This window comes from Xenopus tropicalis, chromosome 6 (genome assembly GCF_000004195.4).
Source record: "Xenopus tropicalis strain Nigerian chromosome 6, UCB_Xtro_10.0, whole genome shotgun sequence".
Taxonomy (NCBI): domain Eukaryota; kingdom Metazoa; phylum Chordata; class Amphibia; order Anura; family Pipidae; genus Xenopus; species Xenopus tropicalis.
In genome coordinates this window covers 64,044,868-64,189,046 of record NC_030682.2, presented here as the reverse complement: position 1 = coordinate 64,189,046, position 144,179 = coordinate 64,044,868, and the positions used below count along the sequence as shown (strand labels likewise).

General features: G+C 39.5%; 2 protein-coding genes across 11 annotated transcripts; one reads left to right on the top strand and one right to left on the bottom strand.

The window, feature by feature from the left end:
- Positions 1-5,887: 5,887 nt before the first annotated feature.
- On the bottom strand, positions 5,888-36,197 carry herpud2 (HERPUD family member 2). 5 transcript variants are annotated; one of them, XM_012964733.2, is made up of 9 exons: positions 36,072-36,197; positions 24,110-24,494; positions 19,774-19,851; positions 15,529-15,639; positions 12,364-12,524; positions 11,554-11,673; positions 9,881-10,195; positions 8,844-8,955; positions 5,888-7,311 (listed from the first exon to the last, which is right to left on the bottom strand). In XM_012964733.2, the coding sequence occupies exons 2-9, from the start codon at positions 24,254-24,256 to the stop codon at positions 7,156-7,158; spliced, it is 1,200 nt and encodes a 399-aa protein (XP_012820187.2). In that variant the 5' UTR covers positions 24,257-24,494; positions 36,072-36,197; the 3' UTR covers positions 5,888-7,155.
- Positions 36,198-49,002: 12,805 nt separating this feature from the next.
- On the top strand, positions 49,003-118,958 carry septin7 (septin 7). 6 transcript variants are annotated; one of them, XM_002939413.5, is made up of 15 exons: positions 49,003-49,135; positions 68,950-68,954; positions 69,944-70,046; positions 85,312-85,418; positions 88,432-88,532; positions 89,386-89,520; positions 94,392-94,509; positions 95,944-96,036; positions 97,400-97,496; positions 99,554-99,605; positions 100,973-101,098; positions 103,966-103,986; positions 108,439-108,574; positions 116,338-116,477; positions 117,890-118,958. In XM_002939413.5, the coding sequence occupies exons 1-15, from the start codon at positions 49,132-49,134 to the stop codon at positions 117,927-117,929; spliced, it is 1,278 nt and encodes a 425-aa protein (XP_002939459.1). In that variant the 5' UTR covers positions 49,003-49,131; the 3' UTR covers positions 117,930-118,958. The 6 variants fall into 6 exon arrangements, with proteins under 6 accessions (XP_002939459.1, XP_004915400.1, XP_031759378.1 ...); XM_031903518.1 differs by lacking the exon at positions 68,950-68,954 and adding an exon at positions 55,165-55,169 and having other exon boundaries at positions 49,004-49,135; XM_004915342.4 differs by lacking the exon at positions 68,950-68,954 and adding an exon at positions 49,518-49,519 and having other exon boundaries at positions 49,004-49,135.
- Positions 118,959-144,179: the final 25,221 nt, after the last annotated feature.

Below are 144,179 nucleotides of genomic sequence, written 5' to 3'. Positions count from 1 at the left end.
GGAGGACGCTAAAGGACAGCTGTGTGTGGTGTCAAGCGGCGTGCAGAGAAGGACAGCTGCATGGGCAGTCAGAACAAGTCTTCCGGCGTGCAGTAACCCTCCGAGATCCATGCTTCATTCATTTTAATAAAGGTCAGGTAATCAACACTTTTGTGACCTAGGCGAGTTCTCTTCTCAGTTACAATCCCTCCTGCTGCACTAAAGGTCCTTTCTGAGAGGACACTTGAGGCAGGGCAAGACAACAGATTTATGGCAAATTGTGACAGCTCTGGCCACAGATCAAGCCTGCGCACCCAGTAGTCCAGGGGTTCATCGCTCCTCAGAGTGTCAATATCTGCAGTTAATGCCAGGTAGTCCGCTACCTGCCGGTCAAGGCGTTCTCTGAGGGTGGATCCAGAAGGGTCCTGGCGCTGCCTTGGACTGAAAAAACTTTGCATGTCTGACGTTACAGAGTGGCCAAAGTGCATTGTCCTTGCAGGTGTGCTCGTGGGAGGATTACCGGCACCTCTGCCCCTGGAATGTGGAGTGACATCACCCTTAAAAGAATTGTACAACATGTTTTGCAGGCTGGTTTGGAAATGCAGCATCCTTTCGGACTTGTGGTACGTTTGTAACGAGGGTCTAGTAGCGTTGCCACCCAGTACAGGTCCTTCTCCTTAAGCCTCTTGATACGGGGGTCCTTCAACAGGCATGACAGCATGAAAGACCCCATTCTCACAAGGTTGGATGCAGAGGTATCCATCTCCCCTTCCTCGTTATCAAGGACTACGTCCTCATCCACCACCGTCTCCTCCCCCCAGCCACGTACAAGACCAGGGCTCCACAAAAGGTGACCACAAGCCCCCTGGGAAGCCTGCTCCTGTTGGTCTTCTGCCTCCACAAAGCCACCTTCCTCCTCTGACTCCGCTTCTGACACCTCTCCCTGCGTTGCAGCAGGTGCCTGGGAACGTTCTGGTGATTCCGCCCAGAAATCAGGCTCTTGGTCACGCTGGTCTACAGCGTCATCTGTCACTCGTCGCACGGCACGCTCAAGAAAAAAAGCAAAGGGTATTAGGTCGCTGATGGTGCCTTCAGTGCGACTAACCATATTTGTGACCTCGTCAAAAGGGCGCATCAGCCTGCAGGCGTCGCGCATAAGCACCCAGTAACGGGGGAAAAAAATCCCCAGCTCTGCAGATCCAGTCCTACCACCCAGTTCAAATAGGTATTCATTGATGGCTCTTTGTTGTTGCAGCAGACGTTCAAACATCATTAGCGTGGAATTCCAGCGAGTCTGGCTGTCGCAAATTAAACGCCTGACTGGCAAGTTGTGCCGCCGCTTTCTAGCAGTAACAGTAGAAGTTGGCGGGTGCGTTGGCTGGCTGAGCACAGGTGCCGATTCATGTTGTTGCCCTACTGTTCCCTGGGAGCTGTCCCTGCTTCTTCTAAGTCTTATTCTCCTCCTGCCTCTCTGACTCTCCGTCTCTCCATCTGAACTATCCTCCTCTTGCTCTCTTCTTGTGGGCACCCACAAAATATCACTCTCCTCATCATCATTCTCCTCAGATGTATCAATTTCTTCTGACAGCTCACAGAAGACAGCAGCAGCGGGGACCTCATCACACCTTATGTCCATCTCTGTTGTGTTGCCTGCCTGAATTATGATATCTGGTGTAACGTCCGCATCTCCTTCATCTTCTTCTGGCAATAATGGTTGCGCATCACTCAGTTCAACAAACTCATGAGTAAATAACTCCTCTGACTCCAGTGAAGAAGGGGCGGCGGTGGTGGAGGAAGTGGTACGTGGGGTGCCCATAGCAGAGGAGGATGAGGATGTTGTGGCAAAGTTAGAAACAGTAGAGGATGGGGTGTGCTGTGTAAGCCAGTCAACTACCTCTTCAGCATTTTGGGAGTTCAGGGTAAGTGCCTTCGGAAAACTAGGGCCACAGGATATCATAGCAGCACGGCCCCTAGTGCCTCTGCGTGGCGGCCTGCCTTTGCCTGGCATTTGTTTTATTCTTACAAAACAACAACAACTTGGGTGATGTTTCTGGACACGGAATTATTATTGTTATTTAGACAGATTGTGAAAAAGCTCACACAGCTAGGTGGCACTTGGTTGCAGACACCGGGCAACAAGGCCTGCAAGGGCAAAGTATACAGTAGTGGATACGGAATATATTATTGCTGGTGGAAAACCGTCACTCAGGTTGTGTTTCTGGACACGGAATTATTATTGTTATTTAGACAGATTGTGAAAAAGCTCACACAGCTAGGTGGCACTTGGTTGCAGACACCGGGCAACAAGGCCTGCAAGGGCAACGTATACAGTAGTGGATACGGAATATATTATTGCTGGTGGAAAACCGTCACTCAGGTTGTGTTTCTGGACACGGAATTATTATTGTTATTTAGACAGATTGTGAAAAAGCTCACACAGCTAGGTGGCACTTGGTTGCAGACACCGGGCAACAAGGCCTGCAAGGGCAACGTATACAGTAGTGGATACGGAATATATCATTGCTGGTGGAAAACCGTCACTCAGGTTGTGTTTCTGGACACGGAATTATTAACAAATAACAAACAAACAACAATTAACAAATTGTTATTTAGACAAAATATACAGAGCAGTAGAAAGTAGATTACTAGCCAGAAAACCTACTTAAACTCTCCATCAAATCAATACACAGCTCTCTCCACAGACAAATACAGAGCAGTAGAAAGTAGATTACTAACCAGAAAACCTACTCTCCATCAAATCAATACACAGCTCCTCAGTCCTCTCCCCACACAAATACAGAGCAGTAGAAAGTAGATTACTAGCCAGAAAACCTACTTAAACTCTCCATCAAATCAATACACAGCTCTCTCCACAGACAAATACAGAGCAGTAGAAAGTAGATTACTAGCCAGAAAACCTACTCTCCATCAAATCAATACACAGCTCCTCAGTCCTCTCCCCACACAAATACAGAGCAGTAGAAAGTAGATTACTAGCCAGAAAAACTACTTAAACTCTCCCTCAAATGAATACACAGCTCCTCTACCCACACAAATACAGAGCAGTAGTAGATTACTAGCCAGAAAACCTACTTAAACTATCCCTCAAATCAATCACAGCTCTCTCCCTACACTATCTCTTCAAGCACACACAGGCAGAATGTAAAATGGCTGCTGGGCTTCGGTTTATATATGGAAGGGAGTGGTCCAAGGGGGGGGGGTGGCCCAGGAGGGAGAGCTGCCTGATTGGCTGCCATGTATCTGCTGGTTTGGGGTGAGAGGTCAAAATTTTGCGCCAGCTAAGGCGAACCCAAATGGCGAACATACGCCGAAAGTTCGCGAACTTCCGCGTTCGCGCGAATTAGTTCGCCAGCGAACAGTTCGCTACATCCCTAGTTATTGTGCAGACTGTAGGAGCATTGCCAGCATTGTTTCACTGTAGGCTGCCTGTGTGTGCCATACACACAGGCATCATAGGGCAAGCAGAGTATGGCACACACAGGCAGAGTATGGAACACACAGGCCAAGTATGGCACAAACCAGCCAAGAATGGCAAACACAGTGAAAGTATGGCACACACAGGCAGGGTAGGGAAGGCAGAGTATGGCACACACAGGCCAAGTATGGCACAAACCAGCCAAGAATGGCACACAGTGAAAGTATGGCAGGGTAGGGAAGGCAGAGTATGGCACACACAAGCAGGGTTGGGAAGGCAGAGTATGGCACACACAGGCAGGGTAGGGCAGGCAGAGTATGGCAGGTTTTTGCTGTACTATAACCATTAATATGGGTATGGTCATGTGATAACATGGGTGTGGTTTCAAGTGGGTGCGGTTTCAAAAGGGGGAGTGGTCAAAACTGGCTTCCATTATCGGCCCTCCACCACGTAGGTCGGAAAAATTCCGGCCCTCGGTACAACAGAAGTTGGACAGCACTGCTGTAGAGCATTTGGTTGGATGTTGTTAGAGTTACAAGTCTTTTGCCTCTGCATAAGGATGAATCAATAAGGTAGTGGTTTAAATGAGAGGCTTTAATAAAAATGTAATAAAAAAAAAAGAAAAGTAATAAAAGTAGCAATAACAATACATTTGTAGCCTCACAGAGCAATAGTTTTTTTGGCTGCAGGGGTTGGTGAACCCCATTTGAAAGTTGGAAAGATGAAGGCAAACATTTCAAAAATGACAAAAAAATACAAAATGAAGACTAATTGGAAAGTTTCCAAGGAACACACCATTCTATAACATACTAAAAGTTAGCTTAAAGGAACAGTAACACCAAAAAATGAAAGTGTATAAAAGTAATTACAATATAATGTACTGTTGCCCTGCATTGCTACAACAGGTGTGTTTGCCTCAGAAAGACTATTATAATTTATATAAGTAAGCTGCTGTGTAGCCATGGGGGCAGCCATTCAAAGGAGAAAAGGCACAGGTTAGCACTTAGCAGATAAAAGATAAACCCCCTTTATATGGGGCTTATCTACTAGTTATCTGCTATGTAACCTGTGCCTTTTCTCCTTTTTTCCAGCTTGAATGGCTGCCCCCATGGCTACACAGCAGCTTATTTATATTGTAGCTTTTCTGTAGCAAAAACACATTTTTTTTGGAAAGCAACAGCACATTATATTTTAATTAATTTAAAACACTTTATTTTTTTGATGTTACTGTTCCTTTAACGGTGAACTACCCCTTGAACTGGTGGTAAATATCCCACCTGGAGTTAATTGTGGGATTGACACTGTGTAAGTCAGCCTGTAATTTCCCCATTAAAACTGGGACATTACTATTAAATGCCGGTTGAATTTTTTTCTACTTAATGTGCATTGTTATTAATTTTTTTTGTGTAATGGAATTTCCTGATGCCAGGTCTCCCAATCTCTGCCACCAATAACGGCGAGGGTTACCACGTTTGCTTGTCAGCAGCCCTTAGGTGTCCTGAAGGTATAATTACTGGGGGTGGGGGGGGTCAAATAATTTGTTAGTCACCACCAGTGATTATAATCACTTACCAGAGAACCTGGGCCACTGCTACTGTATGAGCGCCATGTTTCCATCTTCTGTCTCTCAGGGATCTCTTGTGGTGTATATGTACAGGGCACATGCTCAGTTAAAAGCCAAACTTTGAAGTAAGAAGCTAGCTTTTCCCCTCTGTTGCATATATGCACTTGGTCCATGCCATAATGGGATCTGCAAGGAGGAAGAGAATGGCGATCTGGCTCTCCTACAGTTCTCAGCAAGCAGGAGTACCAACCTGGGGTCTTAGGTAAGGGATAAAATACCTGGGGGAGGAGGGGTCCACCAATCAGGCACAACCTTAGTAATTATACCTTTCTTTCTCCTTTAAAGTGATACTGACAAAACAAAACTACTCTTAAAAATATTAATGTACATTAAAAGTTACCTAAAGGTAATGTTGATCGTTTCGCTGATAGGGCGGCTTTTGTAAGTAATTGTTACTTGATGTTCCTAAACTTGACTGTTTTGCGAACCTGACTGTCCCTTCTCAGCCTGTCAGTTACAGCTTCTAATGCCAACGGACTAGAAAGGACTGGCTTTCTGCGATTTTTGTGGAGTTAGGGGGGTCTTTCAACAGACAAGGTGTTTTGTTTGCAGAAAATTTAAATGCACTATACCGCATCTTTGGTAAATCCGTGCATATTGGGGTTGGGTTTCAAATGGATCAGTTTCCCCATTAAATGTTTTTACTTGGTGCATGGGGTTTAGCTCAGCACCACACTATTCCAACAGTGAACAGCGATTGAAAATAAGGTTTGGGGAAACCAGATTTAGTGTTAATGCCTGATCTGTGGGTATAGGGCCAGCCTGTTGATCACCAATGTAGTTCTTCCAATATAATAAACATCAGTTGCATCTAACCATTATTTTCTAATATAAATAATTACACATACTTTAAAGTGTTATCAAAATTCTTTATTAGCGCAGTTCAAAATAATTAACACTGAAAATGGTAAATCAGAAGAAAACCATTTAATCACTCATAACTACTTGCATGACCACCATCCAGGTGCAATAAGTAAGACCACAGAATGGCATCCCAAAAACATGAAGTGTTTCCATCACTTTTCTGACAAGTCTTTTCAGAAAATTGTTTGCATGCATTTAAGAAATCTACAGGTTAGCCCTAATGATATTGCAGATTCCCACTTTTTTGGCACTAGAGATCAGAGACAACAGCTGGAGATGGTTATCTTTCAGTGCCAAAATGTACAAGCTGTATTACTCCAGCTCTTGTTAAGCTACATTCACAATGATTTAACATCAGTGGAACATGCCAATAGCAATAGAATCCTTGCAATAACGACTGCTGTTTAAAGTAATCTTTGCCATCATATTTGTAACTTATCCTTCTTACTGTTACTTTCTGCACATTCAAAACACCACAAAACAATTCTGGAAAAATGACTTTTTTCTCTAAATTGTTCATAAACCTGTTCATGAGGCTAAACTATAAAAAAAAGTTACTTGTCAAGAGTGAAATGTACTAACACTGATTGCAGACTGGAAAGCTGTAGCTGATCAGCTAATGATGACAGCCAACAGTATCTTATAGTATCTTATAGGTAGCACTCAGACTCAAAGCCATCCTGTTATCACAAACCAAGCCATCAAATTGCTCTTTCCCTGCTGTAGCCTCTTATTATTTCATTCAGTATGACATACTTTAATACATTAAGACAGTACTACTAGAAAAGCAGGAGTCAGTGTTAACTAAGACACTAGTGGTTCATAGGTTACTCGGGAACTACTTAATGCTGTCAAAGGGAAGATAACCATAATTCTTTGCTTGCCATAACCATTATTTGTCAGTGATGTTTATTTTTAAATGATACAGCAAATTTAATTATACAGTTAGAGATAGCATAGGATGGTATAATTAAAATATATTTGCCAGAACACATGAAACATCTCTCAATCTCTCAGCCAAATAAGACAAAGTGATGGAAGACAAATACTATTACTATGATCCTCTTTCAAAAAGAAAACTATTTCATAAAAGAGAAAGAAATTAAAGTATGCATTGTGCTTAATATACTCATAATTGTGAGAGGGGCATAAGAGGAAGCGGACAAATGTAACAAAAATGAAATAAATCTTTTCTAATATTACTTTCCTCCCAAATAGCCCTATGTTGTCCACTCAGAAGCTATTTCATATCTTAATTGGCACCTTGGGGTGGTCCCTCTGGTATAAGTGAAGTAAAAAATGTGGTAATGAAAGACCAGGCCGAGGCCAGAACTCCACGCCTTGCGACCACATTGCCTCCTGCATTGTTATTGTGTTCTTCTTGTAGACCTTCATCCATACGGTGCTCCTTTAATAGAAAAACATTATCACTGTATTAACACAGAGCTTTATTATTTTAGTACTCATTACAGTGAATGCCATCATTGACATCAGTCCCTGCCCTACTGGAGCTTGCAATCTAATTTCATTGCTGCACATATACTGGCACTGGAGGATCCAGCACTTACATAGTTACATAGATAACTTATAAATACAAAATATTCTAAACTAGGTCAGTGCCGTCAAACATCTGTGGTACAGAGGGCCGGTATTTTCCGGCCTACATGGTAGAGGGACGATAATGGAAGCCATGTTTGACCACTCCCCTTTGTTAAACCACACCCACTTGAAACCACGCTTGTGTGATCACATGACCATACCCATTTTAATGGTGGTAGTACAGCAAAAACCTGCTATACTCTGCCTTCCCTACCCTGCCTGTGTGTGCCATACTCTGCATGCCCTACCCTGCCTGTGTGCCATACTCTGCCTGCCCTACCCTGCCTGTGTGTGCCATACTCTGCCTTCCCTACCCTGCCTGTGTGTGCCACATACTCTGCCTGCCCTATGCTGCCTGTGTGTGCCATACTCTGTCTGCCCTATGCTGCCTGTGTGCCATACTCTGCCTTCCCTACCTCAGTATATGTTCTTTTTATAGTGTGCAGGGTTTATTTGTGGGTTTCTATTGCTATTATCGTCTGTCTGAGATGTGAACATGTAAACAAAGTGGGTGCTTACAATCTAAGCCTGAGGTGTGAACAATGCAGACGGTGAACAATGTAGGGATTAAAAGGTTTGAACAACACAGGGGATTACATTTTTACAGGGAGTTTACAGACTGAATGTGAGGTGTCAACCATGCAGGGGGCCAGTTCATCATAGTAGTGATATCATTTAAATCTTACAAAAAGGTAAGCCTTAAAAGCAGCCAGGCAGGTGAGGGGCCACACAGACGGGTGACAGCACCAGTTGGACAGCACTGAACTAGGTAATTAGGTATAGCCTGAGATTCCAATAACCTTGGATATTATACTTGTTCAAGAAGTCCAAACCACTTTTAAAGGCATCAGTAGAATCTGCCATCGCAACATCATCTGGCAGGGCATTCCATTAGCTGAGTTTGTACTGGGGAGGGGGTTGTCCAGACCAGACATACAGTACATGAGCATGCATGTTGGGTTGGAGGCAATACAGGAACGGTAAATACAGTGGCGACTACTAGCTTCAAACCCTCCAATCAACAGATACCAGCATACTGTACTATCTATGTACAGGAACAGTGTATGTTAAGTTCATCGTGGGTGGGAGGGTAGATTGGAAAGGTGTTATCTACCTTTTGAGTACCATAACATTTGTCAGCTACTGATTTGTTTAAGATGAGATATCTGTGCCTCTACCAACTGTCTCATATATCCAAAATATTTATAACAAAAAAAATCACATATTAGCAGACAGAAGAATAGTAAATTAGGAAACTATCATTCAGAAACTTTTTCATCAGTCAAGTCAGCACCTCTATACAGACATGAATTGTTTTGTTTTATTAGTACAGATACATACCAGATCCTGAGGATCATTGTTATTAACATGGTCTGGGTTCACTTCTGCAGCGTTGTCTCTTGCGTGCTGCTGACCTTCATCTTGTAGCAGAGGAAACCACCCAGCCTGGTGCCTGTCCAATGCACAAACAAACATCTGATATAAAACTAAAGGTTACATTCTGGTAATTACTTGCTTATTTTAGTGCCATAACTTAAATCATTTGTGACACACAAACTACCAATGAAAATGATAAGTGCAAAGGGGAAACCATCCAGTGCACAGCTTAAGCTGTTCAACTTGGGCCAGAAGTTTCAAGTCCCCCTATATGGAAATCTGGTTTGTTATTAAAGGGCTGCTTCACCTTTAAATAACTTTTAGAATGTTATAGAATTGGGTAGAACAGGCAGAGTATGGCACACATTTGAATTATTTGCCCCAGTAGCAAAAAACTATTGCTCTGTGAGGCTACAGCTTTATTGTTATGGATACTTTTTGTAACTTTCTTTGGTTGCAAAGGTTACTTGAACCCTAGAAATCAAATAGCTGTTGAAGCTCCAAACTGGAGAGCTCCTGTACTGAAAATGAAATAACTAAAAAACTACAAATAAAAAATTAAGACCAGTTGCAAATTGTCTCAGAATATCACTCTTGGTGTCCGGTGCGTTTGGAGTCTCTTCGTTTATGTCAGAATATCACTCTCTACATCATGCTAAAAGTTAACTCAAAGCTGAATAACTCCTTTAAGTTTTCTAAATAAAAAATACTTAGCAGGTAATCTGGTAAATCTGTAGTTGTGCATTGAGCCCTTTTAAATGAGGAGGAAAGCTACCAGTATAAAATAGACAACCTCTAGGTGTGTTAATACATACAGCCTTACTTTAGATATTCCCAGTGAAAATGCTGCTGATTATAACAATATTGCATTCTCCATATTTCTTCCCTCTGTCATTTGCCCCATGCACTAATAGCTTTATGATTCAAAGCAGCGTGCGGTTGATTCTAGCCTGCATTAGTTAGGTAGGTATATGTATGCACCATTTGTTAAGTAAACTTACATGTACACAAGTATCATAGCACCCATCACCATTACAAAACGGCTGAAGGACGAGTAGAAGTATACTATGCTAAGGAGAATGGCAGCTCGAGAAACTGTATACATCCAGTCTAGCCAGTCTCGATTAATGTCTTCTTCATTCATGACTGGCCCACCCTGAGCATTCATTTGGATATTAGGGTTCATCTCCGGTGCTACATTAGGAGGTGCTCTTGGAGGGTTGGGAGGCGGGCTTTCGGAGTTGATGACAGGCCTGGGAACTGGCTGAGCATTCTCACCATTAGATGGTGACTGGTTTGAGGCAGTGGCTTGACTGCTAAACCAAAAAACAAAAGATGATACTCACACAATTATCAACAGGACAGTTTGGTTTGCATGATGTTCTTGAATGGTATTATGTACATTTATAAAATACAGCTAAAGATACTCATTATTAAAATGGGGGTGATTCAATGCAAAATAAGGAAAATGTATTTCATGGAAACAAAGCCATTTTTTAATTTTTGTAGTTTTACAACAAAGGGTCTAATTTTGCAAACACACAATACATAATACACTAGCAGTTAAAGGAGAAGAAAACTTAAAATCACTGTGTGGTGCAGAATGTTAGGCACCCCCCAGTGATTAAGACTGCTTACCTGATTACCCCAGGCTGGTGTTCCTACTGGCAGAAAATCGCACCAGCCTGGGGCATATGCAGAAATGAGTCAAAAAGCCAACTTTTCTTGTTAAATTGCAACTTTTCATTCTGCTATGCATACAGTATATAATTACAATTACACTACAATTTTGTTATATTTGATGGAATTGTATCCCCATAATGCCACATGGTAGCGTCAGAATCTGATTTGTGCTGCAGATGACACTTGATTTTTCAATCAAAAATGTTACAACTTATTGAAAGGGTCATCACATATAACTTTACAAGAGATATCATCTTTTTTTTTTTCCAAAGGTTTTTATTTATGCATTTGTAACATAAAACAACAATAAACATTATGGCATTGGTTCTACAAGTGTGTTTCATTTTTGTGTCTAGGATATATCCTATACATTGGTTTAAGTAATCAGTAACAAGCTACTCGAGGAAATGTTCAAACTTCTGCTAGAGAGGGGGAGGACTTTAGGATTCCCTGTAGGTGTTCACATTCCCAAGGACAAGATCATTTGGTGCTATTCTATATCCTCAACCCCTCTTCCCCATACCGTGTCATATTTTTGAGGGCATCCCCTTGCTGTGTAGGTAAGTTTTATCAGTGGCAGAAGGGCTTTAAGTAAATTGAGCCAACAGGCAATTGTCGGTGAAGGATGTTTTATGCCAGGAAATGTATCCTTCAATGGATGGCTATACCATTCCTAGCAGCCTAACAGACACAACGTCACTTCATTTTGGGCAAGGGTACATTGGGCATAACAGAGTGGCTGAAAATACCTTTACATTGCAGAAAACAGGAATCAATATGTCTAAACTGCTCTAACTGTGAAATGGCAAAGAAAGCACCCTGTGCACAACTACCCCTAGGGCATAGTCAACTAAATAGGGCCATAAATGACCATTTATATTTCGGAGACAACTATGTTCATAACCTCTACAGAGATATGATGTGGGGTGTGCCACCTCTGTTGCTTATTGAATGCTTTACAGATCTAATCCAATAAAAAAAAAAAACTCACTAAATATAGTACTGCCGTGCATACAGCTGCTGCCACCACATCATCTGTAAAGGAGTGAAGGCTGAATAGGCTGGAAATGTAGATGGGGAAGCTTGCCCTGGAGGTGGATTTAATGCATATCTAGAAATAAAGGTAAAATTATACATAACCACAGTACAAATTTAACACATTTAAATATAAAGTTTAAACAATATAATACTACATACAAATTAAAAACTGTTCTGGTACAGCAGTGGTCTCAAACACAAGCCAAAGAAGGTTATCTGTTGGCACAGTTTTACTTGTTGGATAATGAGCTGTTAATTATTTGAAACTGGATACTAATCTGAGTTTTGTGCTTAGACAGGAAACAAAGGAAGGAATATTGGATAGCCTCGCTTTTATGTTTTAAATCTTTTACTTTGCATGGCATCAGCCTGGTTAGTACACAGATGCAACAGATTTCAGGATAAAAACGCTAAAGTATGCATTTTTGGGCCAAAATCCGGCCCATCTGTGCCCTAACAGGATGATGCTGAGCTTGTCAGCACACACTGATGTCAGGGCAGAAGGATGCAGATAGCCAATATGTGTCATGGCCCTACCACATATTTATTGCTCATACTGTTGTTGCATTCCACCCTCCCAAGGCTATTATTTTACCAAAGGTTATTCATATTTTGAAATTTGTGGTGTTGTAATTCATGGAGAGCATACAAACCGTCAAAGGAAAGGCTTTACAAATGTCAACAGTATAGACTTTTTTAATGTTTTCTAATTATCTTTTACCTAGTGACAAACACAGACTTAAAATACAGCATTCCTACTTACTCTTGTCTTAGGTAAGAGAATGGGTGGCTGTGAACTAGATTATTATACATTAGTGATGTATGTCGATGCCTTATGCTGTCTCCTGGTCTGGGGTCAGGGTAGGTGGATGATGTGTCTTGTCTTATAGAAGCAGGGCTGGCTGATCCTGAATGCTCAGAACTCTAAAGTAAGTAAAAAAATTTTAAATTATCAGTTAGAGAACATTTACTCATGCTTTACTTTTTTTGAGAGACAAAGGATAACACTTATGAGAAATCTTATCCACGCTGTCTCAGTTTATTACATGAATCAAATGATAACAATTAAACTGGTATAGATAAACATTTAGTAATATCAACTCTTTAAATGTTGCCAATATATTGTGTTGTTGGTTTTATGTTGTGGCTTCCAGAAAGCACGTTCTTACTATAACCCTTTAAAGGGAACATATAACGCCAAAATAGTTTCCCCTACCGGAGGGATGTAGGACTGGTCAATACATTCACTGATCATAACACAGCACGTAACAATCAAACTGGGGGAATAAAAGAAGCACATAACATAAAAGAAGTACATAACAACACACACTAGTTTACTTTTGTTGTTTTTTTTACGATAAAATGTAATTACACAGCATGCCTTTTAGTTCATGTATTTTATTACAGATTGCACTGCAGTCATTTTGTTAAATGATTTTAACAATTTAATTGTATATTTGGTTGTACATTTATGTGTTTCTTCTCTTAAAACTGTTGCCAGGTAGTAAACCACTGGATCAGGTTTTTGACAAAAGATCATGCATATTTATTTTCTTATTATTGATTTGAGTGTTTTACTCTGAAGTTAATATTTTAGGTTGCTTTGGTTGTTGCAAGAATGTGCTAAATCTCAAAGAATTTGAAACTACCAAAGCCACTGCAATGGCCACACTACCCTTTTACATCTTTGGTGTACTAGGAGTGTGCTATATCAATTGGGGCTATTCTAGTTAATTGAGTCTAATGATTTGATGAAGTTTTGTATAACAAAAGATTTTGAGGCATAAAAAATTGTGGTACAGGTGTTTGGAGCTGTATTAAAAAAATTTTTTTTAAGGGATTATTTTACATTCAAAGCCTCTAAGGTACTTCCACCATTGACTACAAGTTCCCTGCCCATCTACAGATATCCAAATACAAAAACAATTTTCCAACTTGACAAGTTAAAGAGTATATACATCATTTAGTATATAAGGTGCACAAACAAAAGACACTCAGCTCACAGGAAAACTTTAAATCAAAATATCTCCAAAATGAGAACGAGGTTGGCACTAAAGAAAAATGGACCAAATGATAAAGTAGTGGTGCAGTTAAACCATGTTTGTTTTATTTAAATAAAAAAATCTCAAACATAGACAGCCTGACGCGTTTCATAACAAAAGGGGCACTTAATCATAGGCTCATCTACAGATAGGCAAGCTGCCATTTCTTCTACAAAAATGTAGCTAAACTGAAATTTTAGTTTAAAACGTGGGGAACATTACTGTGTTTGCAGATGCCAAACATTAGCCATAAATAAGTATTTACATTTTGGGGTACATTATATATACTAGGGAATCATATACATATGGTGTATCAAATAGTCATAAGATATTTATATACAGTGGCTTGCAAAAGTATTCGGCCCCCTTGAACTTTTCCACATTTTGTCACATTACAGCCACAAACATGAATCAATTTTATTGGAATTCCACGTGAAAGACCAATACAAAGTGGTGTACACGTGAGAAGTGGAACGAAAATCATACATGATTCCAAACATTTTTTACAAATAAATAACTGCAAAGTGGGGTGTGCGTAATTATTCAGCCCCCTGAGTCAATACTTTGTAGAACCACCTTTTGCTGCAATTCCAGCTGCCAGTCTTTTAGGGTATGTCTCTACCAGCTTTGCACATCTAGAGACTGAAATCCTTGCCCATTCTTCTTTGCAAAACAGCTCCAGCTCAGTCAGATTAGATGGACAGCGTTTGTGAACAGCAGTTTTCAGATCTTGCCACAGATTCTCGATTGGATTTAGATCTGGACTTTGACTGTGCCATTCTAACACATGGATATGTTTTGTTTTAAACCATTCCATTGTTGCCCTGGCTTTATGTTTAGGGTCGTTGTCCTGCTGGAAGGTGAACCTCCGCCCCAGTCTCAAGTCTTTTGCAGACTCCAAGAGGTTTTCCTCCAAGATTGCCCTGTATTTGGCTCTATCCATCTTCCCATCAACTCTGACCAGCTTCCCTGTCCCTGCTGAAGAGAAGCACCCCCAGAGCATGATGCGGCCACCACCATATGTGACAGTGGGGATGGTGTGTTCAGAGTGATGTGCAGTGTTAGTTTTCCGCCACACATAGCGTTTTGCATTTTGGCCAAAAAGTTCCATTTTGGTCTCATCTGACCAGAGCACCTTCTTCCACATGTTTGCTGTGTCCCCCACATGGCTTGTGGCAAACTGCAAACGGGACTTCTTATGGTTTTCTGTTAACAATGCCTTTCTTCTTGCCACTCTTCCATAAAGGCCAACTTTGTGCAGTGCACGACTAATAGTTGTCCTATGGACAGATTCCCCCACCTGAGCTGTAGATCTCTGCAGCTCGTCCAGAATCACCATGGGCCTCTTAGACAACCTCTGAGGCTGTCACAGAGCAGCTGTATTTGTACTGACATTAGATTACACACAAGTGCACTCTATTTAGTCATTAGCACTCATCAGGCAATGTCTATGGGCAACTGACTGCACTCAGACCAAAGGGGGCTGAATAATTACGCACACCCCGCTTTGCAGTCATTTATTTGTAAAAAATGTTTGGAATCATGTATGATTTTCATTCCACTTCTCACGTGCACACCACTTTGTATTGGTCTTTCACGTGGAATTCCAATAAAATTGATTCATGTTTGTGGCTGTAATGTGACAAAATGTGGAAAAGTTCAAGGGGGCCGAATACTTTTGCAAGCCACTGTATAAAACATGAGGGAGATAAGATGCTATTTATTTCAAGCTACTTATTTTGATAATGTGGCTTAACTACAACTTATATCATGATCACAATACAGTAAAAGAGCTAAGAGAATAAAGGAATATATAGCAGGTTCCCAATTGCTGTAGTTGCCTATAGCTGCTATCACTTCATATACCTGCTTGTAAAATAGCTTACAGATCTGCTGATGCTTGCAGTTCCCATAGATTTGTTGCTCGTGCTTGCTTTGGGGGAGCTGGGAGGAGTCCTGGAGGCACACACTAAATGAACCATGTGATATTCATCTTGCTTCAGTGAAAGACAAGAAAGCAGAGAAATAATATTTAGAATGTGCTGCTTTCTTAATACAAATAAAGACAAAATATAAATATATGATAACAGTGATCAGATTACAGGTTAGATAAAGATTTTGACATACAGCAGCATTACTTGATATACCTCTTGTCAACAACAGCTAATTTGTTTGCATGGGGAAGCAGATGCTGGTTATGTCAACTAAGGACTAAGTAAGCATTACAACACAATCTGTGATTAAAATTACCAGTGTTTGGAAAAGAAAAAAGGAATACAGTCAACAGGCGAATTAAAGAAACAGTATAATTAAACAATTTTTTTATAGCTTTTATTTTAACTTTACAAAAACATTGAAATAAGGGGAAGGGAAGAGAAAGGAAGCAAATAATACTAAAATAAATTAGTCATTGGCAGTTACAGTAGAATGTCGATAGCAATATCAGTGTCCATGGTACAGTAGGTGGGCTAGAGAGAGAGAAATTGGGCTTGGAATGCATGGTGCAGTTGAAAATAATGGAACAATTGTAAATCCTGATGGTGCAGTTAGTCGCCCTCGATAGATCTCAACTATCCCAGCAACTAACCACTCCGAAATTCCTTTCCACCGGCAACAACAGGAGTCCCCAGTGGAAAGGCCTACGCATCTCTTTGGCTTTCCGAAGTCACTTAAAGTTTCCTCCTACAGGCAACTTCACGCAACTTTAGAGAGCTGAAACAAAGCATAGGCCTCTCCTATTGTGGCCGCTGGAAAGGCAATTTGGAGATGTTAGTCCCCACAGTAAAGATCTATCGCTGACAACTAACTTGCTCTGTAGGCCATCAGCCTTAAGTAACGTGAAGGTGGGAAACTTCCAATCAATTAGAATGTCTCCTAAGTATTTAAGTTCTTTAAGGGCCCAATAGTTAAAGTCCGTCCTGAAAGTTGTATAAGTGTGGGAGTCTGGAGCTGTTCCACAACAGGAGCGCAGGAGAGACAAAGGGGATTTGTGTGCCCAAGCACGTTGCAGGCTGCTCTCCATGTCGTAAATGGGTTAGTGATTGTTACAGCACAATTGCCATAATCTTTTAGTCAGTATGAAATGCACTTCTTCCAAGGAGCCCAAACTAAGAGCCAAGAGTAGGAGGCCAGGGTCTTCTACAGTATATGGAACCAAGAGTGTATATAGAAAAGTTGGATGTCTGGTGCTGTGTAAAGTTGACTGTCTGGGGGACAGGCTGCCATTTACAACAGACGTACCCACTTTATGGAATTAAGGCCAAAACCGAACCGCTGTAGCACTTTCCACAGGAAGGACCACTTTGAGTCAACGGTCTTCGACATATCAAGGGAGACCAGCACTCTTGAGCAAGGATCGTCATATTGGGTCTGGTGGTGAGTATATACTCATCTAAGATTGACTGCTGTGGATTTCCCTGACATAAATTTGGTTTGGTCCAGGTGTATTAAGGATGGAGCAACCTTTACCAGCCTGCAAGCCAGTATTTTCACATCAGTATTTATGAGAGATATTGGCCTGTAGGGCACACAGTTCTCTGGGTCCTTACCCTCTTTTGGTAATACTACAATTATTGCTTTGTAAAAGGAAGAGGGTAGGGAGTCCACTTCAAGTGCGTGCAGGTATGTTTCATGTAATTATAATAAAAAATATTCTATACCCTTCCAATAATTCTTCTCATCTGTACCAAGTTAATTTTTTTATATGCTTTATGCATGAATACCATAATAATGGTGATAATAAATCACTCTTTTAGCTATATATTGCCTTTTCAAATAGGGTGATATGAAGAGAAGCACTCAAAAAACCTACTTGCGTTTGTTAAAACCAGATGTCAGTTGCTCCTGCTCTACAGAAAAGTTTTCAGCCTGCCTTGTAAGTTCTCCCTCTTCAATACATTCCTGTCATATTTAGGTTCCAGGAGATGGCGTGTGTGGGCTGTATTAATTCCTTAGCATGATTTATTTCTGTAAAAGCTGTGAGTAGTGATGGAATACGCACAATGACTTATTGGGGTTTTCTGAGGATCTTGGAAGATTTATGGCTGAGTCAGGTGCTGCCTTTACTGCTTGCAGCTCTTACAAAAATAAATCATTCTGAGAAACAATATTAATACAGGTATGGGACTTGGGGGTTTTCCAGATAAGGGATCTTTCTGTAAATTTGATTTCCATACTTTAAATCTACTAAAAAATAATTTTAAACCGATATGATTTTAATTATTAGATAAGATTAATTATATCTTAGTTGGGCTCAAATAGAAGATGCTGTTTTATTATAACAGAGAATGGGGAAATCATTTTTTAAAAAAATGCAATTATTTGATTAAAATGGAGCCTTTGGGAGATAGCCTTCCCGTAATTAGGAGCTTTCTGGATAATGGTTTTTCGGTTAACAGATCCCATACCTGTATAGGCACCCAGAAAAGGGTATTTATGCATAATGCACTTAAATAATAACTTTTGCACAGGATAGATGTACTATAAGAGGGGGGGAATTAATATTTTACTTAAAAACAATCAATATGAGCAAGATCATCAATCCCCAAGACAACTCATATTAAACCAGTAACTATCATGTACCCCAAGTCTCAAAGTTAGATGTTCTAAAACATATATGTCAAACACAAAGTCCAGGGGCCAAATCCGGCCCACCTGGCTGTTTTATGTGGCCCTTGGTGTGTGTGATTGACCATCCAGCCTGATCAATTTCCATTTTCCTCACATAGTAACTAAGACTATGGGGTATATTTATCATGCTGTGTAAAAATTGGAGTGAAGCATTACCAGTAATGTTGCCCAAGGCATCCAATCAGTAATCAGATTTCAATAGTAGCAAAGCATCTATTGGCTGCAATGAGCAACATCACCGGTAATGTCTTACTCCACTTTTTACACATTGTGATAAATATACCCCTTAATATCTTACTAAGTATATTAATAAAAAATTTGGCCCGCGACTTAGCCTGTCTTTTAGATTTCGGCCCCCTTATGTGATTGAGCCCTGTTCTAAAAGGACAACTAATGCAAATCAGCTGGCCTGGGCAACACCCACTCAAAAATCTTACAGCTCTATGGTAATCAACTCACAGAGGCATATTACACTGATATATTTAACAAGCCACTGTACCTCTATGTTTTAAAACCTTAATTTTCCCTATCCCGACTTCTTCCTAGACTTCTACATAACAGGATGGGACAACATACACAACAAATTAATACTAAAAACGTCATACTAACTTTAAAAGAACACAATAAAATCATGACAAAAAGAGCTTACCAACATATTCATGTTTTAAAAAAAATTAAAACACTGTGGGGTATACAAGAAAACACTAATTATTATACAAATCCTCTATAGAGAACATTCTGACAGGAAAAGTGGCTGTGCAGTGTAGTAATACAACAAAAAAATAGCCGTGTTCCCTCCAAAGGGTCAAAAGAAAAGCTAAAAAGATTACAAATGTTGCTCTTCACCACCTACAATGGACTACATAATCATTGTCAATGACCCTGCCCCAGACCACAATCTTTGACATAGAAGGCCAGAAACATTTAAGGCTAAAAAGAAATAATCTTAGAAATATTTTTTTCCCCAGTAATGCTCCTCCTAGCAGATGAATTAGCAATAGAGACTCAATCCCACTACCACAATGCCTATACACTGCTGCACACCACACTTAAATTATTCACTACATAAATGCATGGTGTGTCCCTCCACTTAATTGACTGAAAGGGTCAGTCAGGATTTGCACGTGCAAATCCTTTATTTATGTAAATGTTCATGAGTCCTTTTTACTAACCAATAAATAATGTTTGTTGCAAAGTATTAGTAAAGTTACACAGTATTAGAGAGTTTAGTTTCATTCGGAAGCCATTTTAATCATGTACCAAAAAATTCAAAATCTGTTCTGACTCGAAAATGGCACTTGCAGAAGTCCTTGCTATTGTAATAGTAGTGATACTACCAGTGTCCTTGTACTGTTTCATGTGCTAAAATGTCTCTAAACTATGTGTATGACAAAGATTGTTCTATTAATGTTAATTTTTAGATTTGTGAATGTTGTACAATGGTGAACAACCCCTTTGAAGTCTAAAGAAAATCTGATTAAATGTTTTATTTTTAAACTTACTTTCCTGAGAACATCTTTTAGTAGCAGATGATCAAGAAGCAGCTTTCCAGAGTATACAAGTCTTTGATCCTTGGCTAACTACAGAGAAAAAAAATATATATATTTATACTTTAACATAGCAGCATGTGAACTAACCTAGTTAAACAGGTCCTGTTACCTTTTAAAAATTAGTTATATATATATCTTTTCAATCCTAAATTAAACCCTTTATTCAACTGCTTTTGTTTATATATGAAAAGGATTAAAATCATTAGAAACATTTTTTAAGTGCTTCTTACATGCAGCCATCTTGAAAAACTTACCTTCTCTCTTATCTGTTTGTGGGCTGTGCTAGCTGACAAATCCTGTGCATGTGCAGCAAGTCATAAAGCACATTTTCATACAGACAGGCTCTGCGCCAATTGTATCTTTCTATGTGGCTTTGTTTAAAACACTTAGAAGCATATTTATTATAGTGTGCAAGCAAACATCACTGGTGATGTTACCCATAGCAACCAATCAGATCTTTGCTTATGTCTTTTATAGGTGGCCAAACATGGTAAGATTTGCTAAGTCACCAAACAAGCAAAAGTTGCCCCAATATGCCCACTTTGGTTGGGCAATATTGTGCTAATGCAATCATTTGGCCCTAGGGCCAAATTTTTGACCAGATATCGGTCAGGGAGGACTGTCAGAGGATCTGCCCGTGTATGGCCACCTTAACTTGTAGGTGACTGTTAAATTCTAATTTCTGATCACCGGTGATGTTGATTTACATACTATAATAAATACTAAGGGGAGTTGTTATGGTTGTTGGTTGTTATGGACAAAATCACCAGTGATGTTTGTCTCCAATGTTTATACATCAATATCTGCATTAACCATCTATGTTTTCCCCTAAACATACTAAAAAGCTCAAACTCTAAAGACTACTAAATATATGCAATTTCCCATCTTATCATATTCATTAAATAGCAGCACCACTGGTTAGAGCAGGGATGCTCAGTGGCAATACATTTGGCAAGGATCGACTGCAGGGGCCTGCACAGTATGTATGTATATCTTTATTTATAAAGCGCTACTTATGTACGCAGCGCAACTGCTGACTGACTGTGGGCAGCTCTTCGGCATTAAAGTACAGTAACACCAAAAAAAACAAAGTGTATCATATTATTTACAATATAATGTACTGTTGTCCTACAATGGTAAAAGTTGGGTGTTTGCCTCAGAAAGACTACTATAGTTTATATAAATACGCTGTTGTGTACAAACAGCCATTCAAAGGAGAAAAGGCACAGGTTACATAGCAGATAATAGATAAAACCTCATTATATTTTATAGCGCTTATCTGTTATCTGCTATGAAACCTGTGCCTTTTCTCCTTTTTTTCCAGCTGGAATGGCTGTCCCCATGGCTATAACACAGCTTAGTTTTATATATATATATATAAATATATATATATATACCTCAAAAAGCACTGTTACCGCACTCATCCATAGTGTGAATCCCGGTGCTCTGCAACTTCAGGACGCCGTCACATCCCTTCACCATAGATAAACTTGAAAAAGATGCGGCACACGGATTATTTGCAAAAAAAAGTGTATTAAAAGAATCACATCACATATGCGACGTTTCGAACACAGTACATGCCCTTTATCAAGCCTGTAATAATGTGACCCACTCAGTGAGTCACATTTAAAGGGATACACAGGAAACTTCTATTACTTTGTCACTTGCTCGTGATCTCCAACAAATTCACTTTTTGGATGTGCGAATTTATAGAAATGTTGAAGGCTGTTTGTGTACTTCTTTGTTTACTAAACCAACTGATCGTAATCAGATTTTGCACTTTAAAAGTCAACATCCACCACATACAAAGAATTCGATTCCGGTGAGCCAACTATCTAGAGTTAAGAGGTTGGTGAGTGAAGTAGGGGAACGTGAAATACAAGAAAATAGGATGTGCCAAAAATTTCGAGATAGGGGCTATCCCGAGAAAGTGATTAATAAAGCACAATATAGAGTGCAACATTCATCTAGGAAGAGAAAACAGGGAGGTGGGTGGATACCTTTTGTCACACAGTACTCTGACTATAGTGGCAGCGTTGCTCAAATATTACGAAAACACTGGTATATTCTTAAAAGGGCATATCCATTGGTACAGGAATTTGAGGCACCACCTTTGATATCATATCGTAGGGGGAGAACTATTGGCTCCTCAGTTACCTCAACTACACTTAAAACTAAAAGTAAGCAAGGCCATACATTTCGTATTACATTACATCCACGTACGGGACAGAAGGTGCAATTACGGGGGCACTTCACTTGTGTTACAAAATATGTGGTGTACGTGTTGACCTGTCCGTGTGGTCTCATCTATATAGGTGAGACCACACAGATGGTAAAATCACGTATTTCACAACATCGGTCAGCTATTAACTTAGGAAATACTACATTACCGGTCTCTAAACATTTTTGTGAGAGGGGTCACACATCCGAACAGCTTAGGTTCATGGTACTGGAATCTATACCGCCTTTAAAAAGAGGGGGTAATAGAGAGCTTAGGCTGAAACAAAGGGAGGTGTGGTGGATCAATAAATTACAATCGCTATCCCAGCAGGATTAAACAGGGATTATGATCTGTTTCTCTTTTTGTAATCTATAAACACTTTGTTGTTATTTGCTGATTAATGCCCTGTGAGAGTACTGCATTATTCATGACTTAAGAATGATTGCTACGGTAACGTTAATCTCATGATGTCATTTCCTGTGTATCCCTTTAAATGTGACTCACTGAGTGGGTCACATTATTACAGGCTTGATAAAGGGCATGTACTGTGTCCGAAACGTCGCATATGTGATGTGATTCTTTTAATACACTTTTTTTGCAAATAATCTGTGTGCCGCATCTTTTTTTAAGCATCTTTTCTGAAGCAAACAAACCCGTTTTAGCAGTGCAGAGTAACAGTATATTATATTTTAATTACTTTAAAGCTCTTCTATTTTTTTGTGTTACTGTTCCTTTAATGGACTTAGGGAGAAGAGTAATATTGAATGGCTGCTTCACAGGGGCTTTATGTCTTTCTTTGTCCCGAATTACATTTTATTGAAGTGCTATCATTTTATGAATCTTGTGGAAGTGACATTCCCCCCCATTAGACAGTGTACTGCTCTGCATGCAGAAAATAATGGACTAAAGAAGGCAATACAGGTATGGGATCTCTTATCCAGATATCTGGAAAGCTCTAAATTGCAAAGAAGGAAGGAATAGGCATGAAATGAAGGTGTAGGAATGGAGGTGAATGGGAACCGTGAAAGGCAGCAGAGGCAGGGAAAAGAGGCGCAATGGAAAAGCTGCAGGGAGCAGAGGGAGAAATACCTGACTGCAGGGAGAAGGGGTGAAACAGATGGGATAGAAAATGGCAATGGTAGTTGTTTAGAACCTAGAGAATAATAAAAGCTTCCTGCAGACATACACAATATTTTAGCTGTAGATGATTTCCTTTTTCTCTGTAATAACACAACTATACCCTGTATTTGATCCCATCTAAGATATAATGAATCCTTATTGGATTCAAAACAATTCTATTGGGTTTAATCAATGTTTTATTGATTTTTTAGTATACTTAATGTATGGAGATCCAAATTACAGAAAGACCCCTTATCAGGAATACCCTTGGTCCCGAGCATTCTGGATAATGGGTGCTATACCCGTACCCCCTACTAAAATTATAAAGATATTGGAAGTCACCTCTGAGTTACGTGACCTGCATAAAAGCACTCGGCCTGCGGTCTTCTGCTTTAATATGGTCACATAACTCATTGGTGACTTCTAATGTCTTTATAAATTACAGTAGGGTGGTACATTATCCTCAATACAATCAAAACTGATAGTGGTAAATAATTGAGGGTGCAGAGTGTCAATATGAAGTTAAGATCAAGACTGTTATTACATCTTATTGGCAGAACTAATCAAAATCTAAGCAATAATGGCAATATAGTGCATATATGTCTCCCTGGATCCTGAAAATGTATTCTTTTCTCATGGCAGGCCTGGTTCAGGCTGCAGCCACACTACAAACAAAAATATTTTTAAAACAATTGTAAAAATGCTCTAAAAGTTACTTATCATTCATTTGTTGTGGGGGGTTTAGAAGTGCTTACAAAAAAGTGTTTACGTTCAATTTTGGGTTACCAGTGTGATTCCCAATTAATATATTAGCTGAATACATGAACATTTTGCTTTTTTTTACCCTTTACCTCTATGAATGCGCTCCTTTACATACAATTGAAGCCTTGTTCTAAGCTACATAGACATAGAACGATACCATAAAACTAAGCTTATTCTAATACTCACCGGTTTGCTGGGGTATACTTTTGAGAGATGAGATTTTAATTTTTCCACAGTCCAGTCCAGAAAGCAGTTAATAGTTTGATCATCATATTTTTGATTTGGAGCTTTAATGACCAGCGTTACAGGGCAATCCATTACAGGCTGGTCCATAGCCAACAGAAACAGCCAAAAGTTTACTGTTCTCTCGCAGGCAATAAAAAAAGAACTTTAAACATAAAATAATCAATAAGCCAAAGAAAACATCACATATTATGTGATATCACTTTGCATGTCATGGCTTTTTCGAATCTGGTTCAAGAGTAGTAAAATCTATGAAAGCACCAAAAGAGCTACAAGACAGTATGATGCTTCCCATTCAGGCTGTATAAATTGCTTTGTCCTGGATTTCCTATACAGAAAAACAAACAGATATTTAAAGAAAACATATATCTTGAATTTTCTATACATGTGAAATAAGTAGTACAGTTTTTACCAAACCTTTTCGATCAATTTTCCCCAAAACCAACAAAAATCATCTCCAGCACTGCCCCTTATCAAACAAAGTCTCTCCCCACCCCTCTCTGTTCCTATCCAAACTCACACAAGTTTAAAAGATAATAGAATAAAGGGTTGTGTTTGGAACTCCTGAACTCTTTTTCCTATTCAGTCGCTTTCCTATTCATATTTCAGTCTCTTATTCAAACCCATCCCTGGTTGCTTAGGTAATTTGAACCCTAGCAACCAGATGGTTGTTATAATGCAAAACTGGAGAGTTGGTATACAATTATTGAAATAATTAAAAATGTACAAATAATAAAAAATGAAGACCAATTGCAAATTGTCTACATCATACTAAAACAACTCTAAATAAGGGGTATTTCTGTAATTTGGATCACCATAGTTTAAGTCTATTAAAATATAATTTAAGCATTAAATAAACCCAATAGGATTGTTTTGCCTCGAAAAAGGATTAATGATATCTTAGTTGTGATCAAGTACTTTTTTTTTTTTTTTAAATATAAATTTTTATTGATTTTAGTAACAATTGGGAAGACAGAAAGGAATAGGTACACATATTTGCTTCTTACAGATAAGTACTTATTATTACAGAGAAAAGGCAAATCTTTTTTTATAATATGAATTATTTGCTTATAATGGAGTCTATGGGAGATGGCCTTCCTGTAATTCAGAACTTTCTGGATAATCGATCCCATATCTGTATTGTGTGCCAGTATCAGCTATAAGCTCTCATTCCTAGCACTTTCATTTGCATGTCTTCCATTGTGCATAACAGCCTCCATTAAAGCAGTAGCTCTTTTACACTATGATGTTGCCAGCTTGCCTGATGTGCTATTATAACTAGATAGAGCTCCAGCTATGACAGAACAATTACCTCCAGCCAAGAACAATTCATGTTCTGCAACAGCTGAGACACTCACCACCACTAACATGAAAGAACATGTTTTTTTGTAATTATTGAATGGCACCTCAGAAGTGATCCTCGAGCTGTCCCCAATTAACTACTTCCAGCAAAATGGGGAAGGGGGCACATGCTCAAATGAAGGAACATGTGTTTTTCTTGCTAGTATCACATATCAGAAGGTGGCCCTACAGCTGTCTTCAAATACCTGCCTCCAGGAAAAGGTACAGACAATTCCTATTAAGAATCAGCTGGGAGAGTTAATACATGCTATTGGAAATAACAAGAAATAATGCTCTTCCATGTGATGTGGGGGCCATCCATCAGTTACAAAGCTACAACTGGTCAATTCTTTCTGACAGCTAGAGTCCCACTAAGTTACAGTAGTTCATCAGGAGGTGGCCCTCCAGTAGTGTCTGCATTACAATTTCTCACAATTCACCTTTGAGTTAACTGTTAGTATGATGTAGAATATTCTTAGAATTTGCAGTTGGTCTTCATTTTTTATTATTTTTGTAATTATGTTTTTTAATTACAAACCGGATTCCAAAAAAGTTGGGACACTAAACAAATTGTGAATAAAAACTGAACGCAATGATGTGGAGGTGCCAACTTCTAATATTTTATTCAGAATAGAACATAAATCACGGAACAAAAGTTTAAACTGAGAAAATGTACCATTTTAAGGGAAAAAAATTTTGAGTCAGAATTTCATGGTGTCAACAAATCCCAAAAAAGTTGGGACAAGTAGCAATAAGAGGCTGGAAAAAGTAAATTTGAGCATAACGAAGAGCTGGAAGACCAAATAACACTAATTAGGTCAATTGGCAACATGATTGAGTATAAAAAGAGTTTCTCAGAGTGGCAGTGTCTCTCAGAAGCCAAGATGGGTAGAAGATCACCAATTCCCACAATGTTGCGCAGAAAGATAGTGGAGCAATATCAGAAAGGTGTTACCCAGCGAAAAATTGCAAAGATTTTGCATCTATCATCATCAACTGTGCATAACATCATCCGAAGATTCAGAGAATCTGGAACAATCTCTGTGCGTAAGGGTCAAGGCCATAAACCATACTGGATGCCCGTGATCTCCGGGCCCTTAAACGACACTGCACCACAAACAGGAATGCTACTGTAAAGGAAATCACAGAATGGGCTCAGGAATACTTCCAGAAACCATTGTCAGTGAACACAATCCACCGTGCCATCTGCCGTTGCCAGCTGAAACTCTACAGTGCAAAGAAGAAGCCATTTCTAAGCAAGATCCACAAGCTCAGGCGTTTTCACTGGGCCAGGGATCATTTAAAATGGAGTGTGGCAAAATGGAAGACTGTTCTGTGGTCAGACGAGTCACGATTCGAAGTTCTTTTTGGAAATCTGGGACGCCGTGTCATCCGGACCAAAGAGGACAAGGACAACCCAAGTTGTTATCAACACTCAGTTCAGAAGCCTGCATCTCTGATGGTATGGGGTTGCATGAGTGTGTGTGGCATAAATATATTCAGGTTCTAGAACAACATATGCTCCCATCCAGACGTCATCTCTTTCAGGGAAGACCCTGCATTTTTCAACAAGATAATGCCAGACCACATTCTGCATCAATCACAACATTATGGCTGCGTAGGAGAAGGATCCGGGTACTGAAATGGCCAGTCTGCAGTCCAGATCTTTCACCTATAGAGAACATTTGGCGCATCATAAAGAGGAAGGTGCGACAAAGAAGGCCCAAGACGATTGAACAGTTAGAGGCCTGTATTAGACAAGAATGGGAGAGCATTCCTATTCCTAAACTTGAGAAACTGGTCTCCTCGGTCCCCAGACGTCTGTTGAGTGTTGTAAGAAGAAGGGGAGATGCCACACAGTGGTGAAAATGGCCTTGTCCCAACTTTTTTTGGGATTTGTTGACACCATGAAATTCTGAATCAACATATTTTTCCCTTAAAATGGTACATTTTCTCAGTTTAAACTTTTGTTCCGTGATTTATGTTCTATTCTAAATAAAATATTAGAAGTTGGCACCTCCACATCATTGCATTCAGTTTTTATTCACAATTTGTTTAGTGTCCCAAATTTTTTTAAAAAGTTACCTTAGCAACCAGGGAGTGGTTTGGATGAGAGACCGTTATATGAATAGGAAAGGGCAGAAAAGCAGCAAATAATTAAAAAATGATAACAAATAAATATTGAAGACCAATTAAAAAGTTGGTTAGGCTAGGTAATTCTATAACATACTAAAAGTAAGCTTAAAGGTGAACAACCCCCAAAAATGCCTAGAATGGATCATTACTTTTTTGCAAAGTACATACTGTATATAGGCTGATGCCACACAGGGCTGATTCTCTGACTGCAGAAAACTGTTTGGTGAGAATGAGCCCTTCCGCTGACATCAGCCTCCTACCTTGCCTACACCCGGAGGCGTTGCATCTGCCCGGGTATAGGCACATGCGGTATGAAATGTGAACTCTTGCATTTTTTTGCAAGTATCCACCGGCAGATATAGGCTTGAAATGCAAGAGTTCACATTTCGACCTAAGGGGGGCTGATGCCAGCGGAGGGGCTTATTTTTGCCAATAGTTTTTTCACAGGCTGAGAATCAGCCACGTGTGGCATCAGCCATGAATCCATTCTGTAGGAAGATACTGCATGTTTATTTACTTTCTAGTCTCCCCTGCAGAGCAGAAAAGATCTTTTCAGCAATGCAGAATTTTTATGGCCTGATTGAAGACAGGTATGTCCAGCTGTAGTAAACTGTTGGTGACAAAAGGAGCAGATGGTGCATCTGCAAGGAATTTTATACCTCCCAAATGTTTCAAAGAAAAAAAATGGAAAGTTTAAAATATTTTCCTTAAACTGAAAAAATCCAAAAGTAAACCACAATCCTCTTGTTTATATGGCAATACATAAAGCATGCACGGTGAAAAGAATAAAAAAATCTACAACCAACTAAATGGTCAAGATATGAGAGGTACAATGACTAAAGTAATGCTAAACCAGCCCTTAACTATGTATGCTAACGTAACACCAGCACACTCAGCAACAACCCCATACCCTTCACAGACTACAGCAAGGTTATGATTGTTTAAACAGTAATATTTTTTTATTACTCAACTTAAAACAGCATGGATCTGTATAGAACCAACTAATTTAAAAGAGAAGGAAAGGTTTTATCACTGGGGGGGTTCCAAATGTTAGGCAACCCCAGTGATTGTAATCACTTACCTGATATCCATTTTTTTTTTTTGAGCCAGGTGCACACGCATAGTATAGTGAAAGAGCAGAACTTTAACAAAAAATCTGGCTTTTTTTACTCTACTGCACCTTGGATTTTGAAGAAAAAAGAAGCACACAGTAAGGATATCACTGCACGATGCTCACAAAGAATTACTCCCAGCTGGTGCAGTTTTTTGCTAACAGAAGTATTAGGAGCCCAGGTAACTAAACATGAAAACCAAATTCATACCTGTTATAAACTTATTTAAAAATTTTAGCTCTCAATCAAATATTGCACTTCCTGCCTCTCTTTAATCACTTTAATGTCTACACTTCCTAGATATTGCTGCCCTCGTCATATGCCCCCTCTCTATAATTGTGTAGCCTGTGCATGGGCTCATGCATCAGGTCCACCTTATTGGTGCATATATTAGATTTTGGCATGATACAAAGCTTGCCATGATAACATTTTCAATTAAATGGCTGGCCCCTGTCTGTATGCTCTAATTTTGACTTTAAAAAAAAGAGTGAAGAAAACAAGACTTAAATCATTTCTGTAGTGTAAGCAAAGTTTAATAAAATAGGATTTCGAATTATTAACACAGTCCCAAATGATTTGTGCAAGTAAGGGCTCTTGTAAAATTGCTTCAAGTCAGTAATGATTGGTGCTGTCCTGTTAAACAGAGTAGTTAATATAAAATTGGCGGTTCAGTAAGGTTTTTAATCCGGACCAGCCCACACCCTTTCAGGTAGAGAACAGCTTAGCAAAGTATAAATGGCAGTGACTGCAGGGTTAACTTTTATGGACTAGTGGGTACCATTCCTCCAGTATGGCCGGTTACTCACAGTCTGTGCTCAGAAATCATTTTGAGCAGCAGATTAAAGGTGGCCATATATGGTAAGATATCCCCAATATCGCAATATTGTGCCAAAAAATCAAATTAGAACGGCGGGTATAGGTGCCATCGGTCTAAAGGACCGATGTCGGCAGCTAGAATCGGCCCATGTATGGCCAACATAAGATGATACAGGCAGTTCTAAGCTCCAGTAGAATTCCAGCTTGGGACCTTATTACCAAACAGCCTAACAGCTATTCCCCCAATCCATGCTTTTGGCAACTAATAACAGCAGTTTTGCAGGTGCTAGTTCCTAACCTGGGTCAGATTCTCTTCAGTCTCTCTCATTATTGCAGTCTGTACTGGATCGTGGTCTCTCACTGTAGCCACTCTCCTACACAAAGCAGGTTTAACAGCAACAAGTCAAAATGCCCCCTCTTGCTGCCCCACAGTTTCTTTGTATGGTAGTAAGAAGGTCACCCTTTTTAAAAATTGAATAGATCAGAAGACCAGAACTTTCTTTAGAACTGCTGATGCTAGGAAATGTAGTCAACCATGCATACTCAAGTAGTTTTGCTACATCTGTTGCAATAATCAACAGCAACTTACTACAAAGTTTTTCTAGTGGCTAGAAAATGTCTTTATTGTAAAGATTAGTGATAAGCAAATCTTTCATGTTAGCTTTGCCAAAAAATGTGCAAAACTTTGAGAATTCACAAAATGCATTGAAGTCAATGGGCGTTTGTGTCATGTTTTTCCATTTCGCAAAACTTTTTTTCAGCCCATTGGAGTCTATGGGTGTTTTTTTTTTCCAGTGAAACCTAAACTCTTCACTAGAGTGGATTACATTTCTTGGACAGTAGATATCTTAACATATGGTGAAAATGCTCCCTAAATGTAAAAAAAATTTACATTGAAATTTCTAAAAAATTAGCAAACTGTGGGAAAAGAATCTTAAAGATTTTCCGCTAGATATCAGTTGGGAGGGCCCTTTTAAGAGCCTCATACATCGGCCAGTGTTGGAGTTTGAAAGAAGAGGCATTTACAAGGGGGGGGTATAAATACATATAAGTTAGAGGAACAGAAAGATAGCAATTGATCTTTTTTTTACATTCCCTTCATTTATATTCATATTCAACAGCACTTAATTATCTATCATTACAATCCAAGATCTCTGAAACAGACACTAGGGAGGAAAGGTTTATCAGGAGGCAATTAACCTATGTTTTTGGAGAATGTTGGAGGAATGCAAAGTACTCATTGCAAATCCATGCAAACATGGGAAAAATATACAATCTCCTTGCATAATATAGCACCTTGGCTGAAACAGATACTAGGAACACAGAGCACGAATGCAGCAAGACTATTCACTTTTTAGGCTTCTATAAATAGTTTTCACCTGATGCAATATTATTGGTTCTTTAAGGCAATGACAGACATGAATATTGTGCGCCCTCTAGAAATCTCCTCCACAGGTGACTAATTTCCTGAAAATGGTTTCCCACCAAAAATAATGTAAATCGTCCATGTGTGGGAAAACATACACATCACTTTGGCTTTGTGAAGTAGCCAAGATTTAATGTGGACAACAAAATGCCTGTTTTTCATAGCACTTACTGATTGCAGAATCCTTTAAAGGAGAAGGAAAGGCTAAGTCACTTGGGGGTGCCAAAATAACAGGCGCCCCCAAGTGACTTTAATCGCTTACCTTTTACCCCGGGCTGGTGCCCCTGTTAGGAGAAAACCTTCTTCCGTCTGTGTCAAAATCCCTGGGCCGGCGCATGCGCAGTAGAGTGAAAAGGCGACTTTTTTGTTAAAGTTCGGCTTTTCACTCTACTGTGCATGCGCAAGCGCGCAAAGAAGCTCACTTCCTTGACAGGAACAAACAGTTGGGAGGAGGAGGGGAATACACAAAGAAGACAGACAGGAGGACACATGCATTTTTGCTAAATTCTTCAAACACCCATTCTCAGAACAAGTTGTTTCCAGTTAAGGTATGACGGCACTTCCAGGCAAAGGTTGCAACTAATGAGAGAAGATTACCTCACGCTTTAAAGGGATTCTGTTGTGATTTTTATGGCGCATGATTCATTTCTAAATTACAGTGTTTTTATTGCAAATAATACACTCTACCATTTACAATTGTATTCTTAAAGGTATACTGTCATGGGAAAACATGGGTTTTTTCCCCAAATGCATCAGTAAATAGCGCTTCTCCACTTCTGCCTGAAATCCATTTTTCACATGGAAATCTCACATGGGGCTAGCCATATTTTATATTTCCCTGAGTGCCACAGCCATGTGACCTGTGCTCTGATAAACTTCAGTCACACTTTACTGCTGAGCTGCAAGTTGGAGTGATATCATCCTCCTCCCAGCAGCCAATTAGCAGAACAATGGGAAGGCAGCAAGAGAGCAGCTCCCAGTAGGTATCAGAATAGCACTCAGTAGTAGGAAATCCATATCCAGCTTGCAACTCCTCCAGTAACATGGGAGAAGGTTATCTGAAACCAATATTACAACTAAAAAATGTGTTCGTTCAAGAATAAAAATGTATTTGGTAGTGAAGTATCTGCTATGAAAACAGTGTAATTTAGAAATAAAAAGTACACCATAAAAAGCATGACAAAATCCCCCACAAATATTACATTTTTTAGTTGTAGTATTGGTGTGTAGACAGCAGGTCATTGTACCTTCACAACTGAACTGCTTTGAGATAAGCTATTGTTTCTCTACTCTGGAAGAGTCTTGCATGACTTGGCTGAGCCGGACTTGGATTTTTATTACTGAAAGCTATTCTGATATCAACTGCTAGGTGGGGCATGGGAGCATTTTTAGCAATACAGGTGTGAGGTTACCTTGCTAATCAGCTGCAGGCGGAGGAAAGGTAGGGAGTGGTCTCACACACTAACTAACTCCACAACCCGCACCCAACCCTAACCGCCTCTGACTTTATAGACCCCCGCCCAACATCACAGAAGGACCAAGCAGCTGCAAGTCTATAAAAGGAACGCACTGGAGGCAGAAGTGGGGACAGAAAGGTCACGGGTACGGAGAGTGGAATGAAGAACTCAACCCAAACCCACCCGCGACCCGATAATGGTGTGCAGAAGTCAGCCCGAACCCACGGGTCCTGTGTGTGTCAGTCCGGCCCACACATCAGTATTATCCATGGTGATACTATCAAGATACTTTTTCAGTATAAGGGCCTTACCTCAGACTGCACCTAAAATCATTATTTTATTGTCTACATTCTCTTCTCTTTTGCCAGTACCTGATTGTATGATATAAGCACAAAACATAATTTTAAACCAAGGATACTTTTTTTGTTTGTATTTATGCTATGTTTACTTTATCTTTTTTTAATTTTCTGTCTTTCTGAATCCCAGATGTTGTGACCTGTGTGTGTATATGAAATCATTTTTAAAAAACATTTATTTAACTTTTATTTAAAAATTTGCTGTCTAGCTAAGTTGACATAGTGCAGGTCTCAGCTAGCTGAGAGGGCCCCCAGTAGAACTGTGTGACAGGTTATCTGACCACAGCAAAGGGAAAAGGTGCTAATGTTTAATATAGCAGAACTTCCATCTTCCTGCTGCTCTAATCTTATTTGCAGCACAGGAAGAAAGGTAAAAGGACCACCCCATGTGGTTTTACTGAGATGTAAACAAGTTAATATGAATGAGGAGGAAATGCAAGAATTAAAACCATTTTTTTTCCAGAATATAAATTAAAAAAAAAAAAAAGCTGTGGTTTGAGTGTGTGTACCTGGCTCTACTCTCCCAGTATATGTTGGGTAGTTTTTACCATTTTGCCTACTTCCAAGGTTAATGTAAAGCTACAGTACACTGCAAACAATGTTAGGGGTAGATTTATCAAAATGCGAGTTTAGAACTTAAAACATGAAAACTCACCCACGTTGTATTGATTCCTATGAGATTTTTAGAAAAATATTTATGGATGAGAGTTCACCCTCTTTTCATATTCCCGTCACTTTTTCAAACCACTGCCTGGTTGCTAGGGTAAAGTGCACCCTAGAAACCACATAGCTGTGGAAGTTACAAAATGGAAAGCCGCTGAACAAAACACTAAATAATTAAAAACTGCAAATAAAAAATGAAGACCAACTGAAAACCTTCTTAGAATAACATACAAGTGTACAAGCCCTTTAAATGAATGTTGCCACTATCATTTGATCACTTTCAATCACAAATTCTACAGTCCAACCCAAAACAAAAGTATTGAAGACTGAAACCCAAAACCTTTTAAGTAGTAATTGTGGCATGATAATTGTGTTACACAGTTCTCAACAACCACACTTTTAAAAAACATTAATGACAAATACTGTATATACTAATTGCAATGCTAAACAATGAAGCATTATTTATATGCTTTATATGTAATTCCCTTTGTAAGCAATATATCAGTTTTAACCATCAATGCTTGGCATTCTTTGCAATAATGAAAATAATTGATACAGCTTTATTGAAATGGGTGAGTGAACTGTGCAGGTGCTAGAGAGGTAATTAACATACACCTTTTTTAAAAAAAGAATACTTCTATACATAAGCACAGTCCCCATTAAAGGAGAAGGAAAGGCTAAGTCATTTTGGTGCCAAAATGTTAGGCACCCCCAAGTGACTTTAATCACTTACCTTGTACCGCTGGCTGGTGCCCCTGTTAGGGCTGTGACAGACAGGGAGACTAGTCACCCATGGGCGACTAATCTCCCGGAAATACCATCCCACCTGCGAGTATGTAAATCGCCGGTGGGATGGCATACATGGCAGGAAATCACGGAGTTGTCTTGAGAGGAAACTTCAGCAATTTCGGGGAAATCGTGGCGCCGCGTAAGCCATCCCACCGTCGATTTACATACTCGCCGGTGGGATGGTATTTCGGGGAGATTTGTCGCGGGCGACTAGTCTCCCTGTCTGCCACAGCCCTTAGGAGAGAACCGTACCAGCCCGGGGTACCTGTGTCAAACACTTCCTTTTCCTAGTTCGCGATTGCGCAGTAGAGTGAAAAGCCGAACTTCAACAAAAAAGTCGGCTTTTCGCTCTAATCCACATGGGCCGGCCCAGGGATTTTGCCAGAGCGAACACGGAAGAAGAAGGCGCTCGCTGCAGGTATCTCCGAACAGGGGTACAAGGTCAACTAACATTTTGGCACCCCTAAGTGACTTAGCCTTTCCTTCTCCTTTAAAATGTTAATTTAAGTATAAGTAGAGCACAATAATTACAATACATTTAAATTGTATTGTGTATATTAAAATCTTGGTATCATCTAAATATAAGGCGACTCTAGAAAATGAAGCAACGTGTATGCCTTTTCTTTGGCTTTTCACTCTATTGCCAGTGGGAAGGTATTTTGGGGAGATTAATTGCCCGCAACAGCAGAGATTTAAGCATGGGTGACTAACCTCCCTGTGTGCTACTGCCCTTAAAGGAGAAGGAAAAGCTAAGTCACTTGGGGGTGCCAAAATGTTAGGCACCCCCAAGTGACTTCTACCCCGGGCTTACCTTCTTCGCTGTGCGGTCATGCACAGTAGAGTGAAAAGCCGAACTTTAACAGAGAAGTCGGCTTTTCACTCTACTGCGCATGCGCCGGACTCGGAGTCGCAGCAAAACGAAGGCGGAAGGAGGAAGCGCATCGCTACAGGTTCCCCGGGCTGGTGCGGTTTTCTCCTAACAGGGGCACCAGCCTGGGGTACGAGGTAAGCGATTCAAGTCACTTGGGGGTGCTTAACATTTTAGCACTACCAAGTGACTTAGCCTTTCCTTCCCCTTTAAGATATGGTAACTGAAATTATAAAAAAAAAAAAACAGGTCCCATGTATCCCAGAAACTAAATTCCATACCTGACACAAAAAGCCAAACTTATCATAACTGTTTGCTGCACAGCCCACAATTTATTAAAAAAAAAAAACCACAGGGCAGATATCAACTTTCCTGCTAAATTAAAATCCCCAAACCCTTCATCAAATCGCTAAGAGCTCAGCAACAGCTGTGATATTCTGAGTAACCAGAAAGCTCAACCAACAACTAATCCTTAGATGTCGAACGACAGTATTATTGGTAATATCAGGTATAACCCGTAGTTTTTACCAATTATCATTAAAAACCCTTCCATACAACATATATATATATATGATTTTTCCAAAATATGGCCCGACAAGGATCCAGGCCCCCCTTCCCCTTTATTTTCCAGTGGGGCCTCCTATTTATTCAATAATTTCTTTCCATTTTATCGGGCACAACAATATCCTTCACTGCAGCCCGTTCGTACAAGATCAAGGCTGCCAAACCGTGCAGAAGCACCATGACAAAATACATACATCATACCAAGGGAAAGTACTAACCCATGGTTCGAATAGTGCTGTAGATTCAGTGCCCCCTTCCGAGCCTTTATACGCTCTGACACAGCCCGGGACGTTGATGTACGCGATACGTAGACGAACGCCAATGAGGCTAAGGCGACTGCCCACACACTGACACAGAATTAGGCGATGCGCTCTAACCTTGCTATGCTTGTGGGAGCTGCTTATTGGATCTTCTTCCGCCAGTATTTGTGTGTGAAGAGCAAAGGCAGCCCTTTTTGTTTTGACACCCGTACATGGGGATAAAACATGGATGCCGCTGTAGATGTTTCTGCCTTCATTCTGACGTTTCGTGGTTATGATTGGTGTAAACGATAGGATGGCGCACGGGTCTTTTTGACTGGAGGACTTATCACTTATTTATTCATAAGAAAAGCACAGTACTTCAAATGTACTTCTCATTTTATAGATACCACCTGGAGGGTGACACTTACATTTTAAAAAATTCTGTTTTCTAACTAATGTTCCCAATAGACATTTTTGCCCATCAATATATGCTTGGCTTTGATACTTGATGCCAATGTTATTACAGAAGAAATACAAATATGCATGGTCTGTGTTTTTTCTAGATAGCTGAAGACCCTTTGGGGCCGATTTACTAATCCATGAATGGATCAAAAGCGTCCGAATGCGTTTTTTTCGTAATGATCGGTATTTAGCGATTTTTTTTGTCGCCGTCGCAACTTTTTTGTAGCCGTCGCGAAAAAATCGGAAAGGTTTGCCCGCCGTTTACTAGCGCTCAATACGAAAAGGTCGCAACAATTCGTGCAAGTCGTAACGGCTATGAAAAAGTCGCAACAATTCGCGCAAGTCGTACCGGCTACGAAAAAGTCGCAGCAATTCGCGCAAGTCGTAACGGCTACGAAAAAGTCGCGACAATTCACGAAAAAGTCGCAAAATGTTCATTTCCAATCCGATTTTTTTTCCCATTCGAGATTCAGATTTGTGGATTAGTAAATGTGCCCCTTAGTGTACATGCAATGTGCCACCATTGCTGGAAAAAAATACCAGTTTTCCCACAGTTTTATTTTCCTATTAATAACATTGGTATGAAGCATCTTTTTTTTACTGGCTGGGTAGATAAAATACCTGCCAGGTGGCAATTCTAGTTCTGACTCCAGTTGCAATCAGCCAGTTAGAGAAGGTGGAAGCTGCTGTTGACTTGGCATCTTATCTTGAAAAGGGGCTGCAGCCCTGACCTAACAATAGGATATTTTACTTGGGCCCACAAGTGCCTTAAAGATGCCCTTAATTCCAGCAGAATCTATAGTTTTTGTAAAATATTCAGCTGAATAACAAGCTGAATATGGATCATGATTTGCCTATTCATATTTAAGCAAAATACTGCTCTCTTATGTAAGGGATTTGATTAAGTTTAAACCTTAAGGCTGATACCACATGTAGCGTATTGTTGGCAAGCGGCAAAAAATACCAGAATCCTCTTTTAAAATTCTTTGCATTTGTTGGCGATATCCACCAACAAATTCAAAGTCTCTGGATTTTCTAGTGGATATCAGTGTTCGGGTGCAAGCTCAAGAAAAATCATTTTTAAGTGTATCAGTGGATTCTCTGCAAGCGTTTTTCCACTTACCAAGAATAGGCTACGTGTGGCATCAGCTTATGACATGACAACCCCAAAAATATTTTTTTGCCCAATAAAAGAAAACTTAATTCTAAGCAACTTTGCAATATACATTCATTACATATTTGTCATGTTTTTTTTAATTATTTGTATATATATAACAGCTATTAAAAGCAGTGTCTGCCTGTCCTTTCTATTCTTTGCCCTGGTGGCTCTGGTGTTTGAAACTATGTAACAGAAGCAGCAGATTTTACAGACCTGCCTTGCTGGAGGAACCTGGCACTTGCAACATTGTTTAAAAAGTAACAACCGGTTGAGCAAATGCTTCTTTCTGTAGCAATTACATTTCCAAACACATTTTAAAGCATTAATCATTTTTAATAAATTGATATTGGAAAGTTGCTTAGAATTATGTTTTCTTTAATTAGGCAAAAAATTATTTTTGGGGTTGACATGTCCTTAATGTTAAAAAAAATTATTAGCATCTGCAAGGTCTCTTTAAAATAGCCATTTTTCTATTTTTCTTTCCTCTAGAACAGTGCTGTCCAACTGGCGGCCCGCGGGCCGCATGCGGCCCGCGACCCCCCTCTGTGTGGCCCCCCACCTGTCTGGCTGCTTTGATGGCTTACCTTTGAGTAAGCATTAAATGGTATCAGTACTGAGATTAACTGCCCCCCTACATGGTTCTCACCTCAGATTCAGGCTGTAATCCTCCTGTATTGTTTAATCATGTAATCCCCTGTGTTTTTCACACCTTTTATCTCTGCATTGTTCACCCCCTGCAGTGTTCACACCTCAGGCTCAGACTGTAATCACTCCCATTGTTCACTTCTTCACACCTCAGACATAGGTACTGTAGGCAGAGTATGGCACATACAGCCAGCATAGGGCAGGTAGAGTATGGCACACACAGGCAGCATAGGTCAGGGAGGGTATGGCACACACAGGAAGGGTAGGGCAGGCAGAGTATGGCACACAGTCAGGGTAGGGCAGGCAGAGTATGGCACACACAGGCAGGGTAGGGCAGGCAGAGTATGGCACACAGAGGCAGCATAGGGAAGGCAGAGTATGGCACACCCAGGCAGGGTAGGACAGGCAGAGTATGGCACACACAGACAGCATAGGACAGGCAGAGTGCTGCCTGTGTGTGCCATACTCTGCTTGCCCTATGCTGCTTGTGGGAGGTGAACCTGGCAGGGGGTTGTTGTGGGAGTTTGTTAGCAGTTGGAAATAGCCATTAAATGGTCCCTAAGGTGTGTAATTATGTACTGGGGGTTGCTCTGCTATCCACAGACGAGGAGGAGGCATATGGAATTTAAGGGTATATCTTAATATGACATAATTCTTTCACATATGAATGATGGTTGATATCCACACAGTAAGGACCAAGCATTTGGGATTTTGCTGTGCTACCACCATTGTGATAAAATAGGTGTGGTTTGAAGTGGGTGTGGTTTCAAAAGGGGGAGTGGTCAAAACTGGCTTCCATTAGCGGCCCTCCACCATGTATGCTAGAGAAATTCCGGCCCTCGGCACCGTAGAAGTTGGACAGCACTGCTCTAGAAAATAAGGTAAGGCATAAAGAACCCTCTAACATGGAGCTACACCTGAGCCAACAGTTTTCAAAAGTCCAAAACATATTTTTCACTTATTTCATATCATAAATTTTGTAACTATAAAAAAACACAAACAGACAGACAATAACAAGCTAAAACATTATCAGCCCAAAGGGTTGGAACTGGTAATACACTGATTGCAAACATAATTCTTTATTCAGTGCAAATAATAATATGGTGAGTAACCATTCTCTCTTGGCACTCACCAAAGCCTATCACCACATGCCCCCTCCCACTGCAGGCAGAAGTGTGCATAAGTTAGTGCAGACACATGAGTGCCTGAACTAACAATCTCTAAAGTTACGACACTGCTTTCACACCCCCTCTGAAAAAAATTGAAAAATATTGTATGTGTAAACCAAGATGGTGCCTGCAGATGGGCTAATCTGATTGTTTGTCCCTAATAGAAATAGGAATATGAGCCATCAGAGCAAGGCTTATCAATGAGTTAATGCTGTCCTTGATCCAAAAGGAAAATCAAAGCTGCCTAATTGACATCTGCTCATCTCCGTCACATAGGCCTGTCGGAGGTAAATGAGATGCCAAATCAACAGCCTTAACCTGCAATGTAGGGCCACATTAAGGGCCATGTCACACCTAAAATTTTCCCTACCAGCATATCTACACCAGGGGAGAAAATGCAGAGTATAGCACACACAGGCAAAGTAGGGAAGGCAGAGTATAGCACACACAGGTATGGCAGGCAGAGTATGCACACACAGGCAGCATAGGGCAGGCAGAGTATGGCACACACAGGCAGGATAGGGAAGGCAGAGTATGGGACACACCTGCAGTAGTTGCCTGTCCTATGATGCCTGTGTGTGCCATACTCTGCCTTCCCTACCCTTCCTGTGTGCCATACTCTGCCTGCTGAGCCTATCAGGGGTTTGGTCTGGGAATTTGTATGCATTGGAAATAGTTATTATATGGTCCCTAATAAGTGAAATTATGTGCTGGGGTTGCAGTGCTATCCACAGGGGAGGAGGAGGCATATGGATTTAAGGGTGTGGCTTAATATGACATAATATAATTCTTTCACATATGAATAAAGGGTGATAACCCTACATTGAGCAACAACCATTTGGGTTTTTGCTGCGTTACCATCATTAGTGTAGGTATGGTTTTAAAAGCTCTTGTGATAACATGGTTGCTGTTTGAAGAGGGTGCAGTTTAAAAAGGGGAGAGGTCAAAACTGGCTTCCCTTATCGGCCTCAGCCATGTAGGTCATAAAAATTCCAGCCTTCGGCACCACAGAAATTGGACAGCACTGCCATATACAATATTTATTTATATTATACAATCACAAATACACAAATATATATACAGTCATGTGAAAAGGTAAGTACACCCCTATGCTCTTTTTTTTAAGATATGTGGAAATATAAATATTTGATCTTCTTTCAAACAGTATATATGGATAAAGGTGGTGTAAGTGAACAGAAAAACAAGAAAAAAATACACTTTGCAATCATTTATTTAACAAAAAGTAACAGATTTTCTCCTGTGACAAAAGTACACTATTTGCTCTAATACCTCTTATAGGCATTTTGTGGCGGAAACAATTTCTAGTAAGCACTTCTTATAACTATTTACCTTCTACCACCACTAATAGGCCCAGCTTCTGGAGCACAAGAACCTGCACTTTCTGTATTATAGGGAATCTGTCACCCACATGTAAAAAGCTGTATAAAAAAAAAGTCCTGCAAGTTAAACATGAAACCCACATTGTTTTTATTAAAACATCCATACCTGCTATAAATGTATTTATAAATCTAAGCTGTAAATCATATATTGCAATTACGTTCACTTTTCATTCAGCAGACATTAAAGCAGTTGCACCAAAGTTTTTTTTAATAGTTATTAATGTTAATAAAGGTGCAAGGGGTAGTGCACAAAGCTCCTCTACACATTGCGCCCAGTTTTTTGTGCACCCATTTTTTTGTATTAACTGGGGGATATTTTGGGGTTAATATTTAGATTTTTCTGAGTGCACATATAAATCCTCTTTGTAAACATAGATGTCATGATTATTTCCTTTTTATTCTGTCTTGCAGAGCAGAGAAGGAATTTTTATGGCCTGATTGAAAACAGCTATAGTAAAATGTTGTTCTGGAAGATGTTGGGGAGTAATTATTGTAAATGTTGGTGATAAAAGGAGCAGATGTTCTTGGCACAGTTGCAAGGAATTTCTTCCTTTATCTATCAATCTTCTAAGGAAATAAAAATGGAATTTTAAATTTTAACATAGAGTAAAGTAAAGCAGAACAGTTAGTAGTATAAAGTTTATACCATGAATGGTATGCTTATATCCCACTGGCTGCATAGTATATTAAAAAAACTGAATAACCAAGTTCACTGTTCTCTCCAGCAATGAAGTAAATAAGGCCTCTGCAGACCCACTATGCCAGGGTCTGCAGGGAAATTCTTGCAGCTCCTGGATTGACTGCAATAAAAAAAAAGATGGCAATGTAATCCCTTGCTGAACGCATGATTACCTTGGATTTCTTTTTACCGTTTCAGACAGATAAGGTGCAAGGCAGAGAGAGAGACAAGCAGTGTTTGTGGTATTCTCCTTGGGTGAGGTAATGCTTTCAATCCATCCATTTATGTAGTGATCTGGCAAGGCTGGAATGAATGGACTGTTAAATTGCCATTTTTGCAGTGGCCTTATTGGTAAGTCTGGGGTTAATGGAGTTTTCATTGACCATTTCTACAGTCAACTTACTGGCAAGTTTGGGTTTAATTGGCCATTTCTGCAGTGATCTTACTGGCAAGTCTGAGGTTAATGGAGTTCTCATTGGCCTTTTCTGCAGTAATCTTACTGGCTAGTCTGAGGTTAATAACATGCTTATTGGTCATTTCTGCAATGATCTTACAGTCATATCAGGGGTTTATGAAGTGTTGAATGGCTGTTTCAATGCTACTACCCAACCTGAGTTGGACAGGACACCTGAAATAGACCTTGCAGCCTGCAGCTAATTAAGTGGTTGGAGGCCATGGGTCTTTTTGATCTCTGGAGGAAACGCCATCCACATGAAAGGCAGTTCTCCTGTTACTCCTCCAGCTATGCCACCCTATTGAGAACTGACCTAGCATTAGCCTCCACAGACATCTCCAACTACGGTAGTTAGCAAGTTTTCTATCTGCCTAGCCCTAGAGCACTGTTAGACCACTCCCCATTATGGGTGGAACTCCAACTAGGACCCCTCCCAGGCAAGCGACTATAGTGACTTTCTCCATTGTGAATTACAGACCAAACATTGGCTGACACCTGTGTAAAAGAATCTAGGGGAAACTTGGAGTTCAACCAAAATGCAGTCTCTCCTTTAGTGTGCTAGAGGCACCCTTACTGCCAATATACATGCAACTAGAGAATCTAAAAAGGCAGATACAAAAGCTGCAGAAAAGACTCTGATGCAGAACAGGCCTATTACCATACCAAATCTGATGAAAACCATGATTCTTTATCGAGGGCGCAGAGAAGTTTAGATCTCTTGCTGACAACACCATAAAAAACTCCTATACTCCAGACGAGGCTTTGATCGATGATGATGGTACTGAGCTGCCCCAATTGACACTTGAGGCCAAATTCCTAGATAACCCACTTACAAAAGCAAAAATCGACTTAGTTATTGTAGACCTTCCGGCAAATTAAATCCTACCGGCTGCCTGGTATAGACTGCTGGCTGACCAGAAATTCCCCAGACTCCTTAACACATTTAATCATGTGTCCATGACGCAGAAACTCCCCTCATCCCCTCATCATGTTATAGGGCAATAATTACTTTAATACTTATGGATGGGAAAGACACATATTCATATGAATCCTATACACCTATATCCCTAATTAACACGGACACCAAGATAGTTTCAATAGTTTTGGCAAACAGATTAATAAAGTTGATTACATCATTGACTTAATTGGCAATATCTGTGGCAGGTTTTGAAGAAATTTGGTTGTGGTCTCAAATTTATTTTTATGGGTAAAACTGCTATACAAAAAACCTGTGGCACTGTATGCCGATGATGTGTTACTCTTTATTGCAGATGCTGGTGTCAAGCCAAGCTGGTCTGACGAGAAATGTTACCCACAAGCACCACTAGGGTGGAGGCTTAACCTGAAGGTGAAACAGGAAGCGCAGCAGTGGAGAGAGGCTGGAAGGCCGAACAACGAAGTACCAGGGAGTAGGCAAAGGAGTAGTCAAACGGATCCGGGTCAAAGGCAGGCAGCAAGGTTCACAGGCGAGGTAACAGGCAAAAGGGTCAGATAACAGGTTTTCAGTAATAGTAAACGCTGGGCACACCGAATTGATAACCGAGCACTGAGGGCCTGTTGCAGAGACTATTTAAAGGTGTCCCGCGAAGTAGCGCTGCGTCATGACGCCGTTGCACGTCCGTAATGAAGCATGCGTCAAGACGCACACGTAACCATGTCAGACGCATGCGTCAAAGCACGCGCGTCGCACACATGAGCGCGTCAGACTCGGCGCCGTTGCACGGTGGAACGCAAGATTTTGCGTGCGTTCCACGTGTACCCGACACGCCTCTGGCCCAGGGATTCGGCGCCGGTGAGTGGCCTTACAGCTGGCCCCTCATTACTAGCTGTCCTTGAGAAATTTGGAATTCGGAAGGCACCCTGGCACTCACACTAGTTTTGTTATCTGGGCATAATATTCACAACCGACCCATCAAAAATCCTGGGGAGAACACTGACTGATAAGTTAACTATTATAGGTAACTATTAAGATAAATCCCTGTGGCAGAAGTGGTATTACAACCTCAAAAGCATATGAAAGCAACTTAATATAGTCACTTATGATACATAGTAGTGATTAAAACTCAACTTGCACCTGACTCTAACTTGTGCATGCCTTAAGGTGCCCATACACCTTAAGATCCTACGGGTGGGCAATATCGGTAGAATCCAGGGCCAAACGATCGAATTATAATGATGGGCATAGGCAAAGTTGGTCCGGGGACCGTATCAACGAGCCGATGCCGTCCCCAATCCGACTAGATTTTTAAACCTGCCCGATTGAGATCTGGACGATTTCAGGCCAGATATCGGTCGGGCAGTCCCGTCAGTAGTGCCCATACACGGGCCGATTAGCTACCGAAACGGTCTAAGGGACCGATATCGGCAGCTAGAATCGGCCTGTGTATGGGGACCTTTAGATTCTAAGACAGGGGAAACTTCCAGAGCAGAGGAAGAGTGTACTTCCCCAGTCTGACAAACCACCAACCCAAAACTGCAATCCCTTACTGTACCCAACCCTAACCTACAAAATGTTCCCATTGTAGGATCCACACTCAGCCCGTACCTGCATCTTTCCATTCTTTTTACTACTTCTAGTTCCAAAACTTTAGTAGCAGAGGAAAAATATACATCTCCAGTCTGACCCACACCCAGGGGTGCTTCTGGGGTCTATGATGACTTGAGGTAGCCTTTCGTATGCCACCCCCCTAGCACCTCTCTGCACTACAGAAAAAATTTCAATATAAAATTTTGTGACGCCCCTGGTAACTTGAGGGCTGCTGCCCACTGAGGTGATTTTTTTTTCACCTCATGGCAGTAGCACCCCTATTTCCCCCCAGCCTGCAATGTTTGCCCATATTTCAACCCTAACCTGCCTGACCTAAGAGTAAACCTGTGGATCCTGTTTGCACCCAAATGTTTTGCCTGCTCATTATCAGGTAGCCTATTCGAATAAGTAAACTGAGTAAAAGTAGTTGGCAAAGCATTGATAAGTTGTCCATATTGATTTCTTAAACTCTAAAAAGCACTTGACACATTTTGCTCCAAGAGATCCAATTGCAGATAAAATACAATTACAAGGGCATATATACACTATGGGGGGGGGGGGATTTACTAATCCACGAACGTCCGAAAAGCGCCCGAATGCGTTTTTTTCGTAATGATCGGTATTTTGGGATTTTTTCGTAAATTCTCGCGACTTTTTCGTAGATGTTATGACTTTTTCTTAAATTGTTGCGACTTTTCGTAGCCATTACGACTTGCGCAAATCGACGCGACTTTTTCGTAGCCGTTGTGCTGAGTACGAAAGTTTCGGATTCATTCAAGCTTCAGTATCGTGACTTTCCTTGGGCCAGGTTGGAGCTGCAGAGTGCCATTGAGTCCTATGGGAGGCTTCCAAAATCATGAAAAGTCTGAAAGGTTTGGCCGCCGTTTACGATCGATCAATACGAAAAAGTTGCAATAATATACGAGCAAGTCGTAATGGCTACGAAAAAGTCGCGACAATTCGCGCAAGTTGTAACGGCTACGAAAAAGTCGTAACAGCTACGAAAAAGTCGCGACAATTTACAAAAAAGTTGTGACAGCGACGAAAAAAACGCAAAAAATACGAAAAAGTTGCAAAATGTTCGTTTTCAATCCGATTTTTTCCCATTCGTGATTCAAATTCGTGGATTAGTAAATGTGCCCCTATAAGTATATAGGTTGTCAAATCCCCTGGTGGGTGATGTTGTAATGGCAGATTATATAAATGCTTTAAAGAGATGCTTGGATGAGTTTTTGAATAAGCATAATATCTAAAGCTGATGTGATACTAAAATCTACAGTTAGTACAAGTATTGGGATAATTTATATGTATGTATGTACATTCTAAGGGGCTGAGCCCTGTAAAAATCTTTTGAAGAAGCTGTCTCCAGCACCACATCATATCAATGATGTTGATATGGGGGTCTTACAATGGCAGAAATCACGAGGAGGTCTGGGGATACCAGACTTCTACACATACTATTTAGTAATGCAGGTTAGACAAGTGATTCAGTTGTCCTTTAAATTCGCCTGGTGGATGGAAATAGAGAAATTAGTCCTTTCCCCTGTACACCCGAGATCACTTCTATGGCCTTAGAAAAAAGTAGCACTGGGGAAAATAGCCCCCTGGACAATCCCATTCACCAAGATATGGTCCACATGTAAAAATAGATTGGTTTCTTATTCTTCTTAGACCATCTCCACTTACCATGTTCCTTCATTATGAGGCATTACCTCTGGGTCTAGATACACATTTTATTCAGCTTTGGAAACAGCATTTCACCTCATTCATTTGTTTTATCCAAAAACAAAAAAGAGGTTTTTGGAGAAACAAACACTGGTTGAAAGATATAGTTTATCTGGCCTCCACAATTACATGTACTTCCAGCTGAGACATTATGTAAAATTTTCATTAGGTATAACTCTAGTCACTCAGTGGCTACTAAAGCAAATATGATTCATAAATGCATTAACTGGATGGATAAAAAAGATAATGGTAAGGCCGCACCTTGAATATTTATTTATTGAAGTGAAAGCCACAGACCTAAACATGATATTAATGAACTAGAAAGAGTGTAGAGAAGTACAACTAAACTGGTAAAAATGTATGAAGCTATTTAATTACAAGGAATGACTGGCAAGGTTGGGGTTGTTTTCTCTGGAAAAAAAGGTATTTGTAAAAGGGACTTGATTACTCCTTAATATGCAAATCATGATTCCATATAACATATTCCGTTTATTATTTGGCTGAATATTTGGGTGAGGAGTGGATATTTTGCTAAAACTATGGATTTAGGCTGTACAAATCACCGCGCTAACCATAAACAAAATGTATATCTGCATATATTCCATTGTGGGGGGAAGCTGTAGCCCCTTTTCTGTTCATACATTTAATGATGTATTCATGAGTTCCTGAACCCAATATTTTTGCAAACAAGATAAACACCTGCTCTAAAGCCATACATTGAAAGATCCGCTTATTTAAAGAGATCACCAAACAGATCTTTCCCTGATATGGCCACCTTGAGGGCCAAACAATTGGATCACGTTGACAGAGATACAGCCTGTTGGGGCGAACCACATTAATTATCTGATTTTTAAACCTGTCCGATCGCCTGCCAGAGTTATGCATACATTGGCAGATAAGCTGCCAATGGTCAGATTGAAGGGGCCAAAGCACCAGCTACAGTTATGGCCAACTTGCAGCACTTTGCAATGTACTAACAAATAACGTCTTCAACTTTCTGAAAAAAAATATGCATATTTTTTATCTTTCATCTTTAACATTGGAATCAAGCATCAAAGCCAATCATTACAATCTCTGTATGTATGTATGTGTAACCCCTATTTGCTGTGAAAACAGGCAATACCAGCTAGATAGGCTTTAGAGCATGGGGTACATAAGACTCTAACACACAAGATGGGATTTTGCTATATGAAAATATCCTGGGGGTGTAATGCAACTACAACTCACTGATGCTGTGTGCAGAATAAATGAAACAATGGGCGCCAGAAGGTTCTATTGCGGTAAAACAGAACTCAACTTGTTTATTTGTCAAAGACAAAAGATCCACAGGGTTATTACAATACTCACTCAGAGGAGTTATCGGATAAATGCACAAATGCAAGGTAAATACCACCAACAAGCGTGGCACCACTGCGGAGAGTAGTCTGGACAAGTATCTGTGTCCTCAGGATGTACACCTTAAGAGTCAAGGATCCCTCACAGCCAACTATGGATTAGGGATAGGAACTGACCTGATACCTGCGTCTTAACCGTGGTCCTGCTCTAAGGTGACGAACCGGGGGGAGCACCTAGATAGGATCACTTGGCGCGAGTACCGTGGGTAACCCAACAGGAGAGAGGTTCTCTAAGAGCGAAGTTAATGAGAAAGTGCCCTGATGTATGTATTCCACTCCTGGAGAGGTCTGCCCTGAATAAAGAGATTCATCTGGTTCACTATACCCACGTGTGTCTGGCTCTTTCCTATCAAGGGATCACCTACTGGCCGGTAAGCAAATACCCCAAGGGAGGGGCAAGGTGCCGGGAGTTGTGTGGAGTCCCAGTCACGGATTGACATGTAATATCAAGTTCCCAGGGTGGGCGTTATAGTCCCACAGCATCACCCCTGGGTGGACAGGGCCGGATTTAACTTCTTGGCGCCCCGAGGCCGCCGCCGCCCCCCCCCCACGAGTGCGCATGCGCAATCGCGCGGCGCCCTCTCCCCCCGAGTGCGCATGCGCGATCAATACGCAATCGCACATTTAAACTCCCATACGGAGCAGTGGGGAGAGGTCCCGACTGCTCCGTATGGAAGCCAAATTTAAAAATTCTGTTGCGGCGGGGCAGCATGCCGCCCCTAAACTTGTGCCGCCCTAGGCCCAGGCCTTTGTGGCCTTTCCACAAATCCAGGCCTGTGGTTGGAGGCACACCATTAAATTGAAGAATCCCTGTTACCCCCATAGTAAGCGGGGGCTCAGGACTCCTGTAGCACCAAAGTATAGCAAGTAGCAGCACTGCCAGCGAAAGTGGGCTACATATATATATATATATATATATATATATATATGTATATATATTACATTGCAACACTTATAATACACTGAATATTGAGGCATATTGACATAGTGCTATAAAAACACACATGTACGTTGCACCTGAAAATTGTCTATTGGGTACAGTAATCAGAAAACATAAAGTTTACTATAATTCCCATTTATTCGTTGCCACTATGCGCATAAGTTTTCTAACAAGAAAAGTGGAACGCGTCTAATCTACGGGTCAACGCCATGGTTACGAACTACCATTGCATCCATCTTGTCATACGCTTCATTCATTATATGAAGTCCTCCAGCAAAAACCCGTTCTCCATCCTATCTTTATCACCAATCATCCCCACTATACGTCAGAATGAAGGCAGAAACAACGATAGCGGCATCCATGTTTTATCTCCATATACGGATGTCAAAACACGAAGGACAGCCTTGCTCTACGTACACAAAGTACTGGCGGAAGAATATTCAGTAAGGAGCCCTCACAAATATAGCAATGTCAGATACTAGTGCGCATTCGCGTAATCCTGTTGAACGTCAGTGTGTGGGCAGTCGCTTCAGCTTCCTTGCCATTCGCCTACGTAACACGTAGAGGAACGTCCCGGGGCTGTGTCAGAGAGTATAGAGGCGCGCAAGGCGAGGCACAGACTCTACAGCACTGTTCGAACCATGGGTTAGTATTTTCTCTAATATCTCATATTTATCTTTTTATGGTGATACAGCAAGGTTTGGCAACCTTGATATTGTAAGGACGGGCTACAGCTAGGGCCTTTGTTGTGCATGATGAAAGGGAAAGACATGATGGAATGAAGAGGAGGCCCCGCTGGAAGAGGGAAGGGAGGGGACTAAGAGGAGCGGGATCACCGTTGGGCCGTATTTTGGGAAAAGCATTGATAGTTAAAAAATATATGTGTGGCTTGTATAAAACGATTTTAGTGCTAATAAATGGTATAACACAACGGGTTATTTGTGATAATACCAATTATACTTTTGTTCAAAATCTTTGTACGGATTTTTCGCTGGTTGAACGTTTCGGGTTACCCAGAACTTCACAGCTGTTGCTGAACTCCTATTCTCTGCGATCTGCTGTAACTTTTGGAGTTTAAATTCACCAGCAAAGTTGATATCTCCTATGTTGATCTTCATTTTGGAGTGGTTACTTGAAAGATAAATTGTGGGATGAGCAGCACGGGGTTTTGACAAGTTTGGTTGTATATGTTTTGGGTGTGGGCATGTTCTTTGTCACTATATCTGGTGTGAAATAGTCAATTTTAAATTGTCATGGATGTCTAATATTTCAGAATCTGCAAAGGTAGATGGTCGTCTTTATGTAGTATAATGCATAAATTTGTTAATTATTAAATGCAGTGTAAGAAAAAAGTTTGGTTGTGGGTGACTGGGTCTCTTACTTGGGGTAGTACATATGTGCAAGAGCAAAGAATGCTTACTAAACAGGAATAGGGAGGTGATTAACAGACTCCCCCACCATTGCCACTTCAAAGAATTTGTCATAGGAATCTCAAGGCTTTTTTTGTTATTACAAAACTTTTCTATGCCAAGATTTTAATATACGCAATAAAAATGTTAATTTATTGGTAACTTATACTTTAACCTACATTTTAATGGGGACCGCGCACTGTCCGTGCTTATTTATTTGAGCCTTTTTTAAAAGGTGTGTGTTAATCACCTCTCTACACCTCTCTATTCCTCTGCTTAGCACCTGGATAGTATGTTAACCCACTTTTCTTTATTTGAATCATGCTGTATTCTCAGTATTGCAAAAAATGCTTACCATTGATGATTAACACTGATGTAGTTACTAATGGAAGTACATCAGTATCCATTGAAATATAAATATGCTTCATGTTCTCGCATGTTATTGGCTTTTATATATGTCATTAATGATGTTTACATTTTGGTTGGGTTGAGAACCATGTAACTCATTATCTTGCCACAATTACTATTGAAAAGCCTTCACATTTCAGCCTTCATGTGCTTTTATTTTAAAGGGACAGTAACACCAAAAAATGAAAGTGTATAAAAGTAATTACTATATAATGTAATGCTGCCCTGTACTGTTACAGCTGGTGTGCTTTCCTTAGAAAGACTACTATAGTTTATATATTAAAGCTTCTGTGTAGCCATAGGGGCAGCCATTTAGGGCTCTGGTACACGGGGAGATTAGTCGCCCGCGGCAAAACTCCCTGCTCGCGGGCGACTAATCTCCCCGAGTTGCCTTCCCCCTGCCATCCCACCGGCGATTAGTCGCCCGCGAGCAGGGAGTTTTGCCGCGGGCGACTAATCTCCCCGTGTACCAGAGCCCTTACAGGAGAAAATACACAGGTTACTTAGCAGATAACAGATAAAACCCCATTATATTCTACAAAGCTTATCTGTTATCTGCTATGTGCCTGTACCTTTTCTCCTTTTTCCCAGCTTCAATGGCTGCCCCTGTGTTAACATAGCAGCTCATTTATATAAACTATAATAGCGTTTCTGTTGCAAACTTACCAGTTTTACCAGCACAGGGCAACTGTACATTATATTTTAATTACTTTAAAACACTTTCATTTTTTGGTGTTACTGTTCCTTTAACTTGGCAAGTTGAATTTGTGATTGAAAGCTGCCCATATCAGATGCAGATTTTGAAATTATAGTGGCAACATAATAAAATCTTAAAAATCACTAAAGGTTGCATGCATTGATTAGTGTTGCATAGAATTTAACTTATTTTGCATGGTAGGAAACTTGTATGTTTGTAAAATTGGTTGGATTAATTAATTGTATTTATTTGGAAGACCATCGTTCAGAGGCTAAATCTCACCATTGTGTAGCCTCAAGAGGTCATATTCTAACTGTAAGGCCCCTGGCATGCCTCTCCCATGAGGTGGAGAACTTTCTGTCACTGTTTTACTAGTGAATGCTGTGTGCAGTTGAAACACCCAATGATGGCAGATGGACCTTGGTAACCAAGGGTTAAAGCCAGGTTAGGTCTGGTTCACCTGGCACTGTTTGTATTCAGTTTCTCACTAAATAAAGTGATCAGATACTGAACTCTTTTTACCTATAGCTGACCTGGATGTTTAATTATATATCATTATGGCTTTATCTAAGTAGTGCCATAGGGATGCTGTGTGTTTACCCAGTACTGAAGAGTTTTCTTAAAGGAACAGTAACACCAAAAAATGAAAGTGTATAAAAGTAACTAAAATATAATGTGCTGCTGCCCTGCACTTGTAAAAGTTGTGTGTTTACTTCAGAAAGTCTACTATAATTTATATAAATAAGCTGCTGTGTAGCCATGGGGGCAGCCATTCAAAGGAGAAAAGGCACAGGTTACTTAGCAGATAACAGAGGAAACACTATTGTATTCTACAGAACTTATCTGTTAGCTGCTATGTAAAGCTGGCCATACACGAGCAGATCCGCTCGCTTGGCGATGTCGCCAAGCGAGCGGATCTTCCCCCGATATCCCCACCTACGGGTGGGCGATATCGGGGACCATTTAGGTAAAAAAAATAATAATCCGATCGTTTGGCCCTGGGGCCAGACGATCGGATTATGTGGGCGGCAATGGGGCAGTCGGATCGGGGACCGCATCAACGAGCCGATGCGGTCCCCGATCCGACCAGATTTTCTAACCTGGCCGATCGAGATCTGGCCAATTTCAGGCCAGATATCGGTCGGCCAGGCCGATCTGCTCTCCCCATACACGGGCCGATTAGCTGCCGAATCGGTCCAAGGGACCGATATCGGCAGCTATAGTCGGCCCGTGTATGGCCACCTTAACCTGTGCCTTTTCTCCTTTTTTCCAGCTTGAATGGCTGCCCCCGTGGCTACACAGCAGCTTATTATATAAATTATAGTAGTGTTACTGTAGCAAAGACACCAGTTTTACCGGCGCAGGGCAACAGTGCATTATATTTTTATTACTTTAAAGCTCTTTCATTTTTTGGTGTTACTGTTCCTTTAACAATGATACTGAAAACTCGCTCAGCTGGGGTCTACAGATACAAATCATTGCTTGTTTTAATTTCTAAAGCATTTTATATGAGACAGACTACAATTTAGCTAATGTTAACAGTGGTTTGGTTTCAAAAAGGAAGTCAGCAAGACTGTTCTGTAAACCATGTGAGCTGCAACCATTATGCATACTTGGTCTTTCTTGCTTAAAGTGATACTTGCTCATTGCCAGGTTAAGTCTGTGACTGTTGTGTCCTGTTTGCAGATGAAGCCCCCAATGCAAAAGTCAAACATTTTTTTTGATGGGCTATTATTTTGACATAAATGTTGCTTATTTGCACAACTGCTACTTTTTTGGTGTCACAGCCATTATTTGCACATCTGACTTGTTAGCTGCAACTAATTTCAGCAGTTGGGTGTTGATTAGGCTGTCTGATGTCGAGAACAGTTATTGAAACTGCAAATAGAATTGCAATTAAACTGCAGACAGATACTGTCTTATTTTATTAGTGCTAATGTTTTGGAGTTATAACTAGGTGGATTTTGTTACAGTAAAATGTTTAATCTTCATATGCACTGTTAAATAACTAACAAAACCTATTTTATTTGCTTGTGGAACTTGGTATAATTGTGAGATGAAGGTTGTCTGGCAAAACTTAAACTAAGTACCACACTGAAAACTATTTGTTTTTCTACCTTTTGTTACATGTTGTAATTTACTATTTTCTCTGAACTGCAAAGGGGTGTCAATACCCTGGTACTTGTGAAAATGCAATCTACCCACACATTATGAAGTGGTGGAATATTAGCATTATATGCTTTTATTTTCCAGACTTATTGCCATGGAACACCCCCATGTTAAGGTACACAAAATAATTGTTTTAATACACCAGGCCTTCTGAATAAGTACCGTTCATCTGTTGTGTGGAAATTCTACTGGGAGGAAAAGTAGGTATCAACTAGCTGAGGTTTCAGAAAAGAAATTTAGTATCCTGAAATTCAAACTCTGTGGTTTGTAGGATTCTGCACAGGTAGTGAACTGGAAGAAGTGTTGGTTTAAGGTGGCCATACACCGCCAGATTGCCAATCAAAAGGATCTTCTTCTGATATCCCCCACCTACGGGTGGGTGATATCCGGAAAATCCAGGCAAATTCGGTCGTTTGGCCCATCAAATTATAACGACGAGTATAGGCAAAGTCTGATCGGGGACCGCATCAATGAGCCGATGCGGTCCCCGATCCGACTAAATGTTTTAACCTGCCCGAACGATATCTGGGCCAGATATTGGTCAGGCAGGACCGTCATTAGTTCCCCTACACGGGCCGATTAGCTGCCGAATCGGTCTAAGGGACCGGTATCGGCAGCTAGAATTGACCCTTGTATGGCCACCTTAAGGGCTCTGGCACACGGGGAGATTAGTCGCCCGCGACAAAACTCCCTGTTCGCGGGCGACTGAACTCCCCAAGTTGCCATCACCTGCCATCCCACCGGCGAAAATGTAAGTCACTGGTGGGATGGCAGCGGCTGCCTCGCAAGGCTTTTTCAGCGATTTCCCGAAATCGCGCCGCCGCATGTGCCATCCCACCGGTGACTTACATTTTCGCCGGTGGGATGGCAGGTGATGGCAACTCGGGGAGATTAGTCGCCCGCGAACAGGGAGTTTTGTCGCGGGCGACTAATCTCCCCGTGTGCCAGAGCCCTAAAGGTGGCCACATACAGTGGCTTGCAAAAGTATTCGGTCCCCTTGAACTTTTCCACATTTTGTCACATTACAGCCATAAAAATGAATCAATTTTATTGGAATTCCACGTGAAAGACCAATACAAAGTTGTGTACATGTGAGAATTGGAACGAAAATCATACATGATTCCAAACATTTTTTACAAATAAATAACTGCAAAGTGGGGTGTGCGTAATTATTCAGCCCCCTGAGTCAATACTTTGTAGAACCACCTTTTGCTGCAATTCCAGCTGCCAGTCTTTTAGGGTATGTCTCTACAAGCTTTGCACATCTAGAGACTGAAATCCTTGCCCATTCTTCTTTGCAAAACAGCTCCAGCTCAGTCAGATTAGATGAACAGCAGTTTTCAGATCTTGCCACAGATTCTCCATTGGATTTAGATCTGGACTTTGACTGGGCTATTCTAACACATGGATATGTTTTGTTTTAAACCATTCCATTGTTGCCCTGGCTTTATGTTTAGGGTCGTTGTCCTGCTGGAAGGTGAACCTCCTCCCCAGTCTCAAGTCTTTTGCAGACTCCAAGAGGTTTTCTTCCAAGATTGCCCTGTATTTGGCTCCATCCATCTTCCCATCAACTCTGACCAGCTTCCCTGTCCCTGCTGAAGAGAAGCACCCCCAGAGCATGATGCTGCCACCACCATATGTGACAGTGGGGATGGTGTGTTCAGAGTGATGTGCAGTGTTAGTTTTCCGCCACACATAGCGTTTTGCATATTGGCCAGAAAGTTCCATTTTGGTCTCATCTGACCAGAGCACCTTCTTCCACATGTTTGCTGTGTCCCCCACATGGCTTGTGGCAAACTGCAAACGGGACTTCTTATGGTTTTCTGTTAACAATGGCTTTCTTCTTGCCACTCTTCCATAAAGGCCAACTTTGTGCAGTGCACGACTAATAGTTGTCCTATGGACAGATTCCCCCACCTGAGCTGTAGATCTCTGCAGCTCGTCCAGAGTCACCATGGGCCTCTAAGACAACCTCTGATGCTGTCACAGAGCAGCTGTATTTGTACTGACATTAGATTACACACAAGTGCACTCTATTTAGTCATTAGCACTCATCAGGCAATGTCTATGGGCAACTGACTGCACTCAGACCAAAGGGGGCTGAATAATTACGCACACCCCACTTTGCAGTTATTTATTTGTAAAAAATGTTTGGAATCATGTATGATTTTCGTTCCATTTCGAAAAGTTCAAGGGGGCCGAATACTTTTGCAAGCCACTGTGGTGATTTGCAATCTTTAAAGATAGTTAAATCCGCCACTAACCTTCAGGGCTGAAACGGCAGATAAGGAGGTAGAAACAATAGGATTTATGTAGTAGCACAGGCAAATATTATCATTATGTCTAGTAGCCTATTACAAACAATCAAGAGTGAATTGTAGTAAACTAGTTCATTTAAACTAATTAAATAGGAACTCCTGTTTCCAAACCAAAATTTGTTAAAGAGCCACACAGAAGCCCTTTTCTTGAACCTATGTTGAACTAGGCAGTGTACTTCCACTTTAAGTGTTATAAACTAGTATGAAGAAAACAAGTTTTTGTTTTGGTGCAGTAAGCTCATTAGGGTTAAAAAATGCCAAAAATAGCATTAAATCTATAAAGCGTCAGCTCTGGCTAGAACATAGAGATTACAGACTTACTTAAAAGGAAGTCTTTTTTTAGGGGTGGCAATGCAAAAGAAACTCCTCCTGTGCTGTTAAGGAGATGCCTCCATGTGTATTCTGCAGAGGCAATCAGTTATTGTATTTATGTTTTGGGGAACAGATAGCTATGATTGTGCCGAGAAGGCAGGTAAAGAGGGCTGCATGGAAATGGAGATGGAAGAACTGAGTTTAAAAGGTAAAACAGTTTCTCTTTCAGCTTAGTCATTCTTTAGATGTTTTGAGTAAATGCTAATATTTTGTTTGCTTCTAAGTGGATAGTGTAGTTTTCTTTATATGGGAAGGTCTGCAATTGTGTATTACTTTATATCTTAGTCATGTACACTAAATTTTACTGTTTTTGGTTACTTATTGATAAATGCTTTATTTGGTGACAAATAATAATTGCATTAATAAGATTTTTTTGTTATGCAGTTTATTAAACAAATTCTTTTGCTTTCTTACCCCAGTGCAATTCATGAAAATTGCACTGAAAGTTAAACAGAGAATAATATTGGGCATATGGTACTTCTCCATACTTCATGGTTCTCATGAAAATGTCATATGCTGTACAAGCTTGCAATACAGGTTAATTTTACTCTTTATTTTACAGCCACCCTTAAAAATAGTTTAGCATTAGTTATTTCTATTTTGTACTGTAAATAAAATTACAGTACAAACCTGTTTTAAAACCACCAAGGCTTTAGAGAGCCTGCTAAACATGTCAAAACAGGAATAATACCATACCATAACATTTTCAGTTGATGTAATACCTAAAGTGAAAAAACTAAATATTTTCTTTTTATTGGAAGTGAAATTACCTGATCACTGCTGATCTGTGAAATTTCTGATTAATGATATCCATGCTGTTTGATTAGCAACTTATTTTCAGGATTACAAAATAGCTGCAAATTTCTAAAACTAACATTCTGCTTTTATTTGTATGCCACTGCACACCATGCTTTGGCTTTGGAATTGGTGGTATATTTTATTTGAGTGTAAGTATCTCTCTCCACCAGGGTTGTACAATTATTTTAACTAAAGCTGGCCATACGCTCAAAAATAAGATTGCTAAACAGTTGCATCTTTGCTTAATTTGGCCACCAAATCAAATGGATACATTGCCCATTTTTGGGAGAGGAACACATCAACATTGTAGCGCAGTTCTTTTACATTTTTAGTATGCACAGGACACATCTTTTCTTCAGTATACATGCACAATGGAGCAAGTGTAATTTTGGATCGCATTAGGCACTAGTCACAACTTTCATTTTAGTGGAAAAGACCCTCATGTTTGTTGTAAAACACTTGAAAGAAAGAATTTTAAAAGCAAAAATTTAAAATTTTAAGCCATTCAAATTTGGGTGCATGTTTATTTTAAACTAAATATGTTAGTATCTATTTCGGGTGAATGATGTTTGTATAAACAACCCCCCCCCTTTTCCCAGCTTCTTACTGTAGCCCACCGAGCAATTTAAACACAGCTATGTTTCTTGTGAGTACCACAGTAGTATAAACATCCTTAATCAGCTGTGACCATTCCCATGAAATAGCATGGGAAGTGTTGTGTCTAAGGCAGACACTTCCAGTGACAAACAGGAACATTCTGCAGTGCTTACTTGTCATTGCCAGTATCTATCTTAGGCCCAACATTTCTCATGTGTTTATGTGGGAAGTAGTAATATGTGATTAAGGAAATTTTCAAAGGAGTTTGTTATCCCTGAAAAAAGCTGAATCAGTCAACACTCCTGGCTTTCCAGTAGAATAAGGAGGGGTTTATATTCATTATACAGTGGGATTAACACTTTAATTAAATACATTTTTACAAAGATCCACCTGTCTGTCAACCTTACTTCACTGCGTGTATGGCCAACTACATACACTATGCAATATGCTGTTTGGCAAGGTCACTAATCAAGTGGATCTTTACTTGATTTGACCATCAACTTACTGGGTCCAATCCCTAGGCCCCTGTAATGGAGTGACTCTGGAGACCCGTAGGGGAAAAAAAAAACACATCAGCGTGTTGATATGGTTCTTTTCCATATTGGTTTATTGACCCATACATGGGCTGATAGGCTATTAACTCAGACAGAGAAGTATCTGTCATCTACCCAAGTATGGCCACCAGACATGGTGTTGTAAAAATAGGTAATTATATGAAGACGGTTTTCATTTAACATGCTAACTGAAACCTAATATGTGGGGGAAAAAAGGTATATAGAGGGAGGCATTGAGTTTGCTTGTACAGTTATATAAATGTATAAGACTTGGGTTTTCAAATAAGAAGAAATCTTTCTGGAATTTGGACCGTCATACCTTAATTCTACTAAAAAACATTTAAATAACCCAATAGGATTGTTTTGACACCAAGGATTTATTATATTTTAGGATTAAGACAAGATACTACTTATTAATTCAGAGAAGGAAATCGGTTTTCAAAATCTGATTTGATTAAAATGAAGTCTATAGGAGATGGCAGTTTCAAAATTCAAAACCTTCTGGATAATGGGTTTCCAGGTAACAGATTACATACTTGTATTTTTGTTGACGTGAATAAGTGGTCTTGTGCTATACCACGTCACCAAGATGGTTTTAGCAACTTGGTCTTTCCAACCTATAACTTTCCGTCTTTAGCTTTTTATCTACTAGAACTGTTGCTTAGTCCCACAGACAAGTCAGTGTCTTATTACTTAAAAAAATACATCAGTTTTGACTATTTTAACTTTTTTTTTTTATTCTGTTTAGGAATTCATAGAATGATTCTACATAGGCATTGCAATGAGTTTAGAATTAAGTGATCTCTTTGTGTGGGTGAAACAATAAGAGCTTGTTTTACCAGATGTCCACATTTAAAATTAACCATGTGACAAGCATTTATTCAAAAAAAGAAAAAACACTACAGCAAGTACTTTATTGCTGGTCATCAATTTAAATTGATACTGACATGCTGCTATAAAGATCAATGTCAGTATAATTAGAAATGAAGAGCCACAGGGTCCCTTTTTCTACCCTAGCCTAAGGTAGGATTGTACCACCTCCAACCTAGTGTAATTTTTCAATGCTGCCTCTTCACTTCCAGGCAACTCTGCCATGTTGAGTCTTGGAGGTGATAGTTAAGTGGGCTGGGGGCAACTTGGTGGTACATTAAGAGAAAAAGAACCTTGGCCATTTATGCATACATAGTACACTCAATGAAATTGAAAAACATGCCTACTACGTTCAATGTTTGGTCTTATCTGTATGTTCATGGTATACTTTTATTTAGGGTGAAGACACTGAGCTACTAGTAGCAGCTACTTTTTTATGGCTACTAAACTCCAGAAAATCCTCTGCCGTAGACAATACTGAGAACTGCCTCTGCAAAAACACATGTAGAGACAATTATCAGTAAATGATAAGCATTGTCAATTTTAGTAGCCATGACAAGTAGCTGCTACTAGTAGCTCTATGTGTCTTCATCCTTATTGTACAGAGCTGCTGAATATGTTGGCTTTTTATAAATAAATACAGACTAGAATTTTAGTCATAATACCATCTATAACAGAAGCTTGTTTCCTTTTTAATTACATTAATGCTTGTTAGATATAGGTTTAGATGTGAAATATTAATACATTGTATTAGGTATGCTTGGATTGGATTAGATATACTCAAATATGCTTAACGCGGTATGTTTAGCGGGTAGAGGTTCAGTGGCAATGAATGTCTATTTATTATTAAAGCAATAGTTTTCAGGCTTTGTGCTTAGGTTACCCTTTATGATCTAGCAATTGTTCTAACATCTTTTTACTTTACAATAGATGGTACTTTATACCATAATTCTTTTTTTATACCATGTATTCAGGACTACTCTAATGGTAAATATGCTGCTTTTGGCCGCAAAATGCTTAAATGTGCATTTTTGTGGCTGAATTGTGTGCAGTGATTGATGAAAACCATTCATGTCACTCCCTCAATTAGGGGACATATGGATTAAATAGTCTGTTGTCAGTTATGTAATGGTTGTGGGATTGTTTTTAGCAGCCACGAATGACATTTCACCTCTGTATATCTTCTAAGAAACAAACCTATTGTATTCTACATAGCTTATTTGTTAGGCTTAAAGAATAATATATATATATATATATTTTTTTTTTTTAAAATCACTAAAATTACTCTACAGCCCCCAGAATAACATACCTTTCTCCCTGCATGCAGATTATATTGTTTCTCTATAACAGGGGTCCCCAAGCCTTTTTAACTGTAAGCAACATTTAAATATAAACAAGGTGGGGAGCAACACAAGCATGTTAGGGGGTGACTGATAAAGGCTGTTATTGGGTATATGGTAGCCCAGCACGGACTGGCAGCCTACAGGAGGCTCTGGAAGTACACATAGGGGCACATTTACTAATCCACGAACGTCCGAAAAGCGTCAGAATGTGTTTTTTTCGTAATGATCGGTATTTTGTGACTTTTTCGTAGCGTTACGATTTGCGTGAATTGTCGCGACTTTTTCGTAGCCGTTGCGCCGAGTACGAAAGTTTCGGATTCATTCAAGCTTCAGTATCGTGACTTTCCTTGGGCCAGGTTGGAGCTGCAGAGTGCCATTGAGTCCTATGGGAGGCTTCCAAAATCATGCAAAGTCTGAAAGGTTTGGCCGCCGTTTACAAGCGCTCAATACGAAAAAGTTGCGGCAATATACGAGCAAATCGTAACGGCTACGAAAAAGTCGCGCCAATTCGTGCAAGTCGTAACTGCTACGAAAAAGACGCGACAATTTACGAAAAAGTCGTAACGGCGACAAAAAAAAATCGCAAAAAATACAAAAACACGCAAAATGTTTGTTTCCAATCCGAATTTTTCCCATTCAGATTCGTGGATTAGTAAATGTGCCCCATTGTCTTTATGCCTCAAAAACTTACCACCAAGTCAGAAATTCAAAAATAAGCACCTGTTTTTAGGCCACTGCGAGCAACATCAAAGGGGTTGGTAAACAACATGTTGCTTATGAGCCACTTGTTAGGGATTACTGCTCTATAACAAGCAGCTGAACAGCAGTTCTTTTAGTTACTTCCTTGTCAAGTGTGAAGCTCTACCCCATTTTTCTTTCTGAGCACTTATTCTCACTCTGACTATGATGATCTCAAAAAGGTGCCTACTTCACATGCCCAATTGATTTAATTGGAGCAGAGGCAGTGAGCATGCTCATAGGCACCTCTTTGAGGTCTTCATAGAGAGAGGAGGAGTTCTCAGAAATAAAAAAGGGCGCAGAGCTTCACACTAGACAAGGAAGTAACAAAAAGGGCTGCTGTTTGGCTGCTTGTTATGAGTCCTCTTGCTTTAGGGCTGTGGCACACATCTGTAGTGGCTGTCAAAACAATGTGCATCACAGAATTATTTAACTTTGAGAGCAGAACATTTCTGGGTGATAATGCCAGGCCTTGGGTGCTGCTGCTTGTAGACAAGGACTCCTAAGTTTCCTATTCATTAACTTTATAGCTAAATATCATCATCAGCAATCCGGATACCTTACTTTTTAAAGCTGGAGCAGACTAGGTTTATCCTCAGCCATGTAGCACCAATTTATTCTGTATATTGGCAACTGTTTTCTCTGATACAGCTTAACAACCTGCTTTGCACTGGGTCTAATCAACGTTAACCATATTTTTGCAGGTCAGTTCATCTTAGTAATGTTCTGTAAGCCACGGTCCAGAAAAATACTTTGCAACTTCAAATTTGGAGTTTCTGTATAGGCAGGGCTATATTTGTGCCAGTGGTCTACATTAATGTCCTAATTAGTTTTTTTTAGTACAGGATCACATGCTTTAGTAAAATTTAAATATATCGGTATACCTCGACTTCAGATAAGTTTAAAAGGATAAATTGGCTTAACCCATTCTTTGAAATTCCAGCAATAAATAGTTAGGCTATGGCCCACGGGGAGATTAGTCGCCCTCAGTTATATCTCTGATACTGTGGGCAATTAATCTCCATGAAATGCCGGTAAAAAGGAATACGCTTCTGTTTTTCGTAGTCACGTTAAGTTTTCTCGCACAGGTAACTTTGTGCAACTTTGGAAAATGAAGCAACACATATGCCTTCCCACCAGCAATTTATTTTATTGGTGGCAGAAAGGCGTTTCAGGTAGATTAGTTACCCGTGGTAGCTGAGATTAACCGTGGGTGAGTAATCTCCCCGTGGGCCATGGTCCTTAGAATAGGGTTTCCAGATCATTTGAAAATTCAGGGACATGTCTGAAAAGGTTGCACTGATTGCAATATAATTTAAATGCAATCGGTGTGGCTTTGCATTTCAAGAAGTATCAAGTGGTCTGGTAACCCTACCTTAAAAGTCAGGATTAAAAAAAGTGTTGTGTACACATAGGTGGTTAGTGTTAACACCACAGTGTAATTAAATATTACTGGTATTTTTTTAATCTAAACGGAAACACTGTTATGTGTTGTAATTTTTTTTTTTGGGGGGGGGGGGGGGGAGGGGACAGACTGAAGTCCCTCCATCTGTTGCTATCTGTACTTTAAAAATAATGACAATAATAAAGTGCCAGCCATTCTACAGTGCTGTCCAATCTGTACCTTTAGGGCTCTGGCACACAGGGAGATTAGTCGCCCGCGACAAAACTCCCTGTTCGCGGGCGACTAATCTCCCTGAGTTGCCATCACCTGCCATCCCACCGGCGAAAATGTAAGTCGCCAGTGGGATGGCACATGCGGCGGCGCGATTTCGACAGATCGCCGAGGTTGCCTCGCGAGGCTTTTTCGGCGATTTCCCGGTGGGATGGCAGGTGATGGCAACTCGTGGAGATTAGTCGCCCGCGAACAGGGAGATTTGTCACTGGCGACTAATCTCCCCGTGTGCCAGAGCCCTTAGATTTCCTGATTAAAAATGCTACAAGCTGCATCACAAGTGCTGGAGGTCACTTTATAAGAGATTTCCTTGCCTATGCTCAAAATTACCACATTAGCGACTCATGTCTGCTATTGATTGCCAATATTTTATTACACATCCATAAAATTTTGTCTTTTTGTGAAACCTGAATAACTCCTAGTTGATTCAAAAGAAAGAGTGAAAAAAAACCCCTGAAACCTTTCTAATTTTCATCAGAGAGGAAAAAACATTCCTTCCTGACTCCCAAGCAAGCAGGTGAACCAGTCCCTAGATCAGCTGTGTACTAAGTTAATTTGAGTAACTTTGTATTTTCTCACCTTCTGAAAAGGAATTCAGCCCCCTCTTAAAACATTTTAATGTATCTGCCAGTTTAACAGCGTTGGGAAGAGAGTTCCACTGCTTCACAGCTCTCTGCTTTCATCTTAAGATGGAACTTCCTTTTCTCTTATTTGAATGAATGCCCACATATTCTTTGATAGGACCTACTGGTGTATAATGTTTCAGAGTTTTTATTGTACGGTCCCCTTTACTTAGCTGCCCAATCCACCAGTTTGTCCAGATCCCCCTGCAAGGATGCCAAATGGAATTTATTGGACTGCATAGTATATAAGTTATCAGAAATGTATTTATGAAAGATAGGTGACACATTTGATTACTTTTTGATGAGGATAGTAAGAAGTTGGACAGTGGGTTTGCAGTAGATATGCTAATTTTGGATTTTGCCAAAGAGTGTCCCATAAATGACTGCTTTCTAAACTAAAGTCTGTTGATCTTATTATGTTTGTATATGGATAGGAAACTGGCTAAAGGATTGTACAGAGAATAGTTGTCAACGGTGCAATCTCTTCCTTCAGAAGGGTTCTTAGTGGGGTGCTGCAGGGTTCTGTATTGGGTCCACTTTTATTTAAAGGGTGACTAAACCCTAAAATGAATATGCCTATAAATTCATAAGGTAGGGTTAAGTTCTTTGATTGTTGGCAAAATTATTTCTCCAGTCACTGTCCGGGTAATTAAAATCCCCCCCCATTATTAAGACTTACAGCCCTTATGTGAAATCGTATGCAGAGGAATAGTAAAAAAAAAATCCATCCAGGTTAGCAGCATTTGGTTTGTCTTCATACCCTGTCCCATATGCTAATCTGCAGGGGCTTTTTTTTTTTTTGTAATTAAAAAGTACTATATATTAAAGAGTCAGCTTGAGCTTTTCTGTATTTGCATAAACACTAGGTAGCTTCACATTTTAATACATGAACATTTAATTGACCAGTTTGACTCTGATCTTCATAATAAACGTGTTGCATTGTTTTCTCCTTTTAATAACCCACATTATTTTTTTAAGTAAGCTTGTATTCTTATTTTGTATACAATTCTTGGTGTGTTCTGTGACTAGTGGACTATAGATTTAAATTCTGGATACAATAATAATTTGTTCTATGCATGTGGACTATTCAAACAAAGAACTAGACATATCCATCTAAAAAGATCTGCAAGTAAAGAAACCTGTTTTTTGGCGGAAAGGCTTCTTGTCATGATAATTTTGGCTCGCCACAGAATTTCCTGTAGTGCAAAATTGAAATGTAGTTCTGGGTAGCTACGTTTTTAGCTCTACACTCAAATCGATGTTTTGAGTTTTTTGTTTGTTGTTGTTAATAATGTTGTTTGAGCTAGTGGCAGCATTTGTGCATTAAATTTTCCATTATAGCAAAATGTGTTTTTCTTCTTTATACCAAATGACTTAACTAAAGTTTACATTGGGTAATCTAAAGATTTATCTAAACATTAAAGAGTCTGTATACACCTATATGTTTACACCTTTGTTTAAGATGAGGGCAATTCTACAAAGAATACAAAGGGCTCTGACCATTGAAACTACGTTGGGCAGATTTCAGCATGAAATAATGTTTGCATTTCTGAACCACATTCCATTCTGAACACTGTATACACAGTGACAAGCAGGTGTTATTGAAGTCATGAGGCACAGTTTGTGCCTCATGAGTTTGGTTAGAAAAAGCCTTGTCTGACACAGCCTTAGGGCTCTGGCACACGGGAGATAAGTCGCCCGCGACACAACTCCCTGTTCGCGGGCGACTAATCTCCCCGAGTTGCCTTCCCCTGCCATCCCACCGGAGAAAATGTAAGTCGCCGGTGGGATGGCAGACGCGGCGGCGCGATTTCGTGCAAATCGGAGAAAAAGCCACGCGAGGCAACTTCGGCGATTTGCGCAAAATCGCGCCGCCGCGTGTGCCATACCACCGGCGACTTACATCTCCCTGTGTGCCAGAGCCCTTAGGGCTATGGACATTTGGTCCTGCTTTCCCTGCTGTGGATGTCCATGCTTTCTGCTGCAGGGGAATGCAACAGTTAAAAGAGAAGGATAGGTAAAAACTAAGTAAGCTTTATCAAAAAGGTGTATGTAAATACAGCCATATGCACTCACAGTAACACCGCACTGAGTTCTCTGCCAAAAGATTTGTTGCATCTGTTTTCCTGTGCCAAAGACACGCAGCTCTCTCCTCTCTCCCCTCTCCTGCTCCCCCCTCCCTCAAGAATGCTAAAACTCACTGTTGCATCAAAAGAAGTGTTTTAAAGTAATGAAAATAAAATGCACTGGTAAAATGGATTTGTTTGCTCAGTTTATATGTATAAATACTATATAAACTATACTATAGTTCATATAAATTAACTTTCTATCAAAGGAGGCAATTGAAATAGGGCTAAATGCCCCTGTTTCAAATAACACCTTTATATTCTACAGAGTTTATTTGCTATATAACCTGACACTCTTCTGCTTTGGATGGCTACCCCCACACAGCAGCTTATTTATATATTACTATATAACTGTAAGGGCTGTGGCAAATCTCCCCGAAATGCCATCCCACCGGCTAAAATGTAAAACCATAACTTGTTTGGCGAAGTCTCCCAATATCGATCGGGGTGGTCCAATTGAGGGGCCACACACATGGGCACATAAACTGCTGAATTGGCCTAAACAACTGGAATTGGAAGCTTAAAGGGGATACATACCATACATTTTTACAATGCACTAAACCATGTAAAATAGAAGTGCTTTTATTTTAATACCTTTGGGTTCAAATATGTCCATAATTGCTTGAAAACTGTGCTCTACCCAGACCTTTTGCAAGCTTCTGGTTTAGACTCTTCAGTATGTAGCTCTGAGCCACTGGCCCTGATAGACTTCACTAACACAGCAGAGCTACTTAATTAAAGTGCAGTGATAGGGTGGGCGGGGCTTTGCAATGTCATAGGCAGCCCCTTCCTGCTCTGCTCACTCTTCTCTCCCCTCCCTGGCAGCAGCACAAGCGGAGAGACACATTAGGAGGAAACTGGGAGGGGTTTTCCCTGCTACTGTTGAGTAAAGCCTGTCAGTCAGTGCTATGACCACTTCCTGTGGGAGACTGAAGTGACAGTCCCATCTTTAATTTTGCTCTGGCTTCTGACTTGAGAGGTTGTCTATGCAGCTCTCATATAATGGCAGTTTTAGGAGGTAAAATGCTTTCAAAACATCTTTCTTTCTGCATCATTTCACATTTTGAGGGAGGATGAATATTATTACTAAACATAAACTTTATATAAAATGTCTCCTTTAAATCTGCTTCCGTATGGCCATCATAATGCTAGAGGCACACAGGGATGTACATCGGTATTTTGTCAAAAAAAAATCTGCTCCATGTGCACCTTCCAGGCTGATTCTGTGTTTGTCAGTGCAGAGCAGATGGGAGAACATTGGCTTCTCTCCAAAATGCATGCAGAGAAAACCAGTGGTGGCCTTATCTTCCAGGCTTAAGTTACGCTCTATGATGTAAAGATGGCAAATATAATCCTCTTATTTGGCCATTTGTATGTTGAGAAGGGGACCTGAAACTGCACGAGGTATCACTCGCCAAATCTGTGTCATTTCTCTACTTTACAGAACAAAATTTGAAACCATTGCCTTCATGGGATTCTAAATGATGCTGTTTGGGGGCAGGGGAGGAGGTCCCAGTAATTACGAAGGGTTTGTTCTCTTATAATTTGCCGGGTTGCTATATGCACTTTTTTCGTGTTTGCTGCTATAGATTTTCTTTTTTTTTTTTTCTTTTTCATTTTTGTGGATCATATGGTAATTTAATTTTGCATTGACTAGGCTATGTAGTGTACTAAGTGTGTTTATTATACTTCTTTATATCTGCTAGTAGAGTTATTCAGAGGTTACTGCTTTTCACTTTCTGTTGATATCAGTGGGCCGTGCTGCAAATAGCTCTGCACAGACAATCTTGGGTTGAAGGGAGGTCACATACTGCACTACAATTACTGGTGAAATAGAGTCGCCCATGGAGAATTACAAGTGGCACCTTGCACCACCACTCTAAAGCTGGCCATACATGCACCGATAATATTGTACGAAACCTCATTTTGTACGATATTTGTTGCGTGTATGGCAAGTCGGCGAGTCGACCGATATTGCAGGAACCTGCTGATATCGGTCGACTCGCCGATTGGGCCAGTTAAAAGATTTTGATCGGGCGCCATAGAAGGCGCCTGACCAAAATCTGCCTTCAGCACTGAATCGGCAGCAGGAGGTAGAAATCCTATTGTTTCTACCTCCTTATCCGATGGTCGCACGAAAGATCGCAAATCGCCATGTGTGTGGCCACCTTAAGACAATTAGATGCTTGCCCATGTGTGAAACCGTATGCCAGATAAACCAATTTAATTACAGTCAGTACCTCAAGGCTGGCTGCCATTCATTTACTAAATGTGTCATGTCATCTAGTAGGAAGTTATACGGTTTGCATTAGCTTTTTGTGGTAGCTGATCTCTATTTATTGCTGTAAATGCCACATCTCTGTGTACATAAAGTTTGTGTTTTGTCAGTTAATAGTGGAACTCTGTCCAAAAAATGATTGAATAATTCTAAGCAACTTTCTCTTATGTTACTTAAAGCTGTTGCTCACTAACCCTTTGGATTTTGCTCCCAGTGGCCTCAAAGCAGGTGGTCATTTTTTTGAATTTCTGGTTAGGAGGCAAGCTTCGATTGAATGAAAACCTAATGTAATTGCCAAACAGAGCATTCTGTAGGCTTCCAGTCAACATAGGGACTATCAAATAGCCAATTATAGCTCTTATTGGCACCTCCAGGAAATTTTTTCATGCTTGTGTTGCTCTCCAAAACTTTTTCCTTTTGAATGTGGCTCATGGATATAAAATGTCCCTGATTTAGTGATTGATTATGCAGGCAGACGACATGTAAACTCTTTGCAGATAGTGCCTTGGTCAGAATGAAACTCCCAGCACTGCAGTAGAGATAACCACTTGGCCACCTTATTGTACTGTGTCACAAGACATGGTCAATGCAGTCTCAAAAAAGAAAAAGTTCAGAAAGAAACAGAGCATAATGTTTTTACAATCTTAATTTCATTATTCTTAAATATCTGAGCATGTGGCTTTTCCTAATCTCTTTGCTTGACACTCAGTGGTGCCCGCCTTTCTTTGGAAAATATAGATTTTCAAATTTACTTACAACAATGAACAAAAAAATCGTTGTTGTCCAGCTTTGTTTAAAAAGGTTATTCATTGCCAGAAGCAAAAATCTTTAATGTGTCCCTTGCTGCATGTAATAAAGCATCATTCAATTTTGCATCATGTTTTGTGGGCTCCGAAAGTATTAGGGCGATGTTAATTGTTTATATTATTGGGTAATATTTCTTTCCGCAAAACACATTTTTTTATAGTATTTATAGATAATGATGCTGATTTAATTTTCATTTGTATGTTAAATCCATTGTGGTGGTCTTCAAAGAAAACTTTTCTTAAACTGCATGTTTGTATTTAGTAATAAATTTGCCACAACTTGCCTTTAGGTCTACATGAAATTGTGTCTTTTTATGCATGGCAGCCATGCATTACAGCTGTAATTTTATTTTTTAATTTCATTAGTTTAGTATAGTGTGCAACTGATTTAATATAGCAGAGTAGTTAAATGACTACTAAATGTTTTGTGACATTTACAAGTTTGCAGGGAGTACCCTCTCTTTGCATCTCTCATTTGGACTTTGAGTTGGTGAGACTGAGGGTTGCCTCCATGGCTAATATTAATGGCTTATTAATAAATACTTATCAACTATGATTAGAAGTAACTAACTTTTTTTTTTTTTTTTTACCCCCATCCCTCACGTATACTTCAACTGCTGGACATCTGTTTGTGACCACGTGGATACTGCAAATGCTGAAAATGCATTATTTACAAAGTAGCTGTAAGTAGCACTTATATTTAGACAGCAAAACATATTTTTGTGCATGACCCAGTATAAGATGTAATGTTAATTTAACAATACAGGTATGGGATCCATTATCTGGAAACCCGATATCCAGAAAGCTCCAAATTACGGAAAGCCTGTCTCCCATGGACTCCATTTTAATAAAATAATTCAGATTTTTAAAATTGATTTCCTTTTTTTCAATAACAATAAAACAGTGCTTTGTATTTGATCCAAACTAAGATATAATTAATCCTTACTGGATGCAAAATAAGCCTATTGAGTTTAATGTTTTACTGATTTTTAATAGACTTAAGGCATGAAGATCCAAATTACGGAAAGACCCCTTATCCGGAACACCCTTGGTTCTGAGCATTCTGGATAATGGGTCCTATACTTGTATCACTAATAGCAAGTAGCTACAGTAGGGTTGCCACCTGTCCGGTTTTGACCTGGACAGCCTGGTTTTCGGAAGGGATGGCCAGTTTCCCTTATAAGCAAAACTGGGCAGGACTCAATAACACTGACACAGCGATCGGCCAATCGCTGAACTCATTATAGAATTGAATGGCCTCTGTTTAACACATGCTTTCCCGTGCATTGAAATGTTTAAAAAAGACACCACACATGATCACATAGAAACATTTAGGGTCCTAAATCTGACCCTAGTGGTCATACTACTGCGCCAAACTGTGTATGTACAGGTCTAGTGAATCTAGTGCCAAGGGAATTTGTTGACCCCCCCCAGAGATCCCTTAATTTAGAATAGTATTCACACTCACTCTAGTCACACGATTAGCTGGGGGCTATAATCCATTGTTAAAATTAAAAAGGTTTAAATATTCTAAGCATGCTTGTTTTACATCTATAAGTAAAAGTATCAAGAAACATTACTGTTACCTTCCTTTCAGAAGTCATCTGTGTATCTTATCATTTGTGAATTTGCCTTCTATTTACATATTCTAATTTTTGCCTGTCAACTGCAGCAACAGAAGAATCTTGAAGGCTATGTCGGGTTTGCCAACCTCCCAAACCAAGTGTACAGAAAATCTGTGAAGAGGGGGTTTGAGTTCACGCTTATGGTAGTAGGTAAGAAATATGAAATTTCTTGTCACTTTAAGAGATACATTTTTATGAGATCCCTTTACTTTGGCTTTCATTACCTTGCTCTCCTTTTAGATTGTGTCTGTAAAGTGTAATAAAATGTAATCTCTGTAAAGTCCTGCAGAAATGTGTGCTATATAAAACTAGAAAATAAATAATATTCCCTCCCCCTGTTGTCTCTAACAATATGCAGTTGTAACCAATCAGTTCTGATGAAATATTTGTATATGTGAACTAGGTCTTGTATTTGTATCCTCTTACTCTATACAGTGCTGCAGTAGATGATGATGAAAATGCTATATAAATAATAAAGCCATTCCTAAAATACCATTTGGCCCCATATATGAGTTAAGTTCCTCTCAAAGTTCATATACTAAAGTCCAATATAATGCAGCTGGAAAAATCCTTTCAGTATATTCTAGTACTTCATTGGTTGAATCTTTTAAATTATAGAAACAGAAATCTACTTCACTCCACATTTGCTTTTTTTTTCTACATAGCCGATTGTATTCTGCTCTTATTGAAAATGCTGTTAAATCAGTGACGTTAAGGGGAATATCACACTTTTGTATTGTAATATTGCTAGCAAACTGATATCCATATGGTTTGTCAAATGGTCTCTTTAATGCATTCCTTTCCTTTTTCACATCTGCTAATAAATTGGTAGTAAAGAAAGGCTTTAGAAACAAGACAGAAAAGAGAAGTTGAAAATATTGCTCACTGCTCTGTTCCTATAAATAGATATAGTGAAAAATCTTCCTGTAATATGAATTGTTCTAAAAATAAATTATTTGACAAACTCCAAAGGAATTAACAGATGAATGAGTTAAAACGGACAGTTTACCTTTACCTTTGTAATTTTCTAATAGTGTACTGCAAAACATTACTTATTAATATTATCATAATAGTGCAATCCCTTTCAAGTGATCTCAAAATATACCAGTTGACTTGCATAGTTCAGATACTCCAGTGCAATCCTTCTGTCTATTTTAAGCAGGGATTGTCAGAGATTCCTCTCCTCTGCCCTGGGTGTGGAGCATGTACACTAATCCACACACAGCCCCTGTGCATACTCAAAATTCTAAGACTTTTATCAGTTTTAGAAGGGGCAAGAGATGTACATGTATACACTATCCAAGATGGTGGGTGCCACCACAAAGATGCGAGAGAGAAAGAAGCAATCCATGAAAACTTTTTGGATAACAAATATAGTCTTTCAGGTGACTGGGTTAGGGGCAGTAGAGTTTTACACATGCACATATTTGATATAATCCTCATCCCTCAAAAGAACCATTTAGATACTAGATGACATCTAGTTGATATCTAATTTCAGTAAATGTCACTCTTGTGCCTTCCCTATATTGCTTAACTACAATTCTTGGCACACCTTGTTGAGTTGACTAGGTGGAGAGGGACCGCATCAGTAACCAACAAGCATGAATGGTAACATAATAATAAATTGGTAAATACAAAGTTACTAGCAAAAACATAGTTGCACTACCAGTTATTTCAAATAAAAAGAGGAGTAAGAAGTAAGATACCAGTTCATTCAGACCATATGGCTAACAGTGTTCAGTCTCTGCATCCATTTAAATTTGCGTTGTAAAAGTAGTCTCTCATGGTCGCCACCACGAACTGGGTGGGGTACAAAGTCAATGACCATGCAACGTAGACTCGCAAGGGGATGTTTTAAAGAAGGTCCAGTTATTAATGAGCTACAGGTGGCACAGTTGGGGCATTTGTAGCAGCCCAGTTTAGTAGAGGGAAGCCAAGTATTAGAGATTTTACAGTAGACTGGTTGCACTGGCTGGGGTCCGTTTTGACTAAAAGGTCACAAAGGCTCCTACCTCTTATATAAGCTATCTACGGGGACGTTCCAAAGATTGGAGGGAGTGTACGATCCTTCTCTAAAGCTGGCCATACACGTGGCGATCTGACGATGTTTCGTGCGACCATCGGTCGCACGAAACATCGTCAGATGTGCCACACACCATTCAGGGCTGAATCGGCAGGTAAGGAGGTAGAAACAATAGGATTTCTACCTCCTTCTGCCGATTCAGCTCTGAAGGGAGATTTTGATCAGGTGCCTTCTATGGCACCCGATCAAAATTTTCCAACTGGTCCGATCGGCGAGTCGGCCGATATCAGCAGCTTCCTGCGATATCGGTCGACTCGCCGACATACCATACACGCACCGAATATCGTACGAAACGAGGTTTCGTACGATATTATCGGTGCGTGTATGGCCACCTTAAGACAGACCAATGATAATGGATAACATTGATTAACAGTTTCTTATCTGGAGTGAAGGTAGTATTGAAAATCAGTCTCTTATCACCTGGCTGCTGGTCTGATTTACCACTCTTCTGCAGAACCTGGTCCTTTGTGAGTGTCCCAGCTTTTATCATGCTAGTATCAAAGTCTCTCGAATTTAGCCTCTCTGTAGCAAGGGGTCAGAGTTGTTTCTAACCATTCTGACCATCTGGGAGAATGGGATGCTCGGTAGGGTATGTGGTGGATGGCAGGAGGTATAATGTAGTAGTGTGTTAGGATCAGTGTCTTTACTGTAGGTGGTGGTGGTAAGAGTTGAATTAGTCACTGTTAAATTCAAGATAAGGATAAGAGTTTTTGCTCCGGGTGAGAGAAGAGAGTGTGTGCACTCAGGTTGAAGACTACCTCTTCCGGGGTTTTGTGTTTCTTGTGGAACGGGTGCTTACGGCCGTCTCTTATGGGGGCGTGTGTGTATATAGTGTAATAAATATAATATATATATATATATATATATATATATATATATATATCCTCCCCCCCCCCCCCCAGGTTTGCATATAATCATGCAATTGTTTTTATTGTTTCTATAACATCTTGTTTTCTGGATGATTTACAGTGGAATGCTTTGTTTCCTGGCAGCAGCTGATGCATTACAGGCACTATAAGCCTTGCCCTTGTAATACAGTTAGCTTTGTTCTTTCATGTTATTCTTACTTTATATTACCACAATGAAATTAGAAAGATCAGTTAACTAGAATGTACACTTTTCATTTGAACAAGAAAACCTGTGTTTATTCTGTTTATTTAAAAAATTAAATGGAAGATTTGGCTAATGTCCCCATTTTGAGGTGTATATGTATTGTTTGATAACTAGAAACTGATGCCACATGCCCTGATAAATTTGAAAAGGTGTCTGACCCCTGGGTTAATACTGTGTAATGCGGTAGCAACCCTAACGCCCAAATACCTCTTTTACTATTGCCCCTTCTACGGCAAAAGGGAATAAATAAGATAAAAAGACAACACTCTGGCAAGGAGCATTTCATTATACACAGTTTATTTAGCAAAACAAACCACACACAATTTCCTTGACACTGTAACCAACACATATCTGGTAATTAACCATTTCCCTCTCCCCCACCCTCTATTTCCCAGTTGGGTTTACAATGTTAACTACTGTAAACTGCAGGAGACGCACAAGGCATGATTGTTTTCGACAGGTAGCGAATGCCTCCAAGAGTAATTAATATAGAATATCTTTAAATATATATGCTGTAATCTTGGAAATACTTATCTATGCATCCTGTCAATACTATGTACCTGTGTGTTCATCATTATACTACACATACTGCTATTACATTTACTGTGTTCAATAAAATTGAATTGTTAAAAAAAGAAATCGATGCCACAAGGAACATAAGTGTGGTTTACTGTATCTTCTGCAGAAGTAGCTAGATTTTGGCAGCTGTTGAAATAACTGTTGCATTCATTCCATAATCTTTGTGGGCATGCTCAGTGTTTGTCAGATCCCCAGACTGACAGTACATGGATATTGGTCAGGATTAGGGGACCATACATGTAACATTGTATGTTATGTGAATATTGTAATACTTGTTTCATACTATTGTATCAGTGTCACACAAGTTTCCACAGGGCTGCTTTAGCCGCTGATGCGGTTCTCCTTAAGTGCGTCTTTTATCACACTTAGGGGCCGATTCACTAAAGGTCGATAATGCTTATTGCATGCATTTTTCCATTAAAAAGCATGCGATAAATAAGTCCTGATTCCTGATAAAGTAATTTTGCATGTGTTATTTACCTCGCATTGCGGTAACTCTCGCATAGAAATAATACTAACGCATGATTAACAAAAACATATGAAGCGTTAAACGCACTAAATATCGCATTAGTCTGTGCGAAGATTAACACCTACTTAAGGCAGGCGGTACTTAAAGAAAATTGTGGTTCGTGAGCTTTTGGCAACACAACACATGGGACTTTGCAGTGGGATTTTTTTCAAGTATGTGTTGGCCCTATAGTGATGCATCCTCCAGTTTTCAGGGAAATGATCATTTTCAGAACAGTAGTTTTCCAAAAGTAATGGTTATGTGCATAAAACCATGCGCTAATATGGCACGCAGCGAAATATATCGCGGGCAGCGGGAAATAACACAAGAAAAACGCTCATCGTGAGTTAAATAACGCAAAGAACATTGCTTCTTAATTATGATGTGTCCTTTTAGTGAATTGAGCGTTAAGTTGCAAAAAAATAAGAAGCGATAAAATTTTTAACACATGCTATAAATAGTGCTCATTTTATCTACCTTTAGGAAATCAGCTCCTTAGTATGGGCGCTCTCTGTGCATGTCCCCTATATATTTTTTATTCACTAGACTGTCGGTGGTTAATATTGCCCTTTTACATCCTTTCCCTTAATCCATCATTTAGTGATGGGCTGTGTGCTCCCTCAGAGATCACATGACCAAAAATAATGCAGCTCTAACTGCAACAGGAAGAAGTGTGGAAGCAAAAGACAGAACTCTGTCCATTCATTGGCTGATGTGGCCATAATTCTTAAATTAGCTGTTTTCTATTTAGGAGTACCCAATAGCGCATACTACTAAAAAAAAATAAAAAAAAAATATATATGGTATGCTGAAATAAATCACTTACCTGATTGATGCTATAGCTGTGAGTGCTTTCTACTGTTGAGTTTGATGCATTATTTTTGTCAGCACACAGCCTGTGCCCGATACTGGTGAGTGCCGATTCTTTACAAGACTATATATATATATATATATTTTTTTTTTATGAAAATGGTTTAGATGAAGCAGGGTTTTACATATGAGCTTGTTTATGTAATACATTTTTATAGAGACCTAAATTGTTTGGGGGTCTCTACAGGCTTCCCAGCAGCCCAGCCCCTCTGACTTTCACTGCCCTGTTTCAACCTACCTCTGTGACTAACGAGTTGGGGGTTGACATGTGACCCATGGCAGTGGGCCAAGTCAGTTTCAGCTTGGGTAAGGGCAGCAGTTAGGGCTGGCGTGGGTTGAAAAACTACTAAATGCCATTGTGCTTTTTTGTTGTGTTAGGCAACAATTAGTTCTTTCTCACCAAACGCAGTGGCAGTTCATGCACTGGTCATGATAGAGGCTATGAAGTGGTTATTACGAAGGGTTGCAGGATTATATAGCATAGTAATAGAATCTTTTATTAAAATATTATCATTGAGTATTGTGCATCAAAGAAAAAAACCCAAATTTGATGCAAAGCAGGTAAACGTTATCGTCCCTCAAATGTCAGTCACCTGGACTAGCAGCTGAAATTGCCATTGCCTGTCTTGCTGTTAATTGCTTGGGCGTTAAACACCAGAATTCTAAGCTTTAGCTCAAAATAATGCACTTCAGAAAAACCAAGTGCCACATTTTCCCACCAGCAGTTAACATTTTGCCAGTGGGAAAGCATTTACAGAAGATTAGTTGATTGTGGTAGCAAAGATTTATAGCAAGTAACTAATCTCCTCGTGTGTCAGAAGCCTTAAACTCTGTTTGACTACTAAATAGATAAATGAAATACTTTATATTCTTGCCTCTTGCAAGCATGTACCACTAATCCTTGCTGTTTCATTCAAATTGTTTTTAATTTACTTCCCTTTATTCCTTTCTTGATTTCATTGCATAACAAACAACTTGTCTTTCCTGGAAATCTAGTGCATGGTCACATTTTTTCAGTGCTTAAGGGTTAACAAAACGTCAGTTTCTTCTCAATCGCTTCCTTTCCCATCCCCCAAAATTCTTTGGCTTGGGCTGGGCTGGGAAACTTCCTGTGTTTTTCATTCAAGCAACTGCAACATGGAGCCAGCTGACTGAACAGTTCTAGTGGAATATTCTAAGTACTGGCAAACCTTTGCATTTTAGAGAACTTTATTAGTGTAGTAGTTTTCTTCACCTGTTCGTAATCCAATAAAAAAGACAATATGGCTGGCCCGGTATGATCATTTAATAAAAGTGTAATACAGGGTTTTGAGAGTTAAATGAAGTTATTTAACAGTGCTAGTTACTTTAAAAATGATAAATTGCTATGAATTTGTTTACAAATCATAAACAATGGTTAAAGTTTATCAAGCATTCATGGTAATAAAATTAACCTATGTCTGCTGGCAGCTGCCCCGCATTCATCTGAATGGGAATAGCAAAGTCTATTTCAAAGGAAAACATCAACTCATCAGTGTGTGTGTGTTAGGGATGCACCAAACCCACCTTTTTTGGTTCGACCGAACCCACCCTGATGGATTTTGCCGAACATCGAACCAAATCTGAATCCTGATTAGCATATGCTAATTAGGATCGGGAAGGGTTAAAAGTTGCCGTGCACGAATAGCATATGCTATTTTATGTTACTTCGGATTCGGTTTGACCGGGAGGGACCGTGGATTTGGCCAAAACTGAATCCAACTGAATTTGGTGCATCCCTAGTGTGTGTGTGTGTGTGTGCTTTTTTATATATATTTTTATATATATATACATACATACAGTGGCTTGCAAAAGTATTCGGCCCCCTTGAACTTTTCCACATTTTGTCACATTACAGCCACAAACATGAATCAATTTTATTGGAATTCCACCTGAAAGACCAATACAAAGTGGTGTACACGTGAGAAGTGGAGGGAAAATCATACATGATTCCAAACATTTTTTACAAATAAATAACTGCAAAGTGGGGTGTGCGTAATTATTCAGCCCCCTGAGTCAATACTTTGTAGAACCCCCTTTTGCTGCAATTCCAGCTGCCAGTCTTTTAGGGTATGTCTCTACCAGCTTTGCACATCTAGAGACTGAAATCCTTGCCCATTCTTCTTTGCAAAACAGCTCAGTCAGACTAGATGGACAGCGTTTGTGAACAGCAGTTTTCAGATCTTGCCACAGATTCTCCATTGGATTTAGATCTGGACTTTGACTGGGCTATTCTAACACATGGATATGTTTTGTTTTAAACCATTCCATTGTTGCCCTGGCTTTATGTTTAGGGTCATTGTCCTGCTGGAAGGTGAACCTCCGCCCCAGTCTCAAGTCTTTTGCAGACTCCAAGAGGTTTTCTTCCAAGATTGCCCTGTATTTGGCTCCATCCATCTTCCCATCAACTCTGACCAGCTTCCCTGTCCCTGCTGAAGAGTAGCACCCCCAGAGCATGTTGCTGCCACCACCATATGTGACAGTGGGGATGGTGTGTTCAGAGTGATGTGCAGTGTTAGTTTTCCGCCACACATAGCGTTTTGCATTTTGGCCAAAAAGTTCCATTTTGGTCTCATCTGACCAGAGCCCCTTCTTCCACGTTTGCTGTGTCCCCCACATGGCTTGTGGCAAACTGCAAACGGGACTTCTTATGGTTTTCTGTTAACAATGGCTTTCTTCTTGCCACTCTTCCATAAAGGCCAACTTTGTGCAGTGCACGACTAATAGTTGTCCTATGGACAGATTCCCCCACCTGAGCTGTAGATCTCTGCAGCTCGTCCAGAGTCACCATGGGCCTCTTGGCTGCATTTCTGATCAGCGCTCTCCTTGTTCGGCCTGTGAGTTTAGGTGGACGGCCTTGTCTTGGTAGGTTTACAGTTGTGCCATACTCCTTCCATTTCTGAATGATCGCTTGAACAGTGCTCCGTGGGATGTTCAAGGCTTTGGAAATCTTTTTGTAGGCTAAGCCTGCTTTAAATTTCTCAATAACTTTATCCCTGACCTGTCTGGTGTGTTCTTTGGACTTCATGGTGTTGTTGCTCCCAATATTCTCTTAGACAACCTCTGAGGCTGTCACAGAGCAGCTGTATTTGTACTGACATTAGATTACACACAGGGGCACTCTATTTAGTCATTAGCACTTATCAGGCAATGTCTATGGGCAACTGACTGCATTCAGACCAAAGGGGGCTGAATAATTACGCACACCCCACTTTGCAGTTATTTATTTGTAAAAAAATGTTTGGAATCATGTATGATTTTCGTTCCACATCTCACGTGTACACCACTTTGTATTGGTCTTTCACGTGGAATTCCAATAAAATTCATGTTTGTGGCTGTAATATATATATAAACGTTGACAAATACAAACTGGAACTGACGAACTTTAAACAGAAAAAATTACAAAAAGTAGCTGACGACTACAAAAACAAAAGAGTATACGGTTGGCTGTTGGGTCTAAGACAGGGGGGCCGAGTGGGCCAGCCACTTAGACGTAAAAGACTCCCAAGGGCACTCAATACCGTTGACAGTTCCGATCAGTCAACTGATTCGGACACGACATTGGGGGGTAACCTTACCTCCAAACCTTTTTTAGGAATAAAAACCAGATCCCAGAAGGGATCAGACGGAGAAAGCGGACCAGACGGGGTGGCCGTAAGTGTAAAAGGGAAACCCCCCAGGGGGAAGAAAATATAATTTTTAATTTGAGCAAACACATCCTCACACAGGGTGAAACATCATTACTGTCTAAAGGCCTCTCTTTTGTACCTAGCACGATTCCTAATACTTTTGACACCTTAGTGGATATCTATAGATTTCAACGCAAGCTGAAACTTAAAGAACACTTTAGAAATTCTCAGGACACTGTTCGCCCCCGTGAGTATATTTCGTGAGAATCCTGTGAGTGGCGACAATTTTCCTTTTTATTCTAAGTTTGCTGCTCTGGCACCCAGGTATCGCTTCTGAACTTTGGTGTGCTCTCCATTTTGCAATTTTCTTATATATATATATATTTTATGCCCAAATTACAGGAAGGCCATGTCCCAAAACCTCAAAACTTAATTTTAATCAAATAGATCATAATTTTTTTTTAAATGATTTCTTTGTACCGTATATACTCGAGTATAAGCCGAGTTTTTGAGCACAAAAAATGTGCTCAAAAAGTAAACCTCGGCTTATACTCGAGTACACCTCCTCCAACCTACCTCCTTCCACTTCTGCCGACTCTCGATCTGATCCGCGCTTGCACACATCCTACACCCCGACTTTCCTGCATAAAACTACAACTCCCGTGATGCAGTACTGCCTGCGAGTCATGTGACAGCGGGCGGGTTACACAGACCGCTCATTGACAGACCGCTGTGGATGCCGCTCATTGGCACAAACCCGGCGCAGATAGTGACAGGAAATCAGTGTGCGGAGAAGATGAACGCGGAACGAGACCTGTCCCCCCTCACCCCCAACATTTTGCGTGTCCTTAATGACGCAATGAGAAGCGCAAGGTGGCGGCCCTGGAGATAGAGAAGTGAGTAGGGAGGAAGCAGTGTGATACAGCAACAGGGTTTGCCCAGTTGGAGTTGGACTACAGCTCCCAGAAGCCCCCGATAGTGGGGAATGCAGTAAAACAACTGGAGGGCTGCAGAGTAGGGATTACCTGACAATAACGTTTTATAGGGTTGGTAAGGCAGCAGTTGTGATGCTCAGGCCTGATCTATGGAACAAGGGAGAGAGAATGCCCTGGATTTAACTTCTTTGTGCTTCACTGAGTGTCTCTTTAGGGGGGCAGTGTTCAGCTGTGTTTGATATGGGGGCGCTCAATAAGACTGCTATATGCTTATATGCTGCAGTTGGGGTAGCACCCCAAAATGGACCGCCGTCCAAGGGGGGGGGGGGGGGGCCCGTGTTACATTTTCGGTGCTACTTAAAGCTTCTGACTAAGCTAAAAAGTTAAATGGGAGCAAAAAGCTATTGTAGTAGTGTGGTGGGACTTGTACACTGGGGTCCAAGTACTTGATAATTAGTATGGCAGCTTCCTTAGCGTTCCCAAACTTGCTTATGTCTGCTGCTGTAGCATTTTTCTTTCCCTAAAGTTATCTATTTATCTGTTATTTGATTATTGAAACTTAGCAGTAGCGGTTGCATTTCCCACCCTCGGCTTATACTCGAGTCAGTAAGTTTTTCCAGTTTTCTTAGGTAATATTAGGTACCTCGGCTTATACTCGGATCGGCTTATACTCGAGTATATACGGTACCTTGTACTTGATCCCAGCTAAGATATCATTAATCCTTATTGTACCAAAAACAATCTTATTGGGATTGTATAATGTTTAAATGATTTTTTTAGTAGACTTAAAATATGGATATCCAAATTACCAAAAGATCACCTCAGAGTTCCATGACCTCAAAGCACTCAGCCTTTGGCCCTGTTATTTTATATGGTTGTGAAACTCAGAGGTGACTTAGGGTAATACATGTATAGGTACATAAATATTTGGACAGTGGCACAATTTTTACAAATTTGGCTCAAATGGAAGTCATTTGAGAAACTAACATAATCATTATTATAATTTTAAAAACTTAGTTGAAAATCCTTTGCAGGCAATGACTACCTCAAGTGCTGAACCCATGAACATCACCAAATGCTAGGCCTCCTCCATAAAGTTTCTTTGCCAGGCCTTCAGTTACTGCTGTTCGTTGGTTTTTCTGCCTCCAATTTTGTCTTAAGCAAGTGAAATGCATGTTCATTTGGATTGAGCTCAAGGGACTGACTGGACCATTGAAAAATATTCAATTTCTTTGTCATAAAAAAGCTCTTAGCACAGGGCTTCATGGGAATCTGAGCATAGAGTACACTATATACACTTCAGAATTGATCCTGCTACTTATCCTGCTTAGTAATATCAGGATAAACTAGTGATACAGTTCTATTGGCAGGCATGCATGCCTATGCCATAATACTGCCTCCACAATTATTTCACAGATGATGTGGTATACTTTAGATTATGAGCTGTTCCTTCCCTTTGCCATACTTTTCTCTTCCTATTGTTTTATTACATGCTGACCTTCATTTCATCTATTCAAAAATGTTCTAGAATTGGTCAAGCTTTGTTACATGTTTTCTGGCAATCTCTAGTCTGGCCTTCTTGTTCTTTAGGCCCTTGGTATTACTTTAAAGTCTTTTCTTCATTTGACAATAACACACAAATCTCCTGGAGAGTGTCCTTTTAGGAAGGGATTTTTCTTCACCTAGGAAATAATTTTGTGATCATCTGGTGCAGTTGTCTTCCATGGTCATCCAGGCATTTTGGTGTTGCTTAGCGCATCTGGACATTCCTTCTTTTTAACAATGTACTGAATTTTTTAGATGTTTCTGCTTTCTGCTGGGTTTGTTTTGTTTTCCCAGCCTTATAATGGCCTGCTTCCCTGTGCATTGACAGCTTTTTGGACCACATATTTAAATTTCACAGCATTAGCTTCCAAATGCAAATTCCTGGGTTTGAGTCAATTCCAGATCTTTTAGCACTTAATTGTTTGCCATAATGAGGTAACTGCCGACACCTGACTGTGGAATAGCTTGTCAGTCGGTTACTTTTGGTTCCTTGAAAAGGAGAGAACTACATTTAAAATCGTCCGTAATTCCTAAACTCACCTAATTTGGATGTAAATACCCTAAGACAGCGGCTACACCAGGCTGTTTATGAGAAACACTATTCAGTATGCTTCTACCCAAAATTTCCAGAAAAAGAAATCATGTTTGAAAGCCAATGGACTTCATAATTATGTTCTCTGTATTCCTTTCTTGATTTCATTGCATTACAAACAACTTGTCTTTCCTGGGAATCCAGTGCATGGTCACATTTTTTCAGAGCTTAAAGGAGAAGGAAAGTCATTGTGGCATTTTACTGCCAATAGATTTGCCACATTAGTGCCACCTAGAATATATTTATTCTGCAGAAATAGTTACCATACCTGAGTAAACAGCTTTAGAAGCTTTCTCCTTTTGCTTAAGATAGCAGCTGCCATTTTTGGTAGCTTCCTTCCTGCAGTCTCTAGCCGTTATAGCTGACATCACACATTTCTAAGGGAGGGGGGAGCAGGAGAGAACTGCGCAGACTCTGGCTCCGAGAATTAAGGCTGTTTCTGAGAGAGGAAGTCAGACACTGGAACATCATGTTTGCAAAAAAGAGACAGGAAATCCTGTGTTTCTTGTTCAGTGCAGCATTTCTGTAAGTGCTTATGGCTGTATTTACATAGACCTTTTTGATAAAGCTTACTTAGTTTTTACCTTTCCTTCTCCTTTAAGACCCTAGATGAGGAACTCATAAGTGCTGCCTGAGACATGTCATGTTAAATCTGCACACACAAAAAAAAAAGAAAATTGGCAAAGCAAATCCTCCAGGCATTATTGGAAAAACCCATCTTCCGACTCATCTGCATATAACCATATTAAGGGCCTGTTTGGCCCAACACTATAGGGCAGATTTATTAAAACACGAGTTCGAATCCCGAATGGGAAAAATTCGGATTGGAAACGAAAATTTCTGAAGATCACAAATATCACGAAAATGCTGCCGAAAAAATCGTATTAGTCACGATAATATCGTATTGGCAATCCGAAAGTCACGAAACGTTCGTACCAAACGATTGTAAACAGCGGTCAGCAGTCACAGTGTGGTCAGTTAAAGGGGAAGTATTGTGTATTATATAAGTGTATTAAATAGAATGATTATGCTTAAAAACATGTTCCTGGCTATTTTTGGAAAGTTTTTCCAAAAACCCTGTTAGTTCTGCCCATGTGTTCCAGTTCTTGCTGTGCAGTGGTGCCACCAGCACCCTGCACTGTAAAATAGAAACCAATCAGCAGCTAGGCTGACCTGACAGGAAACTTAAGACTGTCTTTGCTTGTGTGACTGGAAGGCTGTGCTTTTTAGGACACACAGATAGACCATAGCAAATCTATAGGGAGCTTCAATAAAGGGGCCATTTTTAAAGAAAACTATAATTTTTGTTATGCTGGATGTTTTTAGTTTAACATATCATCTGTGTGATCTGATACATTCTCAAACTCATGCCTGGCACAGCAGAGATCTCACTGTTTTACTGTTTTTCATCTGAACTATATGAACACCTGTACCAGAAAAGACACTTTAATGATGGATCTCTTATAATGCAGTCATATTTGATCACAAACTGAAAACCAACTAATCACTGACCCTATGGGATCATTTGTACATCTTTCCCACACACATAGGACATTAATGGCTCCGTTAAACAACTCGTCCTGGAATTGTACTCGTGTGTCAAGTGGCTATCAAAATTTTTTTTATATCTACTTGGGTGAGGATATATCTTCCCAAAATTCATCCTAAAATTCCAGTGTAGTTGCTATATGTCTAAAAAATGATGTAAATGACATGAAAATCTGAAATGTGTAGTATTTGCAGTCTGATACAGCTGTCAGAAGAGAATATTGTGCTGTTGAATCTACACATGAAAACAAGAAAATAATACATTGTCTGATCAGATTTTGAATTACGGAATGGAGGTTTAGATTTTGTTGCATCCCATAAAATCTTGTGCTGTCATGTGTATCCTGCTGAGTTCCTGTAGTACAGGTCCTATCCAAACAATCTATAAATGAATGAATGAATGTAAATCGCCAGTGGGATGGCATAGGCGGCGCCACGTTTTACCGAAGTTGCCTTGAGAGGAAACTTCGGGCGACTTTAGCAAATCACGGTGTTGTGTATGCCATCCCACTGGCGATTTAACATTCTAGCCGGTGGGATGGCATTGCGGGGAGATTAGTTGCCCGGCAACTAATCTCCCCATGTGTCACTGCCCACAGCCTGCATAGTGATTTTTTTTTGTTTAATGGATATCATTTAGTTTTGTCTAAAATACACCATTATAATCAAAAGTATATCTTGTTGGTATGGGAACTATTTGAATTTTAGGTTATAAAAAAAAAAAATATGCTGTTCCCAAGTTCTTGTTATAATATAAGGGATAGTCATGCTGTGATATGTTTTTCCCATTAAATGATCTGTGTGGTTAGCTTCCCATGCTTCTCTACTAGAAGTGAGTTAAATTAGCTGTTGGGGTTTATTTTTTAATCATTTTAGTGCTAACGTTTAGTTGTACAAAGACGATCCAAAAACACAAACAACCTTTTTTTGACGATTGGTTAAATAATCTTTTAAAGAATAAGCAAGCCTTTTATTTTAAAATCCCCTTAAAATTACTCTAAACAGCCCTCAGAATAAGTTTTCCATCCATGCAGATTTATTATATTTCTTTATTACAAGCAGCTAAACAACAGTTGTTTTAGTTACTTCCTTCTCTAGCATGAAGCTCCACACCCTATTGCTTATTGAGCACTCCTTCTCTCTCCGACTGTTAAGTCTTCAAAGAGGTGCCTACTGGGCATGCTCACAGCCTCTGCTCCAATTAAAATCAAGCATGCAAAATAGGCTCCTCTTTGAGGTCATCATATTTGGAGAGAGGAGTGCTTAGAAAGCAAAAGGGGGCAGAGCTTCATGCTAGACAAGGAGGTGACTAAAAGAGCTGTAGTTGAACTGGCTGTAATAGAGAAACAAAATAAATCTAATTGTTTGTTATTCCGGTGGCTATACAGTATTTTAGAGTGTTTTTTTGTTTTGTTTTGTTTTTTAAAGAAAGGCTTATTAATTCTTTAAAAGAGACATATAGGATAAATGGGAAAACCCTAATTTTGTAGGCAATTATGAATAATATAAGGTGCTGGTTTCACTTTGGGCTAAACATTAACCCTATCTGTAACAATGGCCCCTTTATTGGAGCTCCCTCTAGATCCTATCGCTTCTCTGTCTGAGTTTGAAATGGAGAGTGGGCGTGTCCTAATGGTCCATGCCAGAAGCACAGTAAATTTTGCTTAGCATTTTAATCATGCTTTGTGAGTATATTCAATATAAAAGATGTGTAATAAAATGTTCGGTTTGATTCATGTCATAAAATTAGTTTTACCTAACCTAATTAATATTATATCATTAATATATTAATGAAGGTTCCATGTACAGAGTAAGAGTGTAACTGGATATTGAAAGCAAAGTCTATGTAAACCTTTCTTATATATGGAACCTTTTAAAAATAATGCTCTCATATCTTGAATGAGTTCACATAGATTCATTTTTTTTTTTGCTGTGATTCCTTTTCAGCTTTTATCAATTTTGTATATAATTTGTCTTTTTTTTTTTTAATTTTAGGAGAGTCAGGCTTGGGAAAATCAACTCTCATCAATTCTCTTTTTCTTACGGATTTATATGCACCTGACTACCCTGGTCCATCACACAGAATTAAAAAAACTGTTCAGGTGAGTAACTTTCTTTCTTAAAGAATAAGTAAACCTTTTTTTTTTCTATTATTAAAATTACTCTAAACAGCCTCCCAGAATTGCCTACCTTTGTCCCTCTGTTCTTTCTGACATGGTTCCTGCGTTACATTCTGCTATATTTTTCTCCTTCCTTGTTCAGAGTGAAGCTCCGCCCCCACTTCCTGTTCAGTTCTCTCACTACTCTGACAAGTCTTGTCGAAGTGGAGAGCCCTTCTGTGCATGCCTTTCACTGTCTGCTGAAGCTTGTAGGGTTAAGACAGGTTGCAGGTAGGAGCTTGGTCGCAGAGGGAGCGCGCCTGATCTTCAAATAAAAGCGTGCAAGATCTTGCACGTGATCTCAGTGACCGGCACGCATGTCTCTGCTGCAAGGTGCATGCTCTCCTTCTTGAGAGCTTTTAAAGATGGCGCACGCGACAGGGCAACACCAGGGCTAGCGCTGGACGCGATGAAAATAAAGTCTTATAATAAAATTTAAGGTAGTCTAAAGTGTATAGAATAGTGATCTAAAGCTAAATATTTGATTTGGATTTTTTACATTTACATCTCCTTTAAGCTTGTTGGCTTTTGAAAACCTATAGTGAGCTAAGTAGCTGAAAACAGGAGAGGGAGCAGAGGGGATTATGCAGAGCTGATTCTCACTGGAGATGCTGCCTGCTTTATTGGTTAACTTTGCAACTGCTGTCACAGCAGCTTTGTGACAACTGAATATTAACAGTATAAAACTGCTAATACATTTAAGGTGATAAAAGTTTAAAAGCGTAAGCTTCATATGTGCCTCTGTAGCTGTGGGAGTACATAATGCCAGATAAATTAATAATGGGCTTAGTTATATCAGAGATTACTGTGCTTGGTGGTGTCATTTTTGTCACATGACTCACTAAAACTTTTATATTAATAAATGTTGTAAATAATTGTAAAATATTAGGATATTTAGTTCCATGACCTGTATAAAATCATTCATTCATGGAAATCCTTGATGACTTAAAGTATTATTTTACATTTCTTACATATTTTACAATAAGATGTGTATTATTCACTATATGTTCATGATATAACATTTTATATAAATTTAAGACAAGTCATAGAATCACCAGCTGTAGATATGCATAACTAGTATGAAGGGTTGTTCTAGTCACACACGTCTACGTGCATTTTTGGTATCAGTTTTCTTAAAATATGTGCCATGACCAAGTACTGCACAGAAAAAATTCCATCTGTTTAAGGAATTTCTTTTCTCAGGAAATGCTTAGCATCAGTCTTTTAGACCCCTCCCTTGCTGCTGCTGAGGTTTGGTCGCTTAAAGCAAGCATATCTTCCACTGTTCTTAGGCAGACATACATTTGTGCCCTAACTACATTCTCTTTTATGAAAAGCATCAATCCCCATATTTTACACGTTCTATGGACCAAAAGTTGATCTTTAAAATAGATGGAAGTGACCTGCTGCAGGGAGTGCATGGGAAAGCAGCCATTTGAAGTATCACTGCTGAGAAAAGTTTCAAATTCCATGGCTCAAACTAATTTGTTTTGCATGAGTCCCTTGGGAGTATGTTCTTTTACAGATGATGGGATACAGTTGGATGTTTAACCACAAATGACACTGGTTTACAGTTATGTATTTCTGGATCATTTCCAGATGTTTCTTTGTGTATTTCTTTGACCATGTATGGAAAAACAAGCTGCTACAGGTCAAAATATTCAAACTAGATTGCAATATCCTATAATTCTGCTAAGCTTTAAAGCCTACAGTTTACTCTAAGCCAGTTTTAGTGCACTAAATAAAAAAACCTACAAAATTAAAAAATATTTTTTGTTGCTGTAGATGGTAACTTAATGGGGTCCTCTGCCCACACACACTGTGAAGGAAAATGGAACACTAAGCAACTTTGCTATTACAAGAAGTATTTGACTCCTGAAGCAACGTTGCAAGCCAGCTGATTAAATATAATTAAAGGAGGACTAAACTCCTCTAGGTACAACAGCCCCCTTTAACTGCCCTTCATCACCCCAATTCACCTCTCCCTTCTCGCACAGCCTATTACATTGAAAAGTTTCACTTTTTAAAAACCTAAGCTAAAAAAGCAGAGTAGCTGGGCGCCATCTTCTGTCCATTAGAAATCCACTTCAGCTGCTCATGCTCCGTGTCAACTGTGAGACCCGAAGCATTTTCTAATAGACAGATGGCCCTTAGGTACTTTGTTGCGCTGCTGGCGACTTATCTCCACGACATGCCATCCCATCCACCGGCAAGAATGTAAATAGATGGTGGGATAGCATACGCATGACTTCGGTTGCCCAAAGTTGCCTCACAAGGAAAACCAAAGTGACTTGTTTGCCAGTACACCAGCGATTTACATTCTTGCCGGTGGGATGGCACGTCGGGGAGATTAGTCGTCCGCAATAGTGAAAATTTATCACTGGTGTCTAATCTCTCCATGTGCCACTGCCCTAATGCACCTTTTACCCATTGGATGCAATTACAGTATGCTGGAAGCCTTTGTATAAATAAAACCCTCCCCTAACCCCAACTACAGCCTGTTTTTTTTTCAGATAAAGTGCAGCATTCCCACAATTAAGCCATATTGTCGTGAGTAATGTAATTTACTTGCGGCGACTTAGATGTGAGCGAAAGGGATGGCACTTTTGAGAGATTTGTCACCTGTTGTACGCTTTTACCGGGGGAAGCTTATATGTTTATGGTGATGGAACTTTCCTATAATATACTTATATATACTGTGTATTTTGAGCCTGTCCCTAAGCTCAGGTAACTGACAGCAGCCAAGAGCATTTGCTGTTATGGCAGAGGTACTGGAGGCATTTTGGAGGCACGTATCTTACCTGATAAATGGCTGTGTATGCCTTGGTCTGGTACAGAAACCCAAAACATAATGACTAGTATTTGTAGCCTATATCTTTGTTAAACTCTACTTCTTCTTTAAGAAATATATGTCAATATAATGTCTGTTCATATTTAATTTCTTTGTCATTATTAGGTTGAGCAGTCAAAGGTTCTTATCAAAGAAGGGGGAGTTCAGCTGCTTTTGACAATAGTTGACACACCAGGATTTGGAGATGCAGTGGATAATAGCAACTGGTAAGGTTCCAACTTTTCTTTTTTTGTTTTTTTTCCCTATCTTACTGTGTCCGGTTTTTTTCTTATATTAAAAAAAAAAAAAGAATCCTTTTTAAGTAAACCATCTAGGAAACTAAATGTGGCCATACACGTTTGTTTCTAAACACACCCTTCAGTCTAGCAATCAGTGAAGTGGTGGCATTGCTAGCTGCCTGCTCCTATTTTCTTTTCTTCTAACCTCCTTCCCTGAGCTCAGCTTGACTGTTACAGTACTGAATCCAAGCAGGACTTCTAATCAAAGCAAGTTCTGTCTGTGTAAACCTGTATTCTTGATTGCATGAAGTTTACAGTGCACATGTACTGTTTGCAGATGTAAATTTCACTGTGTCAGAGGAAAAATGGCTGCTAGGTGAAAGCAGCTATTCGTTTTACGAAAGTGTGATGGTGCTGGTAAACAGAGGGGATATATGCAGTACAAAAATATGTGGTTTGGGTGTGGGAGATGTTCCCAAACTTATATACATGGTAGGAAAATCTAGGGTTTGTGAAATTTAACTTTTACACTTCACTGCGCTTCCTGTGTAGTCACTTAACCCTAGGCTTGTTGACTTTTAGAGGAAGTCTAATATTAGCACAGGCTTGATGGGGCTTGTGTGCTGTTTCAGTGAATAAAGTAGGATATATAAAATGGATTAAATACAATTTATGGAGCAGGTTGCATATTGGCCTCTAACCAAGGCCTCCAGATACCAAAACACAGACTGTAATATTACCAGTAAACAAGAACAATAATTGCAACATTTAAAATTATTTGCTGTTTTTGTCAGGTCACAGTAAGTAGTCAGCTTTTTCTTTTCCACCTTTTAATTTTCAGTTGGCAGCCAGTCATTGATTACATTGACAGTAAATTTGAAGACTACCTGAATGCAGAATCACGAGTCAACAGACGACAGATGCCAGACAACCGTGTGCACTGCTGCTTGTATTTCATTGCCCCTTCAGGCCACGGGTTAGTATTACAAACCTTTGTTGTATTTTAATCTGAATTTAATTTGATACTATAAAGTGATGAATTTAATTTGACTATAAAGTGAGATTCCTTGCAGAAATGCATTTTCTTATGGCTTACAAGTGAAATAGATAAACTTGATACTTTTAGTTAGCTCAGCAAAGCTGTGAATACATAACTGCATTTTTGTTTAACATTATTGTGTTAGTATAGGAGTGTAGTTTTAAACACTTGCAGACAAACGGTGGTTGAAAGTTTGTGAACCCTTTAAAATGTTCTATATTTTTATATGAATGTGACCTAAAACATCTAAACAATTCTTTAAAGCAGATGCAAGTATGCATATATTTATTGAAAATAAAATGATCCAAAAACATCTGCTTGTGGCAAAAGAAAGTGAATTCTTAGGATTATCAGATAATTTGAAGGTGAAATCATAGTCTGGTGTTTTCAACGGGATGACAATCAGGGATGAGTGAGAGACCCTCCAGCAAAGCCCGGTGACACGTACAACACATTTGTGGATGTGTATCATGGCTTGAACTAAGGAGGTATCTAAGGACTTCAGAAAAAGAGACGTTGATGCACAAAGAGCTGGAAAAGGTTACAAGGCTCTAAAGAGTTTGGACTCAGATTGTGTACACATTTAAGGGCTGTGAGAGATAGAGAGATTAGTTGGTAGTGCTGGGCGGTATGACCAAAAATTTATATCACGGTATTTTTCAAAATTATATCGGTATCACGGTATTTGACGGTATTTTTTTTTCCCCATGCATGATTAGGTGACCACCCCAAACACCCGCCACCCGCACCCCCCCCCGCCACCCCAAACACCCCCCATCCGCACGCAGTCCCCCCACCCCCCATCCGCACGCAACCCCCCCATCCGCACGCAACCCCCCCATCCGCACGCAACCCCCCATCCGCACGCACCCCCCCCCACCCCAAACACCCCCCCCCATCCGCACGCACCCCCCCCACCCCAAACACCCCCCCATCCGCACACACCCCCCCACCCCACCCCAAACACCCCCCCATCCCCTTCACATAAATATAACCCCCCCCCAAACACAACCCCATCCCCTTCACATAAGTATAACCCACCCACCCACCCCCACCCCAAACACCCCCCCATCCCCTTCACATAAATATAACCCCCCACCCCACCCCCCCCCCCCCAAACACAACCCCATCCCCTTCACATAAAATATAATTACTGGCCAGGCACCCCCCGACAGCTCACATTGGTATCCGACTCTGAATGCGTCCTAGCGATGGCGCTTTTGTAGAGTGTGCGCGCTGACGTCACGTGCGCGCTGACGTCACGTGCGCGCTGACGTCACGTGCGCACCCGGAAGTATTCAGCACACCGGTATGTAGAAAATTCATATCGGTTTCAAAAAAAAAACCGGTGATCGGTTTTTACCGGTATACCGCCCAGCACTATTAGTTGGCACGCAAGAAATCTCCCTTGTCGCGGCCGACTGCTCTACGCATCACTGAAGTTTCCTCTTCAGCAACTTCTGCAATTTCGGCAAATTGCTGCACCGCGTATGCCATCCCACCGGCGATTTACGTTCTAGCTGGTGGGATGGCATTTTGGGGAGATTAGTCGCCCACGACAAGGGAGATGTGTTGCACTAATGCAAGGTGTCTAATATTCCAAGAGGTTGCTAAGGAATCCAGGGAACTTCTAAGCAACTGAAGTGAAGTGGCAAGTGTTGACATGAGTACATCAGAAGAACACTGAACAGAAATAGTGTGTCTAGCAGTGTAGCAAGGAGAAAGCCGCTGCTCTCCCGCCAAAATATTGATGATGACATTCTACAGTTTGCTAGAGATGATGTGGACAAACCAGGAGGATACAGGAAGAATGTTTTGTGGATGGATGAAGCCAAAACAGGACCTCTTGGCCTTAATGAAATGAAAATAATGAATATAGAAATATAGAACATTTTAAAGGGATCACAACCTTTCAAGCACCACTATACATGGCTCAGCCATATGCACAATCCTGCCACACCCTGTCTTCATAGCATTTATATCACTATGGGGAAAGGTGTAATTCACTTCATGTAAAATGGGTTATGCTAACAGGCAAATTAATTTACCAGTGCTACAGCAAGTTATTTCTTGCAGGCATAGTGAAAAGCTACATCTAAAGTATCAGTCTACAGTTTGTCATCTAGTATCATCTAGGTCTATGTCTGTGGACCCCTCTAGTACTATTTTTCCTATAATAGTCAATGGAGTTTGGTAGTTAAGGTCTGCCTGCAGCTGCTCGTAAGTGAAAGGAGTAGTTTGACAAGTAATAAAAGCAATTTGTGTTTGGAGAAGCGGAAACCAAAGGAAGCAAAGAGAGGAAGTAATGGAAACGAGGCTGGAAGTTAGGAAATATTGGAGTGAGATTGATCATCGCCATTACTTATTTGGTGCGGAAGGGGGAGTGTGGTAAGAAGAAAAGAAGAGAAGCCCAGGACCACTGTATGATAATTTTAGTAATAAGGACTGATTATGCCTGGTAAGGAGGTTGGAAAAATCCAACAAAAAGTGTTCAGTAGACAAGAGGATATGTTTGTGATTAGGATGATTTTCTAGTTTATGTAATCCTTTTTCTACCCTATAATGCAGGGGTAGGGAACCTATGGCTCGGGAGCCAGATGTGGCTCTTTTGATGGCTGCATCTGGCTCGCTGCCAAATCTTTAATAAAAAAAAATAATGGGGGACGTGGCGTGGAAGACGTGTTATAAGCTGTCGAGCGCAGGCCACGCCTTCCTCCGCATCGCATTCCCATCTGGCATTCTTGGGACCCACCCTACCTTGCCCCTGCGCTTGGCGGATAGAAGATGTGTTCTAAGCCTTAGAACACGTCTTCTATCCGCCGAGCGAGGCCACACCCTCCTCTGCATCACATCCGGCATCCTTGGGACCCACCCTACCGCAGCATCCACAGCCAAACATATTGTATGACTCTCACAGAATTACATTTTAAAATATGTGGTGTTTATGGCTCTCTCAGCCAAAAAGGTTCCCGACCCCTGCTATAATGGATGCTTTCATATTATTATATCTGCTTCATCAAAGCTGGTCAGCTATAGCCTCTTGGCATGCACAAACCAACAGTTTAATTCTTAACTAAAACTAATAGCCTTCTGTTTGGTGTAATTCCGCATATGGCGCAAAGCATCCAGAAACACTTTATGGCCAACAGTATTTTGAAATCCCTTCTAACAGCACGTCTCCAGTTATAAGTTTAACATTACCATACATACTGCAAGGTGTCATGGTGACTGTAAAATAATGGTCTGGAGTACTTTGGTGCCCCAGTTAGGAGAAAACAGCACCAGCCCGGGTTACCTGCGAGCTAGCGTTTCCTCCTTCCTGCTTCGTTTTGCCGGGACCCCACAACAGGCGCGTGCGCAGTAGAGTGAAAAGCCGACTTCTCTGTTAAAATTCGGCTTTTTCACTCTACCGCGCACACGCGAAGCAGGAAGGAGGAAGCGCTGCAGCTACCCCGGGCTGGTGCTGTTCTCTCCGAACAGGGGCACCAGCACGGGGTACAAGGTAAGCGATTTAAGTCACTTGGGGGTGCCTAACATTTTGGCACCCCCAAGTGACTTTGCCTTTCCTTCTCCTTTAATACCTTATTTGCCATTTTAAAGTTGTAAAGACCTATAGCAGTGCTGTCCAACTGGCGGCCCGCGGGCCACATGCGGCCCTCGACCCCCCTCTGTGTGGCCCCCCACCTGTCTGGCTGCTTTGATGGTTTACCTTTGTGTAAGCTTTAAATGGTATCAGTACTGAGAGTAACTGGCCCCCCTGCATGGTTCTCACCTCAGATTCAGGCTGTAATCCCTCTGTATTGTTTAAAAATGTAATCCCCTGTGTTGTTCACACCTTTTAATCTCTGCATTGTTCACCCCCTGCAGTGTTCACACCTCAGGCTATAATCACCCACGTTGTTCACCTCTTCACATCTCAGACATTGTATGTACTGTCTGGACTATGCTGCCTAGGGTAGGCAGAGTATGGCACATAGGCAGCATAGGGCAGGGAGGGTATGGCACACACAGGCAGCATAGGGCAGGGAGGGTATGGCACCCACAGGCAGCATAGGGCAGGGAGAGTATGGCACCCACAGGCAGCATAGGACAGGCAGACTATGGCACACACAGGCAGCATAGGACTGGCAGAGTGCTGCCTGTGTGTGCCATACTCCTACCCTATGATGCCTGTGGGAGGTGAACCTGGCAGGGGTTTGTTCTGGGAGTTTGTTAGCAGTTGGAAATAGCCATTAAATGGTCCCTAAGGTGTGTAATTATGTGATGGGGGTTGCTGTGCTATCCACAGGGGAGGAGGAGGCATATGGATTTAAGGGTGTGTCTTAATATAACAATTTTAATTCTTTAACATATGAATGATGATTGATATCCCTGCAGCGACCATTGTGATAAAATGGGTGTGGTTTGAAGTGGGTGTGGTTTAAAATGGGAGAGTGGCCACAGCTGGCTTCCATTAGCGGCCCTCCACCATGTATGCGAGAGAAATTCAGGCCCTCGGCACCGCAGAAGTTGGACAGCACTGACCTATAGGGTGTCACTGTCATCTATTTTTATTTAAGATCCCAATGATTTTGAACCTCCATATACACCTAGCAATAATAATACTGGTGGCTGCTCACAACCGTAGTCTTCTATGGTTTTAGATAAAGAAAGACTGAAGATCTATAGCAGGCTTCAAACTATTTAATGTAGTTCTGCACCAATAACGAAAGAAAAATTTTGAAGCAACAATTTAATGTACATAAATGATACAATGGTTTTAAGCAGCATTTGTTTATCCTTTTCTGTTCTAACTTTTTTCTTTTTAGACTAAAGCCATTGGACATTGAGTTCATGAAACGTTTGCATGAGAAAGTCAACATCATTCCGCTTATTGCCAAAGCTGATACTCTCACACCAGAAGAATGCCAACAGTTCAAAAAACAGGTGACCATATTTCACCAATATAAAGCCTATTCCTAAGTAATACCATTTTCAACTCATGTGACCACCTTAATGCTTTATCTTGGCTGATATGAGGTTTGTCCATTTATAGATGAATCATAATTATTATTTCAATAAACTCTAAACCAGAATTATTCAGAAAAACATATTTTTCCCCCAACCTATGCCTGGTAACCATTCATTGATAAACTCATATTGATCTTTCTTGGTAGTTATTGTGGGCAGAAATATTGTGGGAGCAATAATGTGTGTCATACTTGAAGGTTTTATTGAGTTGTCCTGCAATGTCTGTGGACCCTAAAGGTCCCCATACATGGGCCGATTATAGCTGCCGATATCGGTCCCCAGGGCCAAAGGATCGAATTCGCCTACATGCCTCCCCGATATCGCCCACCTGTAGGTGGGGATATCGGGTGAAGATCCGCTTGCTTGGTGACGTCGCCAAGCGAGCGGATCTGCCCATGTATGGCCAGCTTTAGTTAAGAATAAATGGCTTGGCAGCAAAAAGATTTAAGTGGTTTGTAGTTCTTCTACTATTCACAACCAATCGAAAAGCTGCTCAGTCTACGAACCGTATAATACATTTTAAGCAGAAGGCACCAGTTTATTTAATTGAATGACTTGGTTATGCATAACCTAGATCCTTCAGAGTTGACACAGACATCCTGCACTAAGAAAACACTTCTGTTATAAAGAAAACAGATCTCACTGCTGCTTAGCTTTGACCCAGGTACAGGTATCGGACCCCTTATCCGGAAACCCATTATCCAGAAAGCTCTGAATTACAGAAAGCCTGTCTCCCATAGACTCCATTTTAATCAAGTAATTCAGATTTTTAAAATTGATTTCCTTTTTCTCTGTAAAAATAAAACAGCACCTTGTATTTGATCCCAACTAAGATATAATTAGTCCTTATTGGATGCAAAACAATTGGATTTAATTAATGTTTTATTGGTTTTTCAGTACACTTAAGGTATGAAGATCCAAATTACGGAAAGACACCTTATCCAGAATACCCTTGGTCCAGAGCATTCTGGATAACGGGTCCTATGCCTGGTCTTCAGCCTGAAGTCCTGCACTTCAAAGGATTGCCAAACGTTGTAAATCATATGAAATGAGCATAATAAAACTGAAGACTCGCCAAACAATCTGCATGGTCCAGGTGCCAAAGCACCGCACTTGTAGCTAGGGCAATCGGAGGATCCGCGGGTCAGCCACTGCTAAGACCAATACCATACCATTCTTACTTTTCTCAAATAAGAATAAAATTTACCACTCATTTTTGTGAAAGTAGGCTTAGAATATGTAGTTCTCTTGTTGGCTCTCACTGAAATATCTCCCTGTTGCATTGTGTCAAATATGTTAACATTAATAAATATTTGGTTCAATATAATTATTTTTTACTGATATTTTTAGATAATGAAAGAAATTCAGGAACACAAAATCAAGATTTATGAATTTCCAGAAACAGATGATGAAGAAGAAAATAAGCTTGTTAAAAAAATAAAGGTAAAAAGTACATGTTCTGTGTGTATGTGTGTGTCTCCCTCTCTTTTTACTATCTGTATAGAAAGGAGTGTGGCATCTTTTGTAGCACTACAAATAAGGGCAAGAGCACACTAATTGCATTGACTGCTTTCCTTCTTGACGCAAAAATGCATACATTCACGTTCTAATGCCGATATGCACCCAGTGTAGCGCCACACAGGCCAACACTGGGACTGTCAATGTAACTACAGGGGAATACACATATTAAATGTTATTCTTAACTTTTTTTTCAGTTAGTAATTGTGAAACATTACGGTTCTCTCTGCAGATTTTCCCTCTCTTTTCCATTTTCACTCCTTTTTAAAGGAACAGTTCAGTGTAAAAATTAAACGTCATTTATAAAGGCTGGAGTGAATGTATATCTAACATAATAGCCAGAACCCAACTTTCTTCTTTCAGCTCTTTAACTTTTTAGTTAGTCAGCTACTTGACAGGAGACCACATGGGACATAAATGTTTGCTTTTGAATCTGACCTGCATGCTCAGGATCAAAAGCAAACTAAGTGAACAGTTATGTCCCATATGGCCACCCCTCAAGTCACTCATTGGTTACTGACTGGTAACAGGTTAGATAGCTGCAAAGGAGGAAGTTATGTTCTGGCTATTATGTTAGTCATCCGTTTACTCCAGCCTTATAGATTAAATTTTTTGCTAACTAACTACACTGAAAACTTTTTTCTTTTGCACATCTATTTTTCCTGGTTTCATTTTTACATTGAACAATTCAATGTAAATGTTAGGCACCCCCAAGTGACTTTTATCACTTACCTTGTACCCCGGGCTGGTGCCCCTGTTAGGAGAAAACAGCACCAGCCTGGAGTACCTGTAGCAAGTGATTCCTGCTTCGTTTTGCCGGCAAATTCCCGGGACTGGTGCATTAGAGTGAAAACCCGACTTCTCTGTTAAAGCTCGACTTTTCACTCTACTGCGCATGTGCGCGTGAGCGAAGGAGGAAGCGCTGCAGGTACCCCGGGCTGGTGCTGTTCTCTCCTAACAGGGGCACCAGCCCGCGGTAAAAGGTAGGCGATTTAAGTCACTTGGGGGTGCCTAAGTGACTTTGCCTTTCCTTCTCCTTTAAAGCTAGTGTGGGCCATTAGTAAACAGGATTGGCCAACCATAGATCAATGTGGTCTACGGTTTTGTATTTCCAGTAGATCAGTAAGAATATCTCTGGATAGAAAATCCAGTTTGCCTGAGACGGGAGGTACGGGGTTCTGATTCCACAGCAACAGTTGTGTATAAATAGTCAGTATATGTACAAAAAAAGTTTGACCACAGATGCACATTAAATGATTTATTCAATAACTTTATATTGGCATTTCAGGATGGTCTACCTCTTGCTGTGGTTGGAAGTAATACTATCATAGAAGTCAATGGCAAGAGAGTACGAGGAAGACAGTATCCTTGGGGAGTTGCAGAAGGTGAATATTATTTTACAACATTATTTTTTATAATACACAAGTTTCAGTGAGTCATGTGACCCATCTTACATCACTGAGCACCCATTAGAATTGACATCACTAACCACAGTTCATAAGGATATCACATATACAGATAAAATAGTACAATTTTCAGTGCCTTTATCATTGCCATACAATCTTTACCAATATACAACTACTGTGGATGTCAACTACCTTAATGAAGGCTCTGTGCCGTGTGGCCCCCTGCCTGATCAAATTTCCCCTGCAGAGCAACCCTGTGATCACCCATTGCACTTGCAGCGGAGTACAGCAGTGCTCTGCTGACTTCAGCAGTTTATGTACAAAGTGCCTAAAATTATATTTTTGTGGCAGTGGCCCATCCCTGGAAGAGTGTATGTTAGTTTGTCCTTAAGTCGAGCATGTTTGAAAATCTGTTGTATCTGCTAGTGTATAGTGCATTTGGAAGATAAGGAAGTGAAGAGGAGCCACAGCTCCTTTAGGCTAAAGGCTGCCATACATAGGCTGATTCTAGCTGCCGATATCGGTCCCTTAGACCGATTTGGCAGCTTTTTGGCCCGTGTATGGGCACTAAAGACGGGCCTGCCCGATCAACATCTGGCCTGAAATCGGCTCATTGATGCGGTCCTAATTCGTAGGTAGGGATATTGGGAGAAATTCCAAGCGAGTGGATCTTCGTGTGTATGGCCACCTAAATGCTCCATGGAGAGATTAGTCACCCGCAATAAAGGTGGCCATACACGGGCCAATTTCAGCTGCTGATATCTGTCCTTTAGACTGATTTGGCGGGTTATCTTCCTGTGCATGGGCAACTCAGACGAGCCTTCCCGACTGGCTTCTGGCCTGAAATTGGGCAGATCTCGATCGGGCAGGTTTGATTTTTCCATTGGTGCCTCCACCTATGCCCTGCCATTTTAATTCAATAATTCGGGCCCTTGGGCCAAACGATGGAGTTAGCCTGGTATATATCGGGAGAAAATCTGCTTGCTTGCTGACCTTCCCAAACAAGTGCATCTTACACTGTAAAATCTCTGCTATTCTGGACCACTAATCTCTACTGAATGGCTTTCCATCAACAGCAAATCAGATCCCCAGAAGAAAGGCATATATGTGTTCATTTGTTTTTCCAAAGTTGCCTGCAGGAGGAAAACTTTGGAAAAACAAAGAGATTTGTATGCCTTTCCACCAGCAATTCACTTTGTTGTTGGTTGAAATACAATTTGGAGAGATGAGTTGCCCTCTGTAGCAGACATTTATCTTCAGTGACTTATCTCTTCATGGGGCTTATAGCTTTACTTCCTGCTGTTCTGATCATTCACATTAACTTTTAACTATTGTTTTGCTGCAGCTAGTATCTCTGTGATCCTTGATTTTCACTTTCATTTTTTTCTGAATGGATTGCAGCTCACACTTATTGTATGAACTAATAATAACTAAGCTGATTGAAAGTATAGCCACAATATATTATGCCACGAGGGCATTTATAATGTAAGGTTAGTATCTTCTGTGTTTAAAAAGCAAAATTAATAAACATAATTAGTTTCACTCTTCAAGTCTAAAAATGATATTTTCTGACATTTTGGTAGAATTACTTAAATCTTACTAAAATCTTTTTTTTAATACAATGAGTTGTACTTTAACTTATTAGAGTATGCAATGCCATGAGACTGTTTGGAATGCTAGAACAGGAAGTACTTTGATATGTTAGGCTGAGAGGAAATGGAGATTTGGCATAGACCATATAACAGCTGCAGTGGGCTGCTTCAAAAATATTTTAGCAAGTCAGCTTTTTTTTGTGTTGTGCAAAAATAGTTTTCAAAATAAAATGTCATAACTCTGGCTTAACTTTTATTCATCTTATACTTTTATAACCAAAAATGTAGTTTGTCTGTCTGTGTTCCACTTTTTGGACAGATTTTAGTTAAAATATGTCATTATGCCTCCAACACTGTAATAGAGCTTTGTAATACAATATTAAAAAATAATGCTCTCCATTTTTTGCTTTCTGCTGAAGTATTTATCTATATTGTGTTTTTTAGTGGAAAACGGTGAACACTGTGATTTCACTATTCTGCGAAACATGTTGATAAGGTAAGCAGACCTTTGTATGGACTAGTGTTAAAACTACAAATGGAGATCATTCTTCTCAGAAAAAATCAGAATCGATTCTTACTCTTACAGTTTTAGAGATGAAAGTACTTTAAACAACTTTTTATATGGCCTTCAACTTTTTGTTAGTGAAAGTACAATGCAAACTGAAATCACTGTTGGTGCTAATTTGTTAGGCAACCTTAGTGATTCCAATTGCTAATATAGGACCCAACACTTTTTTCTTCTTTAAAATAAAAACATATATTAATGCTGGGTTAATTCTGCATTGTGTGCCACTGACATTTAACCTTTTCTTTCAAATATGTTCCCTGCACCAAATGAAGGTGTGTACATGCACAGTACAGAATTTAAGAATCTTTGGAAAGCATCTAAAATGGCAGAAGTGCACTTTGCAGAACAGACTCCTTACATTTTTTTTTTTTAAGGGGTGGTTTATTTTCACCATATAAAGTGTACAATGGTTTGTGGGCATATACAGGTATGGGATCCCTTATCCGGAAACCCATTATCTCCCATAGACTCCATTTTAATCTAATAATTCAGAATTTTAAAACGGATTTCCTTTTTCTCTGTAATAATAAAACAGCATCTTGTAATTGATCCCAACTAAGATATAAATATTCCTTATTGGAGGCAAAACAATCCTATTGGGTTTAATGTTTTTTATTGATTTTTTAGTAGACTTAAGGTATGGAGATCCAAATTACAGAAAGACCCCTTATCCGGAATACCCTCGGTCCCAAACATTCTAGATAACAGGTCCCATACCTGTATCAAGCATTTTTCTAATATATAGGCATTAGCTAAAATTCATTGGTTTAGAGACACTCAACCCACCCACAAAAATCCTAGTGAACTAAAAGAGCTATTCACATTCATCCAGCTACAGTGGTTGCCAACACCTTTTTCTACATCACCTACTGCAGCTTAGGGCTTCATATGTCGCATAGTTTGTGGGCATTTAAATGTTTTATTAAACTGTGCAAATAAACTGTTAATCAAGTGTCATTGCGCTGCCTGCCTGGATTGGGGGAAAAAAAGCTTGCTATTTTTGCACAGATTACTTTAAATAAAGTGTTTTTTTCAAAGTAACAAATGGGCTTATGATGGGCACATATGATTTGACTGTTGTTTTAATCATAAAAAAAAAAATCTATTTTTTTTTTTTTTTTTTTTTTTTTTTTTAGCTAAACAGGGCAAACATTTAGTAGTGGGATTATCTGAGTCTGGCAATCTAATTATTTACCTTGCAAGGGCCAAATATGGAGTAACTTCAGTTGTTTCCTTTGCCAAAAATGATAAAATATTGTTGCTGCACAACACATTTTTCTCTAACATTTTGTTAGAACTCACATGCAAGATCTCAAGGATGTGACCAACAATGTACATTACGAGAACTACAGGAGCAGGAAATTGGCAGCTGTGACTTATAATGGTGTTGATAACAATAAGAACAAAGGGCAATTAACAAAGTAAGTGCCATTCACTACATATCCTCTGTTCTGTATAACATCTCTGTTTTCCATTCATCTAACTTAAAATATCCATTCTTTTCAACATACATTTTACACTCTTCAGACCATGCTTTCTCATTGTGCATGCATTACAGTTCATTCCTCTTGCCATTAATGGTAACATCTCCATCTCTAAAGAGTTGCGCAAGATTTGCATCTGCAATAAGTAAATTCACTGTAGTTGTACATTCAGTAAATTACCCGGGTTAAGATGATTGTAATTTGGAGGGTGCTATGTGTAATCCATTTGTATGGAATATCATGGTTGGACTGGGCGAGCGGAGCACCGGGAGGAAACCCCAGTGAGCCCCAGCCTTTGTGGGGCCCCGCCAACCCATTCCACTCTGGATGCCGGAGCATCTCCCCCCCCATTGTGGCCATAAGGAGGAAGTGTGATACGTGCTGGTTGATGCCACGACTGGAATGGGGGGGGGGGGGGTCATATAATATTGCCTTGGGGCCTTGGCCTCTATGCCTTAGGGCATATATGTCAAACACAAGGCCCGGGGGACAAATCCGGCCCACCTGGCTGTTTTATGTTGCCCTTGGTAAGTGTGTCTGACCATCCAGCCTGATCAATTTCCATTTTCCTCACATAGTAACTAAGACTATGGGGTATATTTATCATGCTGTGTAAAGTGGAGTGAAGCATTACCAGTAATGTTGCCCAAGGCATCCAATCAGTAATCAGATTTCAACAGTAGCAAAGCAACTATTGACTGCTATGAGCAACATCACCGGTAATGTCTTACTCCACTTTTTACACATTGTGATAAATATACCCCTTAGTATCTTACTAAGTATATTAATAAAAAATTTGGCCTGCGACTTAGCCAGTGTTTTAGATTTCGGCCCCCTTATGTGATTGAGTTTGACACCCCTGCCTTAGGGCATAAAATCTATCACTAGCACTCTGTAATTCGCTGTTGGGAACATGTATATCACACAGCTACCTTTTCTAAAATGATACTGACATGTTCCTATAACCAGTATTATAGTGGACTGGTATCAAGTATTCAAAGTGGATGCGCCACTTTGAAATTGTGTACATCTAAGCCACACCCTGAATGCCAAACCTTATCCAATCCCAAATAGCTTATTTCATTTTGATATTTTTTTTTAACTTGCATTAATTGTGAATAAAAAAAAGTCACATTCAGTTGTCCAAAGCTTTACAGTTCTAAGAATTTTGTTCATTTTAGGATTTTTCCAAATCCCAAAAATGAATTTGTTGCATCGCTAGATTTATGTAATGGTGGCTTAGGCAAAGCTAAAACTTTCTCAGAAATTTGGGGAAATATAGCACCTTGAAAATAAAGATATTTCAAATAGGCAATAGGAATACAAAGGTTTAGTGATCAGCTTTTGATGTGGGATCTCATGCTAGGAACCATGTTAACAACGCCCTGTGGTAACTTTGTGTGACCCTGTACAAGTCACTTAATCTCCTGGTGCCCCAGCATACTCAGTGTGCCACAAAAGGCTGCCTTGCTTGTTGTAAAAGTGCTTTGAGTCCCACAGGAAAAAAATGATCTGTATATAAATTATAGTATAAATGAAGCAGCCCTTTAAAGGGTCATTATAACTCTGTGTATCTATTTGCCTGAGAGAGACATCTGTTGCAATGAAGAAAGGAATTCATTCTGAAACACGTAATGCATAGTGTAAAAGCCTTGGTACATAATACAGCATTTTTTTTTTTTCTTTTCTTTTTGTCCTGTGTGGACAGATGTACATTAATAAAATTATTATGGTGCCATTATACCCAAATTATTCATGTTTTGAGTTGTTATCTAGAAGGCATATATGCTAGATTTGCTGCACAGTTATGCAACTTTGTTATAAAACAAAGCCTTTTCGAGAATAAAGCAAAATGTTTTTGTCATTGACATCAGCACACGGAGGATTAAGCAGATAATTTCACTAGCAGCCCCACTTTGTTACCCTGAGTTGCACATCACTACTTAACTACTTACATCACCCACAAGCACAGGGTCTACACCCTCTGCAGTTACACACAGCTGCCATACTCACAGTAATTTATTTTGTTGTTTTTGTTCTTTTTATTTGTGTTGCATCACAAATGTTTGTATGCAGAGCAAATAAGTGTTTAGTAAGAGTGCTCCAGTGTACCTGCTTTAGAGCAATATGAATCTGACTGGCAGTCAGATGTCTATTTGAACTTATTGCTGCTTAATTAAAATACTTTTGGCCATTGTAATAGACAAGGTGAGTGGGGACTGTAGGCAAGGCTACAGAGAATGTGGCATTTACCACGTTTAACATAAAAGAACGAGGAAAGTAGTAAAGAGTGAGTGCTAAGCCTACATATTGATTATAAGTTACAAAAAATAAACTAACATATAGACATGGCAATATTCTCTGCTTCAAGATAGTTTCATCATTACTGCATTATTTCTGCCTGTCAGACTGCACATTTTAACACCGTTTAAAGCATTCACCAGCATAATTTACATGCTGCAAGTGTATTCTCTCCAGGCATAAATCTCTTAACAGCTTATGAATATTTAAGGAATATAAAACACTAGCAATGCATGTTACTGATGGCGGTGCTGCCCTAAGTGAACTGCTACTTTAAACCGATCTGTATGTCTCTCTAAAATACAATATTATCCTAGTTTCTTAACAAAGTCCTCTCCCTGTTTGACTACCTTCTTTAACACTATTTACCCCTTTTCTATAATCTGTTTAATCTGTCTTTCAAATACTACATGCAAAATTACAGCTTTTAATTGCTTATTGGTTTGTTTTTAATTTATGCATGCTAAGCCTGTATTTTTGTGTGTGTGTTGTTTGTTTTTTAGATATGACACAGTTGAAGGCATGTAAGTGGTCCTTTTTTCATTTTTTTCTTTTAATTATTTTTTGTGTTTAATTCCCCAATTATGTTGTTAAAAAGATTAAATCGAGACTTGAGGGTCAAAGTTAATTGCTTATGGCAAACTATATGAAAGAAACTCATATAGTACAGATCCAGCTCAGAAATTTAAATTTATCATTCAAATGCATTTAGCATTTCTTCCATGATGCAACTAAATAGAATTATTCTCTTTTCGTGTAGAGAGTACAATTGCACTCTCTACAGTATCAATCCTTCCACCCCACTTTGTTCTGGCAATAGATGGTAAGTAAGTGGGCAGAATTTGGATCATCTGCCACAGGTTGCCCAGTAGTCCCTCATCTTATTGCAGTAGTAGTCACCCCAGTAATGACATTCCCATTTTGACAGGACAGGTAGTGAGGGTCAGAATTAGTTTTTCTACCTCAGGTGACCCAGTATCTTGACTTCTGCTTTACTTTGTGATGTTGTCAAAGGTGACAGGGGAAGTTCCATATATTTTTCAGTATTTTGCATCATATTTGCATATATACATACAGTCATGGCCGAAATTGTTGGCACCCCAGAAATTTTTCCAGAAAATCAAGTATTTCTCACAGAAAAGTATTGCAGTAACACATGTTTTGCTATACACATGTTTATTCCCTTTGTGTGTATTGGAACAGAACAAAAAAAGGGAGGAAAAATTTGGACACAAGGTTACACAAAACTCCAAAAATGGGCTGGACAAAATTATTGGCACCCTTAACTTAATATTTGGTTGCACACCCTTTGGAAAAAATAACTGAAATCAGTCACTGCCTATAACCATCAATAAGCTTCTTACACCTCTCACCGGGAATTTTGGACCACTCTTCCTTTGCAAACTGCTCCAGGTCTCTTATTGGAAGGGCGCTTTTCCCAACAGCAATTTTAAGATCTCTCCACAGATGTTCAATGGGATTTAGATCTGGACCCATTGCTGGCCACTTCAGAACTCTCCAGCGCTTTGTTGCCATCCATTTCTGGGTGCTTTTTGACGTATGTTTGGGGTCATTGTCCTGCTGGAAGACCCAAGATATTGGACTCAAACCCAGCTTTCTGACACTGGGCTCTACAGTGCGACCCAAAATCCTTTGGTAATCCTCAGATTTCATGATGCCTTGCACACATTCAAGGCACCCAGTGCCAGAGGCAGCAAGACAACCCCAAAACATCATTAAACCTCCACCATATTTCACTGTAGGTACTGTGTTCTTTTCTTTGTAGGCCTCATTCCGTTTTCAGTAAACAGTAGAATGATGTGCTTTGCCAAAAAGCTCTATCTTGGTCTCATCTGTCCACAAGACGTTTTCCCAGAAGGATTGTGGCTTACTCAAGTACATTTTGGCAAACTGTAGGCTTTTTTATGTCTGTGTGTCAGCAGTGGGGTCCTCCTGGGTCTCCTGCCATAGCGTTTCATTTAAATGTTGACAGATAGTTCACGCTGACACTAATGCTCCCTGAGCCTGCAGGACAGCTTAAATTTCTTTGGAACTTGTTTGGGGCTGCTTATCCACCATCCGGACTATCCTGCGTTGCAACCTTTCATCAATTTTTCTCTTCCGTCCACGCCCAGGAAGATTAGCTACAGTGCCATGGGTTGCAAACTTCTTGATAATGTTGCGCCCTGTGGACAAAGGCAGTTCTCTTCTCCTCTTTCTGTTGTCCATGCTTAGTGTGGCACACACAGACACACAATGCTAAGACTAAGTGAACTTCTGTCCTTTTATCTGCTTTCAGGTGTGATTTTAATTTTGCCCACACGTTACTTGCCCCAGGTGAGTTTAAAGGAGCATCACATGTTTGAAACAATCTTATTTATCCACAATTTTGAAAGGGTGCCAATAATTTTGTCCAGCCCATTTTTGGAGTTTTGTGTGACATTATGTCCAGTTTGCTTCTTTTCCTCCCTTTTTTGTTCTGTTCCAATACACACAAAGGGAATAAACATTTGTATAGCAAAACATGTCTTACTGCAATACTTTTCTGTGAGAAATACTTGATTTTCTGGAAAAATTTCTGGGGTGCCAACAATTTCGGCCATGACTGTATGTGGTTACTTTATAAACTTTAGCATTAATAGCAAGAGGTAATGAAAATCATACTGATTCAAAATACATAGTTTAATTCGTCCTGTATAAATGCAAGTACCAAAAAATGGTAGCGGTCAAAATCAGTTGGCATCAATTATTTTAAAGAGGACCTGTCACCCAGACATAAAACGTTGTATAATAAAAGTCCTTTTAAAATTTAACATAAAACTGAATTTTTTTAACACATCCATGCCCATTATAAGGGCATTTAAAAATACCAGCTGTCAATCATATATTGCCTGACCCCCCCCCTCTATGCCTTAGGCATAGAGGTGGGGCAGACAATAACTTTACCTTTCCATTTACCACTTCCTAGATGTCACTGCACTTCTCGCTTTTCCCCTCCCACCTCACCATTTTATTGTGTAACCAGTGCATGGACATGGGCATATGGTCCTCCATTCAATCAAACAAGATTTTGACATGATACAAAGCTTTACTAACAGTGTCCACAAAAATGTCAAATGCCTGCTTGCTGTGATTGAGCTATTCCAAAACTGAAGGAAAAAAGATTTATATTATTTAAATAGTGTAAGCTAAATTTATTATGCTCAACTAACATGATAGGAATACATCTGGAATTATTTCCTAGGGTAACAGGTCCCCTTTAAGTAGTTTAAAAATGTAAATTCCTCCTGACCCAAAATCAAGCATTTCAGCATAACTAGTACCTCACAGCAGCCAGTATTGTTCTTTCACTGTCTGCCTATACATGGTCAGACATTGAATGATGTCTGGTTTCTGGTTGCTCCCCTCCCCACTTATGATCCAACATCCATCATTATTTGTTAATACTGGGCAATTAACGCTGACCATACATGGGCAGATTTAATCAGAGAGCTTGATCAATTTTGACCATACTGTCTGACCACGAATGTCAGGGAGCCATTTGGAGAGAAAATCTTGGAATCATGGTGGGTGGTAGATCGATATATCCTAATAGAAAGTTTCTGTCAGTCTCTTGAAAGTAAGCATCTTTTATCTTGGTCATGGTCATCTTGCTATTGGAACATCAGGAAGTGAAAAGTTGGTTATGCATTTGTATGGCAACACATAGTTTATCAGTCTGTTTGAGCCACAGGCTAATCAGTCAGAGTACCAGATAGATTAGGGCCAACTGGGCCGCCACTTGGGTGTGTGGCAACACCTTCTAAAGAAAGTCTTACTTGTACTGTTGCATTTAGTGGAACTTTAGATAATACATAAACATGTCAGCAGAAAGCTCTACAAAAAAAGGTATTTTTAATATATGAGCAATGGTTTCAAGAAATGGGATACCATTTTTGAAACAATTACATTTGTTTTAATCATTTTCTAACCGTCCCTTTAAATATGACTTAATGGTTTGGTTGTTATAACACACAGACTGCAGCACTCTAATTATAAAGCTTTGTAACCACGATAAAGGCACTTTAAATTTGTATTTGTGCTGTCTGTAATTTGTCATTTAGTTAGTACCTATCAGGGACTCTACCCTTGTTACACCCATCCACACGGGATTAAAAGGTGGTTGTTACCCTCCTAGTAACTAAGAGACTCCCACTCCTGTTATGCAACATCACTAAACACAAACATGGAAGTTGTGTTGTGCAATACAAATCAGCTCAGTTCTAGGAAAGCTGTAGATCAGGGATCCCCAACCTTTTATACCCGTGAGCCACATTCAAATGGAAAAAGTGTTAGGGAGCAACACAAGCATAAAAATGGTTCCTGATGGTGCCAATAAGTGCAATAATTGGCAATAATTTAATTGTCCCTATGTGGACTGTGAGCCTACAGGAGGTTCGGTTCTATTTGGCATTATATTAGGTTTTTTATGGAACCAAAACTTGCCTCCAAGCCAGGAATTCAAAAATAACTACCTGCTTTGAGGCCACTGGGAGCAACATCCAAAGGGTTGGGGAGCAACATGTTGCTCACAAGCCACTGGTTGGGGATTACTGCTGTAGATAGTAAATATCTGGAACAGCCTGTTTTTTGTTTGTTTTTAAAAAAAACAAAAAACAACCGTGCAGTTAGTACTGTACCGTTCCATCAGGGTAATAGTGTATTGGTGGGTTTCATAGCGGCAGTCAATCATGGATTATATTGGCATCAAAGAAGGGCACCAGAGGTTGCTTGTGGCTGGCACTGGTGCCAGTTTTTGGGTGGTAATTGATTTTATTTTTTTTTTGCAAAGTTGTGTAAATAAATTTAGTTCAATCGTTCATTGATCATTTTCCATGCTCATGTCATCTTTCATTACTTGTTCTTCACTATCTTATTTAAGCATTGGCCTAGGTTTTTGAACAGTTTCAATTCACTTATGATTTTTTGTATCATAGGAGCCCACTAGCTCAAATGGAAGAAGAGAGGCGGGAACATGTGGCCAAGATGAAGAAGATGGAAATGGAGATGGAGCAGGTCTTTGAAATGAAGGTCAAAGAAAAGGTTCAGAAGCTTAAGGACTCTGAAGCAGAGGTAATAACCTTATGTCAGATCATTTTAAAAAGGCAATTCATAGTATAAAAATGCATTGTCATAAATCACATTGAGGTCTACTATTTCCTTACCACTGTATTCAGGTTTGTAGTGAAAATTTTGTAAGTTCTGGACTGACAGCCTCCTGTATATCCTGTATGCTCTATTTTTGCAGTCTTTGGCTGTATGCAGATTAATTCATTTGTAGGGGGGGAGAGGACAGTGCAGGGGCGAGTTGTCCGACCAAGGTTGCCTAGAATGTCCGGCTTGGGCCGCTTCTGCGCACACTGCATTAATATTTTACAGGTTTAATTATAAAATATGTATAAAGCACCAAAATATACAATAAATGGCTGTATGTATTGAACATAGATTTACATAGAGAAACAACCAATAGCCAATTCAAGAGGTTAAAGATTGCCCTGCACAAACCAGCTTATAATTATTAATTTTTAAACTACTTGGTAAAAAGGCAGTGGGGAACAGATAGGACACGTCTTTCGAAAACTCTGTCTAGGGGCATTTCATACTGCAGTAATCCTGCAAAATAAAAAACCCAGTGCACAACCGGCAACCAACTCCCTGCTCTGATGATGCAGAAAAACTGGCACAAGCATGTAGCAATGGATAGTGCGACCACATGGACCATGCAGGCACAAAATGACGTGCATGCTGCTGGTACTTACCCCAAGATCACCCAAAGCAAAGGAGGTGCAGCTGCTAAGAAATTGGCGCAGTTTGCAAAAGACTTATTACCATAACGAATGAACAGAGGTATGTCCCCAGAGCCCCAAGTGATATTACAAAAGGCAGATTGGGAGACGGGCAGGGCCGCGCCCTCAGAACCAACACTCACCGAAGTACTCAGTGCCATTACTACAAACCACACAGCTCTGACTGGAAAAATAGACAAGCTAAGAACAGACTTTGCAATATTGAAACGCACATAAACTGAGAGAGAGAACGGGGGAGACAGAGAGTAGAATAGTTGACTTGGAAGACTCTGTCACTAATGCCGGCCCGTAAATCTGCTACAGAAAAACAATTAGAAAATGCTTGAAAACAAAGCTGATGATCTAGAGAATCAATTACAAAGAAACAACATCAGAATACTGGGTCCACCTGAGAGGGCAGGAGGGTCAGCCACAGAAATATGTTGAACAATGGCCGACAAGTACCTTTGGCCAAGCAACTTTCTCCCCAGCATTTACAGTAGAGAGAGTCCACAGAGTGCCAGGGGGACCAACCCCACCAAGATATAATATAATATATCGTATTGCCGATCCAAAAGTCACAAAATTTTCGTACTGAACGGTTGTAAACAGCGGCAAAACCGACCCGATTTTTTTTGTCTAAAAATACGAAAAAGTTGAGCAAGGGCCTAAGAAGTCGTGGAAAATATGATTGGACCGATCAAACCAACGCTCTGAGCGTTTGTGGATAAGTGAATGTGCCCCTAAGAGTACATCAACCCTGGTTGCAAGAGCTACAGAGCACACAACAAACAGAAAACTCTTATCTGGACTTAGTGTGGACACTAACCCCCATATAGTTTTTCACTCAACGGGAGGATGGAGTGGGTGGGGATGGAAGGGGTATAGTTTATGCCAGTTTTTGTATATAGTTGTCTTAACAGTCAACTATGCACAGTGTATAATGCGGGAGGGCTATGCATCACATCCAGACTTGCTATGGCTACAGTTAGTCATGGAATGTTTGAAGTCTAGGGGATGCGATAAAAGATGTCTGGTGTTTGATTTTATTTGCAGAAATAGACCTCAGATTATAATGTTACAAGAAACGCATTTGGTGGGTGGGAAAACATTAGCAATGAAGAAACCTTGGATAGGTTATATGTATCACTCTCTACTCTAGCTACGCCAGAGGTCTCTATTTTGTTAAAGGAACAGTAACACAAAAATTTCAGTTTTAATATATGCCATCTAAGTACTATTATTAAGAAATGTATCTTGGAAAAATTGCAGCATCATAAGTGGTTTTTGAATAATTTATGTTACAACTGATTTACTGGGCAAACTTTCAAAAGGCGATACAGCGACTGCTTGGCTTCCGTTCTAATCCGGAAGTTATCTTGCTGCATTCCTTATAGTCTTCAGCGTCCTTTTTTGGAGTAATTTATGGTTTTGTAGGGGATTATGTAGGGAGAGGGATGGGGGACAGAGCGTTTCTACTTGACAGCTAAGACTGCCTGCCTGTAACAACGGATCGGTTCGCTATCTAAGCCTGCACGGGGAAAGGTAGGGGGAGGAGGGGTGAGCTGCCCTGAAGCTTGCTACGAGAGTTGGAGGAGATCTGCTGCCTGAGTTCAATAAATTAATGGATAGGTTAATTTTCAAGAAAACCACTTATACTTTTGTAATTTTGCCATGATATATTTTCTAATAAAAGTATTTTAATAAGATATTTTGAATATTAAAAAATTGTGTTACAGTTCCTCTAAGTAAAACATATCCCTTTACCGCAGACAGTCATAGCTGACAAACATAGCAGTGGCAGACGAGGAGATTAGTCCCCCCATGACAAATCTTCATTGCTGCTGGTGACTAATCTCCCCGCAATGCAATCCCGCTGACAAGAATGTAAATCGCCAGTGGGATGGCATACGCATCACTACGATTTGCTGAAGTTTCCTCTCAAGGCAACTTCGGGTGACTTCGGCAAATCGCAGCGTATGCCATCCCACCGGCGCTATACATCTTCTTTTTGCTGATGTACTGCACATACTGCACTTTGCTGCTGTCAGTTACTGAGTTTAGGGACCGACTCACAATATACTGTATATATAGGATATAATGTCATTGTTATTTTCAAATGTATGTAGTACTACAGTTGCTTAAAGGAGAAAGAAAGGTAAAAACTGAGTAAGCTTTATCAGAAAGGTCTATGTAAATACAGCCATAAGCACTCACAGAAACGCTGCACTGACTTCTCTGAAAAAAGATTTGTTGTGTCTGTTTTCCACTGCCAGAGACACTCTGCTCTCTCCTGCTCCCCCCTCCCTCAAGAATGCTAAGAACTCACCCCCCCCTTAGGAATGTGGATCTGAGCCAATCAGCAGGAAGCTGACTCTTGGGGGCACATTTACTAACCCACGAACGGGCCGAATGCGTCCGATTGCGTTTTTTTCGTAATGATTGGTATTTTGCGATTTTTTTTCGGAAAATTGACGCGACTTTTTCGTTACTAATACGATTTTTGCGAAAAAACGAGAGTTTTTCGTAGCCATTCCGAAAGTTGCGCAAAATCTGGCGATTTTTTCGTAGCGTTAAAACTTGCGCAAAAAGTTGCAATTTTTCGTAGCGTTAAAACTTGCGCGAAACGTCGCACCTTTTGGGCCTGATTCACTAAAGGGCGATAAAACGTGCGCTATTTTTATTGTGCGCTAAAATTTTTACCGCGTCTTAATTTTGGCGATTTTTCGCACGATTCACTATAAGCATACTCGCGCTTTTTTACGCGCGGTATTTCAATACGATAAATAGCGTGGTATTTTCCGCATGCAGGCTATTTATCGCATGCGCTAATTGTAACAATCGGCAGCATAAAAATGGCGACATTTTGCCCTGGGAGAGCACAGAGTGCTAGAGAGGTGCTGTATAAAAGTTTATTTGCAAAAAACCCCCCCAAAAATTATAAAAATCTAAGTAAGAAAAAAGAAGTGCTAGAGATAATAAAATGGGGGGGGGGGGGGGATTTAAGAATATTTAGCCAAATACTTAGGGGTCTGTTTGCTAAAGTGGCTTAAATTAAGTGGGAGATTTTACACACAGAATAAATGGCAAATATGTTATGGGCACTTTATTAAATTGCAATTATTCTGGCAACAAAAAATTGGATTGGCAGTTATCCCACTCGCCAGAAAATACGCTACGTACTAATTAGCGCAAGTTTTACTATTCAGCAAAATGGGCTAAAGGCAAAATTGATGCCAGAATATTTGCAAACATTTAACCCATATAGCATATTGATGCTGTTACTGATAAATGTAAGAGTGTAGGGGAAACTACATGAAAGTATAGAATACCATATCAAGGAAGGATAAATGATGACACATTACTCAGTTCAAATGTATAAAACTAAAAACTTTTATTTAAAATAAAAAAAAGGGGGGGGGGGGAAACTTAGGGCTTGCTGCCCTTGAGTTCCCTCATGTCCTGCTGCAGCTCGGCCACCTGGGCCTTCAGATTTTCCAGGTCCTCCTGCATTGACCGAAGTGTGGGGTCAGTCCTCCCAGGTGTTGTTTGGATCCCCACATCTTCGGTCTGGCGTGATGGACCCTCATCAGCAGGAGGACCTGGTGCCCAGCGCTTGGCCTGGGGAGAGTGTTGGGCCTGGGGGGAGAACTCAAGGGCCGGGGGGGAAAGTGGCGGGAAACTGGGGGAGAAATCAAGTGGGGGGGGAGTGTCTGGGGCCTCGGGGGCCTCTTCAGCCTCGGGGGCCTGGCAGTCTGCTGGGTCCTCGGGGGCCTGGATGGCTGCTGGGGCCTGGATGGGTCTTGGGGCCTCTGCTCGGGCCTCGGGGGCCGCTGGTCGGGCCGCTGGGGCCGGTAGAGGCTGGAGGGCCTGGGGGTTGGGCCTGGGGAGGAGGCGCCAGCTGAAGTTCTGTAAAATAATATTGCAAGATGTTATTTTGTGTAATATATTATATATATATATACATTCATACACCATCATAAATAACGGGGCCCCTCACAACAACATTTTTTGGGCCCCCCTCCTCCCACGCCCCCAATGGCCCCTCCCCCTGTGAACCCTCACATCAATACAAAGGACACACAGACATTGTTAGCCAGGGCCCCCTAAAACATTCGTGGCCCTTCCCCAAATGACTCACACTATGGGCCGCTCCCTGCTGCTTCCCCCCTGCTTTAAACTTATTTATGCATATGTATTTGAAAATAGATGTGTATGTGTATATATATATATATATATATATATATATATATATATATATATATATATATATATATATATATATATATATATATAATATATATATATATATATATATATATATATATATATATATATATATATATATATATATATATATATATATATATATATATATATTATATACAATAGGAAGTGCTGGGAAGCTGCACACCATAAGGAACAATAATACCCGGGTGGCTGTGGCAAAACAAAATCTAGACAGGCATGGGGTGACAGCACACACAGGATTTTGACAAGGAGTTACAAAGATGTGAAATAATATTCAGAGGTTTATTGTGAGCAACGTTTCAGTTCCTCACTGGCATTATGGTTGGACGTGATGGACGTATGTCTTTTTTCAACCCAACTTTTACTATGTTACTATGTTACTTTCATCATCCCTGACATTTCTTACATTTGTACCTTTAGTTCAAATTACTTGCTAAATCTTTTACTGAACGTATACTGTAAAAGCATAATAAAGTACAATAATTACCTTGCGCAATTTCAGCGACCAGTTCTGGGCTCCTGCGCTTAAGGTCGGACCACAGCCGCCGGAGCTGGTGGGGGCCCACATCAAGTGCAAACCCGGCGAGCAAACCCTCTCTTAGCTCGGCCAGGATTGCCCTCTTCCTCTCGTGGACCCCTAAGTCCCCCAGCGGTGGGTGGTCATATCCTGCACACAGGAGCACGCTGATAATATAGCGCCTCTCCCCTGGTCAGAAACCCCAGGCATCTCCTCTCAGTTTGGCTGAATAACACAAAATGGCCCCAAGTCGCACATGTCACGAGATTACAAAATCACAACAAAATGTCCGCAATTCGCGAGATTACAAAATCGCGAAAAAAAAATATTGCCAAAATATACATAGTAATGTATTTTGCGCAAAAAAAATATTCGCCGCTACAGTACAGTATATTTTGGCGACAACATATTCACCGCTATAGTACTGTATATTAGTAGCGAAATTCCATACATGCCAAGACTTTAGTAAAATTGAGTAAAAAGACACATACTTGAATAAATAACACTGTAAGTCCATATTTTATTGCAAAAAATCATTTACTGTACTTTTGTATAATTTTTCACCTGCCTGTAGTAGGTGTTAATTTTCGCATAGCCGAATGCGATATTTAGCGCGCAAAAGATATAGTGAATCATGCGATAGTATTCTTTTCAGTGTGGAAATTAACGTATGCGCTAAAACTTGTGCGAGAAATAACCATGCGAAAATGACGATTTCACTATGGTGAATCGCGCGCAAATTATTTTGCGTTTTTTTTTACTAAAGTAAAGTGCGATAGTTTTTATCGCACTTTACTTTAGTGAATCAGGCCCTTTAAGTTTTAACGCTACCAAAAAGGCGCAACTTTTCGCGCAAGTTTTAACGCTACGAAAAAATCGCCAGATTTTGCGCTACTTTCGGAATGGCTACGAAAAAACTTGCGTTTTTTCGCGCAAATCGTATTGGTAACGAAAAAGTCGCGACAATTCCGAAAAGTCGTAAAGACTCCGAAAAAATCGCAAAAAATACAAAAAAGTCGCAAAATGTTCGTTTTCCAATCGGAATTTTTCCAATTCGAATTCGTGTCTTAGTAAATCAGCCCCTTGGTCTAACTGAGTATGTACACTGGTCTGGGTCTCGCAGAACTCACCTCCCCCCCCTTAGGAATGTGGATCTGAGCCAATCAGCAGGAAGCTGACTCTTAGGGGCTGATTTACTAACCCACGAATCCGACCCGAATTGGAAAAGTTCCGACTTGAAAACGAACATTTTGCGACTTTTTCGTATGTTTTGCGATTTTTTCGGATTCTGTACGAATTTTTCGTTACCAATACGATTTTTTTACGAGTTTTTCGTATCCATTACGAAAGTTGCGTAAAAAGTTGCGCATTTTTCGTAGCGTTAAAACTTACGCGAAAAGTTGCGCATTTTTCGTAGCGTTAAAACTTACGCGAAAAATGCGCAACTTTTCGCGTAAGTTTTAACGCTACGCAAAATGCGCAACTTTTTACGCAACTTTCGTAATGGATAGGAAAACTCGCGTTTTTACGCAAAAATCGTATTGGATCCGAAAAATTCGTAAAGAATCCGAAAAAATCGCAAAACATACGAAAAAATCGCAAAGTACCGATCATTACGAAAAAAACGCAATCGGACTCCATTCGACCCGTTCGTGGGTAAGTAAATCAGCCCCATAGTCTTACTAACTGAGCATGTACACCAGTCTTGCTTTTGGTGCAGGAGTGAGGCATTATGGGATTTACACAGCTCAGCATTTTTTCTTCCTGTTTGGCTTCTGATCTGAATGAGAGAAATATAGGGAGACTTAAAGAGATACTGACACCAGAAGTTAAACCTTTTTTTTTACATCATAACTTTTTCTTTGCACAACCTTAATAATTTTGCCATAAAAGTATTTGCCCAATGCTTTAATATTACTTATCTGATCCTCCATGCCCCTCTATAAGGGTACTGCCATATTTGTGCAGCAGGAGGCAGTTGTGTTTTCCAAGATGCCAGCTCTCACCTGCCAGTATAGGGGTAAAAAACTGATATTGTTTGCTTATTTGTACATGTAAATGTTATTTAGGATGCTTTGTACCTTATTTTTCCAAATAAGAGAAAGTGCCCCAGTGTGGTTGTGCAGCATTTACTTGAAATTCACTTGACATTAGCGATAACATGCAGATTTCAATCATTTTGTGTTCTGTCTTTCACTGCTTTCAGGAGATTTAATGCAACTGTATGACGCAGAGTAATACATTTTTACTGAATTTTCTTACTTGGTTTGTCTATCTTGTAGCTTCAGCGACGTCACGAACAGATGAAAAAGAATCTAGAAGCTCAACACAAAGAATTAGAGGAAAAACGGCGTCAGTTTGAGGAAGAAAAATTAAACTGGGAAACTCAGCAACGTATACTGGAACAGCAAAACACTTCCAGGTTACTAATACACATTTTCTACTACCTTATATATTACTTTCTTTCACTGAAAATATTACTAGGGTAGAAGAAAATATTCCATAGTATCTATAAGGAGAAGTAAAGGTAGGTTCAGTCCCAGCAATGTCTTTCAGCTGCCTGATGTGTGCATATGCAGTAGAGGGCAGTCAGTCTGTCTGTTACCCTTCAGTGTATGCACACCTGCCCAGAGCCGCTGGAAGAATCTTATCATGAAGGCAGTCATGGCAGATCGCAATCTTTGGTTTGAAGTTAGCAATTAAACTCACCGGGGGGAGTACCAAACAACCTAATTACTGCCAAGATTCCTTTCAGCATTTCTTCTTTACCTCTGTTTTGTAGAGGTTATCTTTTTCTTTATGATGGCCCTATGTTCTTAGAATTCTAGTTGGCATTTAAACGTGCATATCTTCAGTCCTCTAAATGCTCAGGGACATGAGCTGAGATCTGTGTATCTATCCATGAAGATCTCTGACTTTAGAAATGGACTGTGTTTAGAGATCACAGAACCAGAAATAATGCAGCTCTAACTGTAACAGGAAGATGCTTGGAAGCAAAAGACAGAACATGTATGCGTGCCTTGGCTTGTTTGTGTGCACTGTGAATCCTATGATCCCAGGAGGCGGCCTTTAATTCTTAAAATTCTATTTAGGATTACCCAGTAGCAAATACTACTAAAAAAAAAAAAAAAAAAAAAAAAAAAGTATATTTTCATGAAAATGGTTTATTTAGATGAAACAGGGTTTTACATATGAGCTTGTTTATGCAGTATATTTTTATAGAGACCTACATTGTTTGGGGGTACAATTTTCCTTTCAAGTGGCCTAAATTCCATTAACTCATAGTTCAGTGTTTTAAACTGAACTTTAAGTATAATTCAGCAGGTTTTTAAAGGAGAAGGAAAGGTAAAATCACTGGGTGCCAAAATGTTACCATATACCCCGGGTATAGCACCAGCCCAGAGTATAAGGTAAGCAATTACAATCAAAGGGGGGAGCCAAACATTGTACCTTTTCCTTTAAGCAAAGTCTGAATGTGACACATTCTAATGGCACCCTTATTTATGATTTAAAATATTTTGAGCACAAAACTATTCAAGTAGCTGCCCAATGTTTCTTTATAAATTTCCCCTCCTTTCTATCTTTTGTCAGAAGAACCCAATAGTGTCCTCTGTAAAGTTTCATTTAGGAATATAAACATCATTAAACAAGTTCCGCTTTGGGTATCTGATTGAATGGAATATCTTGACACTGGTAAGGTTCCAGTAACTCGCACTTCTGACTCTCTTTTATATATTGTGACAGTGGTGTCGGAGTACATTTGGTTTTACTGCACACTTCTCTCTTTACACTTCCATGTACATGCTTGCTTATTTATGTTGCTTCTTTCCCCAGGACTTTGGAGAAAAACAAGAAGAAAGGGAAGATATTTTAGAAACATTCCTGGAGCACCACTCTGTCATACTTAATAAGTTGCCAACTTGCCAGCCCAGACATCAGTGTTTGTTGGAACCATTCAGCCACTTTTGAAACCAGTTGCATCCATAAATGTTGGATTAAACAGCATGACCTTTTTTTATTATTCTTGAGGGAGATTAAACATGCCTTGAATTGTCTGAGGTTTTGCATACTTGGAGAACTATATACTGCAAGTGATTGCTTCCCCTTCTTCCCTCTATCTCTTTTTAACAGATGGCTTCATTTTAAACACGAGATAAAGCATTTTCCTCTTGTATAACTAAGGTCTTGGGGCTGATTGCAGGATATTCCACAATACATGGACTCTGGCTTACAATGAAGATAAAATGCCATACTTGCATCTTTTAACTTGCTTATGTAATGCAAGACTTCCATACATACTGTCTATTGTATTTTCCATCTTTCCCATAATTTTGACACTTCCATTGTTTAGTTCTACACTTGGGAATATAGCCTTTACAGTGCACAAAATGCTTTTTCTTCCTTTTTATTGTTTTTTTTTTTTTTTTTTTTATATACAATCACCCTATTGTGTTTGGTGAAATCTTTACGTATATGCTATTTCCATTTAGTTACTACTTTAGCCAGAAAAATCTAATTTCTGCTTCCTTTTGTAATATTTACTTTAGATATTTTTCTTCCAAGTATTGGCCCTTTTGAATTAAAGTGTAGTTTATTTCATTGTAGTATGAACCGTTGAGTAAAACTTTTTTCCATCCTCACCTTATAAATTCTTCTTTGTTTTCTGGTAAGGCAGTAGGAATGATACTTTAGTGGTCATTTCTAGGTCAAATTAACAAGTCTGTTCTACCTTTCTGTGCAGTCTGTTTTATGTTTTAATAGATATGAAATAATTGCCTAATAAGAAGCGGAACATCACAATTTTGCATTTAGCTGTGTTCATATACTGCAATTCTGTATTTTTTTTTTTTGTTTGTATTGTACAAAGTCACATAATAAACAATGTTGTGATGTAATACTGCAAGTAATTGGTCTTGTCTTATTCTTACATGCAATCTCCTGCTGTAAATATACTTTCAGTTTCACTTGTAACACAGGACAGAAGATTTCTTATTATACCAGTAACATTAAAAAGGAGTGTTTTTTATATGCCTTGCAAATATGAGGTACTCTGAAATGGTAAAAGTGAAGTTTTCTTTAGCAACACTACTATGGTTTATATAAATAATCTCCTGTGTAGCCATGGGGGCAGCCATTTAAAGGAAAACAATACCCCCAGAATGAAAACTTAACATATAGGTCACTTACCATAGTATAAATTATTAAAGAATCTCGCTGGAATATCAGTGGAATATATCGGTAAATATTGCCCTTTTACAGACTTTCTCATTATCCACGATTTAGTGATGGTCTGTATGCTTCCTCGGAGATTGCCTAACAGGAAGTGATGCAGCTCTAACTGCAACCGGAAGTAGTATGGAAGCAAAAGACAGAACTCTGCCCATTAAAGGAAAAGTAACGCTAAAAATTTTTAACTAAAAAATCTATTCTACCCTCCCCCAATAATTGCCCTATCCTGAAAACTATTTGTTATTTATAATGCTTTAGAAGAAAATACCTGTAAAAAAAACTTGGCTTCCGGTCATTTCAACAAAGGCAATATGGGGACACAGGGAAAGTTTCAGGGGAAGCGTTCACTATGCGGCGATCAACTGATCGAGTCTAGCCTTCCTTCTGTATAGGAAGGAGTCAGACTAGACTCGATCAATCGATCACCGCATAGTTAAACTTCACCCGATACTTTCTCCTGCATGGCCATATGCTTTGGGAAATGACCGAAAGCCAAGTTTTTTACAGGTATTTTCTTCTAAAGCATTATAAATAACAAATAGTTTTCAGGATAGGGCAATTATTGGGGGAGGGTAGAATAGATTTTTTAGTTAAAAATTTTTAGCGTTACTTTTCCTTTAATTGGCTGATGCGGCCTAGCATGTATGTTTACCTTGGCTTGTTTGTGTGCACTGTGAGTCCTATGATCCCAGGAGGCGGCCCTTAATTCTTAAAATGGCAGTTTTTTATTTAGGATTACCCAATAGCCGATACTACTAGAAAAGTATATTTTTAAGAAAATTGTTTATTTAGATGAAGCAAGGTTTTACATATGAGCTTGTTTATGCAATATAATTGGGTAAAAAGCATGTGTTAATGTAGCTGGTATGAGAAAAGCCCAGAAGAATGCATTTGCTTTAGTAGTACAAATATAGGAACCGTTATCCAGAATGCTCAGGACCAAGGGTATTCCGGATAAGGGGTCTTTCCGTACCTTAAGTCTACTAAAAAAAATCAATAAACCATTAATTAAACCCAATAGGATTGTTGTGCATCCAATAAGGATTATTTATATCTAAGTTGGGATCAATTACAAGGCACGGTTTTATTACTACAGAGAAAAAGGAAATCAGTTTTAAATCAATTATTTGATTAAAATGAAGTCTATGGGAGACAGGCTTTATGTAATTTGGAGCTTTCTGGATAATGGGTTTCCGGATAAGGGATTCCATGCCTGTAATAGCAAATGGGAAGGGGGTGGTTGCCTGCAAGCAACAAAATGTCAGCAGTTACAGATCTACCAGGATTAATGGAAATTGCAACATGTAGTCATCTGAAACTGCATGAAAAGCAACTTTAGACATGGTTTACAAATGGCATTTTAATGAACCCTGATAAGAACGAAACTTCGGATTGATGTATGCCCATAGTAGAGAAAATTAAGAACAAGCAACACTTCCCATCTGCTATTCCACTTACACACGGACCTAAACAGAGGTCAAATGCAATTCCTGGTCCCCTAAAGGACTATAGAGTGGAAATCTTTCTTTTATAAAATGGGTCATATGTTTCCAAGAAATTGTTTTTGTAGGTGCTGGATCAACAGATGAAAAACTTTTTAAATTTAAAAAAAAAAAAAAAAAAGCTTTCACTTTATGACAGCTACTGGTCCTTTACAGAGGAACTGTCACTCAAAAAAAAAATAATGCCACATTCTTTTCTTTGGTGCTAGCCAGGCAAAATAAACTTACACTATATATATTATTTTAGTCTTGGTTCCTTTACTCTTGGAATTCAGAATCTCCGCAAACAGGCAGGTACCATCTTGTGGGCACTGTTATTAAGACAAACTCTGCACCATCTCAAAATCTTGTTTGTGCCAGAATGGGGTCCTCATGCCCAGGCTACACAGTTATAGATTTAACAGAATTAACCAGGTTTAAGTCTTTCAAAAGAGGCACCTTATCTTTATCTTGGGCACTACCCCGGAAGGTTCTTGGCATTTTGCTGCTAGCGCACAGAATTGCTGAGGTAGTAAAATATCTATAATTGCCCTTAGCAACAGCCAAGATAAATGGATGGCCCAAGGCGCTATAGGGGTTTGTTCTTGTTTCTGTGAGATTAGTCTTTTTCTCTGGCAATTGCCTAAAAGTGTTCAGTCATGACCTTATATTGTACCGAGGGGTATGGACATTTTAACAAAACTGAATATAAACATTGAAGATGTGCAACTGGCACAGGTTCTAAATTATTTTCCTAATCAAATACTACAATTCTTCGTAGAAAAGCAGATATTGGTACATTGCGTTAACAATAAGCATCACAAAACAAATACATGAAGTGGACAACAGGAGGCTTTCCCTGAGTTTAAGTAACTTATAATCCACTCAACATGAGATGCAATATAGACAGAAATATAAAGGTGTGCTGATGTTCCAAATATCTTTATAAGGCCCATAACACACAGTCAAGTGTATAACCTAGTGAAAGGTCCTATGTCTTGCACCCAGACTGTGAATGCAAATGCGCAGTACAGCTCTACCCCTAGATATGACACAAGCAGTGAGCAAGTTTTTTTTTCTTTTTATAGGCATCTGTGGATCACCCCCAAAGCTGCCACCCCACGCAGGGGCAAACCGTGTGCCTATATATAATGCATTCACCTTCTCTTGACACATATATAAGAGAATGTCATGTTAGGCTAAACACTACTGTACATACGGGAATGCTCCACCCAGAAGTTAAGACTTACTGTACATTACAGCAAAAGACCAGGACCCCACCAGCATCCTTCTGCTCCAGAAACAGTAAGTGGCCTTTATTTACACACCTACATTTACAAACACTTGAATTAATTTTTACACACAGAAAACACATATTTTATTAAAGATTGATTTTTTTTTTTAAAAAGTATACACTTATACACACATTTTTATATACACTTATTACTTATACACATATTTGCAATTATACCTTTCAGAAGAATACACACATGTATACACAAACACAGGTTTGTTTTCTTTTTTTATTACTTATTCATTGGCTGATGTGGCCTAGCATGTATGTGTGCCTTGGCTTGTTTGTATGCACTGTGAATCCTATGATCCCAGGAGGCGGCCCTTAATTCTTAAAATGGCAATTTTTTATTTAGGATTAGCTAATAGCACATACTAGTAAAAAAGTATATTTTATGTAAACGGTTTATTTAGATGAGGCAGGGTTTTACATATGAGCTGGTTTATGCAATGCATTTTTAGAGACCTACATTGTTTGGGGGTATAGTTTTCCTTGAAGGGTATGTCTTAATATGACATTGTATACTTTACAAAAATATGTGGTTTTCTGGGGATCTTTATAAAGTTAGGGAGTCTTACAACACATAATACAGGCAAGGGCTTTGTTATATAAGGGCTTTGTTATATAAGGGCTTTGGTATATATATGCATACTGGTTATCAAACTGTTTAGTAGACCTCTGGCATTCATATTTGGGATGATTTATCTTTGTATGAAAGAAAAATAACTGCTGCTAATTGCAACATTTTTAGTCTGTTTTTAGAAATGTAATAAAACCACTAACTTTAGGAAAGCTTCTGTTTGGTTATTTGTAGTAGAAAGCACTAAACGAGCTTAGCTCTGTGATTGCCAAACCTCTTAACTTACATTTTTTAGGATTCATTGAGGTCTGGCATGGTGCAGAGAGACTGGTGAATTGCTAATGTGGTGCCACTATTCAGAAATGGATCCTGTTCTCAGCCTGAGAACTATAGGCCTGTTAGTCTGACATCAGTGGTAGAAAAGCTTTTGGAAGGAATAATAAGGGATAGGGTACTTGAATACATTGCAAATCACAATACTATGAGTTTGTGCCAGCATGGTTTATGCGTAACAGATCTTGCCAGACTAATTGCCTTTTATTAGGAGGTGAGCAGGAACCTTGACTCTGGGACTTTACTAAAGCATTTGATACAGTACCGCACATAAAGTTAATTATAAAATTGAGGAATATTGGTCTGGAACATAATATTTGTACTTGGATAGAAAACTGACTGGAAGATAGATTACAGAGAGTGGAGGTAAATGGAACATTTTCTAATTGGACCAGTGTTGTGAGTAGAGTACCGCAGGGGTCTGTCCTTGGTCCTTTGCTTTTTAACTTAAAGTGATACTGACACCAGAATTTAAACCTTTTTTACATCTTTCATAACATTGTTTTTGCATGAGCTTTATAATTTTGCCATAAATGTATTTCCTGAGGCTTTTACATTTCCTATCTGATCCCCAATCTTTTTCTATGAGGGGGCTGCCATATTTGTGCAGCAGGGGTCTGTCAGGTTTAGGAACTTCAAGTAACAATTACTCACAAAAGCAGCCCTATCAGTGAAAAATGATCAACATGACCTACAGGCAACTTTTTATGTAGATTAATATTTTAAAAAGTAGTTTTTTCGTGTCAGTATCACTTTAATGACCTGGAGGTAGGAATTCAAAGAACTGTTTGTATTTTTGCAAGTTATACACTAAATGGTAGTTTGTTGGGGGTATCCTTAATAAAGAAGGAGCTGGGGATTTTTGTAGATAACATGTTGTATAATTCCAGGCAATGTCATTCGGTGGCTACTAAAGCAAATAAAGTGCTGTCTTGTATAAAAAAGGGCATTGACTCAAGGGATGAAACATAATTATGAAATTAGTATGCACGAGGTACATTTTTTGTAAGGAGGTCAAAGTGATATGTAGACCTCCTAGTGTTGGCAGTAGAAAGGCATTTCGGCATGGTTAGTTACCTATGTGGGACATTGGCCTTAGAGGCTGCTGCTTAGAGAAGGGGGGCATTTGTTTGTTCAAAGATAAATAGGCAGCTCTGAACAAATTGTCCTTTTTTATAAAGGAAGGGGGTTAGTTCAGTGTAGTTAGGCCAACTTTCAAATAAGTGCTTTATGCAAACAAATGGGAAAATATGTTTTTTATTAATTAAAATAATAGGCAGAATGAAATTTCAGCTCAAGTCCTTTTTATTGTGTTCTTTTTTAGAAAAGGTGTTTTAAGGCATTTACTGTCCCTTTAAAAACATAAAGAATAACTTAGTGCAGCACAGCCAATGACACATCTCCTCCAAAATAAAAACAAGGGTTTTGTTTGAAGAAAATCATTTTACATGTATGTGGTATAAATTAATAGTATGTCAGGTCAAATAATTTTTGGTTTTGATGTTACAGGCCATTGAAACGCCACAGGAGGTCACTAGCGAGTCATACATTTTCATAAGTTCCTCTACATGCATTATTTCACATTGTTCCAGGCACAACAAAAATGTATTATGATAAACCTACAGTTCCAGCCTTGTAGCTAACCTTTTTAATTTATATTGAAGTTAGGCATTTTAGACATGTTTACAACGTATTTAAAAAAGTGAAAAAATACAGAGTTACCAAAATAAACTCTTAGTACAAAGTTGATCCAGGGACTGGGCCAATTGCCATTTTCAAGTCAGGTAGGAAATTTTCCACCTCTGAGACTTCAGATGTGTTTTTTTGCCTTCCTTTGGATCAACTTCAATTAATAAACTGTAGGTTCACACGATGTTGCAGATGATCTCTGGAACACTTAACAGTCACCAGTACACCTTCTTTGAAAGTAATTGCCAAACCAATTCCCCCACTGATAATATAAACCAGAACAGGGTGACCCAGGCCACTGGTCCCCAGCCTGCTACCTACGTCCATGACTCTTCTTTTAAATCAGGGGGCTTCTCCTACTCCATAACATTACCTGGTGACTAGACTGAAAATAACACTACATGTGATAAACTATTGTCTATATCTACCTCTTACGGCTGTGACACACTGGCTACAAAATAGACAATACTGATAATTGTATCTATATGTGTTGTAGCTCAGACAATTCTCATTATTGTCTATGGTAGGGTATTTTCTGGTGGTTTGCCGCCATGACAAGTAGCTGGGTACAAGTAACTCTGTGTGTCATAGCCTGTACACTTACCCTTAGTTAACATAGCAATGTCCTGGTTGTTAACTTAATTAAACACACTTACCCATAACACTTCTCACAAAATAGCAGTTAAGAAGGTTTAATTTTAGAACAAATGGTTGAACTTGATGTCTTTTTTTTAACCTAAATTACTATGTTTTATGCATCTCATTTAAGAATGTTTTACTCACTGGCTACTATCCACTCTTTTCTCAAGTTTAGTGCTTCTTTTTTCACAGGGGTCTGACAGTACTTTGAGGCAGGGAAAATCCATGTAATAGGGCTCCTTTACTGACAGATGGGCAGGGTGCAAAGTGCAAAAACAGGCACAAACTGCCATATTTTTTCATTTTGCACCTTACCCTGCCATTAGCACCTCTGGTTGCAGGTTCATTGTGGAGCACAAGGATTTGTGTTCCCCGACATGTATACAGTTTTGCCTGCTAGTACACATTAGGGATGAGAGGTACAAAATTGTCCCTCCTCCCACCCCACCCCTAACAAGTTAAGGTGCAGATCAAAGACTTTAATGGATTATGTGAGGTCTGAAGTAGCTTAAAATGACGGCATTAAATCCAGCATTCAGTAAAATTGCCATTTATTTTCTACAGCTTTTACACCGTTTTTTCTGCTATATTAGTTTTACACAGTATAATAAATAGTTCTCTTAGTGACTGAGTGCTAGGCTGCCATGAGCACATGGGTGCTGCTGCCATGAGGTGAGTTGAGCCGCTCCTAGTAACTTCCTACATCTCTGAACTTATCTCTAGGTACCATCCAACCCACTTGTTACGCTCCTCTACTGACCTGCTCCTCTCTCATTTCCTCCTCACATGCTCGCATCCAAGACTTTGCAAGGGCTGCCCCCCTTCTCTGGAATTCGCTCCCACAAACTATCAGACTTTCTCCCAATCTCTAAAACACATTTATTTAGAGAAGCTTACCCTAATCTAGTTTAGCAATACCCTGTGCCACACCTCTCACAACTCTGGTCATGCCCATTCCCACACCTTGTGTCTCAACCCTTTCTCCTTGTAGATTGTAAGCTCTTTTGGGCAGGGCCCTCTTCACTTCTTGTATCGGTTATTGATTGCTTTATATGTTACTTGTATGTCCAATGTATGAAACCCACTTATTGTACAGCGCTGCGGAATATGTTGGTGCTTTATAAATAAATAATAGCAATATATATCATACATCATATTTGATCCCCTCTTACCTTGCCACCAACAGTCTGTTATTTAAAGCCAAATAAATATTTACCCTTCCTTTGAAAAGAATTAAAAAGGTACCCTAATATATCTTAGAAACAGACAACAGGCAAACCTGGGAGCACAACTTGGGGAGTGGCCAGTAGAAGCTACACTGGAGGAAAAACTGAACATATATCAAACAAGGAAATTATATGATACATATAAAGTGAAGAACAGGTTTCTACCAAATATGAAGCAATTTGCAGTACTATTTCAGGTAAACATTTTTATGTTCTTATAATCTGATACTTTTTTATTGCTGATATGTGAGTTAATAAAAAGGGGTGTTAAACCTCAATGAGCACTAATATTTTATGGTAAAGGGCAAATAGTCATAATGAACCTTTGGTTTCAGTGGATTAAACAGTGAAAACAATATTTTATCTGGCACAAAAGTCACTGCTCTTTATCAGTATTGTTTAAATAGCCCAGTACAGTATGAAATGAACCGGTTCACTGACCAGGATAGCAAACAATTAGAAAATGAGACCATATGACGTTGTTCTTAACCTTTGCTGTGCTGGGCCTGCTGACACGTCTGGACATAGAGCTTAGCATGCTGAAATAACCCAAATTCTAACAAGTGTCTGTAGCTGCTTATTTCATATTTAGACATGCTACCAGCTGAACTCTATTTTTTTATGTACAATATTGTATCTTTAAACTGGATTGATTGCAACATACTGTATTTAAAATGAATGCCTAGACAGAATTATACTGTGTCATCACATAACAAATTACTTGTTTAGTAAAACAATAAAGTTCATTCACCTTTAATAAGAATTTTAAAATTTTTAAGACTTACATATTTTAGTGTGTGAATAGTGACTGCGGTCTGCCTACATCAAGTTATAGCGTAATATAAAACTCACAGATTAGAAGCATCTGTCTAGTATGTAAAAGCAAGTTTAATTGCTTTATAAGAAAGACTACAACACTATTTAAAACCATAAAATCTATGCTGCTGCTAATCACCCAAAGTGGTGTACATTTGGCCATGCATAGGTACTTATTGGCCCAGGGGCTTTTTGGATATTCTCTATGAAAACCATAAAATAACAATGTCTTTTTGTACTCTACGGATGGGGTAGAAGGTGCTGGAGAAACTGAGTCAGGAGGACTCAGTAAAGGAGAAGACTGAACTCTTAAGTTAGTGGATTTCAGAGACAGGGACCACATAAATTAGGGCTTCAGTTAGGTGTTAGAGAGAGTCTATTTATTTAAATCCAAACAGATCCCCAATTACATAAAGTCATGACCACTGAAAACCCTTTTGGATATATTTGGATGAATGTCATTATTCAGCAGTTGTTTGTAGCATGCAGAAGTGCTTCATTATTTTACAAAATAATGTATACATGATTTAGAACTTTATACCATTGAAATACCACCCTAAAATAAAGAGTGGAATAAATCCTGTACTTGTAAATAAGGGAGAAATTGAACATGTCAATACTGGAGCCAGCTGTCTATACCCTTAAATATTTATTGTAATTATGGATGGCATGGAAATATTGTCCATAACCTCACAGAGATGTCAGACCTAGTTGCCCTCAGTCTTGACAACATTTATATAATCTTTACAGATACTTGCTATTGCTATTCTAATGTAATGTCCTTTCTATTAGATGTCATCCTTTCCTAACTGGATGTATTGCATACTAATGTTCTGTTTGGCTGAGCTGTAACCACATGAACTATTTAGCAATCAAACTCTATGCAGACTAAAACAGTGTCTGTGAAAGTTTAAGCTTTAGAAGTCATGTGTCCATTTATTCTGCTAACTAAAGAGTTTATTCAGTTAATATTTTAGCCAGGATTTGTTGTCTCTGTGTTAGACAGAGTGCATCTTTGTAGAAACCCTGTACTAAAGGTACAGTTCAGTAAGTGGAGTAAAACTAGGTTCAAGCTAAAAACAAAATAAGAATAACAAAATAAAACCTAAATATATCTGAATATGACAACTTCCACCAGAGAGTAAGGCAACAAGTAAGTTAATTGTAGGATTATGCTACAGACCCCTACATGTAAATGAAAAGGCACGACTGTTAAGCACCCTAAAAACTTAAAAAAGCAATTTGCCTAATTATAGCTTATAATTTGTCAGTGGTAGACACAGGATATAGTGCTTAAATGTTTAAGCAAAAATGTATGTGAACAAGGAACCAAGGTCTGATGGTATACACCCTCGAGTATTTAGTTAGTAAGTTATTCAAATGTATATTTTATAGAATGGTATTAAAAGCTGTGGTTCAAGTATATGCTTTTTCAATACATGAAAAAAGGGACATGATAACTATGTATAAATATACAAGGGGTCCATACTATAAACTCTGGGTTGCTTTAGTTTAATTTAAATCCTCATATACCCATATTCAAGCTCATATTCAAGGTAAATCTAACCATCCTGACCAGAGATCTATAAAGAAGCAAAATGATATAATTTCCAAGGTCAGATAGGTGTGAAATGGTTATTGCAGGTGAACTAGTTTCCTGTTTTAAGAAATTAGCGATGCAATCATAGAAATAAGATGTCATTGCATTTGCTGAAAACACTAGTTTGTGGGCCCATATACTAAAGCATTAGGATATTATTTCTCTTGCAATATGAGACAGGTTAACATACAGTATCTCTGTGTAATACTCATTCAATCAAAATTCAAGCACCTTGTGTCTGCCAGTCTGCTCCTTGGCTCCTAACTATTATAATCTGAACAAAAAGCACACAGTTATTCCCACAACTGCTGCTCACACATGGTCTACAATAATCTATAAGCTGTGTATGTGTAAAGGTAGACACTTTCATGCTGTCAGTGTGCATGTGCTGTAAATAAAATGTTTCCCAATCTCCTCACTGAAGCTGTTAATGAGGAACAATTTAAGGGATACAGAGTTAGGTCTAGATTTTTTTTTAATGAGATGGTTGTGTACCCAATACATCTGTATCACTTCAGATTGCTAAAAGGTGAACAAGCTCTTTAAAGTAAAAGAGCACCTCGCCCCCACTGGAGGTACGGTGTAATAGAGCCCACACTTCGTAGGGAAAAACAATACTATTTTTGCAAGAAAATGCTTCTCATAAAAGCTATGCTACCCCCACAAAGTGTGTGGCCACATAGATTTGAGCAACTTTTCAGTTGGTCTTCATTTTTTATATTTTTAAATTGTGTCCCCTCTGTTTAGATTACAATTTTATTGTATTGTTGTTACTTCAGGCCCTTTCTTTTTCATCTTTCAGTTTCCTTTTCATCTTTCAAATCATTGCCTGGTTGCTAGCATAAATTGGACAGCAACCAAAAAGCTGCTGAACAAAAAGCTAAATAGTTCAAAAATAAAAAAAGACCAGCTACAAACTGTCTCAGAATATCAGTCAATAACATGCTAAACATTAAAGTTAAACTGCTTTAATTTATGTACAAAAATGATTGCTCTCAGCTAGTGATGAGCGAATCTGTCCCAAAAAATTCGAGAAACGCATTTGTTGCACGATTTTTTGTCGCGGCCGCGCCCTATTTGATGCGCAACAAAAAATTTTCCCACGCTACTTTTCCGGATGTTTCGCAAAACAATTTGCATATTGCAAAATGCAAAAATTCGCTGCAAATCCATGCCTGGTAAAAAATTCGCTCATCCCTACTCTCAGCTTAGAGATAATTGCTTCTTTCCTTTTTAGTGAGATCCAGTCTGTCACTGTCCAGCTTATTTTATCTAACACCTGTCAGCAGCTTGTTATGGCTTGCTGGAGGTCTTAGCTCAGTAACACTGTCACTGTTTCAGTATCAATAATGAGTGAATCTACCTTGTATTTTGGTTTGTGCTGTTATCTTTATTGCTAATAAATATAATACAGTAGAACCTCCAAGGAAAATGCTTTACAATCCTGGAAAATGGTATAAAATGTGGGAAAACACAAAATCAGGCAATATAAAATTGAAGTATTACTTAATTTACACTGCACCTGTATAGATCAGTGTTGAAAAGTATGAAGTAAATTACACAACAGCAATTAAAAGCTAAGTTTATCTTGAATATGTAAGAATTTGGGACGTATATAATAACAATGCACAATAAAATTCAGAGGCATGTAGCTTTTACAGATATCTATATAATATTGAAAACTAACAGTGGCCTAACTACTCTGCAGCATTAAATGTTTTTGTGAGCACCAACCTTTGTTTTTGCCCAGAAGCCCAAGCCTGCAAACTAACATCAGCTCTTCGGCTGATAATAGTTTGTTGCACAGTAAAGTTAATTTGCTTAATTGTTTTTGCAGTTCAAAGTACGGGGAAGGCTCTAGTCGATGAGTTCCTGGATTTTAAGGTTTTTTTTAATTAGTGAATATATATATCAGTAATCTAAAGGGACTATTTATTGCTGGAAACTCTGGATGTCATTGACTTCATTTTAGTTCCTACCTATAGAGCAGCTCACATATTGTACTATATTTCCATACTCAGCTTAGGTAATGATGCATCGAAGCCTGTCCTTTTTGCATCAGAATAGTTAGATTACCCCACAAACTTAATTGTTTGAGTAGGGCAGTTAAAAATCTAAAAATGGAATCTTTACTTCTAATAATGATAAAAATAGCATCAAGGAGATACACAGTATTTTGGTCTCATAAAACCTCCCATTCCAGGAAATAAGTAAAGTTGCACTTAATCACATGAACATCCTGTTGATTCTGCTGGCAGCTCAGAACCACTTATAGTATAAAAACAATAGTTTAGAAACAACACAGGAAATAATTTTAAAGCCAAGGAATAAATATTTTGTTAATTTAGCAATGACAAGTTAAAATTCTGGTTTCCACCCAAAAGATCTGATGTGGACATCTCTCTTGCAAAAAGGTTAAAAGATTTCTTTCCCCTTAAAGGGGCAACATGCACACATTTTCAGCACACGGGCAATTCAATGGCCCTCTGTTGCCATATTGTTGCATATACAGTATGTTGTATTAAACGGTACAGAACAGTGAAACTACAGGCTACTTTCTATCCTTGGTTATTTAGAGAAATTGTGGAAAGAGAAAAAGTGAATTCATCAGAGTCTCCTCTAGTTTTTCAACCTGCACAATGAACAATGAACATCGCTATCTATAAGCCTGAGCCATAGGTAAGGTGCAGATGCAGAGCTCATTATAGTAACATAGTAAGTTAGGTTGAAAAAAGGGATACGTCCATCACACTGAACCATAATGCCTATACCCTGCCTAACTGCTAGTTGATCCAGAGGAAGGCAAAAAACCCCATCTGAAGCCTCTCTCATTTGGGAAAAAATTCCTTCCTGACTTCAAGATGGCAATCGGACCAGTCCCTGGATCAACTTGTACTAAGTGCTATCTCCCATAACCCTGCTAAAAAGCCATCCAACCCCTTCTTGAAGCTATATAATGTATCAGCCAGTACGATTGGTTCAGGGAGGGAATTCCACAACTTCACAGCTCTCACAGCTGTCTCACAGTTAGTCTTTAACTAACCTATTTTTCCCTAGGGAAAGTAAGGGTAAAACTAAAACCATAATTGTTAGCCCTTTGTTAAAGAAATAAACTATATTTAAAATTAAATAAAAAGGTACAACATATTTGAAATTATATAATTCATATTACATATGTTACATAGGAAACGCTCATCTTTCTTTACTTTACAAAACCTTCAACCAGAATTACGATAATAAAGGTGATATCCCCCTTTTTGGTAAAATAAACTGTTTGCAAGACAATACATTTTTGTAACTCATTTTTATTATTTAATTTGTAACACTTTTAAAGAATATTAGGTTTTGGAGAAAATAAGGTGCTCCATATATAGCCAGTGCAGCCTCTGCCTGACAGTTGGGGTCGACAATCTTGCACAGAAAATTGCTGAACTGGCTTTGAGTGGCTATTCTAAATAGTGTGTTCTCTTAATCCTTAACCTGCCTGACAATCCATCAAGTCAATTTGGAGGAGGAAGAGGCAATGCTTTCTGTAAATAATTCCAGGTCGCTCACAAGTAAGCCAATGCAAGAAGCGGAGTGTAAAAGCAGGCATAGTGGACATCACTTTACTTGTAGTGAGAGACCTGGATTGCATATCCAGTTTTGCAAAATGTACAAATCCCCTGCAGTCAGAGCCAGTTCAGCAGCTCTTGTACAAGGTTGCTGACCCAAACTGTCAGATGTAAAAAATTGATGGCTTAAAAGTCAATTTGTCCTTTAACAATAATTGAATTTTAAATTACGATCCACTATACTAAAGTTGATTTTCTATATGATTGGTTAAAGGAAACCTTGACCCCCAAGAATGAATATTTAACCAACAGATCATAGTTCATATCATATTAATTGGTGGCCAATTAAAGAATCATACCAAACTTGAATATACAGGTATATCAGTAAATATTATCCTTTTACATATTTTCCCTTGAGCCACCATTTGTGATGGGCTGTGTGCTCCCTCAGAGATCACCTGACCAGAAAAAAATGCAGCTCTATCTCTAACAGCTAGAAGTGTGGGAGTAAAAGACAGAAATTTGCCCATTCATTGGCTGATGTGACCTAAGATGTATGTGTGCCCTTGGTTTGTTTGTGTGCACTGTGAATTGTTTGATTTCTATTTAGGATTACCCAATGGCACATACTACTAAAAAAGTATCTTTTTATAAAATGGGCTGTTTAGTTTTACATATGAGCTATATTATGCAACATATTTTTATACAGACTTACATTGTTTGGGGGTATAAGTCTTAACCCATATAACGGATATAATGGGAGTATTACAATATTTGTTACAGAAAACCTACAGTTCCTAATATGCTGTTTACCTCTAGCTTTCACCTTGACCACCCAAAAAAAGTATTCCTGTTTTACAATTTACAGCACAGTACAATAAATGGGTGCATACACTGAAAATTGAGATTAACCTACAAAGCAACCAATCCCTGCTACAAGAGGTTGACAAGCTCAAAACATATATGCAATTTATATCAATATATATTATATATAGCCCTACTGGATTTTGTAACCAGACATACCTACACCAGATATTTAAAATGCCATCCATGAAGTCATTTGTGTACTGTAGAATGTAACACTATACACAAGTATCACATTTTCATATAGCTCCCAAATTGTCTTCAGTGAATCATGTATGGATGGAAAAAATACCACAAATTAGCTGACACCAAAATCATTATGTCAATCTTGTCATCACATTTTCAAGCCTGCGGGTCAGCTTGGAAAACCAGACAGCAGACAGTCTTTTTTGCAGCATTGGTAAATTAGCTATTGGTACCCAATGCAAGGGACATCCTTAATTGATTTTCTGCACCTGTTGGTTTCTTAAAGTGATACTGACACATTCCAAGTTCCAGTCCTATTCTTGCTATTTTAAACTAAAATCTTACCTCCTCCCAGGAGACCCCACACATTGATAGCTACTGTCCTAGATATCATCCATAACCTGTTGGAGACACTGGTTGCAGATATGGTGCTCAAGCATATTGGGATTTTCCCATCCCCCATGACCATGATACACTGCAATAAAAGGAACTCCTTATTTAGTTACAAGATCCCATTAATGTACATTTCCTGATCATGACAGAGGGTGTCTATTAGCAATTTGGCGCATTATACACCAGTAGAAAGGGTAATGGTAGTGTATTAATTAATGGTAGCAGATTATGAAGTGTGTACTGGAAACCACCATCATATTACACAGTGACATCAATGACATCAGCATATTAAGACAGCTCTCAATAAAGGGATTTACAGTACATGTTTTATTTTTTATTAATTATTAGAAAGCAAACGGGAATAGCATCCTTATTACATTATAAGACAGGAACAATCAGTAACAGCATCCAAAGAAACTACAGCACATAATACAGCAAATACAATTTGTATTGTACATATGTTAAGATCAAAGCACCCTTGGGTTACCTGGAGCTACCCAGAGGCTGGATCATAGTCTAATGGTCAAGAGTAAGAAATGCACAATGACTATATTGATAGAGAGATGGGTAATTGCTATTTGAATTTCCCCCCAATTTGTACATGCTGTCATTTCACATATCTTTCTCCTGTCTGTTAGACAATGCAGCACAGATTCTAAAGAGGGTGATTCCAATGGATTCAGGCACAAAGCAAAGGGGCATCAGGTCAGATTTGCTTTTTTACAGTCCTCCAACAATATCTCCACCCATTTTCAGGGGAGGGCTGGCACCATTGGTCTGGGGGCGCAAAGAATTATTACCATTAGTATTAGAGAATTATTTAATTTTAATATGCAACCATGTTTGAAAGAAACATACAAAAAGGGAATTGATTGATGTACATTCCTTGGCCCCTTGTTTTCTAGTGACTGGTTTGTTTGCAACTGCAGACATTTGCACAGCCACTACACAACATTAACCTAGACGCAACATGGTGGCCCTAAAAATGTTCTTAGTTTTATTATCTTGGAAAAAAAGCCCCAACCCTTAAGCTCTAAGACCAGAACCCTTTTTTAAAGGTATAAGGCAACCATTAGAAGACATCAGTTTGAGTATTTGGATGTCTAAAATATGCAAATGGTGTTGGAGTCCCTGCATTAGTCATAATATACACATAAGGAGAATGCATGTAGATGTGCATAGCCCCACTTCTACATTGGTGCCCCTTTTAAAGCCTGTGCTGTGGGGGCGAAATATACATCATCTCAGCATTTTTTGGGACTGTTGCAATGTAATTAAGAAATAAACTAAAATAAAAAATAAAATTAGGGAGGAGACTGTTTGCAGCAGATGGTTAACTGTTACATGCATCCTGTTTATTAGTCACACACTTCAAACAGGAATGCAGATTTATTTTTAACCTAAGGTTTCCCTAATGAACCCTGGGATTTCCAAGAAGGGAAAGGTCAACATATCATAATACTTGCAATGTCAGGAAAGGATAGCCTTGCTCCTTACTTAGGGAAACCAAGATACATGTACTTTTTTTTGGAAAGAACCTTTGGTGGGATTCTGCGCATTAAGTTTGTTATTTACCTGTATTTCCCCATTTTAATTTTGTGTGGATGCAATGCCCAACATTCCAGCTTGCAGAGGTGTGCCACTTAATGCATGCAGCTGGAGAGTACTTTACTGCAAACAAAACAGAGCAGCTGACAGGCAAAGTGGCACATAGTGGCGAACCTGCTCTATAAGGTTCTACATAGTACAATAAAAGCAGCCCTACACACATTTTACTGGGTATAAAAATGAGAGCCATACACTCTAAATGGTCACACAAACTGGCCACCCACATTCTTACAGCAGCAACATCACTTCTAGTGGCAAACTGGAAACAACCCCAGATTCCAGGAGCTACAAAGAGGAGCTGGAGTGGTATCCATGGGCCCAATACCTGGATAGACAGCAGACGAGAGTTGGTGACACTCCCCGAGACACCTAACGTGAAATCCAACTTATGGTGATACTTCCTTTTCACAGTGCTATCAAAATCGGAACTCCGGATCCCCCAACCCCATCCCACCTCATTCATTCCTACAATTTTTCCTCTCTCCAAACTTCTTCAACAAAACTAACAGTAATGTGAATCCCATAATTGGCAAGACCATTAGATGTCAAAAGTTCACAATGTGATACTGAATAACATTGCTACTTATGGTTTTAAACCACAACCATGGGGCCCTAGCTTGGACCAATATGCTCTTGTCTTTACTTACTACTTTTTTAAATTGTTCCACTAAAGATGATGGGATGAATTTTGAGTGTTAGTTGGTGTTGGTTAGTTAGTTGTATAGGTAAAATATAGAATAAAATCTACTGAAATGGCAGGTCCAGGATGATCAATGTCTTTTGTAAGGCCTACATCATGTGCAGATACATAAACAGATGAGTCAGTTATAAGAGGAGGGGATGTGTGAAAAAGCTGTATGTTAGCCAGTCTAAGCAGCATTAAATGTCCATCAGAATAAAATGCAGGTCATGGCAGTTTGTCATTTCACTTTATTATGTTTATCAATTTGCAATTTTATAAAGCACAGTTTACAAATCAGATACTTGGCAAGGCAAAAACATGAAATAGATTTTCCATTATCCACAAACCTGTTATCCAGAAAGCTCAGAATTACGGGAAGGTCAACTCCCATACACTCCATTATAAGCTAATAATTAAAATTTTTAAAAATGATTTCCTTATTCTCTGCAATAATAAAACAGTACCTTGTGCTGTTCTCAACTAAGATATAATTAATCCTTATTTGAGGCTAAACAATCCTTTTGGATTTATTTAGTTTTTAAATGATGTTTAGTAGAATTTAAGTATGGAGATCCAAATTACAGAAAGACCATTTATCTGGAACCCCCAGGTCCCGAGCATTCTGGATAACAGGTCCCATTGGCAAGTTATTAGGAAGGCCATACACAGGCAAATTTATTTTAGAAAGATAAACTACAAAAAAACTGTAGAACAAAAGCAGCTGCAGGTAAGAGACTTGTATCAGTTGCAAAACTGTTTTTTTCTCACTGGAATTTCAGCTCATGTCTAGCTGAAGAAGGTGACTTAGTAGCACATATGTATAAAGAAAGTGATGCATGAGTTTGACATTATGCCTTTCATAGTATATGATTCTGTGCTAAATTATGTTTTACTGGCTATTTCAAAAGCTACAGACTGGGTTGCGCTTGTGTATGGAGTGCAGTGAATGCATTCATTAGTGGCTACTGGTTGGCACCTGCATGTGACTAAAGCTGTAAAACTCCCCTGGAGAAACAGTATTAGTTTACATACTAAATAAAGTAAAAGTAAAAAATAAATTGTTATTATGCAAAACCCACAAATGGTTATACAAACTTAAGATAAAATTAAGAAAAGTCATGTAGTGTATGCAACTATGCAATGAGGAAACAAGCAGGAACTCAGAACAAGAAAGATCCTGGTATCAGTAAAAAAAAAAAAAAAGTTGTGTTTCCAAAGTCATTTTACTCTAGAAAAGTTCTATCCATCTATCCCAGTGCTGTCCAACTTCTGTAGTGCAGAGGGCTGGAATGTCTCTAGCATACATACTGGAGGGCCGCTAATGGAAGTTTTGACCACTCCCCTCTTTTAAACCGCATCCACTTCAAGTCTCACCCATGTTATCACAAGACCATGCCCACATTAATAGTGGTAGCGCTGCAAAAACCCAAATGCTTGGTCCTGACTGTGGGGATATCAACCATCATTCATATGTGAAAGAATTATATTATGTCATATTAAGACACACCCTTAAATCCATATGCCTCCTCCCCCCCTGTGGATAGCACAGCTACCCCCAGCACATGATTACACACCTTAGGGACCATTTAATGGCTATTTCCAACTGCTAAACTCCCAGAGGTTCACCTCCCACAGGCAGCATAGGGTAGGGAGGGTATGGCACACACAGGCAGCATAGGGCAGGTAGAGTATGGCACACACAGGCAGGGTAGGGCAGGCAGAGTATGGCACACATGGGCAGCATAGGGCAGGCAGAGTATGGCACACACAGGCAGGTTTAGGTAAGGCAGCGTATGGCACACACAGGCAGGGTAGGGCAGGCAGAGTATGGCACACACAGGCAGGGTAGGACAGGCAGAGTATGACACACACAGGCAGCATAGGGCAGGCAGAGTATGGCACACATGGGCAGCATAGGGCAGGCAGAGTATGGCACACACAGGCAGCATAGGGCAGGCAGAGTACTGCCTGTGTGTGCCATACTCTGCCTGCCCTACGCTGCCCATGTAAAGGAAAACTATACCCCCAGAACAAATACTTAACCAACAGATTATATTATGTTACAGTTTATATTATGTTAAGTGACCTATTAAAGAATCTTGCCAGACTGGAATCTATATAAGTAAATATTGCCCTTTTACACCCTTTCCCTTGATCCACCATGTATTGATGGGCTGTGTGCTCCCTCAGAGATCACATGACCATAAATAATGCAGCTCTAACTGTAACAGGATGAAGTGTGGAAGCAAAAGACATAACTGCCCATTAATTGGCAGATGTGGCCTAGCATGTATGTGTGCCTTGGCTTGTTTGTGTGCACTGTGAATCCTGTGATCCCAGAAGGCAGCCCTTAATTCTTAAAATGGCAATTTTCTATTTAGTACCCAATAGCACACACTAGTAAAAAAGTAGATTTTTATGAAAATGGTTTATTTCGATGAAGCAGGGTTTTACATATGAGCTTGTTTATGCAATATATTTTTATAGAGACCTAAATTGTTTGGGGGTATAACATAATTATTTAAATAATCTACCTTTACAGTCTTATATAACAATAATGAATATACAGGTAGAACTGCATTTTATGTGGAATGTGGTACTCTCTATACTTTTGCCTCAACTAATGTAGTAATACATCTCCTAGCTTGTGACTCCAAGGAAATCATAGAAATACATAAGCTGTGTAAGTGAATGCCATTAAAAAACTACAAGCTTAAACTGTAAATAAAAAATTGGGGATATCTAGCGTTATAATACAATTACTAGCAAAATTGTGAAATCGAGTGTACCTAAAATTACATTTAAGCCGTTGAGATGTTTTTGTCTCTTGTATAATGATTTCAACAGTGATTTCAACAGTGATTCCAAGAATTTCAGCAGAACATTTTCATGTTTATTTATTAAGCCATTTTAGTAAGAAGTTTAAAGGGTCACCCAGACATAAAAAGCTGTATAATAGAAGTCCTTTTGAAATTAAACATGAAACCCAAATTCTTGTTTTTATTAAAACATCCATAACTGTTATAAATGTATTTATGCCTCCTGTATCCTGTGCATGGGCCTCAGGTCCATCATTCTGGCACATAAACAAGATTTTGGAATGGTACAAAGCTTTCTTTAATAACAGGACCCACAAAATGGTGCCTGCCTGCTTTGCAAATTCCAGGACTGAAGGAACAAGATTAATATAATTTAAATACTATAAGTAAAGTTTATTTTGCTTACAAACAAAATAGAAAATAATTTGGAATTATTTCTTAGGGTGATAGGTCGTCTTTTTGGGCAATGGTACATGATACATTTAGTTGCACATGTTAAATTTGTGGGAATCATACGCATCACAAAGTAACCTGAAGTTTCCTCATGAGGCAACTGCAGGCTACTTTGGCAAGTGGAAGGGATACATATTTTCCCACTAGCAATTCACATTACTTCCAGTGGGAAGCAAACTGGAATGTGTTGTCACCCAAGTCAGCGCAGATTTGCCATGGGCAACAAAGAGTCTGCTATTGCCATAAAAGAACACAAATGATAAGATAATAAGATGAAAACAATGGACCTCTATGATGTAATAAATAGCATTTAATGAATACTAATAACCCAGTAAAAATATGTTTTTTGGCATTAAATGCTTCAGTCTTTAACATATTTAACATTATTAGCTAGACATCTCTCTTATGTGAATGTTTCTATTGTTTGACAGATTTATGGACAGCCATGTACAATTATATTCAACAGACTAATGCATTACAGTTTTAATATTTTATGAGCACTTCTTTAATATATATTTAGAAACATAAGACATTAGGTAATAAAAATTTATTTTGCTGTTATGGCATAGAGCTGACAGAAAAAGATATACTTCTTTCAAGTGAAATCATTTGTAAAGTTTTCTATTTAACCTGCATTGCAGCAGCCCATCAAAGCATTTCATGGACCCTAGGCTGCAGATAGACTCCATAGACATCACTGCAATGCATAATTTTATTACATTTCATCCTGTGGACACGCGGTGAATCTGATGACTTACATGTAAGACTACATATGAAATGTTGGAAAGCACTGATCAAACGCATACATAGAAAGCTAACATACAAATACAATCTTCAAAGATTCAGTAGTGCATTTCTTCAATTTACTTTTTTATGTACTTATACTCATGTACATCTGTAAGTATAATCATTTACATGTAGAAATGTTACTAGTAAAAATGTGATACACAATTGTAGTGCTATACTATTTCATGGATATTGGGATAAAGCAAAGTTGAGAAAGACTGCATCATCAAACTAAAAATCAGGTATTTAATGGTGTTGTTAGACTAGATCTCCCATTACCTTCTAGTAACCTGAAGGGAGCGGGGAGGTATATTGACTACCAGTGACATACTCACACTATTAGGCATTTTTTTTATCTGTGTTTTTCATTATATGAGTGTAAGTACATAATAAATTTAATTGAAAAAAAGCACTACTGAATCTTTGAATCTCTGATCTAAGGAGGAGAGGACATTCCACACATGTGGGGCCCATAATAGAGACAAAAATGTTCAAATAGCACTGTGATTTTATTCACTCAGCATAAATCACAAAATATATATAACATAAAAAAGGGGTTATGCATTTAAAAAGTCATGTAGGTCACCGAAAAACACCTCTACTGCATTTCGTACTTAAAGGAGAAGGAAAGGCAAAGTCACTTGGGGATGCCAAAATGTTTGGCACCCCCAAGTGACTTAAATCGCCTACCTTTTACCCCGGGCTGGTGCCCCTGTTAGGAGAAAACAGCACCAACCCAGGGCACCTGTAGCGCTTCCTGCTTCCTCTTTCTCATGCGCGCATGTGCAGTAGAGTGAAAAGCCGAACTTTAACAGAAAAGGCGGCTTTTTACTCTACTGTGCATGCGCCGACAGCTGGCATTTTAGGAAAAGGAAGCAGGAAGCGCTCACTACAGGTGCCCCGGGCTGGTGCTGTTTAGGCGATTAAGGTCACTTGGGGGTGCCTAACATTTTGGCATCCCCAAGTGACTTTGCCTTTCCTTCTCCTTTAAAGTGATACTGACGTGAAAAAAGAACTCTTCAAAATAGTAATGTATGTAAAAAGTTACCTATAGGTCATGTTGACCGTGTTTCTCTGATAGGCTGCTTTTTTAAGTAATTGTTACTTGGAGTTCCTAAACCTGACTGTTTTGCCAACCTGACTGTCCCTTCTCAGCTTGTCAGTTATAGCTTATAATGCTAACCTGACTCTGCTGCAGTGACTGTGACTCCTGCTGCACAAATATGGCAGTCCCCTCATAGAGGAGCTCTCATTCAAACCACTGCCTTTAAAAGACTCAATTCTAGTATATATATTATATAGTATATAACTACTGATGCATGGGGTGGAAATTCAAAAGAGACTTGAAGATGTAAAGGTATACAAAGGTTCAGGATGCTATTCATCTCAGGGTATTAAATGAGCTTAGCTCCGATTGCCAAACCTCTTCACTTAATTTTTCATGATTCATTGAGGTCTGGCATGGTGCCGAGAGACTGGCGTAATTGCTAATGTGGTGCCGTTATTCAAAAAGGGATCTTGTTTTTAGCCTGAAAACTATAGGCCTGTTAGTCTGACATCAATAGTAGGAAAGCAGAAGGGAAGCTTTTGGAAGGGATAATAAGGGATAGGCTACTTGAATACATTGCAGTTCACAATACTATAAGTTTGTGCCAGCATGGTTTTATGCATAACAGATCTTTCCAGACTAATTTAATTGCTGTTTTTGAAAGGTGGGCATGGACTTTGATACTAAAATGGCAGTTGATGTCATCAACTTGGAATTTGCTAAAGCATTTGATACAGTATTGCACAGAAAGTCAATGATAAAATTGAGAAAAACTGGCTTAGAACATATTTGTAATTGGATAAAAAACTGTCTGAAGGATAGATTACAGGCAGTGGTATTAAATTGAACATTTTCTTATTGGGGCAGTGCTGTTAGTGGAGTATCACAGGGGTCAGTCCTTGCTCCTTTGCTTATTTAACTTGTTTATTAATGACCTGGAGGTGGGCATAGACAGTACTGTTTCTATATTCGATGCAGGAAGTTGTTACTTTAAAGAACAAAATTGGAAAACTGGGCAGCAAAATGGAAAATGAAGGTCAATGCTGAAAAGTGCAAAGTTATTCACTTTGGTAGTGTGTTGGGGGTATCCTTAATGGAGACGGATCTGGGGATTTTTGTAGATAACAAGTTGTCTAATCATGGCCGGATTTCAATTAAGGCCACCCACATTGTACCCGGCGCATATGCGCATATGCAGTTTTCTGCGTGTCTGGTCCCCATTGCTCTGTATGCAAGCAAATTTTCAGTGCAACTTGGTGGCATGCTGCCCTAGGCCCAGGCCTTTGTGGCCTCGCCACAAATCCGGACCTGTGTCTAATTCCAGGCAATGTCATTCAGTTGCTACTAAAGCAAAGAACATCATTTTGTCTCTTTATACGTCTCTGGTAAGGCCTCACCTTGACTATGTGGTGCAGCTTTGGGCTCCAGTCCTTAAGAAGAATATTAATGTGGATCTGGAGAAAGTGCAAAGATGTGCAACTAAACTGGTAAAGGAGATGGAAGATTTAAACTATGAGGTTAGACGGTCGAGGTTGTTGTTGTTTCCTCTGGAAAAAAAGGTGCTTGTAAGGGGACACTTCCTGTGGGAGACTGAAGTGAAACTCCCATCTTTCATTTTGCTCTGGCTTCTGATTAGAGAGGTTGTGTATGCAGATCTCATATAATGGCAGTTTTACGAGGTAAAATGCTTTCAAAACATCTTTCTTTCTGCATCATTTCACATTTTGAGGGAGGATGAATATTATAACTGAATATGAACTTTATATAAAATGTCTCCTTTAATGAGTTCAAACACAATCCTATGGAGTTGAGGATGCAACAAAAACTCAAACCTGCCGAACAGGCCAGATGTTGGTCAGGCAGGCCCTTCATTAGTGCCCATACATGGGCCACTAAGCTGCCAAATCGTCTAAAGGACCGATATCGGCAACTAGAATCGGCTTGTGTACCTTTAAACCATTTCTATAATACTGATCCTTTCATTCATTTTATTCCTGCAGATCTTAAATACAGAATGCACCAGCAACAAAGACAAATAAATATAATCCTAAAACTAATAAATGCTGGTGTATATCCTTCTTTATAGTAAATTTGGAATTAAGGTATTAAATGTTTCAATATTCCTTCAGTTGATACTAGGCACTCCTATGTGCAGTACTGATATGTATTTATTATTTTCTAGCAGACTGGACACAATTGTTTCACCTTTATTGACACTTTGCAAGAATAAACTGAGGTTTTCAACCTTTGGTCTATGGACTTTTATGTACATGTAGACATTCTTCTATAGGCTGGACCATGATGCACCTCATTTTACTAATAAATTACCTGAACAGGGAAGGGAGGGGTATGTTTATAATGGTTTCGCGTTTCTGTATAGTGTTACACTTGAGAAAAGGCACACAAGGCCCAAAACGTGGTGTGTAAGGTAGTCTACAATAAAATAAACACTACCTAAGGGATGTATTTAATTAGAGGGGACAACATATGAACATGGGGTTAATGAATGCATTGTGGATGTTCCCATGCTCAAAAAGAATGGGGATTAAAGTCTAATGCATGTTTAGTTTAGTGTCTCCATCTTTAGCTTTTTCACTCCCCATTGGGAAGAGTGGCCATTGTGACCACTATGACTGGGCATAACTGTGATTAGTCTGCTGCTTGCCCTTAGGCACAATGGTGCACTGCTGAACTCTTTCACTGACTGTGCTTTCTGCATTATTTAGTATAAGCCCACTATCTTCTTATGTTGGTATGGCAAGAATATATATATGAGCTGTGGACCAGTGCATGGGGCATAGTTTCCCAAGTATAGAAAAATAGGGTCGGAAGGATTTAACTCCT

What these genes read in the sequence shown, in the direction of transcription:
- septin7 (XM_031903516.1), top strand. Translation starts at nt 55,978, where the DNA reads ATGGAAATGGAGATGGAAGAACTGAGTTTAAAAG. An exon ending in GTTCACGCTTATGGTAGTAG is followed by an intron (nt 70,047 to 85,311) that starts GTAAGAAATATG and finishes TTTTAATTTTAG; the next exon opens with GAGAGTCAGGCTTGGGAAAA. An exon ending in GCAGTGGATAATAGCAACTG is followed by an intron (nt 88,533 to 89,385) that starts GTAAGGTTCCAA and finishes TTTAATTTTCAG; the next exon opens with TTGGCAGCCAGTCATTGATT.
- herpud2 (XM_012964733.2), bottom strand. Translation starts at nt 24,256, where the DNA reads ATGGACCAGCCTGTAATGGATTGCCCTGTAACGCTGGTCATTAAAGCT. An exon ending in AAGTATACCCCAGCAAACCG is followed by an intron (nt 19,852 to 24,109) that starts GTGAGTATTAGA and finishes TTTTCTCTGTAG; the next exon opens with TTAGCCAAGGATCAAAGACT. An exon ending in TTCTCTTACCTAAGACAAGA is followed by an intron (nt 11,674 to 12,363) that starts GTAAGTAGGAAT and finishes CTTTATTTCTAG; the next exon opens with ATATGCATTAAATCCACCTC.